The sequence below is a fragment of the Lygodium microphyllum genome, chromosome 12, assembly GCF_053477565.2.
Source record: "Lygodium microphyllum isolate KBCC chromosome 12, Lygodium_microphyllum_v1.1.10, whole genome shotgun sequence".
Lineage (NCBI taxonomy): Eukaryota > Viridiplantae > Streptophyta > Polypodiopsida > Schizaeales > Lygodiaceae > Lygodium > Lygodium microphyllum.
Genome location: NC_141146.1, coordinates 59,034,356 through 59,178,534, shown reverse-complemented (window position 1 = coordinate 59,178,534; position 144,179 = coordinate 59,034,356). Strand labels below are relative to the sequence as shown.

The 144,179-nt window shown below is 43.1% G+C and overlaps 1 protein-coding gene and 1 pseudogene across 1 annotated transcript; one reads left to right on the top strand and one right to left on the bottom strand.

Annotated features, from left to right (window-relative positions):
* Positions 1 to 30,198: 30,198 nt before the first annotated feature.
* Positions 30,199 to 143,368, top strand: MED6 (RNA polymerase transcriptional regulation mediator-like protein). The gene is made up of 5 exons (XM_087689502.1): positions 30,199 to 30,544; positions 41,977 to 42,151; positions 110,434 to 110,503; positions 125,432 to 125,559; positions 142,386 to 143,368. The coding sequence occupies exons 1-5, from the start codon at positions 30,318 to 30,320 to the stop codon at positions 142,599 to 142,601; spliced, it is 816 nt and encodes a 271-aa protein (XP_087545628.1). The 5' UTR covers positions 30,199 to 30,317; the 3' UTR covers positions 142,602 to 143,368.
* On the bottom strand, positions 80,791 to 82,668 carry LOC148027804 (uncharacterized; annotated as a pseudogene).
* Positions 143,369 to 144,179: the final 811 nt, after the last annotated feature.

Sequence of the window (144,179 nt, the reverse complement as noted above, 5' to 3'; positions counted from 1 at the left end):
TGATTCATGTCGTTTTAGGGGACCAGAATGGGACTATGGCCCATGGGCAGAGAGGTTGAACGGCGCATCCCTCTCGTTTCCCATTCTCTTTGAACTAAGTGCGACATTGGTCTGCTTTGGCTTGGATATCTTTGCGTAAAGTAGGATGTCCAGGATCCGATGCTAGAATGTTCTTAGGAGACCTTGGCCACTAGGAGCCCAGATTTCAGGTCGATCCTAGTAAGTTCAACCATGAACGTTCCGTTGCAAGGCGGATTCGGAAAACCCTAGAAGACAAAACTCAGAACATTCCCTGGGAGTGTCGGGTAGCAATGCTTAGATTCGTTTCTCGATAGACCACTAAAAGCGTGCCTGGATAGCCGATGGGCAGACACCTCACAATTGTGTTGTTGTAAGATGTGGAGGGAAAGTGTTATTCAGTCTTTTCTCACAATCAAGCCCATCAGTCTACGTATTCACCTTAGCAACCAACCTAGCTTTGTAGTATTCAAGTGTGCCCTTATCCTTACACTTTACTTCATATACCCACTTGTGTAATAACCTTAATGATTTATAAATAAATAAATAAATAAAAGAAAACCTTGCCAGCTATGCATGTCATTTGTGAAGTCATCAATTCCATCATCAACGACAACATACTTACCATGTCTAAAAGTTGCACCATCGACAATTATCCTCATTAGCCATGTGAGCTCATCGTCTTCACAATCTCCAAGCCAAAAAGACATTAGCTTCTTAAATTCCCCTAAAGACAAATAACTCTTCTTTGGATGGACACAAACAAAGACCATGTCTCCTTCTTTGACGATTCGTTCTTGCCTTTTTAGGTCAGCATACGCCTTTTGTTGATCCTTGTGGCAGCTTGAATATCTTGTCTGATAATCTTGATTCGATCATCCATTTCTTCTAACATTTTTCTCGAAGCTTCTACCCTTAGAGTAGGATCGAAAAAAATAAGTGGCATACGGCAATCTTGACTATATAGTGCCTGAAATGGAGTCATCTAAATACTTCAATGATAGGAGGCATTATAAGCAAATTCCACTAAGGATAGATACTGAATCCACCTTTTAGGTTCCTTGCTACAATATGCACACAGAATATCCTCAATCACTTAATTAACTCGTTCTGTCTACCCATCAGTTTGTGGATGATAAGCAATGCTGAAACAAAGTTGGGTTCCAATGGCTTCATATAAACTCTTTCAAAAATGTGATGTGAAAAGAGAATCACGATCACTGATGATCCTTTTAGGTAACACATGTAACCTAAAAATCTCTTTTACAAAAATTCTTACAATATCTGAAGCTTTGTAATTGGTTTTTGTTGGAATAAGATGAGCAACCTTTGTTAACATGTCTACTATTACCATTATTGAATTATATCCTCCTTGCACAGAAGGTAACCCAACTACAAAGTCCATGCTAATAAACCCCCATTTCATCTAGGGAATGTCAAGTGGCTGGAGTTTTCCTGGTAACTTGACATGTTCAGATTTTATCATTTGGCAATTTAGACATTCAGTGACATACTTAAGTACATCACCCTTGAGACTTTGGCTAGTAATAGCCTTTCCTGACAGCATTAAGAGTTTTTGCATACCCCAGGTGTCCTGAAAAAGGAGAGTCATGTGCTTCCCAAAGTATCCTTCTCTTAAGAGTCTGTTGACTTGAAGGAATGCATTGTCTCATTCTAAAATAAACAAGTCCTTCGTCTTCATCTGTGGAGAATTCTTGATACCTAATCTTGAGTTTGGGATCTTGTTCTTTATTTTGAACTTCCCAAAACAATTGTTGATAGCATGGATTCTTATTTGTTTTATCCTTAGTCAACTCAATGATAGCATTAGTTGGCATTGATACCATTGTAGCCAGAGTTTCTGCCCTAGATTATTCTTCAACAAAATGATAAGAGCATTAAGTAAGGCTTTACAACTAAGAGCATCTACTACTACATTTTCTTTACTAGGTCTAAACTTAATTTCAAAGTCATACTCTGACAAAATTTTGAACCACTGTCCGTGCCTCAAATTAAGATCAGGGCTAAGTAAAAACCCACTTAAGGCTTTTATGATCTATGCTAAGGAAAACTTATTTCCAAGCAAGTAATGTCTCCATAAATTGAGAGCGTGAATCATAGCTAACAACTCTAGATCAAGTAGCATATCTCTTTTCATGGGCTTTCAATTTTCTCGAAGAGTAAGCTACAAGATTACCTTCCTACATTAGTACGCATCCCAATGCAAAGAGAGTTGGCATCTATGATAGCTTCAAATTCCTTGAAGTCATGTAGCCTTTAGATAGGAGCAATTATCAAACTATGCTTTAGTTGCTCAAAGTTAGATTGTTCAACTGGCATCTAGATAATGGCAACTTGCCTTTTGAGTAGTTCAGTAAGAGATGCTGCAATTTGGGCATATTTTCTTATGAATATCCTATGCCATCATGTTAGACCTAGAAAACTTCTCACTTCCCTGATAGTGGTTGGGGGTGGCCAATCTTGAACATCTTTGATCGTGGCATGATCTACTGATATACCTTCGGTAGACACTATGAATCCCAAGTGCTCAATCTTCCTCTTGAAGAAGGTATACTTCTTCTTCTTGGCATACAACTTGTGTATTCTCATTGTCTCCAAGACAATGCGAATATGTGGTTCATCGTGATCTTCTTCCTCCTTAGAATAAGTTAGGAAATCATCAAAGAATACAAGAACACAATCATCGAGATGAGGCCTGAAAATGTCTTGCATTAACCTGTTGAAGGTAGCTAGGGCATTTGTCAACCCAAATGACATCATGATGAATTCCAAATTACCGTATCTTGTACTAAAGGCGGTTTTAGGAATATCTTCATCCTTGATTCTGATTTTATAATATCATGACCAAAGATTGATCTTAGAAAAGATCCATGCTCCTTGTAAAGACGATCAAGAAGCTCATCTATCCTCGAGATCAAGTACTTATCCTTCACTGTTACCCGGTTTAGCCCTCGATAGTCAATACAAAGACAAAGAGTTCCATCTTTCTTCTTTTGGAATAATACTAGGGCTCCCCAAGGTGAACCACTTGGCCGAATATACTCTTGTTCCAGCAGTTGTTTGAGTTTCTCTTTTAGTTTGATGGCTACATGAATAGACATTTTGTAAGGTTTTTTTGCAACTAGAGCAGCTCCTGGAACAAGTTTGATCTCATGATTGACTTCTCATTCCGAAAGTAATTTAGTTAGCTCTTTAGGAAATACGTCGATGTATTCTTTTAACCAAGATAGTTCTTCTTCTGTCTGGCCATCTTGATTTACCTTGTTAAGCTTGATCAAGTAAACAAGTAATCCTTTCTTCAAGCCTTTCACAATTCGAGAACCTTTTGCTAATTGAACTTTAGGTTTCCATGTTTTACCTTGTGTACTTGCTATTTCATCGCTCAAATCCTAAATGCACTTCTCTTCAAGTTTCCTAGATTCCTCTTTCACCCTCTATTATTCTCTGTTTTCTTCTATGGTGGGCCTGGTTATCCTAATAGGGATTTTCAATGTGATCTTTCTCCTTGGCTTAACGAATATGAGCCCTACAGTTGGCTAACTGACCTTTCACTTCAGGTTCCTTACTTTACTAAGTGGGGCAGTTGGCTTCTTTCTCCTTAGCAGCTTGTTCTGCCTTCTCCCACTAATCTCTACTAAATTCTTCCTCCCCCAAATTCCCTAGTGAGAATGAGGCAGGAGGGCTCACTAGAGTGGGAGAGTGGTGCTCTTCTTAGATTAGTGAATTGTTTAGGATTTCCTCCACTACCTTTTCTCTTTCCACTTCCCCCAAGGCGTCTTGGATTATGGATGTCAACACCCCTCCGAACCCTACAGTTGATAGCTTGGACACTGGTCTTTTCCTTTCTAACTCTCCTATTGTAGTTAGAGACTCTCCCCCTACTACCCTTGTTGGAAATGTTGCTAGCACCTTTGTCTATGCTTGGATTGTTTTTTGGACATAGGCATTCCAATTCACCTTGTTTAGTTCATTTGCTACAAGGCTTTCCAGCAAGGGCACTCCTATTATGTTCATGAGGGCATTATATCTTTGGCTTGAGAAGAGGGTGTGGACCATCTTTGCTTGTAGTTTGATGATGGTGGGCTTGGGAATATCAGCCAAGATGATTCCTCATTCGTGTAGACTTTATTTTTGTCCATTCCCAACATCCCATAGACGTCTCTCTTCAACCTCTTCTCTAGCTTATCCACTAGCCCTAAAGCCTTCTCCATGATTTTCGGGCTAAGTTCAACTTCCATCCTTCTAGTGGCATCTCTCTGTCTAATTGTTACAATGCCCTTGTTCCTATGGGCATCAAAGGTCTTCAGGAATTCAATGCATTTGCCATGATCTATGCCCTGGCCCACCTTCTCTAGATACTTGGCAAGATTGCATTGTTCTATTATCTACTTGACTACCTCTTCCGATATCACCAACTCCCCCAAGTTGTGGATGCTATAGTATTTCAGTTGGTTGAAGGTGCATATCTCCATGGCTAAGCTGTATTTTCTATGTTCCTCCTCTGAGAATGGGAGCTTGTTGATTTTATCCTGATGTCTTGCCGTATGGGTTCCTTTCACCATACAATAGCCCAAAATAAGTCCTCCTTAAAGGATAAATCTTGCATATAAGATAAAGTGACTAGAAAGAACACTATCAAATAATGAAAGTTATAAATCACGAAATGAGAATTTTCACATCAATCAATCCATACATCTCATGTAAGAACTTCATGAAGCATATTTACTAAAAGAATAAGAAAATTCCATGCATCCTTTTCTTTTGAAGTTCAACTCCTATTTTGATTTTTTTCATTCACCTTCCACTTTACCCCCTCCCTCTTAGAAATAATGAAAATCCTTCCTAGGATTGTGGAAGTAAAGGTTGAGGGACCTTCAGTGCATCCTTGGTGTGCCTTATTATTTCAAGAGCTAGTCATAAAACTTTGGGTTATATTCTAATGTCTCATGACAATCCATATCTTATGGACGAATAACCACATGAGTGATATAAATCAATACATCGATCAAGAGGTCACCCAAGTTCATTCGGCTTGCAATGTGAAGTTCCTCCTTCATTAGGATCCTATCCAAGTATGGATGTAGCATGATATTTTCGTCTAATGGCTAATTTCCTAAATGAATTTGGGGCCACATATCTCTGGTCATACTTAGAAGTCTTGATGGCATGCTCTGCATTGGTCATGATCTAATAACCCTCTTGTGCCCATTGAATGTGGAGAGTATACCACTTGTGTAAGAAATTAGACTTGGATTCAACTAATTGTTGGAGCTCCACAAGTTTCTATGGTGGCATGGGAATTTTACTTTTCTTGAAGGATGTGATTAGTCATTGGCTTAAGGCATGTTCTCATGAGATTTCATTGGCAATTGTCTCTTCTACAATGGTTAAGGGCTTAGTGAAGATGAATTCGTATTCTTCCCAAGAACACGAACACAAAAAGGAATGTACCTTGTTTGCCATGTGTTCATCAAGTAGGCCTAGGTCCAAGTGTTCGTAACTTCTAGTAAACAATGTGAAAGTTGAGTCAAATCGTTAGATGCACATTTCTAAGTCATCCCCTATATTTAGGACCATGTTGGAAGCCACTTCAAAAATGGATCATCATTGCTACAACAGCTTTAACCTATTAGTGGCTCTAGTTTAGCTAGACTAGACAAGTTGGTACATGGTGTTTCCACTTTGGGATTTTCATTGGGTTTGGTGAGCATGATTTGAGTAGTTGATTGGGATTCGAGTTCAGTTGACGCTTTGTGATTGTTGCAGTGATGATCACATTAGAATTATTAGATGGGAGCTCATTAATGAGTGGTCTCTCATTGACACTTGGTTGTGTTTTTGGTCAATAGACATTGGAGCACTCATGGATTAAGCACCCTTTCTCTTGGTTTTTATCCTCCCCTATTTTGATTTATGTTTTTGAGCCTTACTTTTTGGAGCATGAAATTGAGGATCATATAGCCACTTATGGGCTTGGGCAACCATACCAAGGTGTTACCTTCATAGTAGCCTTGGATATGTAACAGGGCTTTAGGAACCCAGGATGGGCTAGTCACCTATGCACCATAGGAGCGCCAACTCCTCCATTTAGGTCTAGAGTGTGGGGCATGAAAACTATGAGTTCTGAATGATTGACTTTTGCGAGGCTGTAGTTTATGCTTAGGGACCCACTTGAGTGTTTTGGTCTGTAGCTTTAGATATGGTTTTCAGATGGTGGTGGGACTTCACAATGGGCATACGTTGTGGTGCACTACCCCCCTCCTTAGGGTTGATACTAGGTTTAACTACTAGTGGCACTATAGGCTGTTGGATGGTTGTGATGCCCTTATTACTGAAAGTTGTTACTATTTTAACCTTGCCTATGGCAAGGTGGATGCACTGTGAGTCATAGTCAACATTATAGTGAACTTACTTTTCGAACACGCGACCGAATAGTGAGTCCTCACCAACACTTTGTTTGTTAGGTAGCACATAAAAGATGATGGATAGGCTCTCAGTCTCAATAGAAACCATTAGTTTACATTTCCCCAAGAGTGGATAGGATTGCCTCCCATATGGGGTGAGTCTTGCATTGGTTGGTTGCAATGGGGGTTGACCCATAATGGTCCAGTGATCATACATTAAGATGTTAGAGTCAGCTCCCTCATCAATTAGCACTTAGAAGGTGTATGTGTTCTAAGCGGTGACTATTATACATAGGTAGGCTGGTCCTACTGCTTCCTCATCCTCATCCTCCATTTCAATGATGGTTGCAACTCTACATTCATTGGTGGTTCTACTATGGGAGGTTCATGGAGTGGATGTGATGAGGGGTAGTACTTTTTTAAGCAACTTTAGTTGAAAAAGCCTATGCCTTCCCCCCCTAAGTTTTTGAGTTTGACATTGCATGTTCTACTGATATTGCAAACCTTAAAAGGTCCCAATCCCCCAAATTTCATCTTTTGCTTGTGTCCCTTAACAGAGTATAGCAAGACTAGGTCTCCTTACTCAAAGCCTCATTGTTTGACGTGCTTGTCAAACCAACTCTTGTGTCATGCCTTCTCACAAATCAAAGCATGGGTTGCAATGAGACGAGTTTCGATTAGGCGTTCTAGCTCTATCAACCAATTTTTCCATGCTTCCTTACCCTCCCATCTCTCCTGGATTGCTATTCTCAAGCTTGGAATAAAGAATTCCACTAATAGAATTGCTTCAGTTTCGTAGGTCAATTTGAATGAATTATGTCATATGGCCGTTTAATATGCCCACAAAGCTACCATGTTGTTATCCTAGCCATTGCATGAAGCAAAGACTACCTTTGTTAGGACACTCACCAAGATCTTGTTCTTGGATTCAACTTGATTGTTAGCTTGAGGATAATATGGTGAGGACTTCCTGTGGTGGATAACAAGTGAGCAATCACTTCACTAATGAATTGTGTGCCTTCGTCACTAACCAACTCTATGGGACAACTGACCATGAGATTACTTGCTCCCAAAGGAACTTGGTCATGTTCCTAGCATTATTTTTGCGAGTTTCTCAAGCTTTCACCCACTTGGTGAGATAGTCTATGGCAACAACAATGTACTTGGCTTATGAGTACTGTGTTGCAAGGGTGATTGGACCAATGAAATCAATTTACCATTTCTCAAAGGGTTGGCATGCAATCACTAGGGTCAACTCCATTTTTTCCTCAAGGATAAGGACTGTGGTCCATTGGCACTCATCACATTGATTCACTAACTTAGTTGTATTCCAAATTTGCATGGGCCACCACAGTTGAAACTAGAGCACCTTGTGTATGATATAGTGTCTCCACTAAAATGTCCTCTAACAATCCTACCATGTGCTTCGGTGAGCACATCATGCACTTTATATTCATAGACACATCTCCTTAAGAGTCCATCATGTCCTAAATGATATAATTGACCAATAATCAACTGATAGGGTTGCATTCAAGATTAGTCTTTTTAACTAAGCTTTTTCTATGGGTCATTCAGGCAATCCATTTTCTAGGATGTAGACGATATCATCTGCCCAATATGGTTTGAGGTCTGGTCTAAACAAGTCTCATTCATTAGACATTTTTAAAAAATGTGCATTCTATAGGTCATCAAACAATGATGCCCTATCTAGCTACTTCACTTGTGGGTATGCAGGACATATGATTTGCCATATAGTGTTGTTTACCCTTGTGTACTATCGTAGAGAAGTCAAATTCCAAAAGCAAAAGTAACCATTGAGCAACGCTTACCATTGCACAGGGTTTGTTCACAGGATAGAGCAATACTTGATGATCAACAAAGAAGGTAAAGGGTGTCGCTAGAAGATAGTATCTAAACTTCTTTACAGTAAGCACCATGTCTAACTATTTCCTCTCTATTGTGAAATAGTTCATTTCCATATCAATGAGTTGTCTACTAGCAAAGCTTAATATATAATCAAGGTTGTGCTCACCAAGTTGGCACAACACTACCCCCATAGTAAACTTTGATGCATAAATGTGCACATGGAAGGTAATGGACCAATCTGGGACACTTGAGATAGGAGCTAAAGTTAGAGCCTATTTAAGCATTTCATAAGCTTAATGACATTCTTTGGTCCACTTGAATATTTTCAATAGCTTGAACAAAGGTCTAGCAACAATCAATGCATAGTTTAGCACAAAGTGTTGGCAGTATCCTGTGTGGCCTAAGAAACATTGAACTCCCTTGAAGTTGGTCTGAGGGAGAAGGTCTATAATTACCTTGACTTTTGAGGATTCTATGGTGGCTATCCCATTCCTAGACACAACATACCCTAAAATACAATCATGCTTCACCCAAAACTGGTACTTTAAGGGGTTTAGTGAGAAATCATATTGCCTACACCATTTAAAGACTATTCATAGCTTTTCCAAGTGCTCTCCCCAATTGATGTGGATGCACAAGTCATAAATGAATACTTCCAACCATTTTTTGAGCATGTCCTTGAAGATAGCACATATGAGACACTAGAAGATAGTAGAGGCATTGGTCAATCCAAATGGCATGATTATGTAGGCAAATGCACCCTATTCGGTGGCAAATGCCATCTTGTGCATGTCCTTCAAATGGACTTGCACTTGGTTATAGCTTGAGAAGCCATCCAAGAAACTATAGGCTTCCTTTCATGCCACTCTCTCTAGCATGTGCTCACTATATGGTAATGGGTGGTTATCTCTCTTTGTAGGTGTGTTAACTTTTTTATAGTTCATGCACACTCGAATCTTCCCATTCTTTTTCATGACTATGACTATGGGTGATACCTAGTCTGTGTGCTCTACCTCGTAAATGAATCTTGCATTTAGTAGCTTATCAATCTCTTTCTTCACTACATGTCCATGCTTAGGATTCATTGCGTATGATCGTTACTTAACGAGTACTGTATTAGGGGTCATGGGAATATTATGAGTCACGATACTTGAATCTATTCCTCTCAGCTCCATGCAAACACATCAGAGAATTCCCTTAAGAGTTTTAGGAGATTAGTTTCTTCCTCCTTAGTTAGGTCATCTACCATGTACATGGGTTGAGGCTTGTCCCCTTCCCTTGCCGAGTTGACTTCCTTAACTTTGGCTGTGATGGGTTCATTTGCACGCCCTTTCTGCTTGGCTTCTAACAACACCACTATGCAATCACCCTTCTTAAACTTCATGAAGCACTTTATTAATCATGGGGTTTCTTCTATCAGTCAGCTTCTATAAACTTCGATTGTTTCCTTCTCCCATCCTTTAGCCTCTTCTTGCACCTTAGGTGAATTGGGAGGTTCCCCTTAGTGTGTTTGGTCCTATGTGGTTGAGGAACCTCGGGGTCACTATCAGAGCTTACCTCTAACTCAGAGTTGTACTCACAATCCTCACTGGAAGAGGCTATCTCCCCTGGTGGTCGTAGTTCTGAGGCTAACTCCATGCCAAATAATGATGTTGCATGAGGCTAGACTTATCCCGCTTGCTCATAATCTACTACCTCTAGGATTTCTAGCCAAGTTTGATTGCAATCTACCTTAGCAACTCCTTCATTCACCCTAAAAGTATTGACATCTCAGGGTTCGCAGTCTGCTCTGATTTGCTTAATTACTCTCACATCCATGTTATATTCTATGGTCTCCACTTCCTATTTGTTTCCTCACTAATGGAACAACAATCTTTGTACTCATCATTAGAATCCTCATACTCAAACTGTGTGTTCTTTTTAGGATTCCTATTCTCAAGTTTTTTCTCACTTGTAATGAGAGCCCAATTGTATGATAGGTTTAGGTCATGCACCTTATTCCATCACGACTCCTTACTCTCCGTGAGATCCTTGATGGGCTTTAGGTTTGTAGTTGGGTTGCCAGCTAGCTCACTTGATAAGTACTTGAGGATTCTATGGAGTTCCAATTTTTGAGTTGGGACATGATAGGTGATTGGCGTCGATTGGTTGATGGAACTCCTGGCCATCATGCATAGGGGCACTATGGGTAGGTTAGAAGTTGTGGCTTTGTTGGGTTTGCTAGTTGAGTCTATAATTGGCCTATATTCATCCTCATCATTTGAGAATAGGAGATTAATGATTGCCAACATATGCATCCAATCTTGCTCATCCTCCAGATAAGGAATGTACTTAGTTAGGGGTCCATAATCACTTTTAGCCTTTGAGTTGCCCTTTAACATTGCAAAGATGGCATCTAGGTCCACTGGTGAGGTTTTCCAAGTATCCATCTCTACTCAGACTACTTCTGATCTATTGTTTAAGAATATTAGACTCTCCAATCCTTTATCACTCGGGCATTCCTCATCCAAGGTCTATCTAGCAAGATATCATAATCCACTCCCTTCATGACTATGAAGTTCACGAAGAATTGAATTCCCACCATCTTTGAAGGCCAATCCTTCAAAGGTTAAAACCTTCATCCCGTTCTCTAGAGTGACATTGAACCGTGTAGTTCCCACCACTGGGTTTTTCCAAGCTTGCAGGACTGCATGGCTAAGTACAATAACTCTTACTCCTATGTCTACTATCCCCTTCCACATTGTATCTCCTAGGGCAATGACAGATAAGACTCTATGCATGTTAGTGCCTTCCCAAAAGGCATTCACTTGTGGAGACTTAAACATTGGATTCAGCGTTAGGCTTGGTATGTGCATCATAGTGTAATGGTCGGGCAAGCCTTGCGGTTCATGTCTATCAGTTCATTCTACCCATTGCTTCAATACTTGCCACAATGCAAGGTTTTGCATAAGAAATTCTCCAAGTGGCAATGTTACAGGCATTGATATAAGTGTGGTTAATGAATTACCAACCATCCCCCACTTCCTGAACTTGTTGCCAATGCTCTTGGGTAGGTTGTCTATTCGTGGCATCCATGGTTTGCCTATGTGGCACTGCATGTGGTGATGTTGCCTTTCTTGCTCACAAGTACATGGGAGAGACTAGTGGGCTCATGGTTGAAAGTTCATTAATCTCACCCTTAATGATAGGTTCAGCATCTTGCAAGTGGACTTGTGCCTCTTTTATCCATTCTTTGACCTTATCTACGGCCTTTAGTTGTGTTGGTTAGGATCAGTGTACTCTCTAATCTTAGCCCTTCCATTCTCTCTTATCTTAGGAGCAGACGTCTCTGTTTTTGCATCAGTAACCTACTTTCCCTTTGTTAAAGTGGTCTTCTCTTTCACTGGCTCTTCTTCCCTTTAGAGGCTATATCTAGGTTGCTAGGTCTAGGTAATCAAATACCAACTTGCTTCATTTGGGCTCATATCATGATATTTATAGGGATGGGAGTGGCATTGTTGCCCAACAACTGGACACAAGAGTCCGAGTGTCACACATGGTACAACTGTTGAACTAGTGGAGGGAAATTGGTGAATAAGTGTATGACTCTAGATTCAGGATACCTTAAGTCAATCTTCTCTCTATTTGCTTGCTCCTTTTCAAGGCAATGGGATGAGATATACCCTGGATGATTACACGTCCAACACACTATGGCCTCATGGTTCTAACCTCCTCCTAGGCCTCTACCTCTCCCTCAGCCTAAAGCCATGACCAGCACTGGCGTAAAGTCCATCAATATGCAATTACCCTCCTTGTCATAAGAGACATATGAGTCTTCCTCCAGTGATTCCTCTACAAAGTGCAGTGGAGCATCACTTGGTGGAAAGGTCACTATAGGTCCTATTGGTCTAGGGATTCCTGTGGGGTTAATGTTGATCCGTGGAGCAGCTAGCTTTGAATTATTAGGTGCAGGTAGAGTGAAAGGGACTTCCCTTCCAAAATATGGCTACCTAACTCCTAAATAGTATAGTCGAGCATAGGGTTGTTGATATAGCAACCGTCTTGGCAATCCCTAATGCATAACATCATGCGCGAATCTTCCACAGTTGGCACAAGGCCAAGATCTAGGATCAGGACACTCAATTGGCAAGTGGTTCCCTCCACAATGCACATACTGCACATGAGGTCGCGCTGGCTTTCATATTAACTTCTATAGTCTGATCAGCTCTGTAGCTATCATTTGCGTCTAGTCAACACTCTTTCCTTTGTCTTGCTGGCTAGGTCCCAATTGTTCACGCTGTGTCACGATTCTCTTGGCATTTCTAAATGTGTTGTTCCCTTGCTGAATAGCCCTACAGCCTCTCTCTCTAAGCAAGTCATCCACTCGTATAGCCTCCTCAAAGACTCTGTCCATCACATCCCTTTGTAGATTCGAGTTGCTCGCAAAGGCCTTATAGAGTTCTTCGTTGTGGATTCCATTGATTAATACGGTGGAGACCACTCTCTCATTGGGTCACTCAGCTACATGTATCCTCTTGTGGAGACTCCTTGCATGAGTGATGTAGTCTCGTATGTCCTCTTTGTCTTTTTGGCTGACATTCATCAACTTAATAATGAGGTTGTTTGATTATCCAGGCTCCAAGAATCTCTTGATGAAGATATCCTTTAGATCATTGAAATTATTGCATTCAAAATTATCTAGGCTAGTAAACCAAGTCCTCCGTCCCTTGTCTCCTAAGCAAAGATTGAATACTTGTGCCCATTGAGTGGGGTCCATGAGGTTATTACCCTCACACACTTGCTCAAACTGCTTGATGAAGCTATAGGGATCATTGCTTGCTTGATATTTATCAAGTTACTTGGCAACTATGGGTACCTTTATTTGGCTCTTGGCATTTGGGGTGACTCCCAACCCAGCTAGCAATGATGCCACCAAGGCTGCCCCACTTTGCTCGGCATTGATATTCTCTAGTAATCATTTTGTGAGTAGCTTATTCACTGTAAGGTTTACTTCTAAGGCTCTCTCCCTTTCGGCATTTCCTCCCATTCTGTTTTTACCTAAGATGGGGAGGATCCTATGAACCTCGTTGAGCTCTCTCTCCTCGCATAACCTCTGAGTCCATTGCTCTTGGCCATAGCTTGCTATGCATTGTAGTGTTATCCTTCCTAGCCTTCTCTCCTCCTCAAGAACAACTATGATATCAACTGCAGGTCTTCCATGGTGTGTTATCCTTGTCTATTAGTCATATTGTGTGATAAGTCATTGAATGTCATCCAAGTACCCTACCACATTGAGGGCAAGGTCAAGGTCAAGGTCATTCTCATTTGAGCTGGTACCTACCATGGTGGTTGTCTCTTGACCCACTAGTATTTCTATGAGGTCGACTAGATCGGCTAAAGATGTGTCTCTAATTTTGGCTAGTCCTTCCTTCCCTTAGTGGTCTGATGGTTCTATCTTCCCTAGATCTATGTTCTTGGTATCTTGGGTCACTCATTTGGTTTTTGGGATTGCATTCCTACTCGTGGGTTGGTTTCTTAGCTTAATCCCCTTTAATGTGTTTCTTTTTAATCCAATCAATCTATAAAAGCACACACACTTACACACTTGAGTAGTGCAATGACTCAATGTGCGATATGCAAAATCAAGCTTTCCATTTTTCACATGCGCTTAAGTGTCTATGATGCAAGGTGCAATCTTCGATGAAGTCAATCACATCCAATCAGTTTCATGCAGTTGCAGCTCTTTTGCATAGATTGTGATTACTCTTAGCTGTTGAATTTGGGTCCCTTGTGGGTTTTGATGGGTGGTTTGATGGGTTATTAGTTTGAGCAATCAAATTGTCTCTTCTGGGGCAAGTGGTTGGTGGTCGATAACTTCAAACACTCCTAAACTATTAGGTTGATTCTAGTGGCCGGTAACTTCAATCACTCCTAAACTGTTAGGTTGAAGTTTTGGTCGAAGTTCTCCTAAACTTTTAGGTCTAAGGTCCAATCTAGATGGCTGGGTAGCTAAAAGTTGACCTTAGTAGGTCATGGAGTAGTCAAAATGGGCAAAAATAGTATTCTGGACAACTTTTCCATGTCCTAGACTTGACTGTTCGAGTTTGATGGGAATTCAATCATCCAAGGCATGTGGTCACCGTCTAAGAGGTGCAGGAAAAGAGTCGAATGGCAAGAAATGGATAAAACCAATCCAATGCACAACCTATTAATGCACTCAAGTTTCTAACTTAATGCAACAAACATCAGGTGAAGACTCACGGCATACTTGGAGTGCACGAATGCAACGATACTAAGGATTGTTGTTGTTGCTACCTCTTAACCTGTAGCTATGTCTCTCTCTTGATGGCTCTCTCTCTCTCTCTCAATCTCTCAATGTGCAAATGAGCTCTCTCTTTCCCCTTTCTCACCTTTTGCTCCTCCCTTTTTCTTCTTTATCCCTATTATTTCCCAAGCATTAAAAATATTTTTCCTTTCTTTCTCTATTTCCCTGCTTCTTGGTTACATCGAGACTTATATTTTCCTTCTTTTCTCCTTATTTCCCAAACTTAATGTCTCAAACCTGATCAAAATACACTTCTCCTACTCTAATCAATGCACACAAAGCTTTCTAAACCTAAACTAATCCACAAGAGAGATCGAATGGCCTTCGACTCCCTCACTTCCTACCTGAACCGAGCGTTGTTTCAGAGACAAACTCCTACTTTGTCACTTGATTTGGGGTGCCCAAGCACTCAAGCTTGAATGTATTGGTCCTGGCAATGGAACCAAAATGTCATTGCTCTCGCGAGCACACCACCAAGATCCATGGGTCACTTATTTGTTCAAGCATTTCAAGCCAAGAGCTATGGCTACCTCTCACATAGTGGTGCACACTCTCCCTCGCACACAAATGTAGTAAACTTACCTTTGAATCCGATTGAGTTGCCTCCTCCCACAAATTCGCCGATAGCCCCATGATCCAAGATGCGCTTTCAAGCAAGCTCCATCTCCAAGCTCCAAGCTTAGAACACCATAGCCATACGTGATAAATGAGAAGAGAAGAAGGAGAAGGTGAAGAGAGGAGAAGAAGAGCTTCTCCACGGTCCCTCACTCTTACACACACACTCTCTCCCTCTCTCATACATAAGAAAGAAGGAAGAGCAAGAAGCAAGAAGAGAGCAAGTTTGTGCACACACCAAGAACAAGCTTCTCCATTCACTTTTTGACTTTTATACATGCCCTATCTCCTTCTTGGGTGGCCATCCCCTTTTTGTTCCCCATTCCTCCACTCTTTTTCCTCCTCCTTCCTATTAGCATTGGCCTTAGACTGTGCCTCTCATTCTTTACAACTTTCACGAGAGAGAGCTCGATGCTCTTTTACAAAATAAATTACAATGCACCTAGTGCTCTTCTTGGTAAAATATTAAGGTGCGCTTATTCTTGTGCGCTTCCTCTTACATTTAGAATTTTTCCTACGCTTCATTGGATATTTCCTAGGTGTGCCTTTGTCTTCCATCTTCCTCTTGCCTTGGGACCATCTTCCACTTCTGATTTTCTAGATTTTTTCTCTCTTGGTCTTCCGAGGGTTAACATCTCATCAAGAGTATCACATATTACATTTCTTGCTATAGCAAACTATGATTTTTTAATAGCCTATAATAGAAATAATTAACAACTTTATATCCCTCAATCATGCAACATTCTAGCATATGTTATGCACTTGAATGAGGTTGTCACATTTGTATCACTCCATCATAAATAGATTGAAAGTTGAGCAATGAGATAAAGACCTTTCACCTAGATATTCTTGATCCCTCGTAGAGTGGTGCATTTTCCTCCTTCTTCAAGGCATCATCAAGGAGACCATTTATTATTCGATTCATCTTTGTTTCCACTAAATCCATATTTGCCTTGATCTTAGCCCCTCTACTACATGCCTCCCCTTGTGGCTATCTAGTATGAGCATTTGTGAATGGCTTATCACCTTTTCTTGCCACATACACTCAATGGCTTCAAATGTGCCTCAATGGTTGTAAGACCTTGGCTTTTTAGGAAAACTCCTCATTCTGTGGTTCATGAATCTTTTAGTTATAATAACTGATTACATATCCAAAAATACTTATAGAATAAGTTGAGTTAACTTCTTATACTAGTTGATGTAATTGGGAGGCATCAAACATCCAATAATATTATATGTGCTCAAAGTGATGCGACATTGCCATCTAGCAACTATCTTACAATGGCTATGTAGGCAATGCATTCTTTGATTGAGATATCTCTCATTCAAAATGTTGGCTTGAGCCTCATCTGAACTACCAAATGACATTAACATATCTAGGTGAGAGCAGAAATTTCTTAATCTAACCCAAGCTTGCTAGCTTGTCCTTGAGTTTATGATCCTTTTGTGTAAGTTTATTGCAACCTTTAAGCTTGTGTGAACATGTTTTTAGAGTTTAATTGATAACTTTGTCTATGACTAATAGGAATTTTAGATGTGTATGCATAGCTTGGAGAAGCCTTTAAGTTTATTTAGCTCATGTCCAGTGCAAATCTACCCTAAGTATAAGCAAGAATTTTGCTTACACATATATAGTCCAACCTAACTTGGATTCTAGCTTGTACATTGCCTAACATAGTCAAATTAGCTATCCTAATCCTATTTAAGCATTTTTAAAGAGCTATCATAATCCTAATTAATAACTTTTGAAGCCATATTAAATCATGTTCTTAATATTAATCCTATTTAGGAGCTTTTGAAAATAATTAAATCATAACCCTTGTATTTCTTGAATCATATTCCTAATCTTAATCCTATTTAGGAATGTTTCATAATAACTTAATCATGATCCTTATATTATTCCTAATCTTAATCCCAATCTTGATTAAGAACTTTTAAAATTATTAATATTCAAGTAATTATAATGATATTAAGAGCTATTAAATAATCTTGATCTTAAATTTTGAGCTGAACTTAACCTTGAAATAGTTCTATTTATGTATTACTTTACTTAAAGCTGAAGCACGTGCATTCAAAACAAAAGTCTTGTGGCATACCTGATGTGGGCTTGATGAAGATGTCAACATCAAGATGTGTCTCTTCATCCCTTCTCACCCTAAGTCTCCCTCCACTAGTATGTTACCTACTCTCTCTCTCTCTCTCTCTCTCTCTCTCTCTCTCTCTCTCTCTCTCTCTCTCTCTCTCTCTCTCTCTCTCTCACATGTAATTTACAATAAAATCAAGCTAAAAATGGTAATCAACACCCAATGTTAAAGAGATCAAACTTTAAAGGAAACAAAGCAAGCATTAAACCATAGATTTTGTTTCTTTCCCTCTCCTCTTCTCTCTCTCTTGGATATTGTTAACACTAACATCAAGCCAAGAACGGTGTAAAATAACTTACATTATCACTTTTCTTCTTCTCTTAAGCTCATACACACACATGGACAAACACACATATAGTTCCTCACTCAAACTATAGCTCTCATGAGCATAGAAGTTAGTAAAACCCTACCTTGAAGCCATAATTTGTGCCAAGAGAGTATGGAGGAGAGAGAGTGTGTGCAAGCCAAGAAAACAAGAAAATTAAAAAATAATGAAAACTTGAGGGAAATAAGATGCTCTTACCTTGATGTTTTGGCCACACGTTTGTCCCCACTCTCAATACACTTTCAACCCCCAAATGTGCAAAGAAAGAGAAAGTTTCAATTGTAGCAATATTATTTATAGCATCGACATTTGCATGGGAATTGACACCATTAAGATTGTCAAATTGAGCATTGGTGTGTGCATCCCTAAAGTTGTTGATAAATCCATGATTGTATGTGATGCCAGGAGGCATATTCCACGGTGGATTCCGTGAGGTTTTACGGTGGATTCCGTAAACTTAGATGACCGGGGCTCATACGCAAAGAGGATTCTTTGTGCGAGAAGTTGATGGGGACGCCTGTCCTTTTCGGGCGTTTCATTAATTTAGTGTGTACATGGGTGATTCCATAGCGGGTGATTCCGCAAAATGCATATTAAATTAATAAACGTTTATGAGTTTAGAGTGCGCACTCGTAATAAATTAAGGTTAGGATTTATTTCTAACCAGTTGATTTATTTATGTAGCTGAAGACTGCTAGGTATTCACTTTTGTCGGTTTAATTGTGTTATTTTACTAACGATTGTGAATGCTTCAGTTGATGTGTAGAGATAGCAGCAGTGGCGGAGGAAAGCATTGGAATCTAGCGGGTTTTCGACCTTTGGACTATATTTTGATAGGCGCCATGCCTATATTTTGTTATGTCTATAGAGACATTGATTATTTATTATTATTTTGTATGCGCTTATGCGCCTGGATATGTTATTTCTATTTGGACATTGAGATTGGGCGTGCCAGACACTATGGGCACCGTCCATTAGCTTTATTTTCCTATTTTTGGTAGAAAGCAAACTCAAAAGCTAAAAGCTTGTCATATTTTTGTAATTGGGCTATTATTGAGCATGAAGATTGGAAATATACATTAAATACATGCTTTGTGAAGCGCTCACACAAGGCATGGGGGAGATTGAACCCAATTTGTCTCTTGTCTCATGTCGTGCTTGCTTTTACATGGGTTTTTGTGCTAAAAAGTAGAGTACTTTGTTCTTGGGGACCTTCCGGGATTCACCACGTGAGCTATCTGCGACCGATCTGCGCACCAGTGGTATCAGAGCGGAGCAGAGATCAAGGGCTTCCAATCGCTACCAATCTCAGGCGAAGGCGGAGCTCCAGGGACAAACGGCCTCTACAGTCAATCTCGTCGCGAACCGTCAATACAGGCAGACTTCTGGCGATCAAGAACCCCTGTTTCCACTGTCAGATCGCGAAGGACCGATCTCAGCAGGCGGAGGACCACTCCTTCATCTCCATGAACAAATCGTGGATAAAACAGTAAGAAGCCATATCTTTTGCTTCAAAAAGCTTAGTATTGAAGTGTAAAGGCTTAAGAAATTGGAGAAGACCCACAAAATTTGTCAACGAGGTATCTGAGGACGTCCGAAAAATCCGCGACGTCATCAAACACCTCCTCTTGTCCTCCACGAAACACGCCGTTTTCAGTCGCCTCTTTCTTCCCACTAAGCTTAAGCTATTAAGCTTATTAAGCTTAAGCTTAATTCATTAAGCTTAAGTCATAGAATACTTTGCAAGTAACACAGGGCAGAGAAGTCGATATACTCCGGGTCCTGCGCACCAGAAGTCAAGTTCAGCAAGTCACTGGTAATCAAGTTCTGCAAGTTCTACAAGTCGGCCTAAGTTCAGCAAGTCCACAACTCTGCAAGTCTGCTAAGTCTGCAACTCTACAAGTCAGACTAAATCAGAACTGACTAGTGCTTAAAACTCATAGAAGACTTGTTCGTATGCAAAAACTCTGAACTGGAAAGTTGTTCGCAGCAAGCTGTTCTACCTATCTACAAGTTCGTTGAAGTACTTTCAGCAAACGGAGACAGAAATATTGCAGAATTTCTGAAAATTCAAGAAGAAAATACCCAAAAAATGCATAGCCTTGTAACCCCAAATTTGAGCTACGCTCATCCCGCTAACTGATTTTGAGTGAGAAAGGTTTGTTGAGTTTTACAGGATGACTACCCCACATATGGATGATCCTATGGCTGAAGACGATCTACCCGAGCCTACCATGGAACAAAAGCTGGATCTTATCATGTTGCAATTGGAAGAAGAGCGAAGAGCTAGGCAAGCCTTGCAAGCGCAATTGACAAAGCTACAAGGAGCGTCCACTGATAAAGAAGAACCTCAAGCTGAAGATCTGATTCGCCGTACCATCGACGCCACTCTTGAAGCACAAACCAATCGCAAGGAATCCAAGATAAGTAAACGAAGTTTCAAGTTTCGCACTTTCAATGGCATAAGAGAAGGAAAGACTGTTTTATCATTCATTAGCCAGTTTGATGACTATTTCCATGAGGAAACTTATCCCGAGAAAGATAAAATCAAGTGTGTTACTAATCATCTGATAGACAGAGCATCACTTTGGTGGACTATAGTCCGCAAGAGTATAGAATGTCCTGCTACATGGGAAGATTTCAAGAAGAAGTTCATGCAAAATTTCCTTCCACCGCAATTTCATGAGAAGGCTATCAAGCAATGGGATTTACTTCAACAACGCGATCGTGAGCCTATTCCACAGTATACAGAGCGTTTTTGGAATGCACTCTTACAGCTACGCATGCTTGAAGACGTACCAGAGACGACACATAAGCGGAAGTATATGTCTGGACTTCTTGGACATTACTACGCTGAGGTGAATATGTTCAAGCCTGCTACCCTTGAAGACGCCATCTCCTTAGCTCACGACACTGAAGATAAGTTACGTGGAAGAGATCGACGACCACAGCCATTCCAAGCAAACGGTAATTATGGATCTAAACAATTCAATTCCAATTTCAGAAGGTTTAATCCAGGTCGTTTCTCATCACCATCTTTCCGCAAGAATTGGCCTAAACCACCTGCATTACCATCCACTGTCAATCCAAATTCTAAGCCTATCCCACAAGCAAATCCAAATATACCCAGACTTCCAACCATTGCAAATAATGTGACCAAAGCCAAGCCCATCGTATGCTACAAGTGCCACCAGCCAGGGCATCTCGCAGCAAATTGTCATTCAAAGAAGCCATCAGCACATATCAACTACCTTGGAGCTATGGACGAAGAAGAGCATGAGGATATGCCAGATTTCACTGAAGATGAAGATGATCCTACTACTACTTCCGACACTTTACCAGGTATGCCTACTTCACATTCATTGTTAACTATGAAATGTATGGTGCATGGAAAAGAAAGAATTATATTGCATGATGACGGTAGTACGCATGACTTTATTTCAGCAAAATTGGTAAAGGAATTGAAATTGCATACAGTACCTACGCACTATCGCATAAAAGCTACATTTTTAGGCACTAGGTACAATGGCACACAAGAAGTTCAAGATTTAGAAATTCAAATTGGTCCATATATTGAAAGAAGAAATTTCTTAGTTGTCCCATTACAGTCAAGCGACATTATTCTAGGAATGCCATGGAGACACCAGCATAATCCCAATATAGATTATTCCACGCACACAATGAATATAAATTTTCAAGGAAAATCTATTACATTATTTGGTATGCATGCATCTCATATGTTTCCACTGCTTTCGCATACTCAAGCAAAACGTGCACTACGCAAGAACACTAAATCATATCTCATTTGGGTGAATGAATTGCACGCAAAAGAAACTCATATGCACCCTCAGCATAAGGAATTTCTTGCATATTTTAAGGACTGTTTTGCAGAAGACCTACCACCAGGTTTACCTCCATCACGTCCAGAAGACTATAAGATTGACCTAATACCTAGAACACAACCACCTTGCAAAGCCCCATATAGGCACAATCAAATAGAGCAAAAAGAAATCCAGACTCAAGTTGAAGAATTACTAAATAGAGGCTTAATTCGACCTAGCAGTTCTCCATTCGGTGCACCTGTGCTCTTAGTCAAGAAAAAGAATAATACTTATCGGATGTGTATTGACTACCGAGCATTAAACAAGATCACTGTAAAGAATAGATATCCTATACCTAGAGTTGATGACCTTATGGACAAACTGCAAGGATCTTCTATATTAGTAAAATTGACCTTAAGTCTGGATATCATCAGGTGAGGCTTGATAGATCCGACATATTTAAGACTGCATTTAGGACACAGTTTGGCCATTATGAATTTCTAGTCATGCCATTCGGATTAACTAATGCACCTGCTACTTTCAGTAGAATGATGAATCGTATTTTTCTAAAATATCAATATTGTGTGATTGTTTTCTTTGATGATATTTTAGTGTTCAGTCAAAGTGAAAAAGAGCATTATGAGCATTTATCATTAGTTTTTCAATTACTGAAAGAAAATCAATTGTTTGCAAATCCTGACAAGAGTGAATTCTTTAAGACAGAAATAGAATATCTAGGTCATATTGTATCAAAAGAAGGAATAAAAGTTGATCCTAAGAAAATTGATGCAATATTGCATTGGCCTATTCCTAAAAATGTACATGAATTACGCTCATTCCTTGGTCTTGCTAGTTTCTATAGGAAGTTTGTACGTAATTTCTCATTACTTGCTTTACCATTGACCAAACTTCTTAAGAAAGGCATTGTTTATCAATGGACTGAAAACCAGCAGAAATCCTTTGATTTACTCAAACGTGCATTGACCAATGCCCCTGTTCTACAATTGCCTGACTTTAACAGACCATTCTTTCTAGTTGTGACTGATGCTAGCGGATCAGGAATAGGAGCCGTGCTAATGCAAGACAACCATCCAATAGCATATTCTAGTTCTAAGTTGAAACCCTCTGAGGTTAAATATTCCACTTATGACAAGGAACTCTTAGCAGTTGTACAAGCATTAAAACAATGGAAGCATTATTTAATGGGTTCAGAATTCATGATAAAGACCGACCAGCAAAGCATTAGACATCTACTTAGCCAACCCCAAATTTCTGACCGTCATATCAAATGGGCTTCATTCATTCAAAGTTTCCATCCTATCATTCAATACCAACCTGGAAAAGAAAATGTAGTTGCTGATGCATTAAGTAGAAGACTTGCAATTCACAACATTTCTATCATATCTTTTGATTCTTTAATTGCTATGAAAGACACATATCACCAGGATATTACTTTTCATTCTGATTGGCAAAAATTAGTTCAAAATAATTTCATTCCTATTGATTCATTGTCATATAATGATGGGTTCATGTTCTTTGAAAAGAGACTGTGTGTTACTATTCCATTCCGATCTTTTGTTTTGAATGAAATTCATTGTCTCCCATATCAAGGTCATAGAGGTATCATTTCTACATTACGCATGTTAACTGAAGATTTTTATTGGCCACATATGGATGCAGATGTATCTAATTTTGTTTCTGAATGTTTGATTTGTCAAAGAATAAAGAGACATCATGGTAAACAGTATGGATTATTAATGCCTTTATCTATTCCATCTAAACCTTGGGAACATATATCTATGGATTTCATTACTGGTTTACCAAATACTAAATCTAACCATGACATGATTTGGACAGTTGTAGATAGATTTAGTAAGCAAGCATATTTCATTGCTTGTAAGAAAACTTTAACAGCATCACAAGCAGCACAGTTATTTTTGAAAACTGTTTTTACTAACCACGGATTGCCGAAAGTGATTATTTCAGATAGAGATTCTAGATTTTGTAATAATTTTTGGATTACACTGTTTGCAAATCTAGGCACAAAGATTGATTTCTCATCTGCATTTCATCCAGAAACAAATGGACAAACAGAAGCCACAAATAGCACTATTCTAGATCTTTTACGTGCATACACTATCTCTAAACCTCAGACATGGGATACTCATTTACATTTATTACAGTTTGCATATAACAATACACCGCACACATCTACAAAGAAAGCACCTTTTGAAGTCATTTATGGATATAGATTATCTACACCTGTTGCATCTTTGTCTAATAGAATACAAAGTGCCGATGATATTGCTGTTATGCATAACACTATTTTTGATGAAGTAAAGGATATGATTGCTAAAGCCCAACAATCATATACCAAACAAGCCAACAAGAAAAGACAAGCCATGAATTTCAAAGTTGATGATTATGTTTGGCTTAGAATAGAAAAGCGTAGACTGCAAAGTGTAGATAGACATTCAGTTGTCAAATTAGCTCCTAGATTCTACGGACCATTTAGAATCATTCATAAGATTAATGACAATGCATTCAAGTTAGAAGTGCCATCCCATTGGAAAATTCATAATACATTTCATATTAGTTTATTGAGACCATTTAGAGGACAATTACCTATCCACCCTGTCTATGAAAACCCACCTTTACTAGAAGAAGAGACTGAAATACTTGAACCAGAAGCCATTATAGACACTGACTACATGACCACTAGAACTGGCCGAAGGTATTCTAGATATCTAGTAAAATTTAAGAACCATCCTGTAGAGGAAGCACAATGGATGCACGCTAGAGACTTAAATGCTTTCCCCACTCTGTTAGCTCCACATTGAGCTAATAGCAATTGAGGTCAATTGCTATCCCACCCCGGGGGTATGATGCCAGGAGGCATATTCCACGGTGGATTCCGTGAGGTTTTACGGTGGATTCCGTAAACTTAGATGACCGGGGCTCATACGCAAAGAGGATTCTTTGTGCGAGAAGTTGATGGGGACGCCTGTCCTTTTCGGGCGTTTCATTAATTTAGTGTGTACATGGGTGATTCCATAGCGGGTGATTCCGCAAAATGCATATTAAATTAATAAACATTTATGAGTTTAGAGTGCGCACTCGTAATAAATTAAGGTTAGGATTTATTTCTAACCAGTTGATTTATTTATGTAGCTGAAGACTGCTAGGTATTCACTTTTGTCGGTTTAATTGTGTTATTTTACTAACGATTGTGAATGCTTCAGTTGATGTGTAGAGATAGCAGCAGTGGCGGAGGAAAGCATTGGAGTCTAGCGGGTTTTCGACCTTTGGACTATATTTTGATAGGCGCCATGCCTATATTTTGTTATGTCTATAGAGACATTGATTATTTATTATTATTTTGTATGCGCTTATGCGCCTGGATATGTTATTTCTATTTGGACATTGAGATTGGGCGTGCCAGACACTATGGGCACCGTCCATTAGCTTTATTTTCCTATTTTTGGTAGAAAGCAAACTCAAAAGCTAAAAGCTTGTCATATTTTTGTAATTGGGCTATTATTGAGCATGAAGATTGGAAATATACATTAAATACATGCTTTGTGAAGCGCTCACACAAGGCATGGGGGAGATTGAACCCAATTTGTCTCTTGTCTCATGTCGTGCTTGCTTTTACATGGGTTTTTGTGCTAAAAAGTAGAGTACTTTGTTCTTGGGGACCTTCCGGGATTCACCACGTGAGCTATCTGCGACCGATCTGCGCACCAGTATGTGACACTAAATTACTAGCAAATGTACTAGTAATGCTACCAATGATTATTGTAGAGACAACCCAATCATGATATTTTGTTGGATTTTACATCAAAACTTATTGTCCATAAACCCTTTATCTATTGTAATGTTAGTTAACAATTGGTCCTCTTGTATCCCTATAAATGATTTAAAGTTTTGTTGGCAATACGTATTGTTTAATTTTTAAATTCAAATTGTTTGTATAGAAACCAATTTGTGGTCCATTATCATAGTCTAGAGAGGTCAATTTGTGCAACAAGGAAGTCTCAAATGACATTAACTCAACTTGTAAAATCTATAATTCAAGCAGTCTTATATTCTGAATGAGCCATTCCAAGAGGAGGAAGCAAACAATATTTTCAACTTTGAGGAGATAAGCTCTATCTTGAAAGATAATCTTTGGTTCCATAACTATCTATTATAGATATACCTTTCTTGATGTGGGAATTAATTAAAAGGTTTTATCATATGCTACTATAGCTATTGGTATGCCCATCAAATTCATGCTTAAAAGTTTGATGAAATCCATAGTTGTTGGCAATGAGTATCGTGATATTTGATTGAATTGAAGATAGGGCTTGTAATAAAGCTACTTTCCTTATAGCATCTCCAACTTAAAGTATCTCTCATATTTGTGACTAGGTAGCAAGTCGCAAGATTTCTAAGAGGCACTATGGATGCTAGAGAGCTCCTCGAATTAATAGGATTGCTAATGAGTTGCTTTATCTTCACATCAAGGTAAACATTAGGATTGAATTTTAGTTGAATAGCTATTTTTCAGAGTTTTTCTAGGTATCTAGGCTAATTTATTATTGAAATTCTTCGTGAGCTTGCATGTAAAAGCCCTCGGAGTCACACAAGTATTTGGTGATATGATTATATTTTGTTGGGAGGAAGATAATTGCTTGCTAGAAATTTCAAGGAGGTTTTGAGTTGATGAGGAAGGTCTACCTAGAGGAGGATGGTGTTTGGAAAGAAGCTAAGGAATTCTAAGCCAAGCTCTTGGAGCATAGACTTTTGTGTCACTAATCTTCCCATGGGTGGTTTAGATGAAATTCCTTCATGGAATAGTCTCTCAAGTAGGCACATCAAGTAAACATTGATAGTGGTGAGTGCAATCATGGATGACTTAGGTTGGGTGCTCATGATTCATCTATCCTTATGTCCTGGAGCTATGGAGAAAATGGCATCACGTCCAGTATTGGAGACAAGTCTCCAATGGACAACGGGGTGTTTAGAGCCTTATTCAGTCACAATAAAAATATGGAGTCCCCTTTAAGGTATTAATTAAGTGATTTGCTTGTTTCTCTTTTGCTTATCAACTCTAATTTTTCAGTGATATTACATCTAGCTATTTTTTGTCTACGTAAGTTGAGTTTTTTATATAGTGGCTTTCCATAAGGTTAGAAAGAGTCCAAAATATAGCATAGAAGTTGCTTCAAAGGTAGAGAATAATAATTAGTACAACATTGTGCAATAATGATATTTGCTTATGAGTTTTGATGTTGGATTTGATTGCTAAAAAGGCAATCATTTATTATGGTGGCATAGGTTGGGGATGTTTTGTGGGAAAAAAATGTCATCCATCATTACATACCCTCATCTTTGAAAGCACCACACAATGGCAAGGGTGGTGGTTCGTGTGGGCCACTAGAGAAAAGTGCCTCACATATGTTGTTCATGGGGGCATTCTACCCTCCTATTGGCTATGTGCTTGAGCTTGGAGGTGGAACTTCACCTTGCATGAAGGCACTTATGCTTAGTGGGTGTGCCTTCATGGTAATTGAGGGTGACAATTAGATATGTGATAAGTACTTACTTCAATGGATGTTATGACACGAATCCAATTGCAACCATGGATGTTGACACCGAGGATGAGGGTGATGCTGAAACATTGATGTGTGATGTTCCATTCAATTAGTAAGTAAAGAAGTCCACTTTGTGAAGTATATCTTGATACTATTATTTTTCACAAAAGAAAGATCCATTGTAGATGTTTGCCATGTTATGTAGAGGATATGGCCAAGCACATGGCAAGTACTTCAGAATAAGACACAACCAGTGTGAAAAGAAGAAAAATAAAGAAATGCATTTTCATTGATGATAGTGTAATGGAGGATCAAGTTTTTTTGACTTCATGTCTACTAATATCTGTGCGAATTTGTACATTTTGATGATACTCTAGTTTCTATCTCTTATAGTGATGGTCTCAATGTTATGATATTTTATCTCGATTCTATTATATGTTTCATTATTGGCAATGGAAGTGGTGTTACAATATATTTTCTCTATTGTATTTTTTATATTAATAGTGAAAGTGTTTGTGATATTTTTGCTCCATTATCTTTGTTGCACGCATAACCCTATGGATTTATGAGGAAACATTGTATGTTCTTGTTTTCTTATAATGTAGGAACTATTGAAATTGTGGAGAAAGATGTAGCAGCGACCTCTAGAGTGCTTGAGTCAAAGAATATTAGAAGATTGATAGCATGTCTTTGGAGCAATATTGTAGTGCCACGTTCTTCATAGAGTTGCCTTTATGCAATAATTTGGTATCCCCTTGTTTGCTACTGTAGTACGCCTAAGTAAACATAGTATGTTCTTATTTTCTTATGAGATTGAATAATAAGTGTCTTGGAAGAGGTTTGGTAGTAACTCCAATGGTCTCTAATGGTCATTCTATGAGTGCTTTCTACCTTGTGGAAAATAGCACGTGGTATTTTCTTTGAGATTGAATAATAAGTGTCGTGGAAGAGATTTGATAGTAACTCCAATGGTCATTCTATGAGTGCTTTCTACCTTGTGGATAATAGCACATGGTGTTCTCTTTGAGAAACTATGTTTGTCTAATCCTTTGAAATACCTACTTGCATGTGAGTTGCTCAACACTTTTTGCTCACCAAATGGACATACTCCACTCAAAGCTAGTAAAGAAAATCAGGATAAAGCCATATAAATGTTGGAAACATTTGAAAATACAACAATATTGAGAGTAAACTATGGGAAATCTCACCTTAATAAGTAAAATTGAAGATGTGTTATCCAACTTAGGTTGCACTTGCAAGATAATCAAGAGAGCAAGAAGCTTAAGGCAAAATGTAAATTGTTGGAATCTAAATTGTGGCATCTCCATGTTAAGTTGGAAATTATAAACATATTATTAAACCTTATCTTAAGGTTCCACATACCTCCAATGTGTTGGAGAAAAGAAAATTACAATGAATGGGATTCATCTTGCTAGCGAATTTTTTAAATGGGGTTGGCATTGCAAATCCGCATACTTGGCTCCAATTAGCAAAAACCACTTGAAGAAAGAAGGCAACAAGGGAGGATTGGATCTCATTGAAATAGGAGTTAAAACAAATGTACTCGAAGCTAAATTTCTTGGGTTAAAACAAATGCACTCCAAGCTAAACTACTCTAAAATTTCCAGGAACGAGAAGCTCCTTGGGATGAAACACTAGAATACACTTTTTTTTTGTTAATAATGGCCAAATTTGCAAAGATTAGGGACTCAAAGTTCAAGATATAATGATCACGCACGCATTCGACTTTGTGAAAGGTCAAAAGATAGCATTAGATCTCCCTTGCTCTTAGAGGAAAATTCTTTCAAAAGTGACACTTGGGAATAATTATTCTCCTTTGCATATTGCAAAAACGTTATCTTTTGGATGTGGAGGTTTGGAACTCCTTTGGTGCCTTTGGTTGGCAAATTGGCTTGATACAATGGGTCTGTATAGAGCAAGGAAGATTGCAAGGGATTATCATTCATCTATAGAGGGTTAATAGGGCTGTGAGCACAATGAAATTGAAGCATCGTTCTTTTAGATTACAGAGCAAAAGCATTTGGGAGAAACTGGAATTGGTTTGATACAACAGGTATGTATAGAGCAAGCACAATTACAAGGGATTATAATTCATCTATAGAGGGTTAATAGGGCCATGATGAGAACAATGAAAATGAAGCATCCTTCTATTAGATTAGGGAGCAAAACCATTTGGGAGGAATTGAAATTTGGTAATATTAACCAATTGTTGGGCAATAGCAACTTGGAGTTTGAGAAGCTAAGGACAATGTGGAAAATAGACATTCCAAATAACAAATTGAGGGAAATTTTTAGAGAGTTTTGGGGGGATGAAACTCCCCTTCAAGGGCAAAGTTTTCAAATGGAAAGTAGCAATTGATGTGATGCTAATTGTAAGTACATTAAGTAAAAGAGGAGCATCTAATGGGAAGTATGGTTGTGAAGCAAAGGAGCCTTTGGGACATGTTTTCTAGGAAGGGTGAGCCCCATTTAGCATGGAGATAAGTAATGCCCCATTTAGGATTTGATCAACATGATAGTAGAAGTAAAGCTACGTGTTTTTGGTGGAAACTCTAGTCAAGGCAATGCCTTGATAATAAATGTGATCAAGATGTTGACCCTTCAAGAGTTTTGGTAGGCTAACAATTTTTGAGACATTAGGCCAAACATCAAGTGGTCTAAAATCTAGTTCAAAGTTTGATGGTGTATGAGTATGTCATTATGGTTGGAAGGATAGAATGGAGGAGTTAGTAGGGATGGAAACTTTGCTCAGCTAGCCAACTCCCCAATTTTGTGTTTTATGGAATTTTTTTGATGTAATATTAGCATATCTCCTCTTTGGATAACTAATCTTTTAATAAAACTATATATAGTCTTTATTTTTGCAACTAAAATTTTCCACAAATTTTCACGAACAATTTTCTTCCTTTGTCTTCCCTATAAATTTTTAGTAGATACAAACCTTCAACTAAAATTTTCAATCCATTTATTTTATTTGTATAACTAAAATACTAACTAGTTTCTAGTGAGGATTTTTACTGCCTCCAAAAGTAGGTAAGGTTAGCCTAAGTTGGTGAGGCTCCTTAAGGGGGTCACTTGCAACAATCGGTAAGAAATTTTGTGTCACAAGGTTTTTGTATCTGTCACCAGGCCCAAAAGAACTGTCGTCCCTTCGATCACCTCGAGCACCAGAAATACTGATCGATTGCCATAGCTGGCGATGGCGATGGCGATGACGGCGGCGGCGACCGGTATGGCCGAGGGGGGTGCCCCGGGTACAGAGATGACTGGCATCAGCTTCAGGGACCAGCTATGGCTGAACACCTTCCCCCTGGATAGGGCCCTCGCCTTTGATTACTTCGCTCTGTCTCCCTTTTATGACCGTGCCTGCAACAATGAGCAGCTCAGGATGCGCTCCATCCATCCCCTCGACACTTCCCATCTCTCGTAAGTGGAACCATGCCCAGTCCCTCTCTAAAAAGCACATGCATTTTGCTGGCATTGCTCCCAAGGGCATGCTTGCTGTTTCAGTAGAGCAATCGAATTGCTTCAAGTTAACAAGCTAACTAAAGCAGGGCAATGATCACGTGCACCAGCCCGTGCACCCTTGTTAAACCTCGTGCTTCTCGCGTGCCCACACACAAATGGACCATCTCTGTTGTTACATCTAATTTTGCATCCCAAAAAACCTAACAACGAACCAAAAAGATAGGTATACAGATAGTTTCATATATGCATTTACATATATATGTTTTCCAACATATTACTACTCATTAGGTGTTGCTGTCTTGATGAACATATGTATGCAAGGTGGTCAAGAATGTGTTTCCATCTCGCTCTAGCATAGTGGTCACTTCCCTTCAACCTTGAATGTATAGCAAGCTCCTCCAAGGGAAGTGGAACTTAAGTAAACAACCTTTCACTTTGCACTCAAGATCTTTAGGTCAAATAAAAGCTTCACAAAGATATCCATCGGCAACAACATGTGAGTGCAAAGCAATTTTCTTTGAGCTGATTGCCTCTCCCTCTCTTGAAGGGATAGGGGAAAAGTCTTTCTACAAAGAGAGAGAGAGAGAGAGAGAGAGAGAGAGTCACTTACAGTGTTAGGAATGCCTTGCTTGACAACAACCCTAGAAAAGAAGCGATTGACCAAGAGGACCCTTCTACTTTTGTCAATATGTGTGTGAAAGTAGAAAAGAGCAAATAAAATTAAATAACCGTTAAAGAGATGAGAAAGGCAACGAGTAATCTACAAAGCAGCGAAGAAGGACAATATAATGTTATTGATTGCACGCAGTACAATAAAGAGTGAAGAAGTTTAAGAGATGGGAGAAATAATGATTTGAGTGGTGGTCATCCAATTGGTAGGATGTCCTTATAAGGTGCACATAAGTCAGTGATGCATGACTAGTCTAGCCCAAAAATAAATTGGATGGCCAAAAATATAGACACTGCCCAAAGTTGGCCAAACTGGAAAAAATTTGATAGAACCGGTGAGACCTTTCATCAGCCTGGTGATCTGTTGGCGGCCTGGACCAGACTGCATTTTGCTGATCAGGAGCTTCCCAGCTGCTGACATCCTCACATCATCTGCTGTGTTTTAACTACCTGCCCCATGTTTTGCTGCTGCCCAGCCTTTTGGCAGCCGGCGGACTATGGAAGACTGCTCCTTCTGCTGCCATCAGCATTATCGTTCTTGCTTGGTAGGTTATTGATGCAGTTGCTTCTTCAACTCCATCAGTTCAGTGTGATTCATTCGATATGGGGCCCTAGCTGGAGGGACTGCCCCTGGGATTAACTCAATCTTGTGATCTACATCTCTTTTTGGGGGTTAAGCCTTTGGGTAGTTCAGCGGGCATCACATATGCATACTCCTTAAGTATTTCTTCCACTTCTTTGCTGCCAGGGGTTAAGCCTTTGGGTAGTTCAGCGGGCATCACATATGCATACTCCTTAAGTATTTCTTCCACTTCTTTGCTGCCACCTTGTAGTTTGGGGCCATTGTTTGCCTCTTTCTCCATGGGTCTGCTCATGCATAAGTACACCATATCTCCTTTGTAGCAGTTTGTTGACGTCAACAGGCTATACGACAGTAATGCAGCAATTAGTAGTAGTCACCTGGCTGGAAACAGTGCGAATCAGCAAGGAGGTGGTTAGAAACAGGCGCTAGACTGATGTAGACAGCAACTGACAACTTTGATTGAGATGTTCTTCGCAAATGGGGTGTGGGCGGTGAAGCTAGAGGGCTTGAAACCTGCAAAAACGAGATCGAACTAAATGGAGGCCAGCCTACCTATTTATAGAAAGTTTTTGAACCTTGTACCATGCACCATTTTTAAACTCTCTCGCATTGCATACCATTTTAGGGTTTTCATTAATTAAGCTTTTTTGGGGCGGTTTAAGAGGCCAATTCAGCATGTAATACTTATTTTCACTCAACAAAGAGTGCCAATGCCAATGAAGTCCATTGATGAAGAAAGCCAACCAAGGAGCAAAATCCCCTCCATATAAAAATCCAATCAAATGGAAGGCCACCAGAGGGCAAAGAAAATGAAGAGGCCTCAAATGGATCACTCTTGAACACTCTAGTTGCGGGCATGGGTAACCTAAGCCTTTAATCCAACTAGGAGACAATAGCAAGGAACTATCAAAGGCACCATAAGCTGCATAGAAACAATAGGGATGGGAGATATGAGGAAATCACTAGAGATGGGATCACTCTCTGAAAGGGATGGGAGATATGAGGAAATCACTAGAGAAGATAGTGGGAGATGGGATGGAACGTGTGGGATAAATGGTGCACACTGCATAAGTGGAAATGGGTGTGGCAATAGAAAGCTACCTCGAAGGGTCTTGCACAATGGAAGGGGAATGGAGCATAGATAGCTCCCTCTCCTTCCAACCTATCACAAAAGTGGCTCTTGTAGAAGAATCCCCAACCAAGATGTTCGGCTCGATAAAGACAATGCGGGTCTCGAGTCTAGGAAGGCTAGAAACTGAGAGAAGAGAGAAGCCCAAGTCTGGAACATGGAGAGCCTCATAAATGGAGCTTGATGGACGGGCATACAATAGAGGCAAGGTGCCAACACCACTAATAGGTGCCAAAGAGATGTCACTAGTAGTGATGGTACCCTTTGATGAATGAAGATCCTAGAACAAATCACATCGGGGAGCCATATGACTTGATGCACCATTATCAATGAGCCAAGGCTACTCAGAACTTAGAAGACAAGACAGTTGAAGAAGGCTCCTCCACTTAATAAATGTGTAGAAACATTGACTTGGTGGTAATAGCGGGTCACAAAGTAGAGATAGACAGGCTTCGATGTAGATCCACCCTTTGTTCTCGGATGAAGATGAGGGTATATCCTTCAACACTTCTCAGGGTGCGAGGTCTTTCCACAATGAGGACATGTGGGGTATCCGTTATGCTTCCCCACAAAATCTGTATCAGAGTCAGAAATATGGCTTTAACTTCTTTCTCTTTCCTTTCTTTTACTTGGCTTGGCGTGTTGCCACATAAGCATGGCCATATACATGGGCTCCGCAAAAATCTCACTGTGATGCACATCCTACTCAAGTACCAATGGGACTAGCTCCTCCCAAGTGAGAGTCTTGTTGAGCTAAAAATGCATTAGCTTGACTTAAACAATCCTAAAACATGCTTAATTAATGAAGAAACCTTCTTGTTTTAAAAAGAAATGTGATTCTAGAGAGTTACTGTGTCCCACATGCAAAACCCTAATTTGGGTGCCCCAAACTTTCTATTAATAGGCATGCAGTCCACCACTCCTATGATCTCGTTTTTATAGGTTTCAAGAGCCGTATCTTTGTTGCACATGCCTTGTTCATGGAGGACATCGCAATTAGAGCCTTCCATTGTAGTCTGCTATCATTTGGCGCTTATTTCCAGCCTTCATACCTATTACTTACCTCTTGGAGTTGTCGCCAACATTAGGGAATTTGCGTATACTGTTAACAGCCAAGGCCAGTCGCCATCATTTGCATCTAGTCACCATCAGTAGGAGCTATCGCCATTATCATCTTGCTTGCACTTGCAGTCACTCCCTTTCCTATAGCTATCGCCGTCAGCATTTACATTGTTGCCATTAGTTTCCACCTGTTGCCCAGCACAATCAGCTTGCGTTTCCTTGTTCTGCACAGTTGCTTGTTTTCTCTCTCCCCAGGTATCTGCGTTTTTAGTCTTTCGCTCTCCTACATTGCCTTGTGCATCAGATCAAGCCTTCCTTGACTGCGTTTGTTGGTGTTTGATACATGGAGGTTGCCTTTGTTGTGATTTAGGATCCGTTCGGAGTATGACACATTCTACAGCTCATAACCTTTGCCTTGATCCCAGAGATACGAGAGTTGGAGGTTCAGTATTCACTAGATAGTGTGTTTGTTGCATGAGCTTTGTATGTTCAATAGTCATTTACTTTATTATTCATTGTGTTCATTGTCTTTGAGTTACCCTAACCCTAACCCTAATAATATTCTGTGTTTATTAGTCTGTGCTTTGTCATACAATTGGTTTTGTGTTTTTTTGTGTTTAGAGCATTTCTTCACAAGTTTGCCATCTATGAGAAGTGTGAAGACTAATGTAGAACACATCATATGTCGATGATGGAAGATGTAAGAGTAGTGTCACAGCTAGGCCCTCTGAAGAAATGTCCGTACCAAGGGATGCAAGCTCATCCTAAAGCTCCTTCATCTTGTGGATGTGATTCCTCATCGTAGGGAAATCTGTGAGACAGAAAGCTATCATAGTTTCAACTTGAGATAATTGATGTGCGAATGTCTTGATCCGAAAGAGAGATGCCAATCTCCTCCAAACCTCTATGGCGTAGGATAGAATCTTTACAACTCAAAAAGAGAAAAGAGTAGGCTCTGGCATTCAAGCGATCCCATAAATTTGTTGAATCCACGATCACACCATCATGAGGATCCACAGTAGGTTGGAATAAAGGGACAATAACAAAATCCCAAAGGTCATAGTTCTCGAGGAGGCACTCCATGAGGCACGACCATAGAGGGTAGTTCGTCCCATCTAGCTTGTCGGGTGTGGATAGAGAGGGTAGAAATGAATTGTTTTCCACTCATGTCAAATAGCTTAAGGACCCACTCACTAGCTTTTGTTAGCATGTGTGGAGATTTGGTTCGATGCTTCGGATTGAAAGAATGTGGTTATTCGGTTGCTACTTGAGGTCCCTTCCTTGTGTGCCTTGAAATAGTGGAGACCCATTTCTGTTATGGGTTTCTTGTACAAAATCTTTTCTAAAATCATTGCCAACCGATTGCAAAAAGTATTTTTGTAGTTAATCCATCCATGTCAATGTAGTTTCATTAAGGGATGGAACATTATGTTAGAGCTGGACATTCCCTACATTCCCTAGATAGGTAGGAGCAGTAGGTACAAAGGGCAACACGTGCAGCTGGAGTGCCATGCCATGTGGCAGTTGATGTGTTGGGTAGATGGCAGATTGCAGTCGGATAGCTGGTCGGACGGATTTGCTGTCTAGTTTATGGTATTTTTGGTATTTTCGTGCTGGCCTATTTACTTGCTCCGATTTTTGCAGTCTTAGTTAGTTGGGCTCTCAGTTTTTAGGTTGCAGACCGTAGGGATTGCCCTCAGGGCTGATGGAGATTGAGATCTTTGAGGTGGAGACATATACAGACTCTCTCTGCCACGTGTATATTCCTGCATCCTTATATAGGATTCTTCACTGCAGATTTTCTGCGTTTCACTCTTTTTCTCTCTTCTCTCTCTGTTCATTCTTTGTCTTGGTCATTTACTTCTGCATTGCTTCACTTTGACACGGAATTAGAGCATTGAAGGACTGACCTAGGGTGCACCCATGTGAAGAGGAGTTTTTAGTGCGACATAAGGCTGCGTTTTTACCGTTCTAGGGCGAGTAGGAGGGCTGCACATTAGGACAAGGCTGAAGCGAGAATGGGAGTGCGAGAAAGGAGAAGAGTTGCTGAAATTGTTGCTAGAGAAGGTAGAAGGCTGCGTTTTGGGCCTTCAAGTGCAGATTTTATCTTTTCATCGCCTCCGATGGGTGAAGAAGGAGTGATCCGAGTGATCCAAAGCCCCAGCAGGCTATATTCCCGTTAGAGGGGGTTGCTTTTTGTGTTTTGTGTAGGCATTGTAGGTGAGGATATCTTTTGAGACTGAGACAAAGTTTCGGGTGATCATGGCCTGAAGATGCTTGTCTTACCGGCTCTTCCATTAGATAAAAAACTCAATGACGAGAATTACTGCATCTAGCGGGTCATGATGCTTGCCATTTTCGAGCTTTTTATGGAGGCTATTCATCGTCCTTCGCGAGAGGAGAGTCCAGACTCTCTCCCAATGATAAGGTGGAGTTGGCATGATACCATGTCAGAGTGAAGCAATGTAGAAGCGAATGACCAAGACAAAGAGTGAGCAGAGAGAGAGAGAGAGTGAAACACAAAAAATCAGCAGTGAAGAATGCTGTATAAGAATGCAGGCATATACACAGGTGCAGAGAGATGTTTGCATATGTCTCCACCTGGCTTGTTTAGGGATTGTCTAGCTCTAACACCCCCTCTCATACCTTGGACACGACTGAAGGCTAAGGAATCTGGAGTGCTGTCAAAATAAAGCCTAAGGAAGCCTTTGTAAGCAAGTCTGCAAGATTGTTCTCTGTCTTGCAATAGGCCAGGGAAACGGTCTCATCTAGAATCTTCTCCAGAATGAAATGATACTGGATCTCAATATTTTTCGTCCGAGCATGAAACATAGGATTCTTGGCTAAGGCAATGCAATTCTCATTATGGCAATGTAGAACAATAGGACCTCTTTGTGGGCAACCAAGCTCCTCCATGAGCCTGCGAAGCCACATTGTCTCACAGGTAGTAGAAGACGCTGCCTGATACTCCGCCTCAATCAAAGATAGGGCAACTGTGGGTGGATTCTTGTTGCTCCATGAAATAGCATCAACACCCAAGGTGAAGCAATAACTGGTCGTGGACCTTCGACGATCCACATCACTAGCCCTATCTGAATCACTTTGTCATGAGGACATGCATTTTTGAAACCTTACTTAACATGTGGATTAATTTTTAATCACATGATTAAGTAAATGTTGCATATATGAGGTGCAATTGGAATTAAAGTAAATTTACGAGCGCAGGACCCGAAGAAATCACGGGATGTGAAAGGCAAAAGTTTCTATAAGTTATGCCGCACAGGTACTTGTGGTATCTGGTGCCAGTTGTTGGCCTAGGTCATCCATTTGGCCATAAGTGTCAATTGGTGACACTAGAGAAGTGGCATTTAATGGTACCTAACGCCAATTTGATGGTTAAAGATGGCGCAGAGACACTCGGGAATGGAAGTTGCCAAGCCAATTTAATTATTGGTCAGTCAAATTATTTCTCAAGATACCGAAATAATTATTAGATTAATTTTCAGTATTTAAAGGTTGAAAATTAATATTTAATCATGGAAAATGTTGAAAAAACCATTTGGGAAGGCTGTCACTTGTGAAAAATGCCTATGTAAGACTGAAAAACGTCTTTAGAGGCTAAAGAGAGGCATTTTTGTAAATTCAGCCTGCAAGAGAGAGGGAGGGGAGGCTACTGGTTTGATTTGCAGCCATTGGAGGACCTTTTGAGCTTGCCAAGGGTAGGGGAAGACCAATCAACAGCAGGAGACAGCATCTACAGGCTGTTGAGACAAGGCAACAGCAGTAAATGACTGATTTTCTTTAGTTCTTTGCATCTACAAGCTGTTGTGGCAGGGTAACAGCTGCATTTGACTGATTTTCAGTCATTCTTTGCCACAAAACTCTGAATTTTCTCTCTCTACAGCTTTCAATCTCATCTCTCAACCATTTCACATCCTTGCTTCGAAGATCTCAGCATTTGGACCCTTGGAGGCAGAGAAATTTCAGATTTCTCTGCTGTAAACCCTAATTTGCAGTAGAAATTAGGGTTTAGCAGCAGCCTCGAGAATCGTGCAAGAAATTGGAAGCTCCAAGACTTGGATTGAACATGACTGAAGCTGTTTTTAGCCTACTCAAGTGGAGGGACCAGCAAATAATTGAATTTGGGGCATTTTTAATCTCCATCAATGCGGGTGAAGGTCAATTGATTGCGCGAATCAAGGGGCAAATCAGATTAAAGACTTGCTGGTGATTTTGAATAGCAAAGAGAGTTGGAATACCGAAAGGGATCGGGAGAATCCCATTGTAAATCAACTTCTTTTTCAATAAAGCTAAAGAAATACTGAAAGGGGTGCCAATTTTGGGGCCAATTGGGTGTGCATTGTCCAAGATCAGTAGGTAAATTTGTATTTTCAGATTTGCACTAATTGTTTGCTGCTGTAATTAAGTTGTAATCAGGGATTTACCACCCATCCATGGAAGGAAGGTTGGTTACGTATTCCATCTCGTAAGTACTAAGTCTGTAACATCGGTACCAGTTGGATAACAGATTCCAAGATTAGGGGCCCCGTGGGAACCGCAAAATCCTCTGAGCAGCCTGCCAATGCACCATCTTGAGTTCACTCATGAATCCGGCCAGTACATGTATACAATAACATAAGTCAACACGAGTATTAAGAAGCCAGATCAAGGAGCCAACCAAACTACCTATAACAGGCAGTATCCGCGAAAGGAGAATTGGAATGAGTTGTAGCCTTCCAGTTTGGGTCCATAGGAGTCGTAAGAGACTTGCATCCCTCCATCTCATACGTAGTCTTTCTCAACCTTACACCTTACCAACAGAAGAACCGAAGCTTGAAGGTTGCTCAACATAGATCTCCTCCTTCAACTCCCCATTCAAGAAGGCAGACTTCACATCGAGTTGATAAACCATCCATCTCCTATGGCTAGCCAAGGCAAGAACTACGCGAATAGCAGCCACCTGAGTTGTAGGGGCAAAAGTATCATGGAAATCAATGCTTGGGTGTTGTGCAAAACCTTCAGCAACAAGGCGGGCCTTGTGCTTGTCTAATGTGCCATCATTGCGGTTCTTGGTCTTGAAGACCCATTAGACACCAATGATCTTCTTATGAGGAGGCTTCGGCACACGATACCAAGTGCCATTCCTCTCAATCGACTCCAACTCCTTCTCCATCGCTTTCCACCAATGATCATGCTGTAAAGCCTCCTTCACGCAATAAATAGGCTAGTAGAAAAATGCCAAAAGTACTAGTTGGGCTGCATTTAAATGTAGCCGACCTAGTATTTTTGGCATTTTCGTGCTGGCCTATTTTTTGGCCCCGGTTTTTGCAGTCTTAGTTAGTTGTGCTCCCAATTTTCAAGTTGTAGACTATGGAGGCTACCCTCAAGGTTGACGGAGATTGAGATCTTCGAGGTAGAGATATATGTAGACATTCTCTCTCCCCTCGGGGCTGACGGAGATTATGATTAGGAGCAATAGAAGTAGCAAGTACGACAGGTGACAGGTGCAACAAAAGTGCCATGTGTCAGCTGATGTGTCATGCAGATGGTAGATTGCAGTTGGACAGATGTGTTGTCCAGTTGGCTGCATTTAATGCAGCCGACCTAGTATTTTTGGCATTTTCCTATTGGTCTATTTTTTGGCCCTGGTTTTTGCAGTCTTAGCTAGTTGTGCTCGTAGTTTTCAGGTTGCAGACCGTGGAGACTGCCCTTGGCGTTGACAGATATTGAGATCTTCGAGGTGGAGACATACCCAAACATTCTCTCTACACCCTTGTATATTTTTGCATCCTTATACAGGATTCTTCACTGTAGATTTTTTGCGTTTTATTCTCTCTCTCTCTCTCTCTCTCTCTCTTCCCCCCCCCCTGCCCCCCTTTGTTCACTCGATCTTGGTCATTCGCTTCTGCAGTGCTTCAATCTGACACATCATACATAACATTTTGAATGTTCAAACGGGGGTTGATTATACCAAAGCCTCTAGCCAAAAGGTTGTTATGATCTAGTTGGATATTGAAAAGGCTTTTGATCATGTAAGCTGGTCTTTTCTATGACAATTGATGTCCACCATGGGTTTTGGTCCTCGTATGACTTCTCTAATTGATACCATCCACCAAGATGTTGTGGCACGCGGTGTGTTGAATGGTGGAGTCATAGATGAGATTGCTTTGTCCTGTTTCTTTCATCAAGGATGCCCTTTCAGTGCTTACTATTTGCATTGGTCACTGACTTTTGGGTCAATTTTTGACAGACGATTCCTTTAGTTTCTAAGGTTGACCGGACCAATATGAATTGAGCGATGGCTATTTGGAGTTTGTTTGGTTTTTCTTCCAAGCTTCATATTGATGCTTGAAAATTTACATTGATTTCTTATACGGAGATTGATTTGCAATGTTTGGGTTGGTAGGAAGGTGTCGTTGCTAAAGGTGAAATTACTCGACACTTCGGATACCCTATTGGTGTGGATGTGGCTTTTGAGGCATGCTTAATTGAATGTTATTCTAGATTCATGACAAGTTTATGTACTGGAAATCTCAAGACTGGCCTCTTCATGTGTAGTTGAAAGTGGCTCAATCCATCTTATGTTGTGGGAAAAAAAAGGGAATCATTTGGGCTAGGTGTGGATTTCTTGGTAGCATGTTACTACTCCAAAGCAATCAGGGGGAGTAGATTTGCTAGATGCCAATCTCCATATGATAGCTCTAAGAATGGTGCTTTTGTAGGCCCTTTGTTGGTAGAGTCATCCTTGGATTGATATTGTGAAATTTTTGATTGAGGAGACTAGTATCTCGCATAGTCTTATGGATTCCATGTGACCTCTTAAACTTTCATAGTCATTTCTCCTTATTTGATTGGCTCCTAGCAGGAGATTCTCTGCTTCGTAGTTTGGTGTCCTTTCGATCTCCAAAAGGAGGCGAATTCATTACAGGTGGAAGTGCTGGCCACTTTTAGGTTACTAGATTGGCCTAATAAATATTTTTAGTGTGATAAATTTAATCGAATGGCTCGATTGGGATGGTGGATAGTCCATGATGTTGTCACTCCTAGGCAACCGTGGCTTTATTCTTTTCTTTGCATTTGTGAGTGCTTTTGGGTGCTTAGAGACTACAGCTAGATGTGGTCTTCCTTATAGGAGTAGCTTCAATAGTATACGCCTGCTTTCCAGTCTTCTTCACCTTGGCAAGATTGGGTGTTTGTGAAAATTGATGATTTCAAGAAAAGATCAGATAATTAGATCTACCATAAGATGATAGAGGACAAGAGATGGGTCACTAAGAAAACCAATAAAGTATGGCATGTTTATCATTCTAGAGAAACATGGTAGGATAGATTTCTCTAACTCTAGAAGTCCAAGATTCCTTATCATGGAAAAGTTTTAATATGGAGGTTCCATATTGGGGGTCTCCCCATTGTGGATGTGTTACATGCTCGCAAGATCTCACAGGGTTGATCCATCTTTTGCACTACCTATGATGAGGCAATGATTCATCTCTTCATCTCGTGCCCTGTGGTGAGATTGATAATACCCTGTCCTCTCTGCAGTTAGATCATCTCTGCCTCTTCCATTTTCTCAGATGGATAGCTCTCTTGCGTAGTTGGTGCATTGATAATGCCTTCGTTTTTGACTCAGCTTCAGGTATCCATGGACATGTGGCCCGTGTTTGTGGTCTATTGCTATGACAGATCTCTTCCATGCTTTCGACAGAGTCCTTGATGTGGCTGCTCCTTGGCTGGATATTGTTTGCTCTACTTCTATTGTGCAGCCTATGTGATATTAGTGTGCTAGGTTTTGTAGCCATCTGGCTTTATTTGTAATCTTGTTGGGGTTTTATGGGTGGCTGGAAGTCTTGATGTAAATACTTTCATTTAAGCTTCTTCATGAGAGAGAGAGAGAGAGAGAGAGAGAGAGAGAGAGAGAGAGGGTCTTTATGTGTGTTTTACCTGCAGGAAAATGACAGGAATTGAGTTTATGCTCCATGAAGTTCAAGAGCCTCATTTGTTTGTTTTTAGAAAGCAAAAACGAGATGGCCCAGAGAAAGTGACACCTATTTGTGCTTATTATATTTTGGATGGCTCTATCTACCAAGCTCCAAATTTGCACAATGTGATAGGCTCAAGGCTGGTAATTAGGTTCTTTTGGTTTCTTCCTAAAGTACACATTAATTCACAAGAATACTTGGTGTTTGAGGATTGTTTCCATCTTGAGATGTACTACATTTTTAATTGTGGTGCAATTTTTAACCTTTCCAGACTTAAAAGGTTTCATTCTTCTTGTTTGAAAAATTTAGAGTGATGGAAAGTTTGAGTACTCAGTCCATAGGGAAGAATTCCACAGGAAGGGATCTCTTAGTGATATGTGGTAGTCTCCCGTATAAAAGGGCAAGTTTTTCTAAAACATGAAGGTCAATTGAAACACAAAGTTTGAGGAGCAAAACAACCACCAAAATATGACATATCAATGTGGGCATGGTGCATATGTGCCCCACATGCATGCACACCTCCCCCCTCCCTCCAACACATTGTATAGGTGTACACAAACACACACACCCGTGCACACACTCGTACATAGTTAGTAGTTGTGATTCTTGTATCATGTCTCATCATCTCTTGCCTTTGAGCCACAGTATTGGTCAGATGGGGACATTTGGAGCTCTGACATAGTGTTTGTCTGTCATTTTATGTGGCCTAGACAGTTTAGGTGGAGGGTGCACTAGTGCGTTTCATTTCTAGCACAGTGACCATCTTTGTGGGCCTGGCCAGGTACTAGTATACTAGTTGTGGCTTTAGTTTGCCTATAAATAGGTAGCCTGCCTTCACTCCCCTCATCCATCATCCATTCTGCATTCAGCCAGCCCTCATTCTTTTGTTTCAGCCCCCTGCCTCTGTTTGGTGCCCGCACAATCGCTTTGAGCTGCATGTTCGGGTTGAGTGTTGTAGCCTTGTATCATTAAGTCTTTTGTTAGTTTTTTCCTCCTTTCTGCTGAGTTTCTTTCAATCTCCTTCTCTGTTTGCTTCGTGTTCACTTTCCTTTCCATTGCATGTGCATGTGCGCGCGTGCACACAAAAACACACATAGAGAGAGAAAGAGAAAGAAAGAAAGATGTATTTAGTCCCCGAAATGCCAAAACAGCCCATGAGACAAGAGAAATGAGTACATCTAGCCATGTTGTTTGGACTGGAAAACAACAATGAAAAAGAAAACGATTAACTATTTCTACTGCAAGTATAGGCTACCATCATGTACAAAATGCTCTCTTGATGATCCTTAAGCTAACCTGTAGGATTCTACCTTGATCAATATGACTCTCTAGGTGCAATGTATCCATCTTAAGGCAAGAATATCTATCATGGGGTGGTCCAAAACATTGAGTCCACTAACAAGAGGTACTCATCTTTGATAGTGAGTGATGATGGCTCGAATTTGCTAGAGGTAAGGATGTCGGGCACGGCGATGGGGTGGTGGGCACTGTGCTCTATAGAGTGTGGCTGCCTGGTCTGCTGTGATCCCTCTGACTCATGGATGGTGTGCAAGCACTGTTGCAGTGGTAGCATCTAGCACTGGAAAACTGTAAGAACCCGCTGGTTTGGCTGACTTTGCCACAGTTTTTGTCTTGCTCCTTGGCAGCTTCTCTCTGTATGCCCTGATCTCCAATAAGAACAGTTGTATGCATCTCTGGTCCTTGCACTCGATCACCTTGCAGATTGGAAGTGTTTGGCTGCTTAGTTTGTGCATAAATTGTCATATCACAAAACCCGAGATTAGAGCAACATTTTGGGAGTTCTCACTTAGGAGGACAACCTAGATGGCACCAACTATTGTCTATGGAGTTTTATGATGCGCAATCTACTCGTTGCAAAGGATCTCCGGGCAGCTTGTTGCTCGTGCTCTTACTCTAGTTGTTGCCCTTGCTTCTCCTACAACAGATCAGAGGAGATGAGACTCGAAAGATACACAGGGTTTGTCATTAGTTTCCTTGTCAGTTTAGAGAGCCATCATACATCAAAGACGGTCATACAAGACATTCAAAGTAGCTTGGGATATTTGTGAAGGCATGTTTGCAGCTCGTAATGAAACCAAAATCTCCTACTTATGGAGAGAATTGGCTAATGCATATATGGATGAGGGTGACAACATGGCTGATCACCTCACATACTTGTAGGATATTTGTGAGCAGTTGCTGAATATTGATGAGGTTATTTTGGATGCAAAAATGGTAAATCTCACTATCAACTCACTCCCAGAGTCATATCTTGGTTTCCACACCTTGCTGAATTTATCTTTCTTGGGGGGGGGGGGTTGTTTGGGGGGCGAGTATTCCTTTTTGTGGAATTGGAAAGCGTCATATTATAAGAGGAATAATGTCATGAGGACATGTCTTTTTAAAACCTCACTTAAATGTGGATTAATTTTTAATCACATGGTTAAGTAAATGTTGCACATGTGAGGTGTAACTGGGGTTAGAGTAAATTTACGAGTTGGGACGACCCGAGGAAATCACGGGATGCCATATGTAAAAGTTACTATAAGTTATGCTACACAAGTATTTGGTGCAATTTGGTGTCAGTTGTTGGCCTAGGTCATTCATTTGGCCATAAGTGTCAGTTGGTGATTCTAGGGATGCGGTGTTTAATGGTACCTAACGTCAATTTGATGGTCAAAGATGACGCAGAGACACTTGGGAATGCAAGTTGCCTAGCCAATTTAATTATTGGCCAGTCAGATTATTTTTCAGGGCATCAAAATAATTATTAGATTAATTTTCAGTAGTTAAAGACTGAAAATTAATATTTAATTAAGAAAAGAGGGGATAACCTCTTCTCTTTAATCATTATTTGAGATTAGAGTCAGGCCACATGTCATGAGGATATGTATTTTTGAAACCTCACTTAACATGTTGATTAATTTTTAATCACGTGATTAAGTAAATGTTGTACATGTGAGGTGCAACTGGGGTTAGAGCAAATTTACAAGCCCAGGATCGGAGGAAATCACGGGATGTCAAAGGCAAAAGTTGCTATAAGTCATGTCGCATAGATACTTGGTGGTATCTGATGCCAGTTGTTGGCCTAGGTCATTCATTTGGCCATAAGTGTCAGTTGGTGACACTAGAGAAGTGGTGTTTAATGGTACCTAATGCCAATTTGAGGGAAGCGTGCCAAAAATTGGAAGCTCCAAGACTTGGATTGAACAGGGATGAAGGTGAATTTCAGCTAAATTTAGGTGGAGGACTAGCCAGCCATTGAATTTGGGGCATTTCCATCGTCTATGAAGTGGATGAAGGCCAATTAAGTGTCCGAATCAAGGGGCAAAACAGATTGAAGACTTGTTGGTTACTTTGGACAGCAAGGGGAGTTTGGATTGCGAAGGGGATCGGGAGAATCCCATTGTAAATCAACTTCTTTTTCAATAAAGCTAAAGAAATACCGAAAGGAATGTCAATTTTGGGGCCGATCGGGTGTGCATTGTCCAAGATCAGTAGGTAAATTTGTATTTTCAGATTCTCATTAATTGTTTGCTGCTGTAATTAAGTTGTATGTAATTAGGGATTTATCACCCTATTTGAGAAGGAAGGCTTGTTACACCACACCATTGGGTAGTGGATACACTTATCATGGGGGAGATTCTCTTTACAGGTTGCTACATCAGTGGGGGAGTGGTTTGCATTTCAGAAGTTACCACACGAGACCAAAAGGCAGAGATTACATGGTCTTAGGGGAGCTAGGGCTATGATTGAGGCCATGATGGAAGGGGTTCCACCAGATTGGCAAACTGAAAAAGCTTCCTCTCAGACTTGGATTGGTCTTTTCTCTAGAGGGAATATCCTTGTAGCAGTCATTGCATCTAGCAGAGATAGGACATTCACTTTCACAGTTGAGGAGGATGGCCGCCTCTAGCAAGAGGACCTTGATCTTACAACACTTAGTGGCTGCTCCATGCAGAGAATTAGAGTAGTGGCACACTTTGAAAGAAAATGACACATAGATTGAGACCCAACCACTTGTCTTACAGATCGATGGAGATATTGGGCATATCGGAGGAGGTCTCTAGAGAGACTTTAGTGGGATCCAAGAGAGTGGGTGTGGAGGGATCCCTTCCTTGATAGGCCATCCGACATCCCCTTCTTTGGCTACACTACTAGATTGGGATGGAGGATATAGATGAGCAAGATTAGAGCACAGCCTGCAGCCACCCCTCATTGGCATCGAGATAGAGTTTTAGATGAGTTTCTATATGGCTTTTGGAGGCGGCTACATGATGGCTTCAGGCCCAAGAAGACATCTCTTTCTATGGCTTCTAGTCCATAGGAGTTTAGTAGTTGGCACTTGGCTTGGATATGGGAGGTCTCAGAAGTGGAGCAGCGGTGGAAGCATAAACATGTGCTGAAATAAACTGCTGAAACACAAGACAAAAAGAGAAAAGAAAAGAACACGATACAGATGAGAACTCAAATGTATGCACGGGAAATGGAATCCATATATCTGAACACGAGACAGTCGCATACAACAGTGAGTCACTGGCTGCGTGGGCAGTGGCACTGGTACTGGCTCCTCTCTCCACAGAGTCTGCAGATGGTGAAATGAAGTGACTGACTGAGGAGGAGCCACTGAGTATAAATAGGCTGAAAAAGTGGGGAGCAATAATGCTGGTCGGACAGCATTAATGCTGGCCGACTGGTGCATAAAATGCTCCACTGGCATAAAATGCCACACGAGAAAAAACCTAAAATACCTAATAAAAATGCCCAGCCCAGATCAAGCTCAGACTCACACATGAGCTGACAAATACTCTGCTAACACCCTCTCTCAGATCATGAGTGATCTGATACAATACAATAGTACAATGAAAAGGGATCAGAAACTATACAACATAGAACCACCAAGTAGAACCATGGATACCCAAGCAGTGGGTGATCAAGCCACCACCAAGGTGCCTCGGAGAGAACCTGATGTCGATGTCGATCGTACCAAACACCTGAAAATAGAGAAGATCATAGCATGTCTCTGTGTCCATCACCAATGTCTCGCAATAGCATACAAGACCATCCTGTCAAAAATGCCTCTGAACATAGGTGACCATGGAGTCCCTGCCTTTGGCTAGACCGCCAAAGTGTCCCCTCATGTGAGCTCCAGACGAAAGCCTCCCGCTCTCTGTCAGATAACCAGCTCAGTATGAACCTGGATGTCAATCCCAGCTCCAGGATTGGATACCACCAGACTGAAGTCGATGCGTCAGGAACGTCCCTCTCTGGAACCTGTGCACCTGTATAAAAGTATAGATGAGGCGCGACTGCCCCATCTGAACACCCGCTCACACTCCCTCTCTAGCACAAGAGAGTCGTGAGGGATGACCTCATCACTACCACTAGAAAGCAGCCGAGGAAGGGGCCACCAAGCCCTTCCCGCGATCCAAAGAAGAGGATCCCTTCCGCGCCTTGGACTTCACCTTGGTCGGAGGATCGGAGTCGGAGTCTGATGAAGGAGAGAACTCAGCGGTAGAGTCAGCATCCCGCTTCGGCTTCTGCTCCTCCTTCCTGGAAGCCGCTAACTTCTTGCAGTCCTTCCGCAAATGTTCCTTCTTGCCACAGTGGTAACACTGAGCCTTCGACTTCTTCTGCCCGGTACCCCTCTCTGAAGCTACATAAGCCTCACCTCCATAATGTGCTGGAAGCCGCCCCTGTAATCTCAAGGATGCCTCATGCTCAAGAAGCATCGAGGTCATATGTGTAAAACTGACAGAAGTCGATGATGTCTGCGCCCGCAAAGCATTGGCCACTCCATCAAACTCCGGGGGGAGCTTGTAGAGGACTGTCCCGACAAGATGCACCTCGGGAAGAGCAGATTGCATGTGCCGAAGCTGGTCCTGTACTTGCGTAACGCGAAGAAGAAAAGACTGAATAGTATCTTTCGGCTCAAACTTCATCTGCTGGAGCTGGCCATAAAGTGTGACGGCCCGCATGGTGGAAGGTGCCTCGTACATCTGCTGCAACTTCTGCCATACTTCAGGAGATGTCCTACAGGAGGTAACCGCCGGTAAGACCGCTTTAGAAATACACCGAAGCAACACCGAGTAAGCACGGGCATCGTCCGAGTCCCATGTGAGCATCGCTTCCTCATGGTTGTCCTCATCAAAGTCTGCAGGAAGAGGAAAAGGACAGAGAGGTCGAGCAATAGCTCCACAGACGATGTACCATAGCCGCTTCTGCACAAACCAAGCTTTCATGACAGCACTCCATGTGAGATAATCAGGTCCATGTAACTTATCATCAGTGGAAGTGTACGGAGGAGCCATATGGAGAGGATAAGGAGAGAAGTAGAGAAGAGATGGAATTTAGAGAGGAAACACAGCCAAAACACAAGCACAGACTACAGAAAATGAGAGTTCACATGCAATAGAACCCAAAATCTGATCAATAGAAGACAAAATCTGCTGCAGAAAGTCAAAAACATCAGTCAAAAACTGCCAAAAGCAGCAAAAACGGCCTGAATTAACAGTCACCCAGCCACGAGAGACGCTGAATCAGCAAAACGCAGGCTGTAAACAGGAGAAAAACAGGTAGAAAACTGTCGCCAGCAGCTGCAGATGAAAAACACAGGCAGTAGAGGGTGCGTAGGCAGCAGGCGATGGCAAGACTGCAAAAAACGCAGGCTGAAAACAGCCCCAAAACAGGTCGCCTGGCTGCGACAGCAGTCGTCTGATCAGCAGGGGTACAAAACAGTCCTGAAATCAGCAAGAAAAAACAGCAGAAACACAAATCCTAAAAACTGATACCATGTCAGAAGTGGAGCAGCGGTGGAAGTATAAACATGTGCTGAAATAAACTGCTGAAACACAAGACAAAAAGAGAAAAGAAAAGAACACGATACAGATGAGAACTCAGATGTATGCACGGGAAATGGAATCCATATATCTGAACACGAGACAGTCGCATACAACAGTGAGTCACTGGCTGCGTGGGCACTGGCACTGGTACTGGCTCCTCTCTCCACAGAGTCTGCAGATGGTGAAATGAAGTGATTGACTGAGGAGGAGCCACTGAGTATAAATAGGCTGAAAAAGTGGGGAGCAATAATGCTGGTTGGACAGCATTAATGTTGGCCGATTGGTGCATAAAATGCTCCACTGGCATAAAATGCCACACGAGAAAAAACCTAAAATACCTAATAAAAATGCCCAGCCCAGATCAAGCTCAGACTCACACATGAGCTGACAAATACTCTGCTAACAGGAGGGACCTAGTGGCATGCGAGTGATGTGGTGAGCCAGAGGAGACACAAAGACATTGTCCATGGGACTATCTGAGAGCTTAGGAGATTTGGAGGAGAGCTCTTAGGATAGTATCCCATGGTACAACAGAGTTCATAGTGGCGACATGGGGGGCTGTAGCTTGGGTCACAGACAGAGGTCGAGCATGCGGCTATGAGGATACTTAGGGGAGCATTTCTTTTCTCATCATTGGACATCATTTGAGCAAGATGCCTACCCTAGACTACTCACAGACACAGTGGACTTAGGGACATTGTCAGATATGGGAGCTGAAATCTAGCATTATAGCTTGGTACATATGGATTGCGAGATGTAGCCAGGTCATTGATATTCAGGATATACCCATTGGGGAGTCTTTATCAAGGATTTGGACAGAGATAGTCCACTCTCCAAGGGAGATGGGGGAGGTTGTAGGGCAGCTCTGAGAGGATGAGAAAGAAAAGAGAGGCTTTTTTGCGGATTTGGGATTCAGACACCTTCTTTCATACTACTCCTTAGATGGTTTGGCACTTGAGCCCACAAGACTGGTTGTTTACACAACCATTGTATCTTTGATGTACATAGTTACTCTTCACAGAGTTTCTTGTACTTTGTATTTACCTTAGGGGGTTGTCTTCGAGGTGTTATTAATAGAATTCTCTTTTCTTGAAAAGAAAGAAAATTAATATTTAATTATGGATAGTGTTGGAAAAACCATTTGGGAAGGTTGCCACTTGTCAAAAATGCCCATGCAAGACTGAAAAACGTCTTTAGAGGTTGGAGAGGCACATTTTAGTGTATTCAACCTGTAAGAGAGAGGGAGAAGATAATCCTGGTTTGATTTGTAGTCATTGGAGGATCCAATCAACAACAGGTGATTGCATCTATAGGCTGTTGAGACAAGGCAGCAATAGTAAATGACTAATTTTCTTTAGTTCTTTGCATCTACAAGTTATTGAGATAGGGCAGCAACAGTGAATGACAGATTTTCTTCAATTTTTTGCGAAGAAGTCTGAATTTTCTCTCTCCTCAGCAATCTCTCTCATCTCCCAGCCTTTCTACAGCCTTGCTTCGAAGATTATAGCATTGAGATCCCCAGAGGCTGAGAAATTTCAGATTTCTCTGTTGTAAACCCTAATCTACAAAGCAAAAATTAGGGTTTAGCAGTAGCCTTGGGAAGCATGCCAAAAATTGGAAGCTCCAAGACTTGAATTCAACAGGGCTAAAGTTGTTTTCAGTTAAATTCAGGTGGAGGGACCAGCAAATCAATGAATTTGGGGCATTTTCCATCTCCATCAAATCAATGAATTTGGGGCATTTTCCATCTCCATCAAAGCGGGTGAAGGTCAATTGATTGCTTGAATCAAGGGGCAAATCAGATTGAAGACTTGTTGGTCATTTTGGACAGCAAGGGGAGTTGGAATACCAAAAGGGATTGGGAGAATCCCATTGTACATCAAGTTCTTCTTCAATTAAGTTAAATAAATATCGAAAGGGGCGCTAGTTTGGGGCCAACACGGTGTCCATTGTCCAAGATTGTAAGTTAATTTGCATTTCTCAGTTTTGTGATAAATGTTACTGTCGTAACTAAGTTGTAATTAGGGAATTACCACCCATCCACAAAAGGAAGATTGGTTTCAAACAAACTTGGAGAAATGTTGGTATGAGGTTAGGTAAAGCAACAATTTGTAAAAAATAAAAAAGAGGCTGATTTGGGACAACAATCAAACAAGGCTACCCAAGACACAGAGAAGACAAAGAAACAGGAAAAATGCTACTATATTGATGAATGTAGGAAAAGATTGGCCAAGGAGAAGTCCAGGAGACATCTGCCACTCTGGTTTGAAAGTGTTTGTTCTTAGCTTTGCATTCAACCCTTGCAGGGAAGCATATTACATGTGCTAATAACAATAATTATGATGTTTGTAGCATTGGCTCAGTGTTGATCATTGTTGTAGATGGTTTAGATTTCATGCTACTTGATGTTTTGTTTGTGCACGGTATCACATAGAATTTAGTCCATTTCAGCTTTTAATAAGCATGGATTTCAGGTCATCTTTGAGGATGACAAATATATTGTCAAAGATAGAGAGATGGACTACACTCTTTGATTGTTAGGTACCTTGTATAAGGGTCTGTTTTTGTTGGACACAACACACATATGAGAGGAGTTCTCATGATGCTCTAGCAGTTAGCACTCTTATGCTCGTTGTGCAGAATGCGGAGCTTTGGCATGCTTGCTATGGTCACATGAGATTTGGCAGCCTCATGACTTTTCAGAGAGGTGTCAGATGGTAGATGCTTTGTCTACTTTGGATACTCCACGTCCCCATGCTTGTGAGGGTTGCATTCTTGGGAAAATGCATAGATTTGCAGTGCGCGTTGTTTGAAAATTGCAGCTCATATACTGTGATGGTGCGGTCCTATGTAGACTAGAGCACTTGTTGGTCATTTGTATTTTGTTACATTTATCGATGACTACTCTAGGTACACTTGGGTGTATGGTTCGAAGGCAACATCAGATATATTTATGCACTTCAAATACTTGGTTGCAAAATTGAAAGTAGAAACATGTCTGATAGTGTAGACTCTATGCAGGGATAGGGGGAGGGAGTATGTCTCGTGCATTTGAGACATTTTTTCTTGAGCATGGTATTATGCATCAATCCACTGTGAGGATGACACCTTAACAGAATGGAGTGGTTGAAAGAAAGAATTGCACGCCCTTGTGGCAAGCTTGATGACAAGGCCATAAAATGCATTTTTATTGGCTATAGTTTAGAAAGCAAAGGCTATCGCTTGTATGATCTACACATAAAGGTGTTTGTCAGTAAGGATGTGATGTTTGCTGAAAATGCAGCCTTTTAACATGATCAATTTGAAATGCCAGCCACCTATGACTTGGCTGATGTCTTTGAAGGCCTCCTACCACTTTCTTTGGGGTCCAAGCATGCTGAAAGTGTAGCCTTTTCACATGATCAATTTGAAATGCCAGCCACCTATGACCTGGGTGATGTCTTTGAAGGCCTCGTACCACTTTCTTTGGGGTCCAAGCATGCTGAAAATGGCTGGACAGATTTATTACAGCAAGCTACTGCTGCATCACATACTCCTAAAGAGTAGGGAATTGATGATGCTTTACCTCCAGTAGTGGAACATGTACAATAAGAAAGGGCTGCTGTAAATGCAGCGAAAAGATGGCTGTTGCAAACTCTCCAGGGAGAGTAAAATGGATGCTCCCTTGCGTCATCGCACTAGAAGGATTGCTAGACATGCAACACATCATGCATGGGGCTCTCATTTGGTTGATATTATGAAAGTAGACGATTCTTATGATGGATATGCATTAATGAGTATGCATTAATGAGTTCACTGTTAGATGATGATGAGCTTACTTCCTTGGAAGAAGCCCAATAGGATGTACATTGGATGCAGACCATGCAAGAAGAATTGGATTCTATTTCCACTAGTCATAAATGGGATCTTGTTGAGTTGACCTTGTGAAGAAATTGGTAGGGTTTGTACTAAGGAAACACAGAGTGTATGACCATGAGAGAAACACAAAGACACAGACAGTGACATGTAAAACTCAAATCCTAAATGCAAAACACAAAACTCAAAACTCAAAATGCAAAAACATAAATGCAAACAGAGAGAGAAGGAGAACTTTGAAGTGAATGAATCAATGCAATAAATGAATGTAAGAGTGTACAAAATGCTCAAGGGCAAAGTGATGAGTGTCTTAGAGTAATGTCCACTGGAGATAAATCCAGAGTGTTGTAACCACAAGTTGGAGATGAGAGAGTGCTGAATAATGAAGGGTAGCACGTTGGTCATGTAAACATAATAGTGGGAGGCTGATATCAGGTAAATGTAGCAGTGTACTACCAGAGAAGGTTGAAAATTGATCACTAGATGTAGAGAATTGTCAGGTGGCAATAGGAGAGGTGTTTGCTGATGTAGGTGGCTTGTCGGACAACAAAAACACACGTACTGCAGTAGTCGGTTGGTGGGAGAGACGCTAACAATGTGTCGCCCAGCACCAGATTGTTGGGATGTAAAGGTTCTTTATTCACCTCCGTGTATTTTACAGGTGTATTATGTTGTACATGTGAATGCACCCTTACGGGCCCTAAGTATAAATACATTTTATTCTTTGTGTACCAACACATTGTTGGTACACCCAAATCTGTTCGTCACTCTTACTCTCACTCTTACTCACTTGTTCACTTCCTCTGCTGCAAATCTTCACGCTTCCGCTACCCGCGTGCTCCAACAACTGGTATCAGAGCTGAGGTCAAGGTGCTCGCGCTCTTCGAAGTCCGCATGAGACATCACCAGCTCTTCGCTCGCGAGAAATCAGTAAGTCGTCACTCATACAGGTCAGGTCGTCACTGTTTCAGGCACGTGTATGTGCTGGACAGTTAGGCGACAGTGTTGCAAGTCACGTTTTGTGCAAGCGACAGCCTGATAGACAGGCGACAGGTCGTTTTTGACCTGGCAGGCAGGGACAGGTCGTTTTTGACCAGGCAAGCAGTCACGAGCAGCGAGGCGCAGGCTGCACAGGTCAACGCTGGTCACAAAAACTGTAGCGACAGGCTGCGTGGCACCAGGCGCAGGCTGCAGAGTCACACGATGCAGTTTCGGCACGTTTTCTGAGCAGGCGACAGCTCACGCAAGGCTGCGTGGCATCTGACGGGGGCAGCGCGATAGTCAACGGCTGCAGTTCGACACATTTTTCTTCCAGAAATTTTTACATTTTTCTAAGGTTTACTGCAAGCAACCCTTTGGCCACTGACAGGAGTTCGTGCGCGCAAGCACAGTTCTCAAATCTGGTCAAATTTGAACCTGGAAATTTGGGGCTTTTCCTAGATTTGATGTTGTTTATGCTTGACAGTGACATCTGTGTCAAAAATTGCAGACATTGTGCGCATTGACCTCAATTAATTTAGGGATTTTTCAAAATTTGTTGGAATTTTCCTCATCCGAGTAAAATTTCTTGGCATTGGACCAAGAAAAATTGGGGCTTTTCATGTATTGATGTAATTTTGCTCAGCTGAGTCAGTTTGACTGACATTTACACACATTTGGACCTGGAAATTTGGGATTTTGTGCAGAATTTGATAAATTTCTGCATTATTTACCTGTGCAGTGGCTGGTTTATGTCAAAACAGCAGAGGATTATTGCTGGTTATGCAAGAACAGCAGTGTATTTGCTGATTTAGCTTGTGCTCTTGCAGTTCAGTGCTTTTACACTTGTACTTGTGATAAAATGGCTGCAATTTCTTCCAGTTCTGACATTAAAAGTTTGATGGAAATCAAGCGATTTGATGGTCAGGGCTTTGATATCTTTGGAAAGATCGTATGCAGGGCATATTGTTCTTAAAGGATTGTGAGGATGCTTTGCAAATGGATAAACCCGCACAAATGTTTGAGGCGGATTGGGCCAAAGTCAATAAAAGGGCTGTGGCTTATATAAAGATGGGTGTCACTGATGACATTTTGACAGACATTAAGGGTTTAGACACTGGTCATGCAATATGGGAGAAGTTGAAGACCACCTATGAGATCACCACACCTGTCAATCAGGTGCATTTAATGCGTAAGTTGGTGAATATGCGGCTGGATGAGTCCAAGCCTGCAGTTGAGCACTTGAGTGCATTTACTGGCATTTTAAATCAGCTCAAGGATGCAAGTTTGGATTTTGATGATAAGTTGAGGGCGATCTTTTTGATCATGACATTGCCCGACTCTTGGGAGACTTTGGTTGTTTCTCTTAGCAATAACCCCAATCTCACATATGATGGTGTGAGGGGTTCGATATTAAATGAAGAAATTAGACGTAAGTCTAGTGGAGAAGGCAGCAAGTCAGCTTATATTGTTAGAGGCAGGGCTGAAAAGAAAAATGCAAATGCTGGACAGAGAAGCAGGAGCAAGAGCAAAGGAAAAGATAAGAGTGATGTTACATGCTATCAGTGTGGTCAGAAGGGCCACAAGAAGCCTGATTGCAGGTATTACAAGAAGGAACAAGAGAGAAAGAAGAATGCAGGAGACAAAAAGAAGAAAGAGGAAAAGACAGATGCATCTGAGGCAGGTAAAGGCAAGGAAAAGGCCAATGTGGCCTCTAGTGTTGTCATAGAGGAGCTCTCAGATGCAGAGGTTGATGTATTATGTGTAGTGGATTATGATGCCCTTGTATGTCACATGCAGGATATGCAGATCACTAAGGCTGATGTGATTGATGCACTTTGGTCAGTTGATGATTGTGTCACTCAGACTTGGATTGTAGACTCTGGTGTCTCTTTCCATGTGACTCCATACTTGGAGTGTTTTGCTACTTTTGATGCAGGCTGTTATGGCAAGGTTTACCTTGGAAATAATCATGCTTGCAGCATTGATGGGATTGGCACCATACACTTGTCTTTGGATAATGGGCAAAAACTTGTGTTGAAAGATGTCAGGTATGTGCCTGGCATCAAGAAGAGCTTACTATCTGTTGGACAGCTTGACTTGCATGGTTACACCACACTGCTTGGTGGTGGTTTATGGAAATTAAAAAGGGGTTTCATGCTGATTGCTAAAGGAACCAAGAAGGGCACTTTGTATTGTCTCCACTGTAAAGCCTTGAATGGCAAGTTTCTTGCAGTTGCTGAAATTGGCTGTCATTTGGAGTTATGGCATAAGAGATTAGGCCATATGAGCCAGAAAGTTCTTGATGTTCTTACCTCTTTGAAGAGGGTTGATGGAAAAGGCTCTAAACTTGATTTTTGTAATGACTGTTAGTTTGGAAAGCAAATGAAAAATTCCTTTTACTTTGGTGTCTCCCGTAAGTCAAATGTATTGGACTTGGTGCATTCTGATGTATGTAGCATGCCTTTGAAATCGTTGGGTGGTGCTGCATACTTTGTCTCTTTTATTGATGATTGTTCCAGGAAGAGTTGGGTTTATTTGTTGAAAAAGAAAAGTGAAGTGTTTGCTGTTTTTAAAACATTTCATGCGTTCGTGACCACTCAGACAGGTAGAAAGTTGAAATGCTTGAGAACTGCTAATGGGGGTGAGTTCACGTCTAATGAATTTAAGTCCTTTTGTGACTTGCATGGGATCAAGAGGGAGCTTACAGCCCCTTACAGCCCTTCTTCAAATGGTGTGGCTGAAAGATACAATAGGACTCTATGTGAGAGAGTGCGGTGCATGCTGTCCATTGCTAATCTCCCTCATGAATTTTGGGGAGAGGCACTTAAAACCGCGGTTCACATTTGCAACCGCTCTCCAAACAGGTCCCTAAATAATGGCATTCCTGAGGAGGTTTGGTTTGGCAAACCGGCCTCATATGACCATTTACGAATATTTGGCTATGATACTTTTGTGCATGTTAGAAATTAGCTGAGGAATAAACTTGACCCGAAATCCACCAAAGGCATTTTCATGGGCTATGGTGATGAGGGTGAATTTGGCTATAGAGTGTGGCTACCTCAGTCCAAGAAAATTGTTCGCAGCCGTAATGTTGTGTTTAATAAGGCAAAGTTGCTGAAAGGTACTTTAGCCTCTGATGAAGACATGAAAAATGTCAAATTTCAGAATTTGCAGCCATCTATTACTTCAAATGATGAGCCTCATGGTGCTGTACCACAGGCTGAAACTGATGATCAGCCGGTTATCTTTGAGCCAGATGATGATGGACAGCAAATAGAAGCACAGGGAGGTCATGGACAGCAAGATAGACTTGCTGATTATGAAAATGCAGGTGCTGGAAATGAAAATGAAGGTGCTGTACAGCATGAACAGCATGCTGAAAATGGCTTACAGCAGCCAATAAATGTTGAAAATAACATGCCTCCAGATGTAGATTCGATTCCTGAAAATGTAGATCATTGGGTACGTAGGTCTACACGCCTAAGAAGGCAGCCACATAGGTATGACCCCTCTTTGCATTATGTGATGCTTACTGATGAGGGTGAGCCTCTGACATATAAAGAGGCTAAGTCATGCAAATTCAGCAATAAGTGGGAGCTAGCTATGTAGGAAGAGATTAAATCTCTGTATGCTAATGATACTTGGGATCTTGTGTCGTTGCCCAAAGGAAGAAAGCCTCTTCCAAACAAATGGGTTTACAAAGTAAAGACAGTTGATGGGAAACCCAAGTACAAGGCAAGATTGGTTGCCAAAGGGTATGCACAAAAGGAAGGGATTGACTTCCAGGAGGTCTTCTCACCTGTCGTGAAGATGACCACACTACGTATGCTTTTTGCTCTCACTGCTGTATTGGATTTAGAGCTGTATCAAATGGATGTGAAAACAGCTTTTCTGCATGGTGACATTGATGAGGAGATCTACATGAAACAGCCCGAGGGTTTTGTAGTTCCTGGAAAAGAGCAGTTGGTGTGTAAACTAAAACGCAGCTTATATGGGCTGAAACAAGCACCACGGCAGTGGTACAAAAAGTTTGACACTTTTATGCTCTCACATGGGTTTACACGAAGCCATGCAGATCATTGTTTGTATATGAAAAAGGATACAGATGGCAGCCCTATCATACTTGTTTTGTATGTGGATGATATGTTGCTAGCTGGGAAGAGAAAGACTAGATTGGATGCTCTCAAAGATCAGCTGAAATCAGCTTTTTCCATGAAAGATTTGGGGAATGCAGAGCATATATTGGGCATAAGGATTCGTAGGGATAGAATGCAGAAATTGCTGTTCTTATCTCAAGAAAAGTACATTGAAAAGGTACTGGACAGATTTAACATGGCTGAAGCTAAGCCTCTCGGAGTACCCTTACCTCCATACCTTAAGCTTAGTAAAGCCAACAGCCCAAAAGATGACATGGAAGCCAATGCTATGAAGGAAGTCCCTTATGCATCAGCTTGTGGCTCTCTTATGTATGCTATGGTGGCTACTTGTCCAGACATTGCTCATGCAGTGGGAGTTGTTAGCAGGTTTATGTCAAATCCTGGCAAACCACATTGGGAGGCTGTCAAGAGTATTCTTAGATACCTGAAGGGTACACAAAGAAAGTGTATTTGCTGTGGGCAGGGTGCACTTAATTTGCAGGGTTATTGTGATGCAGACATGGCAGGTGACTTAGACACTCGCAGGTCCACTAGCGGGTATGTCTTTACAGTTGCTGGAGGGGCCGTCTCTTGGTGCTCGAGGTTGCAGAACATTGTCGCACTGAGTACTACTGAAGCTGAATACATATCAGCTACTGAAGCTTCTAAGGAAGCTATATGGTTGAGCAGACTTGCAGAGGATCTCGGCATATCTATGAGTACTCCAGTGTTGGGATGTGATAGCCAGAGTGCTGTGTATCTGGCTAAAAATGCCATGTATCATTCACGCACAAAGCATATTGATGTGCGATATCACTTTATCAGACAGATTCTGGAGGATGGTCTAATCACATTGACCAAGATCAAAACACAGGACAACCCTGTAGATGTTCTTACTAAAAGTCTAGGCAAGGCTTAGCATGAGCATTGCATACGACTAGTGGGAGTTGGTTAAAGGTTCACTCCGGACCTTTAAGTGGGAGGTTGTTGGGATGTAAAGGTCCTGTATTCACCTCCGTGTATTTTACACGTGTATTATGTTGTACATGTGAATGCACCGTTACGGGCCCTAAGTATAAATACATTTTATTCTTTGTGTACCAACACATTGTTGGTACACCCAAATCTGTTCGTCACTCTTACTCTCACTCTTACTCACCTGTTCACTTCCTCTGCTGTAAATCTTCACGCTTCCGCTACCCGCGCGCTCCAACACAGATGTTGAAAACGCAAGCTAATCAAGTGCTATGGTGATGCAATAGATGGAGACTTTCAAATAGCAAGGTGATGGCTAAAAACAAGCCGCGTAGGGCTAGATTGTGATGGATTGTAGTCCGTAATGGTTGGATAGTAGATGGTAGGTGACTTATGGCTGAAATTTGTACGGTAGAGTGAGAAAGCTGCACAAAAGGATAGGTTGAATGGTGGGTGGTCTGTCTATTTGTATAGGTGGATAGACCCTCCCGAATTAGGCTTTACATAGAAACTCTCTTGAACTGCTCCATGTTTTAGGGTTTTTCATCAATTAAGCATGTTTTGGGCTATTTAAGAGGCTAATAAGCATGCATTGCATTTTTTAGCTCAACACCCCCTCTTAGGCCCAAAACAGGGCTAGAAAGAAACGCTAACCGAGTTAGTTTTATCCCGAGGCATCCCATCCTAAAGTAGCCAAGGCACGGACAAAGGGTGCGCATTGGCTGCCCAGTGGCTTACCAAGATTACAGAGGCAATGGCTATCTTACCAAGGGAGTCTAAGTAGGCATCCTAGAGAGGATAGGGCATTAGACAAAGGGTGGTGGTGTGATGTAAGAACCACCGGTGGAGATAGCTCAAGTTCTACTCAGATGTGCTATGCACAATGAGATGTAAAGTATGCTATGTGCAGAGAATGCTCATGTAGCAAGTGCCACTTGGATAACGTCTCTTTTGGAAAAAATGTTCAATTGTCCAAGTGCCCCTTACAAAGATGATAAAATCATGCAATGCAAAGGAAAAGATACAACAAGGGGGAAAGGCCGATATTGAAACCAAGTGCCGAAACTTGTAGAATATTGAGAAGAGCAAGACCCCCTTCTCAACCTTCGATGTCAATGTTGAAGGAGGAAGAGAAGCTTGATGTCGGTCTTTGTGTAGTGCCGAGAACCATGATGATAGATGAAGAGGAGGATGAAGCACCCCAATTGGAAGAGCAAGATAGAAGTCACGGCTATGATAGCATCAAGAGAGAGACTGCATAATCCGCCTCAAGAGAGAAGCCTCCATGCGGGTAGAAGAGCAAATCTTGTGGGAAGATGACACCGTGAAAGGAACGGTGTGCATCCCATGACTTGAACTTAGGAAGGACCGATGCAAATGTGCCAATTAGCCTCATACTGAAATACAAAACCTTGCAAAAGATATCAGAATTTACAAAACAGAGGTTAGTAGTGAGATGCTCCAAAACAAAATATAAAGTAAAGCAAAATGAAAGAACAATGCAATGACTATATATGTGGGAGTGAATGCAGTGGAAGACTAAAGAAGGAAAAATTGAAGATAGGGTTATCATTGTGTATGCCCATTAGTAGGTCTCTGTCAATGAAATGCTTGATGAGGTGGAGAAGTGGTCCTAGATGAAGAGGCAAAGGATGACCTAGAAATGTGTAACCAGCCTTTCTCCTCGGATAGGGTGGAAAATCCCTAATTACAACTTAATTACAGCAGCAAACAATTAATGCAAATTTGAAAATACAAATTTACCTACTGATCTTGGACAATACACACCCGATTGGTCCCAAAACTGGCGCCCCTTTCGGTATTTCTTTAGCTTAATTGAACAAGAAATTGATTTACAATGGGATTCTCTCGATCCCCTTCGCAATCCAAACTCCCCTTGCTGTCCAAAGTGACCAGCAAGTCTTCAATCTATTTTGCCCCTTGATTCGGGCACTTAATTGGCCTTCACCCACTTCATAGACGATGGAAATGCCCAAATTCAATGGCTGGCTAGTCCTCCATCCAAATTTAGCTGAAATTCACCTTTAGCCTTGTTAAATCCAAGTCTTGGAGCTTCCAATTTTTGGCATGCTTCCCGAGGCTGTTGCTAAACCCTGATTTTTGCTATAAATTAGGGTTTATAGCAGAGAAATTTGCAATTTCTCAGTCTCCAAGGGTCCAAACGCTGAGATCTTCGGAGCAAGGTTGTGAAATGGGTAGGAGATGAGAGAGAAAGTTGTAGAGAGAGAAAATTCAGAGTTTTGTTGCGAAGAATGATTGAAAATCAATCAAATGTAGCTATTGCCCTGCCACAACAGCTTGTAGATGCAAAGAACTGAAGAAAATCAGTCATTTATTACTGTTGCCCTGTCTCAACAGCCTGTAGATATTGTCACCTGTTGTTGATTGGTCTTCTCTTGCCCTTGGCTGCCTTAGAAAGTCCTCCAATGGCTGCAAATCAAACTAGCAGCATCTTCTCTCTCTCTCTTGCAGACTGAATACACTAAAAATGCCTCTCTCTAGCCTCTAAAGACGTTTTTAAGTTTTCATGGGCATTTTTGACAAGTGGCGGCATTCCCAAATGGTTTTTCCACCATTATCCATAATTAAATATTAAATTTTGATCTTTAAATACTGAAAATTAATCTAATAATTATTTCGGTGCCTTGAAAAATAATCTGACAGGCCAATAATTAAATTGGCTAGGCATCTTCCACTCTCGAGTGTCTTTGCGCTATCTCTGACCATCGGGTTGACGTTAGGTACTATTAAACGCCACTTTTCTTGTGTTACCAACTTTAAATTGACACTTATGGCCAAATGAATGACCTAGGATAACAATTGGTACTAGATACCACCAAGTACTTGCGTGGCATAACTTATAGCAACTTTTGCCTTTAACATCTCGTGATTTCCTCAGGTCCAGAGCTCGTAAATTTACTTTAATCCCAGTTGCACCTCACATGTGCAACATTTACTTAATCATGTGATTAAAAATTAGTCCACATGTTAAGTGAGGTTTCAAAAATACATGTTCTCATGACAAATGGATGCAAAGAGTGCAATGGGGGAGGAGCTAGCAAACTAATCAGCTAATCCTTCACATGTACTGAAAGATATAGGTTGCTGAGGTTGTCCATGTGCCAAGTAGTGGGAGGTGTAGCCCTAGTTGACTGTCTAGGAGGAGTGGGGGTAGTTGCAGTGGTTTGTTGAGGTTTCTTAGGAGGAAGACCTTGGGCCTTGGTATGGCACTCCTCATCCACATGGCCCGAGGTTTTACCCTTGGTTGGGATTGCCTTTGCATCTTGCAAGTTCTTGCCACCTCAGATTTTCCCTTGCGAAGAAGAGGCAATAAGACCCCTCTCTAAATATGAGTATGTGGAGGAGTTCTTGTTGACTTGATGGTGCAGCCTTGCGTAATGCTAGAATTGACACTTGAACTCATAGAAGGTTGGCATTGTGAAGAAATGCTGTAAATGTAAAAAACACAAAACCAATCGTATGACAAAGTATAAATTGATAAACATAGAATACAATTAGGGTTAGGGGAACTCAGAGATAGTGAACACAATGAATAATGAAGTGAATGACTATTGAATATACAGTGATCATGTAGCAAATACACTATGCAATGAATGCTAAACCTCAAACTCTTGTATCTTTGGGATCAAGGCAGAGGTTATGAGCTAGAAAGAGTGGCGTACTTTGAATGGATCTTGAAATGTAGCAAAGCAACCTCCATGTGTCGAACAACAACAAACACAGCTAGAGAGGGTGGATTTGATGCAGACAAGTAGTGAGGAGAGAGAGAGAGAGAAAAAATGCAGGTACTTGAGGAGAGAGAAAAACTACAGCAAGTTGATGATGACGTGTTAGGTTGACGGCAGCAAAAACGTAGGCATGATGACATGGCAGGTTGATGGCATAAGAAATGCAGGTATGATGATGTGGCTGTTTGTATAGCAGTCGTAGATCACAAACACAATAGTTCAGCAGCTCACTAGCTGTAGACGATGTGGCTGATCAGCAAATGTAGTAGAAATCGATGTAAATTGCATGATGGACGTTGAAAATAGGCGCTGTTTCACGAGCGGTGTTCGAAGATAAGCCTCTTACACAACCCAAAAAAGGAGATGTCAAGGAGTGCTGGTAAAGTAAATGACTTTGTTTGAATGCTAATTTCGTCTAGATACCTTCGACAATACATGGCATTAACACCAACACACTCAATCCAAAAAAAAACTTCTAAACGTCTTAAACTTCCAAAGTCATCGAGAGCATACACAATGTATACCATCGACAACCTCCTCACACAATCTTCATACCTCTAATTTCGATTGATACTTTGAGTTTTTTGCATCATGCTTGAAAAGTTTGAAGAAACGTACTCGACTCCAAAAAAAACTTCAATGTGACCCTCCTCTTCTCATATGAGAAGTAAAAGACATACACATCTGGCAGCCTTTACGTCACACATCTTGAGGTTTAAGTAGGTTTGCTCTCCCCAAAACCTCAAGAGTTTTAGGAACATTTATGCTTTTACGTTACATTTTTTTATATTAAAAAAACATTATAGCTTTTCTTTGTTTAACATGCTTTTTCAGAAAGCAGGTTGTCTCCTTTCAGCTTCTCTCCGTTAGCTCTAACGCTTGCTTCATTATCACTGAACATAACAGGTGCCTCTGATCACCAATATGCAGTGAATGCTCCATCTCAATATGTATAAGGAAGCAGTGCTCTCTCCTTTTATGAAGCATCTTCTCCTCAAGTTGAGGACTTCTTGCAAAACACATTGACGAGCTGCCAACCGAGTTCTCACGCTGATGACACCTTTCGTGCTGACTTAATTTTCATTGTGCTGCTATTGCTATTGGCGTCTTCTTTCTCCGTTTTTGCGAGACATAGCATATGCAGTCCCTGCAGTCATGAGCAAAGCTTTCATCACCAGATATTCCCTGGTTTGACAGCTTCTCCTCAGATCAATGCTTTCTTCGATTTGCAGGTGGTTTTCTCAGTGCAAAGCATAGGTCGGTCTCACTTTCACAATTGGCCTCCAAAAGATCATATGGATCTTGACTGAACTACAGCTCTGAACTGCCCAGAGAACCCATAAAAGAACTCCCCACAAGGCTCATAAAAGATGGTGCTTCAAATAATTCATTTGTCTCTGCTACAAATCGCACAGTATCATCAGCAGAATAGTGTGGATTTAAGACCTCTTCTCCCTCCACTGGTATACTAAGCTCTGCAACATTTTGCAGCATACCTGCATGATTATTCTCTGCAAATTGAGTTCTCCAAAAGGGATGACTACTCTCAGCTTCTGAAAAATTGCTAACTCTGTCAAGATCTTCTATAAAAGGATTCCCTGGTGATGTGATACCATACTGGTGTACTTGAAATGAAGAATGAATCCTTTCAATCTGAAGAGGTAAAATCATACTATGTCCTCTGGTTACTGCTCCATCTTCTTCCAACAGCAGCTCCCAAGGTGCCAAATGACAAGAACTTTGAGAAGCTACACACTTACCTGTATGATAAACATCCCGACTCTCTTCTTCCAGATCAAAATGATGCCAATCCTTCAGATTGTTGATAACCAATGTGCTATTTTCTAGCCACATTGACTTCACTGGTCCATTCTACAACACTGCTCTCAAAGACTTGATTGTGTTCATTTGCTGCAAACAGCTCCTTGTCTTTGCTTTCCAGACCAATATCACCATCTAGAACACAACTCCCAACCATGTTTGAAGGATTCATAGTATCATTATCAACCTTTGTCGCTACTAAGACATCATATGAACTGCCAGCTGCTAACCTCCCTTCTCTTCTGTCATATTTGGGCCAAGAGGCTAGTATGCATACGGATCTAGTTTCCGTTGACACTTCACATTACCTTGCCCCCCTTTTTTTTGATTGACTAAAGCACACAAAAAAATTTCACTTTCTTGCCAAGTAGAATATCTTTGAAAACCTTGGCATTTTGTGGCAAATTTCAACTAGTGTTTCTTGCTTCTTTCTTCTTGGTTTTTGTAGGATTGCTCTTTGGTGACTGCTTTTCTGGGCACTAAAAACACCACTTAACTAACCTGTGAACTAGCATCTCTTTCTTTTCATTACGCCCACTATCTCCTTACTCTTCAACAAGTGTAACTTTTTTAGATATATCTGCTTTGATACCATGCAATGTGTCCTAGCAAAATATGCTATTGAAGATGAACTCCGCGCTTGGTCACTCATGTTTTGAAAAGAAATGCATAATTCGAACCATGCCATGCAATCATACAAACAATGCCACACACAAAGATATGGATGCACTGAAAAATTAGTACCTAGCCTATCTACATGTGCCCGTGTGTTATGCAAAATGCAAACGCAGTTCCTTGGTTTAATTACGATCCTTAACCTCACCTCTCATTACTCAACAGAGAAGAAATATTTTATTCCATTCCACCCACCCAAAATCTCACAATCATTCAATAGAAATATGGTCCTTATGATGTTGACCAAGTAAACAATCCATCACATAATTATAGGCGTTCTTCACGAACCTCATACTCACCCATCCACCTCCCCTCTCATTTACAGGTTCCTAATTTGGTGATGAATATCTCAACTCTTGTGCGTGCAAAGAACTATGTGTGCAGAATGAAGGTGCTCTCTCAAGTATGCGTGTATCTAAGATTTATTGCATATAGCTATAGTGGGCATCATGCTGTGTTTGTGCTCAACGATGGTGTAATGAGTGCATCAATCCAACCCATGGCATGGAAGTAATTGATAAAATCAAGAGATGATCCTCGAGTGCAGTGCATCCAATAAGTGTAGTGTGAAGCATTTGTGAACCCATAATCCTTGTGATATACAAAGATATCAGCAAGAAAATATACATGTTTCAAGATGTCCAGCAACTACAATCAAAGTCTTGCTTCAATCTGTTCAAAAGAACACCAATCTCGACCAAGGCTCTCAAGTTTTCAAGCTCAAGAAATCCAAATAAAACGACACAAACAATTTTTGCTCTAGACAAACACAAAAAATCCAGTTAAAAAACAACAAAACAAATAGTTACAAATGACTAAGCTACAAAAATTCTATCTACCTAATGTTTTTCTAGGGGTTTTCAGTTTACGCAAAAGCGCTTGATATATTTAGCCCTTCCCCTAGCTTGCAAGCTTTTATGCGCAGCAGCTGCTTTCATAAAATGATGAAACATTTATAAGCCAATCAAAAATTGGGTCCAACGATCTATCCTCCAACTCCTCATCAGACTCAAAAAACAAGAAAATCAATGGCATATCTCTCTCAAGCGACTCCTCGATGAGCGTACAAAAACCATTCTTAAAATTCTCTTTAAAATCTGTGAAATTTCCCAATCCAAAACTCTCAAATCAACCCACATTGTCAATGGTAAACACATAATCCACAACAATCCACATATCCTTCCCATTCGCCCTAAGAGAGAGCATGATAATCCTAGGGTTTTTGAACAAGGTTTCAACTCTTTCTTTGTTACCAAATTGAGTTCCATCCACAAAGACAACCAACCAATTAGAAAAGTCTTTAGAAAATGTTAGAAAAAGATCTACCATTATTACAAAACACCCAATCATACTATCATTCATATTAAAATGAGTCTCCTCTTGACTCTCAACATTACAATAACAAAAAACATTAAGACATGGAGTTTCTCCAAGACAGCCATTTAAACTACTCATCTCTTCACCAAAACAAGATTCCCACTCTTCTACTCCACAAATACAATGGTTAACCCTTCCCATAACATCCCCACAAACATTCTCACTAGAATCTTCACAGGAAGCTTCAATACCAGGCAACAAATTAGGGCCATAGACCTCATCCAAAATTTCAATTCTCCAATCCTCTAACTTTCACCTCACAATTACGTTTCATCTCCTTTTCCCTAGTTTTAGATTTCTCTTCTCTCAAAATTTCAATTCTTTTCAAAGCCTTTTTTAAAATTTCTTTCATATTTTCATCTGTTTCATTCTCAAGATCCTTAAAACCCCAATTAGAATCATCACAATCATTATTAAAAACACTAGAAAGACTTAAAGAAGCTACAAGATTACCAGATAAAGTTTTCTCTTCTTCATTGTTGCCCAAATCAACCATACAATCATCCACACAAATATCAAGAATTATGAGGTTAGGTCTACTCAAAGCAACATCACCAACTTCACAAATAGATGCCTCCATAGGGCTACTCAAACTATCACCAACTCACAAGACTCAATAGAGTCACAAACAACAACATGATTACAAAAAAAGTCAGAATCCATAACTTTAATACTCTCCCGATCAGCCCCTATATCTAGAAGCTTACTAGCACACTCAACCACATCAATCTCTTTTGGCAACAAATCCAAATCCTCAACATTCTCATTGAATCTTTCAATTTCGAAGCCCTCCCTCTCATGGTATTTAAAAAAAACTCAAAAAATCCTTCTCAATGCTCTCTTTATCTCTCAAACACTCAAATCTATCATCAAGAAATTCTTGACTCTCTTGTCTCTCTCCATCTCTCTCAAGATTTACTAACTCTACTACAATGGACGACACTTCTCGATCAAAATCACTTCCAAAACTTTCATCCTCACTATCATTTTCCTTAGAACTATCACTCTCCTCCTCTTCTTCTTCACCGTCATTCTCATTTACCAGTTTTTTTCTTGAAGCCACATCATTTTTTTTGCTATTCCTTTGAAACCAGCCTTCCTTCTTGGAATGGGTGGTGATAACCTGATTTAAGAGTTAATCACAGCAATAAATAAATGCACATAAAATGAAATACACACTTTACCATAATATTCTTGGATAGTAGACTCCCTGTTGGCCCCAAAACTGGCATCCCTTGCGGTATTTCTTTAGCTTTCATTCGATTGGAAAGAGTACAACTTGAGATTCTTCAATCTCCTCTTGCTAACCAATTGCTCTTGTTGTCATCAATGACCAGCAAGCCTTTTGGGTTATTTGCCCCTCGATTCACCCATGACTTCTTCTCCAATTTGACCCTTGACTGGCCAAATGCTGCCCCAAATCAATTCGGGATGGGCTGGCTCTTGAAATCCCTTGATAGTCTTAAATTATCAGTTGCTGATTTCAGTCCCTTGAGCCTTCAATCTCTGGCACGGATCCCAAGGTGGCTGCTAAACCCTAATTTCTGCTGTAAATTAGGGTTTACTGCAGAAATTACAGATCAGCCCACCAAAAATGGCTGATATCTCCTCTGAATGGCTAAGAATTGCTGAGAATGGCTGAGCATAGGCTAAAGGAGATGAGAGAATGCTATAGAGAGAGAAAATTCTGAGATTTGTCGCGAAGAACTGATCAAAATCAGCTACTGCCCTGCTGTACCAGCCCCAAACGGATGCACCAACAACAATAGGAGGATCAGAGACTGCGATCTTCAGGAGAAAGTGTATCAGCAGCAATTGTCAGCTTCCCAAGTTCAAGAATATGCAATCTCCATCACTAAAATGGTCTCCAATGGCTGGGAAATGGCCCCAAAAGCTGGTAGCAACAGTCCAATACCTCTTCCCAACAGCTCCAAAATGAAAAATGGAGATTTTCCTCTCCCTTCAGCCCTATTTAGCCTTTCCCCCACTTGCATGGGAAAGTTTTGCCAAGTGGCAGCTTTCTTAATCCATTTTCAGCAATTTTCAGCCATTTAATTAATTTTCAGAATTAATTAATTCTGAAAATTAATTCAACCCTTAATCCAAGCCCAAAAAATAGCCCTTGCCCATCCAAAAATTAATTGGCCAGGCCATTTGCAACCCAAAGTGGTCCCATGCATTAATTGACCCTTGGACAAGCATTAATCCATTAATTAATGTCTAGTCCCTAGTGTCACCACTGACACTTAATGGCCAACTAATGGTCCTAGGAGCAAACTGACACCAAAATTCACCTAGAATCTAACAAGTGTAACTTGTTACAACTTTTGCCTTTGACACCCATCTTTTTCACAGGGTCCTTTGGCCTCAACTGTGAAAAAGTAGCTTGCACCTCACATGTGCAACACATGTGCATCTTTTAATTGCACATTTGATTAATCCTTTAATCAAATGTCAATTAAATGTCCTCGTGACATCCTCTATTGTCATAAATTGTTATGATTCCTCTTCCCAATATTGTATTACATGTGCCTTTCTCAGCCATGGTCTACCAAGGATAAGCAGAAAAGCTTCCAACGTTGCTCGCATAACATGATAATCGATCTTCATAGACACACCGTAAACCTTGACCTCCAAATTTTGAATTACACCCAGGTACCTCACTTTAGCATGAGTAGCAAGCTTGATTTAAAATTTAGATGCTTCTATAATTCGAAGTCTAAAGTACCCTATACAAGCTTCAGTAATCACACTAACTTGTGCTCCTCTATCAATATATGCCTCTTCTATGTTTTGGTTCTTATACCAAGCATCAACAATAGGGAAAATATCAAGTAACTCCTCTATACTCAAAACTCTCACTGTTCCTCTATTTCTTTCCTTGGAATTCGGATTTCACTAATTTTTTTCACTATTCTCTTATCCTGAGGCACAACTTCATCAACTAAGTAAAAGATATATTGGCCTTTTTCCTCATCATATATTTTTGAAGGCCATAATCACTTTTCCCTTCCCCCAATGGAATATCAGAAGTAATGTTTCCTAGGTACTCTCGATTTATTTATTTATTTCTTCTTTTTTCTCTCTTCTCTTCTTTCCTTATCTTTCTTCCTCTTTCCTTACCAACCTTACTAGTCTCAGGTTCATCTCTCTCTGCATCTCTCCTCCTTTTGATAGCAGGCATTACATTAACTATCTTATTTTCCTCACTGTGTTTTTCTAGAAGAATACATTTAATGGCACTTTTTCCCTTCTCTTCTTCTGTTGGTCTTGGTGCTTGGGAGGTGGTATGACATTTTATTTCTATCCTAAAACCATTTTGTTTGTTTGGAAGGTTTTGAGGTAAACGATATACATCTCCTCTTGCTCTAGGTGGATAAGGACAATTTGTACTTATATGACCTATCTCCCCACAAGAAAAATAAGTCACTATAGATCTTTTGTCATATCCTCTCCCATTTCCTCCTCATTCACCTCCTAATTTTTCTTGACTGGTCTGTCTTATAGATCCCCTACTTCCTTTTTCCCAAGGTCTCTCAATGCTCCTAACCTCATGTTTTGCATTTACCGAGACAATTGGTCCTCAACCTCTGGAGCTAATTGAGCATTCTGTCTTACTAAAATCTGAAAAATTTGTCCATCCCCTTGCTAGTTTTGGTCTTTGGTTTCAATGTTTGATCTATATGGTTCTCTTTTTTTTATCTTCTCAAATTTTCTTTCTTTTTCTATTGCTATCATTACTGCTTCTTTGAAAGTGCTTGGCTCTTTTATTTCTAATTTGTTCTCACTTCTCTCTGCATTTTTTCCACAAAATGTTTTACTTTTAACATTTTGGGTTCTCTCTCTCCTAGGCCTAGGGATGCGTTCCAATGATCCCAAAGTCGAGTGTATTCTAGGGCAGAAAAATACCCTTATCCATCAGTGTTTTGGTGTCTGTTGGCTGCATGACTTGTTTCTTGTTCAGTTGCTTGCATTTATTGCAGTGCGTTTTATTGATCAACTTCTTTGTTTTGCTCTTTTGCTTTTGTGTGGGGGTGGGTGATAGTATTTCAGGCTGGTTTTGGTTGTTTTTGGTGCATCTTTTCACTTTGTGATACACTACTTAGCTTTAGAGAGGGTTCATGTACATCTGGTTGTCTTGTTCTCATCACTACATTGTGGTTATTGTTGATCTTTTCTCTATGTGCTTTCTTTATTGATTTGAACTTGTAAAATCCTTGTGGGTTTGTATTTTTGGAATACTTTTCTCCTTGAAGATCCCTTGTCTTTTTTTATCTTCTTTGTATCTCCCTCATCGTGGCTCCTTCGGCATCTTCTCCTAATGGTTAGCATGTAGACATTCTTTACTCATTTATAAGTGTTATGTTGGAGCCTTGTTGTGTTCAACTTTAGGTTTCTGTGAGGATGCTATCTCTTGGTGCTTTAGATGTTCCATTTGTAGAGTGGTGGGCCATATGGCAAAAGAAAAGTCTTAGTGCTATCATTGTGGCAAGTAGGGATAATTCGGAAGGACTGCAAGATATTAGTAGCTTTATGATAGGAGTAGGAGCAGATTGTGATGACTCTCTCGGCGTGTCTTCCTCATCTTAGGTTCAAGTTTAGGCTCCAGCTTTGTGGTCTCTACAATGGCTACAGGGGCCTCTCTTCCAGGTTGCTAGTATAGGTGATGTAGTCATTCCTCACAACTCTTTAGTGCTAGAGAGGGAGTGTGAGAGGATGGTAAGGTGGGGCTAGTGAGTCTCATCTATATAGATATACCAGTGTATATGTTCCAGAATGGGACGTCCTAGACACATTGTTTGGCAGGTTCAGATCCTGGAGTTGGGATTGATATCGAGGTACATGATGAGTTGCTTCTTTGACAAAGAGTGGGATTGGCTCTTAGTCTTGAGCTCACATGAGGGGACACTTTGGTGGTTTGGCCAAAGGTGGGGAATCCATGGTTACATATGTTTAGAGGCATTTTTGATAGGATGGTCTTGTATGCACTTGCAAGACTTTGTTGACAGATATTGAGAGCTGCTATGATTCTTCTCTGTTTTTAGGAGTTGGTATGATTGACATTGACATCAGATTCTCTCCGAGGCATCTTGGTGGTGGGCTGGCCACTCCCTACCTTGATATCCATGGTTCTCTTCTGGTGTTTATTGTTGTATGGACTATGATGGATTCTTATCATTGTATCATTATATTGTACTAGATCACCCATGATCTAAGAGAGGGCGTTAGCAGGTATGTTGATTCATGTGTCAGTTTGTGCATGCCATCTAGGGTTGGGCACATTGTAGTTATTTTAGGCAAAATTTTTGGTGGACATTTCATGTGAGTTTGGCATTTTTGATGCAAGTCAGGCCAGTAGTAATGATGGCCAATCAGCTTTTATTTGAGGCATATTTTATGCCTATATATTGGGGCTCCTCCTCACTCAGTGTTATTCACCTCCTACATGTTCTAGTGGAGAGAGGGAGCCAATGTTGGTGCCTTGACAGCAAGTGACTCACGTTGGATCTGTATTGTCTCATATCTTGGTATATGGATTCCATTTCCCAAGCATCTCCTTGCTTCTGAGTTCTTTGTGTAGTGTTTTTTTCTTTTGGAGTGTTTCTCTTTCCTCTATCTCGTGTTCAATAGTCTATCACAACAATTTTTTATGCTTCCATCATTGCATCTACTTCTGACACTAAGGCCTAGGCCCATGTGGCTAAATCTTGTCAAAACTCTTGATCCTTTGTGTCTGCCTAGTCCTAGGGTGCCTTTTGCACTCTCATCTTGTGGTGCTTCTTGGATTCGTTGTTTTTGGTTTATACATGATGGCCTAGAGGTAACCTGCACTTTGTAATCTTGATATATTGTACTTATTCTTGTAATCAATGTAATTGCCCATTAGGGGAGAGAGAGAGAGAGAGAGAGAGAGAGAGAGAGAGAGAGAGAGAGAGAGAGAGAGAGAGAGAGAGAGAGAGAGAGAGAGAGAGAGAGAATGCCTTAACTTGCTTGTGTCAGCAAGTGTGGAACTTTGGTATGATGCCTTCAGATTGGAAGATTGCTATCATCAGGTTGTTGCCCAAGGTTCCTTCTCCGACCTCTTTGAAGCAATGGAGACCCATTTCTGTTATGGGATCGTTATATAAAATCTTCTCCAAAATTATTGCCAACAGATTGTAGAAAGTTTTTCCGCACCTCATTCATCCACGTCAATATGGTTTTATTAAAGTTCGGAATATAATGCACACCATTTTGAATGTTCAGCTCGGAATTGACTATGTCAAAGCTTCTAGCCAACAGGTTGTTATGCTTCAGCTGGATATTGAGAAGGCATTTGATCATGTCAGCTGGTCTTTCTTGTGGCAATTGATGTCCACAATGGGTATTGGGCCCGTATGATTTCTCTAGTTGATACCATCAGTTAGGGTGCTGTGGCCTGTATTGCTCTTAATGGAGGGATTATGGAGGAAATTGCCTTGTCTCGGTTCCTTCGGCAAGGCTGTCCTCTCATCCCTTTGCTATTTGCTTTGGTAACACCCCATGCTCTCATTATTGGATAAGTTGGCAGCTCAAGGTGAGATAGTTGGCTTAACTCTTCCTCGCGGTGACCGGCTTGTGGATCAATCTTTGGCAGATGATTCTTTTATGTTCCTTAAGGTGAATTGTATTAATGTTAATCGAGCAATGGTAGCCTAGAATCTTTTTGCTTTGGCATCGAGTCTTCACATTAATACTCAGAAATCCACCCTTCTCTCCTGTACGGAGATTGATCTGCAGGCCTCGGGCTGGAATGGAATTGTGATCACAAGGGGTAATATAACGAGATACTTGGGATATCCTATTGGTGTGGAGGTTGATCCCTATGCCTTGCTGGATTGAATGGCCTCCCGAATTCATGACAGGTTTATGTAATGGAAATCTCAGAGTTGGCCACTACATGTTAGACTAAAAGTGGCTCAATGCATTATGATCAGTATGATCTCATTCTTTTTGCTATTGCTTCCTTGGACTAAGAAGTGGTTTAGCCTATCAGATTTATGCTCTGGAAAAAGAAAGGCAATAGTTTTAGGCAGGTATGGATCTCATGGCAGCATGTGACCACTCCGAAAAGGATGGGGGGTGCAGCTTTGCCAGGTATTAATTTGCATATGGCCGCTTTGAGGCTATCCCTGTTGCAAAGTCTATGTATTTAGTGTCATCCTTGGTCAAATATTGCCAAATTCTTCATAGAAAAGATTTGCATCTCTCATGGCAGCATGGTTATTCATGCTTCTTGGTGGCATGCGCTTAATTCTGCGAGGCCTTTGAAGGTCTCCTAGTCTTTTCTCCTTTCTTACTTGATAGCTTTCTGGCAGGAGATGCTTCGTCTTGCAATTTGGCGTCCCTCGAATATTCATAAAGAGGAAAATTCGCTGCAAGGAGAAATACTGGCTTCCTCAAGGTTGTTGGATTGGCCACAAAAAGATTTGCAGCGAGACAAGTTCAATCGGATGGCTAGGTTGGGGTTGAAGGCAGTCAGTGATGGTGTTATTGTTGGGCAGCTCTGTCTTTATTCCTTTAGGCGTATTTGTCAGTATTTTAGGGTACCTCGTGGATACAGGGACATTTGGTCATCGGTACAGGACAGTTTAGAGGTTCTTTCCTTTACCTATGTTATGGCCATTGGATCCTTGGCGTGACTGGATGCTTGTGCTTTCTGATGTATTGAGAAAAGGTTAGCTAATGAGATATATCATCATATGGTGGAAGCCAAGAGATGGGTCATGGGGAAAGTGAATAGGTTATGTCATTGTAGGGACAGTAAAAAGAAGTGGCGGGAAAGATTTATCCAGCTTTGGAAGTCTAAGGTCCCGTATCAGGGAAAAGTGTTCATGTGGCGGCTGCTCATTGGGGGCCTTCCAATGGGAGAAGTGCTTCGTGTCCGAAAGATTTGTGTTGGGTGTTGTGTTTCCTGCACTACGTGTGATGAGACATTGCTTCACCTCTTTGTCTCTTGCCCTATTGCACGACAGATCTGGAATTTCATTTCCCATGTGTGGTTCTTGGTGACTCAGCACCACCTATTAGTTTGTTCGTGGATGTGGGAAATATGTCCTCCATGTCCTCTTCGAGTTCAGATTGTTCCTGCCTATTTCATTTCCTTAGATGGACAGCCCTGTGGCATATTTGGCGTACTCGCAATGCCTTTATTTTTGATTAAGCAGCGGGCATCCATGGGCATGTGGCCCGTGTGCGTGGACTAGTGTTATGGCAAATCTCCTCTATGATGTTAGTGGACCTGGTTCTTCTGGATATTGCTGTTCCTTGGCTGGCGATTGTTCGCTCTACTCTAGTTGTTCCTTCTGTGTGAACTATTAGTACTGTAATAGGTTGTTCTGTGAGCCTGCAGGCCTCATGTAAATATTAGTTTTAGAGAGAGTGAGAGAGACAGAGTATGCTGACGTGATGGTCTGATGTAATAGAAAGTAAGAGATACAGAGACAATGTTGACCCGATGGTTTGATGTAAATTTTCACTACCTAATTCATTTATCTTTACGAAAAAAAAAGAGACCCTGCATGCCATGCGCAAGCACCTTAGCCTTGATCTGCATGATAGTTGCTGTGACCTATCCTGTTTGCTACCTACACTCTTGCAAACTAGAGCACCCTTGGGGGAAATTTTTTAGCGAGCTTGCTTAAGTGAGCTTCTTTGCCATATCTTTATTTTAGGCGAGCTTTTGCTCCATCTTTTACATAAATGAGGTCATGGTTTATTAGACATCATCATATCATTACAATGAGTGGGTGTCCCAAAAGCAAGACATGTACAACAAGGCGCTAGTCTAATATACACTTTATATAGCCCACCACTATCCCTGACCACATGGAACACCAAGTGTTTTAGGTTTTTAGTGATAAATGTACAAGGGTTGCAACCATGCTTTGTGCACTTACAAACCTTTTGGTTGCCTCTCATGAAACCCCATACCACCACCTTTTTGTAGACCTTGATATGCTAGGTTTGGAGGAATTGATAGACTAGCCACCACTGCAAGTGTAAACATGGTGGTGCTAACAGTGGTGACCACAAGCATTACTCTCATTATGATTGTTTTTGATATAAATTGTGCATTCATCAAGTACCATATCTAATCATGGGCAATGGTGGTGCCTACTTCTACCTTCTAGATCAAAGGGGTCTTTGGGATACACACTATATTTTTGTCCACATAGTGAGTGTGTGTAATAACATTTGGACAAAACCACATCATCTATGTCATTTGGCAATCCTTCTTTAGGCATTGTTGTTTAGAGAAGAATATTGGAGCCACCACACATTGCAAACAATTTTGTATTATCTTGCCACACTTGGTTTGGTCTCCAATTAGTTGCATACTCTTTACTTTGTATGTGTAGATTGGAGCCTTGGGTATTTCCCACAATTCTTGGTTGATACTACACTCCATGATTGTGAATTAGTCTATAACCGGCTAGGAACATTTGCATATGTCCAAGCAAAAGTTATTTTTCTATAACACATCTGCATAAATAAATGGACATACTCACACACACACTTCATTTCTATGTATAACCAAATAGTGACACTTGCATTCTCTCTCTCTTTCTCCCTCTCATTTCTATCTTTAACCAAATAGTGACAATTGCATTCTCTCTCTCTCTCAGGCGGACATGGTTGATGCCAGGGCAGAAGCTAGGGACAAAGATAGCTTTCTACTGCAAGCATTTCCTTCATACTACAGATGATGGATTTATTGTTCGCTCGAGATACATGGACACCACCTTTCCCATGGGATTAGATGTACTATTGGCCAATTGCGCACCTCCTCACATCAGCTAGAGATTGAGATTGGCAGATATAGATCCATCCCACCAGAGGAGTGCATATGCCAAATATGCCAATTAGAGCCAGAGGCAGAGGAGCATTATATTTGCCGTTGCTCAACGTATTATGAGGTCCGTGGTCGTTTCCACTGTCTCTTTAGAGACAGATTTGGACCACTATCCAGAGTCATGGATTTTATCGATCAGCGATGCCTTGGCCTTTTTCTTCTTGAGATACGACGGCTTCCTGACACGCGCCTCAGGAGTACAGCTGCTCCAAGGCACCGAGGCCCTTCATAGAGGCAGCTCACAAACTTCTTTGCAAAGGAGACTTAGAAGACTTCAATACAGTTACAACCATAGTCCACATGAGAGCCTTTCTCACCGCCACAGTCTACACACAGACAAGAAGTATTGATTGATCGAGCTGTTCAACTTAGCTGATCTAGACATCCTAGTCCTCGACACAGACACCGACGACACCTTCATAGGCGGATACAAGGGATTATTGCTCAGGCTAGAGCTAGGCCCTCCATACCCACATGAGATTGTACCATTTGGAGCTCATTGTTACTAGATAGAGCTCTATGCTTTACACATAGCCATAGTTAGTTTCCTTTCTTATTTTGCTTTGTGCTACATATTTTGCCTAGACAGTTGTACCATCATACACACGATTGTAACTCATGGTCTCATAGGTCATTTTGGCCTTTTGTAGACGTTAATATATCATTTCATTTCATATCATCTCTCTCTCTCTCTCTCTCTCTCTCTCTCTCTCTCGTGTGCTTTCATCTCTATCTATAACCAAATAGAGGCACTTGCATGTGTCCTAGCAATAGTTGTTTTCCTATAATATGTATATACAAATGAATGGACATACTCATTGTGTATGTGTGCGTGTGAACGCACGCACGCACCTCATTTGTGCCTACATAATTGTTCCAAACATGGATTCAAGGTGAGCAAATCATAGCCTAAGAGGGTACCTCATTTATGCCTTCTCAAATGAAATGAAGCACAAATGGGAGTAGCCAACATTAAAGGTTAAACTATTTGAATCAATTAGTAGACCCTAGCCTAAGAGTTGTAGGTAGAAATGAGACACCCTTCTTTGAACCAAATTAGATGTTTGAATGCATCATTTGGGAATTTGATATAGTCAATACGAAGGTGATGCCAATGTGGATTAGCCTATGATGGTGTTGGTGTGACGAGGAACCTATGTGTCGATGGCCCAAATTGGATGGTGATCACGAATATATCGACATTGTTGAGAACCACATTAACTTGACATGTTGGGAAGAATTAGAAGCCTTGTTGTCCTGAAGAAGATTGTCTTAGTAGACAAAAGAGACCTAAAGAGCACTACTGGGATGCACTATCATGTGAACAGTGAGGAGAGAAAACCCTAGACACAACTTAAGGAGAAGAAGCAAAAGAGCATTGGTGTTAGTAGTGTGGCTTAGTACTAAGCTTGCTTGGTCCAAATTCTGGCTATCTTGACCCTTGGAAAAATCTTGGTAATACAACAAAACTAGCCAAGCCAAAAAACCAACCCTAAGGCCACCACCCAACCACCCAAACAAAGACATCATACTCCATTGCCCTTGAGGCTTGACATACAATAGTCCATCAAGGAACACAATTAGAAAGAAGCAACAAGCATTTGGGACTTTAGCAATCAAGCAAACTCAAGTTATGCAAAATCAACTATCATGGATGTATCTATCGATAGTGATCAAGACACCCAGAAGCATCAAGAAGAACCAAAACTACACCATCCTTAACGAAAAGCTTTAGGGGTGCATAATCAACATATGTTTATCAAAGAAACTTAGATGGAAAATACAAAGAGATTAACCTCTTCCATAACTTCCATCTCAATGATCATAAAGATCTTGCTAGGAGGACTAATAGGGGTACCTCATAGTTGTATTTATCCTTCATATTAAGAAGAAAACAAGGATTAGCACATCAAGGTGAGCATTTCTCTCCTTGGCCTTGACTTTGAGGCTGCCACAGTACATCCAAAAACCTCACCCACTTTTAATTGCATCTTCTTCTACTAATTTGATATCTTAGGTAAGCATGCCATTTGTAAATCAACCAAGCATGGCTGCTGCTCAAACACAGCTGCAAGGCCGTCACTGGCTAGTGCTGATCACGGCCCAAACTATAGTATACAATGATCTCTTAAGCTGTCAACTGTAGCACTGGCCCTTCTCACAAGGTCTCAGCATGCTTTTCACTACTGCCATAGTTGGTCCCATAGATAGACACCTTGTGGTCTTACTACTTCTATAAGAAATAGACTACAGATGATGGCTATTCTTCTAAGCATGTCCCTTGTTCACCACACTACCACGAGGCACCTAGAAGTCAGCACCTTCTGAAGTCAGCTCCTTTTCTTGTATATCTCACAATGTCTCAGCATGCTTTACGTCAATGCCATGGTTGGTCCCATAGATAGACACCTTGCAATCTTACTACTTCTATAAGCAATAGACTACAGGTTATGGCTATTCCTCTAAGCATATCTCTTGTTCACCACAGTACCATAAGGCACCTAGAAGTTAGCACCTTCTGGATGATTGGAAGCTCCTCTAGAATAGTGACCAGCTCCTTTTCTTGTACTTAACACTGGCCTCGTTGAAGAGCACAATGTTTCTCTCTGTTGCAAGATGCACCTTGGTGGTGATTTCTTCTGCTACAGTAGTAAATATTAGCACCTCTTGTAGTGGCACTACACAATTGGCAAATGATTTAAATCAGCTAGCCACTCCAACTTTCATCTTGTTTGTCATTTATCCCTCCCTTATGGTGAGATTTTCTTAATGTATCTTTATCCATTATGGTATGTATGGTTTCAATAATTGAGATGTGATATTATTTGTGTAGCTAGCCTCACATCAGGACAACTCCATGCACTCCATTGTCAATGGATCCTCTGTCAAGGCCTCCCCTTTTAACTACGGTGTTGGTCACGTCAGCCCCAACCAGGCCGCAGATCTCATCTTGGTCTATGACACGTCAGCCTTCAACTATGGTCTCTTCCTGTGTAGCCTCTGTTGTAACTGGTCTGCCCTCGCCAACCTCAGTAGCGACCTTGCCTTTGCTTGCCTTGCATGCTCGCTGGCCCATCTCCAACCTCAACTACCCCTCCATCATTCTATCCCACCTGGAGGCCGCGAACTGTTACCTATGTTGGTAGGCCCTAGGGGCCCCACTCACCGGGCCTTCGTGGCGCACCCTCCAAGCATGATAGGGTAGGAGTTTGAAGAAGCCCGTTCATTTGCCTGTGCCACCCAATGCTGCCACATTTGAGTTGCCACTCAGCCATTGAGCTTGAGCTGCCTAAGCTGCCACATATAGTCGTCAAGTTCAAGCTATTACTCGTCGTCATTCGATTCGAGCTGCTGGCCATGATTGACGAACATTATGTTCTTAAGTAGTTGGTAGAGGTGCCCTAGCGCAGACCATTTCGGCACTTGTAGAGGTGCCCTTGCCCTACTAGCTATTATATGGTCTATGAGGTATTGTTAGCCGCTAGTTGCGAGTTGTGCTGAAAGTTGTTGGAGTCTCTTGATGGAGCCTAATTTTTAGCAGCCAAACTCCCGATGATACATTCGATCTCATATGTCCATGAGGTTTTGTGCACTCCCATGGAGAACTATTGTGGCATAATGGTGATGAAGCCATCGTGCTTGATACACTCTACTGTCTTGCTAGTGTGTACATGTGATAGGCTTACATGTAGCTTCACAATTTTTCAGCTAGCCACAATGCAGGTTTATCACGGAAGGTTGATGTGGCAGCTGCTAGCAACTATTGTCATCAACAGTTTCTTGGGGTCAATGGTAGTAGTTAGTGGTGAGAGGTCCATTGGGGAGTGTTGCTTAGTTTGGCCACAACAATGTGTGTGAGGAGGGGTGGCCAATTGGTTGGCCATTGAGCCTAGCTAGCCCTGCTTCAACCCTTGCCACACAAGCCTCCTATGCCATGAACGGCTATTACCAGTGCTAGAGCTGTAATGTCAACTTCTTTGAGAATGTGGACCTCATCACCGCCACCAACCCTAGTATGTATCTCAACGTAATACTTTCAACCTATTTCGAACTAGACAAGGAGAGTTCAATCCTCATCATCATTACCTCCATTATCAAATTTCAAAAACTAAAATGATTCAATTATTAATTTAGGTCAGTTACATAATTACTTGATACCAATAACAAAAATTATCTTTGACCTTAGACTTTCATTAAACAATTTGAAGTAGCATTAGCAACATTGATCATCAATCAGAATAAAGAGAGAAAAAACTTGGAGAGAGAGAGAGAGAGAGAGAGTATATTAACGTCTCTAAAAGGCCAATGTGGCCTATGAGACCAAAGCAGTACATACAATGATGGTGTGTTTCTCATCTGGAACGAGAAAAAGTTGAAAAACATGCCTATAAGACTGAAAAAGAATGAAATAGTGTCCTATAAAAGGGAAACATGTTAGTGATCTGAAAGTGAGAGTAGAGAAAGGAAAACTCTCCATCAAAGATATGTCTGTTCTCTAGGGAGGTGTATCTCTGCATGGCTGAGGCGTCTCGGCATCTGTCTCATGTGGCGCTCAATGATGGCTTTAATTTGTCTGTGGTGTGGATGTCTAGGCCTTCGTCTGGGTGGATGTGGGCGCCTAGACCGGCTAAGTGCCACTGCTCTATCCAAAGGGACACCTACAGAAGATGAGGTCCAATGATGTACTCTTGTAGGCTGTGTGGCAGTAGTAGTGGTATCTACCATACTCTGTCGTGTATTAGTGAAAAAGTCAGTGACTGCTCTCTGTCTATGTGAGCCGAGCTGTGGGGGCCTCCTACTTCGTAGAATTGTTGCTCTGTGCCTCTGGAGCTCCAAGAGGAAAAATCCCAAGCATCTCTGATCCTCAAACTGCATGATTTGTCTCAGGGGTCCAAAACCCTCTCGAAATAGACAGTGGTATCTACCTCGTATGTCATAATATACAGTGCATCGGCAAATGTAGTGTTCCTCTGTCTCTGGCTCTCTGTCGCATAGTGGGCATATGCATTCTTCTGTCTGTATACCCTCCCATCTGCCTGTCTCAATCCTTAGGTGGTGGGATGAGGTGCGGATCTGACCAATAACTGTGCATAGTCCATGAGGCAGCTGTGTGTCCATGTAATTGGGTCGGGTGATGAAACCATCCTCAGATACCTGAAGGAAGTGGGTCTGGTAGTGTGCCATCCTCGTGCCATGGGGGGAGGGGGTTCGGATCCAGGTCTTCTCCGTATCTAACTTCAGTATGTCTGCTCTGATCACATGGTTTAGCTCTGATCGGCTTAGGTCAAGTGTAGGGCAATCCAGGCTATAGTTAAAGGGGGGTAGTCTGTCAATCTGCAGCCCATGTAGACTCATCCATGTACTCATCTGAGTATACCAACAGTGTCTGTCACCATCTGCTGCTAGTTGTCTAGAAGAGGCCAGGGCTAGCCGTGGGTATCTATCTTGGGGGAGCTCCCATAGTCTATGTATGAAAGTCACTGCCTGGACCAAGGCCTCAGCCACCACCATGGGTGATGCTCCCAACTCAACTCTGATAATCTCATGTGGGGTCGAGCTCTTCACTTGTATCATGCGTGAGATCATCATGACCAGTGGTCTTTCCATATGCTCCCATCTGTCATAGTATTCCTTCTCTGGTCCATCATGGTCTCCCAAAGGCTGTCTCCTCATGTGAAAGAGACTTGGACCCCAAATAGCTGCCCCATATAGGAGTGTGGGTGTAACCAGGGTGTCAAAAAGCCACAGTTTGGTGCGCGGCTCATGAAATTGTATGTGAGCACATTGCCTCTCCAATGCACCTAAGGCTGCATATGCTTTTGCCAAACGAGCCTCTGATGTCTCTCTCCAAGAGAACTGTGGTCCCTTCAATGTGACCCCCAAATAGACATACTGCCTAACCATCTCCACTAGCTCTCCATCAAAAGTAAACTAGTGCTCAGCTCTTGTCACCCAAGCAGCTGAAGTGTTAAATACCATAACTTTAGTTTTCCCAAGGTTCACCTTAAGATCTCTATCTCTGCAAAAAGCTGATAATGCATCCAAGTGTCTATTTAGTCCCTCAGGTGAGTCAGATATAAGTACAATATCATCGGCATAAAGCAATAATGGTATCAACACTCCAGCTAGGTTGGCTCCGGCCCCACCAGTCCTATCCACATATTCTGAAAGTTCATCTATATACAGCCCAAAAAGTGTCGGTGAAAGTGGACAGCCTTGTTTCACCCCAATGGTGCTATTGACTGTATCTGAGATGCCCTCAAGTGTTCGTACTCTGCCTGTCACTGTCTCATATAGGGCATAGATACTCCATTGTATCTCTATGAGCACATCAATGTTTTGCATTCTTCTCATGAGTCTAGCACGTGGCACTGTGTCAAAGGCCTTGCGAAAGTCCACAAAACAGCAATAGATCTTTTTCTTGAACGCCTTGCCTTCTTCAATGATTGCCCTCAACGTAAAGATATGGTCTAGAGTTGTATATCCCCTCCTGAAGCCAGCCTGGCCTTTTGACCTCAGGCCATGCATCTCGGCCCATTCACTCAATGCTTGTTCCACGATAGAGCCATATATCTTGGCCAGCATGTGTCCAATCATGATAGTTCGGTAGTTACTAGGTAGCGCGGGGTCTCCACTCTTAAAGAGCGGCACAATAATATGGTCTGACCAACAGGTTGGAAATCCCTCACAAACTGCCCTATTAAAGATGTGAGCCAGTGTTGGTGCCAGAATATCACAGGCATGCGTGAAGTGTTCAGCCACTAAACCCTCATGATCTTGGGCTCTTCCATTTTTCAGTTTCCATATGGCATTCCTCACTTTTTTTAATGTAAAAAATCTGCAATTTGCTGGTCTTGAGGTTGAGGGGAGTGGCATAGGCTCTTGGCCAGGAATATCATAGAGTGTGCAAGCATATCCATGCCAATCATCCGGTCTAGTAATTTGTAGGGGTGGCTGGTTCTCGTGCATCTTTTTCCATGCTCTCTTGCTGTCCTGCCCCAAGAACATGGAATACATTTCTGTTTCTAGTATGCTCAGGTATTCCCGCTTCTTTTTGCGTACCAACCATCTGAAGAGTGTTCGAGCATGCTTATGTGTACATATGCCAAGTGCCATCTCTCGCTGAAAATGTGCTCGTGTCTCTCTGCACTCATCATCATACCAGCCATTCTGTGGGGCATTACCTCGTGGAGGTTTATCTGACGGTGTAGTGTGCGGGAAAGCGTATGCTGCTGAAGTGTGTATTATCTCGGCCAACTGTCCTGTAAACTCATCCGGAGAGGCCTGTGTGTCTAGCTCCCTCAATGCATCTCGCACAGTAGTGCTGTACATGTGTGAGGTCGCTTCCACAAAATCATAGCGTGGTAATTTTGGTCTGTGTGGCTAATTGGCTAATGTCCATGTTGTGTCATTTGATCCCTCCATGTGCACCATCACCCTTGAGGCCAAGATGGACCCCAATCCCACCTTCATAGAGGCAAGCTTGCACTTTTTAACAATCATCTTCAATTAGAACATTACCAAGTTGTGCCATTTTGTCATATCCACACCAGTGCAAGAGGAGGGCAACCCTCCTCATACTCCACCCACTAGTCCTCCTCCCCAAGTTCATTGAACCATTTCTTTATTTATATATATGCTTAACAACTCTGTGTGTGTGTGTGTGTGAGAAGAGATCTTCTTTAGATTAACAACCCCCCAACTAGCACCATGTCTTAAATGCCTGCTAGCATGGCATTCTGCATTTCTTGTGAGATGGTGGAGGAGGATCCTAGTATACAATTTGCATCATGGGGGTCTATTGTGGCCATCCTGTTGCTCAACCTCACCAATTGTGTCTCAACCTCCTCATAGACATACCCTGGTATGCCCTGGGCAATGTCCACCCATGGTATCTTGACCCTCATAGACATACGCTAGCATTGTAATATTCAAAGTATCCCCTGCCCTAACCTTCACCATTGTTATGACCATATTGTATAACATGACCTTTGTATCTAGATAATCTAGATATTCCATGTCCATATTGACCCATGGCCTCATTGCCTTCCAAACCTCCTAGAGTTAGCCTATCTATGCATGTTGAAAGTAGAACAATGAGTCCCTCATCATGGCATAGGAGTCCATCGTCTTCATGTGTCCACCTATCATCACTAGCTCATCTTGAGGTGGAAGATATTATGTGGCTGCCTCTTAATGGTTTTGTAGCCAACAAATACAACATTGATAGGGTTGAAGGAGGCTGCTAGGAATGCAATGGTGGTTTTGATGGATTTGAGCGATGTGAGGATGTTGTCCTGGTCCCACAAGTCTGCAGCACGGAACCTGCCCAAGTAACATGGTTCGCGGGCACGTAACATTGTGTCGCATCTTGAACACCCAACAGAATCCAACTCGCAAGATATGCCAAGACGCTATCACATCACAACATGCACCCTCCGTGTCGTGTCGCGTCATGGGCCATTATGCTCTTAATATCCCTCCTGCGTCGCGGCTCACTCACAGTATGCATAACATGTTTGTCTAACTCGCACATTGGTAACTTCGCGCTTGGAGTTGCTGGATCATGCCATGAAAGAGTTTCAGGCTCACAAGGATCCACTTTCAACCATCATTGACCCGTGTCGCCCCTGTGGCGCCGTGGTCGAAGATCACGCTTTGGTCAATCCCACCTCTCCTAAAAAAAAAGTTGTGTCAATTTGAACTCAGAGTAGGGGGACCTGGCTGTCTCACTCAAAATGAGAACCCTACATGCCGAGAGGCAAAAACGATGGTTGCTCCATGAGGCATGGCCACCATGGAGGGGGCGGGGGGGAGACATGGGGTTGCCCAAGCCTCACACTCCCTTCCCTCATACCGACCCCCAAGGCTCACCATCCCTTCCCTCATACTGCGTCGGTATGAGGGAAGGGAGTGTGAGGCTTAGGAAACCCCATGTGACCCGGTATGAGGCAATGGAGTGTGAGGCTTGGGCAACCCCATGTCCCCCCCCTCCTCCATTGTGGCTGTGCCTCATGGAGCAACCATCGTTTTTGCCTCCCGGCGTGTAGGGTTCTCATTTTGAGCGAGGCAGCTAGGCCCCCTGCTCCAAGTTCAAGTCGACACAACTTTTTTTTGAGGAGAGGTGGGATTGACCCATGGCGTCGTGGTTCAAGATGGTTGAAAGTGAATCTTTGTGAGCCCGGAACTCTTTTGTGGCGTGATCTGACAACTCCAAGCACCAAGTTACCCATGTGCAAGTTAGACAAATGCGTTACGCGTGCTGTGAGTGAGCCGCGACATGGGAGGGATATCAAGGGCGTGATGGCTCGTGATGCGACATGACGCGGAGGGTGCATGCTGTGACACGATGGCATCTTCTTGGCATATCTTGCGAGTTGGCTTCTGTTGCGTGTTCAAGATGCGACGGGTGCTGCATGCCCGCGAACCATGTTACTTGTGTGGGTTCCGTGCTGCATACTTGTGGGATCAGGACAACATTGTCACAAGCGATCTAGTGTTGTTGGGTCCAAGGGTCAAGCCATGACAATGTGGACATGTTCATGGTTCTATGGAGTAGTGAGATGGGTGGCATGGGCATGCCAGGTGGCAAGCTTCAAGCGCGCGCGCGCGAGAGAGAGAGAGAGAGAGAGAGAGAGAGAGAGAGAGAGAGAGAGAGAGAGAGAGAGAGAGTCCACATGTCTACATGGATCACCTCATGCATATAATCTTAGTATGCATCCTTGTAGCACACTATTGTCATGGATCGTTCTAATTTCATGTGGTGGGTGATTTTCAAGGTTTTTGAAGCTCTCCATAAATGTTCCCCATAAACGCTCCCCAATGAAGACAACATTAGATCCATGGGATTGTGGGTTTTAGTCCAAGAATATTCATATCACATGAGCAAGGAGGCAACTTCCAAAAAGCCAAGGGGAACCTTGTAGCACGAGTCCTCCTTGGTGACACACGAGGAGCATAATGTGTATGTGGAGCTTATTGCACACAATAATGGTAAGGGTCCTCTTCAATGGATACCTTTTATCATTATCTCTGATGAAATGGTCATTCTTTATTATTATGGTTTCTCCACAATTCATTTTCATTGTTTCATTTTAATACATGGGGGTAAGGTTCTTTCTAGATAATCAAGCATAGATCTGTTAGCAGATATTAGTCAGCTCATGGTGTGAGTCTGTGTGCAGAGGCTGGGCATTTTATGTAGCATTTTATGCAGTATTTTATGGCGCATTTTTGTGGCCATTTATGATGTACTTTTAGCATTTATTGCTGGCCGACCAGCATTAAATGCTGGCCGACCTGCATTTTATGCTCCCCACTTTTGTGGCTATTTATAGGGCTCCTCCTCCACAGTCTTTGGTGCTTCAGCCATCAGTGGAGATCCTTCTGGGAGAGAGGAGCCGGTGCTGAGGAGCCCACGCAGCCAGTGACTCACCGTTGTATGCTGCTGTCTCGTGTTTGATATGGATTCCATTTCCCGAGCATACATCTGAGTTCTCATCTGTCTACTGTGTTCATTCTTTCTTTCTATTTTCTGTCTTGTGTTTCAGCATTTATTTCAGCATATTCTTTACGCTTCCATTGCTGCACCACTTCTGACAAGTTGCAGCAGATGTACGAGGCACCTTCCACCATGCGGGCCGTCACACTTTATGGCCAGCTCCAGCAGATGAAGTTTGAGCCGAAAGATACTATTCAGTCTTTTCTTCTTCGTGTTACGCAGGTACAGGACCAGCTTCGGCACATGCAATCTGCTCTTCCCAAGGTGCATCTTGTCGGGACGGTCCTCTACAAGCTCCCCCCGGAGTTTGATGGAGTGGCCAATGCTTTGCGGGCATAGACATCATCGACTCCTGTCAGTTTTACACATATGACCTCGATGCTTCTTGAGCATGAGGCATCCTTGAGATTACAGGGGCGGCTTCCGGCACATTATGGAGGTGAGGCTTATGTAGCTTTAGAGAGGGGTGACGGGAAGAAGAAGTTGAAGGCCCAGTGTTACCACTGTGGCAAGAAGGGACATTTGCGGAAGGACTGCAAGAAGTTAGTGGCTTCCAGGAAGGAGCAGAAGACGAAGCGGGATGTTGACTCTACCGATGAGTCCTCTCCTTCATCAGACTCCGACTCCGATCCTCCGACCAAGGGAAAGTCCAAGGCGCGGAAGGGATCCTCTTCTTCGGATCGCGGGAAGGGCTTGGTTGCCCCTTCCTCGACTGCTTTCTAGTGGTGGTGATGAGGTCATCCCTCACGACTCTCTTATGCCAGAGAGGGAGTGTGAGCGGATGTTGATGGGGCTGCAGTGCCTCATCTATATTTTGATACAGGTGCACAGGTTCCAGAGAGGGACGTCCCTGACGCATCGACAATATCTGGCAGTGAAATCCTAGAGACTGGTGTTGATTTCTGGGTTCATGATGAGCTGTTCTTCTTGACAGAGAGCGAGAGGCTTTCGTCTGGAGCTCACATGAGGGGACACTTTGGTGGTTTGGCCAAAGGCAGGAACTCCATGGTCACATGTTCAGAGACATGTTTGGCAGATTGGCTTTGTATGTCTTGAATGACATAGGTGACATTACACAGAGAGCTGCTATGAGTCTTCTCTATTTTCAGGTGTTGTTGGTTTGCCATACTTCAGGAGACGTCCTACAGGAGGTAACCGCCGGTAAGACCGCTTTAGAAATACACCGAAGCAACGCCGAGTAAGCACGGGCATCGTCCGAGTCCCATGTGAGCACCGCTTTCTCATGGTTGTCCTCATCAAAGTCTTCAGGAAGAGGAAAAGGACGGAGAGGTCGAGCAAGAGCTCCACAGACGATGTACCATAGCCGCTTCTGCACAAACCAAGCTTTCATGACAGCACTCCATGTGAGATAATCAGGTCCATGTAACTTATCTTCACTTGAGGTGCACGGAGGGGCCATCTGGAGGAGGTAGAAAAGAGAAGTAGAAGAAAAGAAGGTCGTTTGGAGAGTGAGCACAGCCAAAACGCAACCAAAAACACCAAAAATAGTGAGTTCACATGCAATATAACCCAAAGGCTGACCAGAATAAGCCAAAAGCTGCTACACAAAGTGAAAAAATCAGTCAAAAACTACCAAAAACAGCAAAAACGGCCTGAATAATCAGAAAAACAGGCAAAAATAATGCTGTAAACAGCAAAACACAGGCTGCAAACTGAATAAACAGGGGCTAAAGACTGTTGCCAGCAGTTTGATGAAGGAAACACGGGCAGCAAAGAGTGGAACAGCAATAAACGCAAATCTATCCAGAAAAACGCAAAATGCAAATGCTGAAACACTGTCGCCAGCAGCAAATCAGCAGTCGCCAGCAGGAAGGACAGCTGGCTGATCAGCAAGAAGGGTGTAAATCCTGAAATCAGCAAGAAAACACAGCACAAATAGGTTGCAGCCTGAGCTCTGATACCATGTCAAAAGTGGTGCAGCAATGGAAGCGTAAAGAATATGCTGAAATAAATGCTGAAACACAAGACAGAAAATAGAAAGAAAGAATGAACACAGTAGACAGATGAGAACTCAGATGTATGCTCGGGAAATGGAATCCATATCAAACACGAGACAACAGCATACAACGGTGAGTCACTGGCTGCGTGGGCTCCTCAGCACCGGCTCCTCTCTCCCAGAAGGATCTCCACTGATGGCTGAAGCACCAAAGACTGTGGAGGAGGAGCCCTATAAATAGCCACAAAAGTGGGGAGCATAAAATGCAGGTCGGCCAACAATAAATGCTAAAAGTACATCATAAATGGCCACAAAAATGCGCCATAAAATACTACATAAAATGCTACATAAAATGCCCAGCCTCTGCACACAGACTCACACCATGAGCTGACTAATATTTGCTAACAAGATCATGTAAAGTTTGCAACCAAACATATTTGGTTGCTCTAGTATGAACTGTGTTTGATCATATTTGCAAGTTCTCATTTACAAGCAACATTGATTTATGACCTTCGTAATCCAAGCTTCATGGATGACACAGGTCTTGGATGGCTCACAAGGGCTTAGTACACCAACATGAGTAACCTCAATTGAATATTGTCTTAGAGTCATTTGACCTAAAATCTCGCCTACCTACTTCCATGGTTGAGAAGCTCGCCTTAGCAAGCTCGCCAAAAAAACACACCTAGCATACACTGCCTTTGTGTGTAGCAACACACACACACACACACACACAGATCGAATGGAGAGAGAGAGAGAGAGAGAGAGAGAGAGAGAGAGAGGGGGGGGGGAGGGAGGGAGGCCTGCAAGTGAGGTATTGGCCATGTCAGAGTTGAATATTACCTCCATCGATTAGGTTATGAAGGCTTTGGGGCTTGACTCAAAGTATGGAGGAGGTAGAAGAAATGGTTCCTTGTACTGAAATGATGACACCTTGTCTAGAGGTGCCGCCATGCTTTGAGGTTGAGCCTCCAAGCAAACACAACAAGCACACCCCTGATGCCGTTATGGTGGATTCTGAAGTCCCTCTATAGTTTGAGAATCAAGCATGCTCTTATATGTAGGTTACTTCGCTTATTGATGATTCCTAGGATTTGGATTGAGAACATCTGTTCGAGTTTGCCAATATGTTGTTGGGTGAATATGTTCAATACAATCTGGAATCCTTTCTGGATCAATACAAAGAGGACGTGTTGGATGCCATTGTGGATACTAAGAACATGTTGCGCTCTTTTTCAGACTTTTATGAAAGAGGGGTCATCCTCTTCTTCATTGACATGATTCCGGGGCCTTCCTAGATCCATCAATGGTTGCATTGCATATTGCACGGGATTTTGTGGAAGAAATCTTTGTTGCCCCAAGGGGCTCTTATGAGGTAGTGCTTGTAAAGAAAATACCCTAACACAAAAGTATAAACAGAAACTGTACGACAAAGCACAGACAAATAAAAGAACACAGTTAGGGTTAGGGTTAGGGTAACTCAGACTATGAACACAGTTAATAAATGAAATGATATGACTACTAATAATACGATGCTCATGTAGCAAACACACTATACAATGAATGAATACTGAACCTCGAACTCCTGTATCTCAAGGATCAAGGCAGGGGTAATGAGCTAGAGAGTGTGTCCTATTCCGAACGGATCCCGAATCGCAGCAAGGCAGCCTCCGGATGTCGAACACCAGCAAACGCAGCAGTGAGAAGTTGGATCTGATGCAGACAATAGTGAGGAGAGAGAAAGACTAAAAACGCAGGCAGGTCAGCCTGCAGGAGAGAAAAACTGCAGCCAACAAGTGAGAGAAAGACTAAGAACGCAGGCAGCAGGTGAGAGAAAGACTAAAAACTTAGGCAAGACATCCTGCAGGTGAGAGAAAGACTAAAAATGCAGGGACGACAACCTATAGGAGAGAGAAAAACTGCAGCGACTGCATGAGAAGAGAGAAAACTGTCAGGGTGGCAATTGGGGCCTGCAAATGCAGCTGTTTGCTGACGTGGCAGGCTGTACGATAGCAATGCAGATGATCAGCAGTCATTCACCAAGCAGAAACAACAGCAATCAATGTGCGGAGGGCTGGAAATAGGCGCCAGACTGTAGGGAACAGTGATGGACAGCAAGGGCCGAGATGTCCTCCGCAAACGGGGTGTGGGCAGCAAGCTGATAACACCTGAAACCTGCAAAAACGAGATTCAAGGAAGGGTGGAGGGCTGGCTGCCAATTAATAGAAAATTAGGGTTCTAGATCCTCTCCCACTTAACTCTCGATCCGCTCCCTCTTAGGCCCAAAATAGGGTTTTGGCTAAAATAAGCCTAAAATAAGCATGTTTTGGGGCTGTTTAAGTGGCTAAGAGCACAACACCCCCTCTCAGGCCCAAAATAGGGCGAGAAAAGTAGGCTAGTCTAAATTTTGATTTATCCCAAGGCGTCTTATCCCAAAGCAGCCAGGGCATCGAACAAAGGGTGCACGTTGGTTACCCAGTGGCCTACCAAGACTACAGAGACGATGGTTATCTTATCAAGGGAGCCCAAGTGATCACCCCAAAGAGGCTAGGGCATTAGACCAAGGGTGCTCGGTGGCTGCCCAAGGGCCTACCAAGTCCTACAAAGGCGGATGGAATCAATGGACTTGTTTTAAAAAATAAAATAAAAATGTATAAATGTTTTGAAAATACATAAGTAATATAGGGGCAGCGGCCGATTAAGTGACAGATAGGAAAAGATAAAGAGAGTTTTAAACCCAAGTCAAGCACAAAACTAGCAAACCAATCCCTCGCACTGACTAGTGTAAGTGTCTAAGGATGAGAACAAGTGTGTGTATGTGCCAATCATGTGGTGAATATGTGGAAATGCAAAAAAAGAGAGGATGGTGGGCTTAGCAAGACAAGCAAATCAAGCAAGCAAGGGTAGGGAAACTGCCGTTAGGAGAACTACCATGTGTTATGCTACGAATATGGTGGATCCTAGAGTCGACCACTCCAAAAGATCGAAAAGGGATAAATGCGTACAGATGCATGTTTACTTGAACAGAATGCCAATGCATGGGATAATGCAAAGAGAGATACAAGATGTCATGCTCATGCAATATGCTATGGAATGGTGCCACTGGAACAGTGCCCTCGCAGGGGAATTGTTCACTTGTCCAAGTGCCCTTTTACAATCAGGTTATCTTGATGGTGCGGATGAAGTTGCAAATGCCCATAATACAATATAAAAGAATAAGTGAATGTAATGTCTAAAAAGTGTAAGCATCATCTGAAAGAGAGAGAAGGATCGAAGCTTGGACTCGAGAGCTATGGCGGGAGAGCAAGAGCAAGAAAGAGAGAGACAAGAAATGGGAACTCCAACCATCACAATGTGTGACCGGGCCTTCCTTTATTCAAACTGTCACTAAAAGAATAAAGAATAAAGTGATGGTGACGGGTGCCTGCTACTTGCAGTGTGCAGTGGCGGTGACTGACTTGGACTCGAGAGCTATGGCGGGAGAGCAAGAGCAAGAAAGAGAGATATAAGAAATGGGAACTCCAACCGTTACAATGTGTGACCGGGCCTTCCTTTATTCAAATTGTCACTAAAAGAATAAATAATAAAGTGATGGTGACGGGCGTCCGCCACCTGCAGTGTGCAGTGGCGGTGACTGTCAGTGTAGTAATATACGGGTGGCTAGGCGGAGGCGCCTTTACTCCCAACAACCTCCCACTTAAAGGCGAATCTGCCCTAGTGAGGAGTGAAAAGAAAAAGAAAAAAAAGACAGTACAACATGTACACATGTACAACAGGATGAGGAAAGACGTCATCTTATCCCATGCACATCAACCTCCTGAGGAAGGCAAAGCGCTCTATAGAGAGGCTTTTCGTGAGCAGATCTGCAGGATTCTAGTCAGTCGAGATCTTGACAAGATCAATAGACTTGTCCTCAAGGACCCCACGTATGAAGTGATACCTCACCTCAATGTGTTTCGTCTTCGCATGGAAGACCGGATTCTTGGCTAACTGAAAAACACTCATAGAATCCGAATGCAGTGCAGGGATGGCATCAATACCAAGGTCAGCAACCAAACGACCCAACCAAATGGCCTTTTTGCAAGTCTCAGTGGCTGCAACATACTCGCCCTTTGTAGTAGAAAGGGCCGTGCATTTCTGCACCCTGGACATCCAAGAAACAGCACCTCCAGCATATGTGAATACATAGCCAGAAGTGGACTTCCTACTATCTGCATGTCCTGCATAATCAGAGTCAGTATACCCCACGACTCCTGTATCCTGGTTGCCATGGTATATGCATATATCTGCAGTGCCCTTCAGGTATCTTATGATACCCTTCACGGCATCCATAGCGTGCCATAACACCAACTGCAAAGGCAATATCTGGACGAGTGGCTATCATGGCATACATAAGATTGCCCATTGCGGATGCATAGAGAATCTTGGCCATCTCGGCCCTCTGCTCATCTGTCTGCGGACAATCAGCCTGTGATACCTTCACATAAGAAGGCAATGGATAACCAATAGGCTTTACATCCTGCATATGGAAGTGCTCAAGGACTTTATGAATGTAATCTCTCTGTGACAAGTAGAGGAGTTCCTGATGCCTGTCGCGTCTAATGCGCATACCAAGTATGTGAGCGGCCTATCCCAGATATTTCATCTCAAAGCTCTTCTTGAGCTGAGCCTTAAGAGCATCTAGCTTATCATGAGCTTTCCCTGCTATTAGCATATCATCCACATAGAGTATCAAAATCAAGAAAGAACCATCACTGGCTTTCTTTGTGTAAAGACACGGATCCATAGCACTCCTGCTATAGCCTTGTGATTGCATAAAGGCATCAAACTTATGATACCACTCCCTAGGTGCCTGTTTCAAGCCATAAAGACTTTTCTTCAATTTGCACACTAGGTGCTCCCTGCTAGGTTTTGCAAAGCCCTTAGTGCTCCATATAAATCTCATCATGCAAGTCCCCATGTAAGAAAGCCGTCTTAACATCCATCTGGTATAAATCCAAGTCAAGCTGAGCAACCAAAGCCAAGACTAAGCGCAGGGTGGTCATCTTAACCACAGGAGAAAAGACCTCATCAAAGTCCACAGCATGCTCCTGCTTAGAACCCTTTGCTACCAATCTAGCCTTGTATGCCGGCTTGGGGTGTCTAGGGGTACTTTTCAGCTTGTACATCCACTTGCATGGCAAAGCCTTCTTGCCCGTAGGCAAGGAAATCAAATCCCAAGTGTCATTTTTATGCAAGGAGTCTATCTCAGACTGCATAGCCCTCTCCCAGGAGTGACTGTCACCCCTTCCCATAGCCTCATCATAAGTGAAAGGTTCTCCTGCATCTGTAACCAAGACATAATGCATTGAGGGCTGAAATCTATCAGGTGGACGTCTGTCTCTAGTAGACCGTCTCACTCCATGCTCTGCTGCCTGCCCAGCTGCCTGTTCAACACCCTGACCATGAGCATCTACTGCAGCTGTAGGCTGTCCAATTGGCTGTGCGGGAGCTCTCGGCTCCTCTTGAAATATGACCTTGTGGATCTCAACAACTCTCTCAGGCTGCCGATGCATCTTGTCTTTATGGAAGACTACATCATGACTCCGGATGACTTTCCGCGCCTGCGGATCCCAGAGTCGGTAACCCATCTCGCCTGCATCCCCATAACCAAGGAAAATGCATTTGACACTCTTAGGATCCAGCTTACTTCTCTTGTCCCTGGGCACATGGCAAAATGCCTCACATCCAAAGACACGGAGATGCGCATAAGAGGGAGGTTTTCTAGTCCATACCTCCTCTGCAACCTAGAAATCCAAACCACTAGAAGGTGATCTGTTTATGACATGCACAACTGCACTAACTGCCTCAGCCCAAAAGCTCTGTGGTAGGCCTGTGTGGCTAAGCATACTACGTACGCGCTCGTGGATGATTCTATTCATCCGCTCAGCCAAACCATTCTGGGGGGGGTGTAGGGGGCGGTCAACTGACGCTTAATATCCCTCTCATCACATAATTGCTCAAAAGCATGTGAGACATACTCACCCTCATTATTTGTCCTTATGCATTTTAGCTTATATCCAGATTGGTTCTCAACCAATGCAAGCCATCTTTGAAATATAGCAAAGACATCGGATTTCAGCTTAATGGGATAAGCCCAAACTTTTCGTGAAAAATTATCTATGAACGTAACAAAATACTTTGCACCACCCATAGACTGACAAGGCATGGGCCCACAGACATCTGAATGTACCAATGCCAAGGGCTCACTCATGCGTAGCCTACCAGACTTCTTATGCGTAGACCTAGTCTGCCTGCCATAAAGACAATGCTCACATGAATTAAAACATGCATAATCAAGGGGCGGTAAGCACTGCAAACCAGAAAGCATTTTCATTCCCTTCAAAGACATATGGCCCAAACGGGCATGCCAAAGAGATACATGTGGGATAGAACCCACAGACAAAACATGATGAAGGGAAGAAGCGGATACAATCAAGGGATAGAGGCTGCCAGCCTTGGCACCTCTCGCAATCACAAGTCTACCACGAGTGATCTTCCATGCAGAGTCTCCAAAAGATACATGATAACCTGCGTCATCAAGCCGTCCAGCTGATAGGAGACTGCGTGTCAAAGCAGGTACATGACGTACATCCTGCATAACAAAACTGCTGCCAGAAGGAAACTGCAGCCTAACATCACCAATGCCCACAATATCAAGAGAGATGTCATCACCCAAGCGCACAGAACCCGAAACAGTACGGTATGAATGAAACCACTCTCGGCAAGGTGTCACATGAAAGGACGCACCTGAGTCCAAGAGTCAACACTGTGCATACATAGAGTGTATATCTGTCATCTGCGAAGCACTAGAAGAAGCTGCAAAGATATAATCATCATCAACATCCTTAGGCTGCATAACATTGATCTCTTCAATTTTAACACTGGACTTTGCAGGCACTATGCTGCAATTAGAAGACTTATCCTGCACTTCGTCTTTTCCCTTATCTTTGCACTTTTCATTGCGTAGTTCATGGCATTGTGGCCTAATATGGCCCTTTTTCCCACAATGGTGACAAGTAACATCTGCATTCCTGTCACGGGATTTGCTATGTGACTTCCCACGAGACTTGGACCGAGATTTCTGAGAATCCCGTCCACGGCCAGTGCCAGTGCCATGCTTTTCATATCCATCATTCCTGCCTCTAACTGTCATAGCATGCGACATACGAGAGGCATCCAAATTGTTACAGTTAACCTCTTCCTGCAGAAGAGCACTCTCAACATGAGATAATTTCAAGATAGCAATAGAGGCACATAATGCAGTGCGGAATACATTCCATGACTCATTAAGAGTACCAGGTAAGAAAAGAGGAGTGACAACCTCTGCAAAAGTGATGTCCTGCGAAGTCAAGTTCTTGAGTATAGCATAGAACTGGCTCAAGTGAGCAAACACGGTCACATTCTCCTTCATGCGCAGATTCATAAGTTGCTTCAGCCAATACATCTGACTCGATGGACTTTTCTTGTCATAGAGATTCTTGATTTTATCCCACAACTGCCATGCACTTTGTTCTTCCTCATATACATTGTAATGAACTTGTTCTATGAGAGATAGTATAATAGTGGACTTGCATAACTCATCAAGCTCAAGCCATTCCTCATTTGGCATAGTTGCAGGCGGATGCCCGCTCAACCTCAAAGGTTTGATCTACGATTTCTGCACCAACACCTGCCAAATCTGGCTCTTCCAATAAGAGTAATTCGTACCATCAAGCTTAGTGATGTTGAAAATAGCATGATCAGTGGACGAACTCGCCATAATGCAGGTTGGAAGACTGTAGACAGTTCAAAACTGCTTGCTGTTTACTGCAGAAAATGACAAAAAAATCACCAAAATTGAGGTAAAATGGCGAGAAAAGTGGAACCAAACATGCTGCCCACCAAGTACTAGTGAAAGTATATCATTTCATAATGTTTCAGCATGAAAAATCCATGTCAGTCCATACATATATGCTTGCTGTAATAAATTACAGATTTCAGTAAAAGAGAGCTAACAGTGCCAAAATCGGATCCCAAGGCAATCAAATACTGCCAAGACCAAAGCTGGCATCATATGCGGGCATAACATAAGCATATGACGGTCGATAAGTATGAATCCAACACTCAAACATGTCATACAAACACCTGCCAGTGAGTAGGCACACCCCCCAGTCAACGAGGCAAAGTGTTCCTGCCACTACCAAAACTTGACACAAGTAGGTGTCAGCTCACAAAGATACGGATCCAAATCTGAGACTCAACTCATAAGCATACAGTGAACCAAGACATATAATGTATCATCTCAAATGGTAAGAAATCCCAAAGTCTCAAGTGTCTGTAACTGCTCAATAGCATGTAACTGCTCAATACATAAAAGCACCGCCTACTCAATGTTTGATAAGCATTCAAGAATGCTTCCAGTGGCATAAGTATGTACGAGCTCAAGAGCTTAAACCAAGGCAAGACACAGTGCCAATAACATAAGTCCAAGACAATACATTAATAGTACATCCCGAACATGTAGGCGGTAGAGCATCCGTATGTAGCATCCGTAAGCATGTAAGACATCAAGTACATCCCAAGATACAACTCTGGCAAGCCAATAAATAGCTCAAGTAAGCTCCGGGTATCCAAGGTCAAGCCAAGACCGAGCTCCAGTAGCAATAGGCTCCAAACGATGTGACTAGCATGTAGTAATGGCATAGGCTAAGCATGTCAAGACCGGTCAGACATAAGCAACATACATGTCATAAGTACAACCAAGATGGAGCATCCAAATGCTTTGCAAAGCGAGCTCAAGCTCAACCAACGATCCCGAATCAAAACCAAGCTCTATGTCGAGCCCCAAGTGTCAATACATCACCATATATGCCCAAAACATAGCCTAAAAAGCATAGGCATAAGCATACATGAGTAAAATGACTTCAGCCCAACTGTGTACAGCAGTGATTTACTGTTCAAAACTGGGAATTTCAGCACCAAAATCAGCTCCAAATGGTTGCCAAACAATAGGCATACATTCCCCTAACATCCGGGCATCAAACAGGACCAACCGAGCATCAAATGACAATGCCAAACAAGCTGTAGCATCAAATGTCAGTGTAACACTGTCATAAACTGCCTATGGACTGTTATGACAGTCCCAAAACAGTGTTAAATCAGTCCAAATGCTATGCTAATACATCAACCATCAAAATCAAGCATTAAAGCATGTTCATATGCCCGAAATGGAGCCTTTCCAAGTGCTAATGGAGAGGGAGAGTTGCTGTTGTGACTGTCAATCATGAAGACACATATGGGAGGGCTGCGTGATTTCGCCAACTGTAAATGCTGGTCTTGGGGCTGCAAAAAATGGTGGCCAAGCTTCGGAGGGGTCCAGTTAAAGCCAAGGCCGGCCTCAAACAAGCTCCAACAAGGGGAGAGCAGCCCACATGAAATGAGAGATGGGAGTGTAATGGCTGCCCTGTTTCAAGAGGGCTGAAAACTGAGGTAAACCCTGTAAAAGTGAAGAAATACCTTTGTGTGAATGCCTTGAGGGTGCCCAAAGGGGCCGGGAAGGTGCTTGGGAAGCCGGGGAGTGATGGGAGCTCAAAGGAGTCGGATATGGCTGCCGGGAAGGAGACCCAATGTAAGTGGGGAGTCGATGGGAAGCTGAGAATGCCACGAACCAAGCTCAAGAGTCGGGAAGTTGAGCTTTGATACCAGTTGAAAGGGAGAGAAGGATCGAAGCTTGGACTCGAGAGCTATGGGGGGAGAGCAAGAGCAAGAAAGAGAGAGACAAGAAATGGGAACTCCGACTGTCACAATGTGTGACCGGGCCTTCCTTTATTCAAACTGTCACCAAAAGAATAAGGAATAAAGTGATGGTGACGGGCGCCTCCCACTTGCAGTGTGCAGTGGTGGTGACTATCAGTGTAGTAATACACGGGCAGCTAGGCGGAGGCGCCTTTACCCCCAACATCATCATTGTCACGATCAAGAGTAGAAGCCGCTCCCTCTCAAATTGGAAGGGAAAGTAAGAGGGAAGCATCCTCTCCACGTCAAGCTAAAGAAGTAGGGGAGAGTGAACCCAAGCCGATCCTGGGTAGCAGGTACTGAAGAACCGGCCAGTTGACCGCTTTGGTCAAGATATCTGCAAAATTATTTGATGAAGGCATAAACTCTAGGCGAATAGTGTCTAGCTCAACCTGCTCTCTGAAAAAGTGGAAGTGGACTCTCACATGCCGTGTCCGTGGTGTGATGATCGGATTGCCTGCAAGGGCAATGGCACTCTGGTTATCACAGTAGACAACTGTGGAAGAGTCACATGGAAAATGAAGCGCTGCCAGTAAACTCCTCGGATAGATGGCCTCGGTGGTGCCATCGAAGAGAGTTCAGTACTCAGTCTCAGCCGTGGAAGCCACCACCGTCTCTTGCTTACGACTGGACCAAGAAATGGGAGCCGTGCCCAAGGTAAAAAGGTAGCCGCCATGGGAACGCTGGGTATCAGGATCTCCTGCACAATCAGAATCAGTGTACCCTTGCAAACATAAACCAGAATCATATGTCAAGCCATAAGAAAAAGTACACCGCAAATAATGCAACACACAAAGACATGCAATTCAATGTGACATCCTATGTGCTGTGATATATTGACTGAGTATGCTAACTGAGTAAGCTAAATCTGGCCTAGTGTGAATTAACCAAAGAAGTTTTCCTACAATAGAACGATAGGTGTGTGCATCAAAGGGCTGTCCTAGGGTATCCTTCGACAAGTGGACAGTAGGATCAAGAGGTGTGGCCATTGGCCGTGTCTGATCCGAAGTGGTAAGCTTACCTATCTTGTCATCAGGCGTGTGTGTGTACGCACGACACCCGAAGACTCTAAAATGGGAAATAATAGGCCAAGAGTCAAAAAATGCCTCATACGGGGTCTCCTGAGGAAGAGCAGTAGTTGGGTATCGGTTGAGGATGTACACTGAAGTGTTAACAGCCTCGACCCAAAGGCGCTCAGGAAGCTTTGCTGCGAACAGTATAGAGCGTGCCATTTCCATGATTGTGCGGTTCCTATACTCTACGACTCCATTCTGAGAGGGAGAGTTGGTAGAGGTGAGTTGGTGAGAAATGCCATGCTTCTATAGAAACTCGAAAAACTCGTGGGAGATAAACTCACCATCGCTATCACTCCTCATGCACCCGACACGACGACCAATCTGGTTATGAACCAGCAGCACCCAAGCAGAAAAATATGCGAAAGCATCAGACTTATGCTTGAGGAAGTACATCCACATGTATCGAGAATGATCATCCACTATCAAAAAGAAGTACAGCGCGCCGTTCAAAGCAGTAGTGGATGTCGGTCCGCAAAGATCAATGTGAATTAATCTAAGGGGCTCCTGAGCTCTATGTGTAGACTGCTAAGGAAATGGGGTATGGTGCTGCTTCTCGAGCTGACAGGCTTTATAGACATCTCGAGCTAGCTTCAGGTGTGGAAGGCCCTCAACCAGCTCACGGCGTGACAACTCATAAAGTGAGTCATAACTAAGATGCCCTTAGCGAAAATGCCAAAGACGCTCATTGTGCGTAGGCTTCCGAGATGTGGCTAAGGCCTGGAAGCTATGGAACACGGAGCCCTCGGCAGTCGGCTCGGTGAGAAAATGAGTCATGTGGTATAGACTATTAGGCTGTGCCTCACCGCCTCACCGCGAGCAATCACTAAACTAGTCAGAGAGTCAAGGACCTCGACTGTGGTCGCTGTAAAGAAAATTGCTTGCCCCAACCGGCAAAGCTGTTGAGCAGATAACAAGTTTACCCCAAGCTGAGGGACATGATATACATTGTCTAGTGAAGCCAGATCTGGATCCTTGTCAGTAGCAAAATTGACGCAACCTTGAGCGTGAATCTTGACTGAGGAGTTGTTTTCTACACGGACCTGCTCGGCTGTAGGGGCTCGAGTACGGAAAATGTCCTCTATAGGAGTCATGTGATGTGTAGCTCCACTGTCCACAATCCAAACTGGAGTTGAAGTGCTCGGCTGTGAGGAGTGGGCATCTGCAGTAATCTCGTTAGGAGGCAACTCACAAATGTGAATGAGACTCGCATCAAATGTCTCTACGGAGACGATGTGGGCCTTTGCAGACCAGACAATCAAGCCCTTTGGAGTTGAGAACGTTGTCGACTGAGATGGTTGTGCGGTGGCAGTGTGGGTCTGAACTTTAAACTGCCCCTTGCCATCACCTTGTCTCCCCTGCTGGGGGTTGCTTGACTAAGGGGCGGGGGTCTGAGACTTAGGTTTTGGTGTTGTGCCTTGTGCCTTTGATCGATACTCGTCGTCAAAATGGCCAGCCTTTTGACAATGTTGACAATACCTATTCTTTTTAGGTACATTTTGCCACCCTGGTTTATGTTGTGACTAGGAGTTTCCTTGAGAATCCCTAGATTGATTTAGCTTTTGAGTTTGATTTTGATTTTAAGTGGAGGTTTGGTTTGGTTTGCCCATCCCTTGTTGCCCTTTCTAAGAATGAGCAAGAAGAGCCCCCTCTGAAGAGGAATTCATATGAAATTGATCGAACAACCGTGCGTAATGCAACAGTTCACACTCAAATTCATAAAATGTAGGCTTGGTAGGTTTTGAAACTATTCCTTTCACAAAATTGAAGTATTCCTTGGGGAGTTTATTGAGGAACAATGTGACCTGATCGTCAAAGGACTTGGGAGTCCCCGTAGTGGAGAATTCACCGAGGAGACGTCGATACTCAGCCAACTTGAATTTCAAGTCATCTCGGTTAGTGATTTTGAAAAGCTGAAGCTCATGGTCAAGATTAATACGACGGGTCCTATCCCGAGCCGCATAGCGGTCAGTCAAGTGTGCCCATTGCTCTGACGCTAAGTCAAAATGCTGAAGCTGAGAATGAAACTCAGGCAATAAGCCCTGTATCAGCTCGACAATAGCAGAGACATTCCTAGCCTTCCATGAGCGGATGACCTCGTATGAAACAAATGCGGGATCGGGTTGGGGTTCCAACCCTTGCACAAGATTCCATAGGTTTTGTGAGTCAAGGACATGTCTCATGAAATTCGACCAAGTAGTAAAGTTTGACCCGTTAAAACGAGTCTTATCATTAAATGCATTCTTGGCAGTAGAAGATGGGCTAGAACCATGAGGTGTCGGGAAGGTGGTGTAAGATGATGGTGAGAAAGATGATGGAGGTGGGCGTGTCTGATAAGAGAAAGAGAAAGGGGGAAGAGGTGGGTAGGTAGAAGGAGGCTGTGAGTGTCCAATGAGTGCCGATTGATACGGAGGCACTGGAACATGAATGTGTCCATAAGGTGCCGGTGTAGCTGGAGACACTAGGACATGGTAGCCTTGTCCAAAGTGAGGCTGGGACACAGTAGGATGACCAGAAGGTCCACTAGGCAATGCCATGGAGGTAAACTGTGGAGGCAACTGATCCATACTTGGGAGAGACTGAGTGGGATATCTAGGCTGCAATGATCCTGAAAGTGTGTATGAGGTAGGTGGAACACTACCCGACTGAGGGAAGGATGACATTCTAAAGGATGTGCCTATGTTTCCATAGCCCCCTGGTGTGATGTGCCGTGCGACATGAGGTGTCTGAAATGGAAATGTAAATGGTATAAATGGAAGTGGTGAAGCAGTGGAAGAATGTGGTGGGATGGGTGGGTTTTGGAAGTGAGGTGTATGAGGTGCAAATTCTTTTTGTTCATTTTTATCATTTAAAGATTGAAAATGAAACTGTGAAGATGATGATGCACCATGTAATGAAGTGAAAGGAACACTAAATTCATTCTGATTATGTGAAGTAGACGGAAAAGAAGGAAGGGCAGAAGAAGAAGTACCTGATCTTTTCTTATAATCCCCGCGATGTGTGTTAACATACAAGAATTGGTCCTCAAGAGGACCTTTTCTGTAGTCAACAGATTGGACTCTTTCTTCCTCATGATCTCTACCAGTATATTGCAAAACAGAAGAGGTAAAAGAAGAAGCTACAAAAGACGAATCAAAAGCACCGGAGAAGACGGAAGAGTCTGAAAAAATGGAAAATACTCCGGATCTTGCTCTCCAAGAGGGGGGCCCATCCTTGATAGAGGTCTTGACGGCCTTGCAACATCATCTCATACATACCTTCATTCAGAAGCTTTTCTTGAAGGGCAATTCTTCAGTCGAGCTCCTCAATCTTCTTTCGTCGATAGGCTATGATCAGTTTATATTCTTCAGAGGTCAGCTTGCCTGTCTTTTCTTCCATGTCCTCAGATGTGTCTTCCACCATGTCGGAACTTTGTGGAGCAAGCTGATTGGCTCACTCTCGCTTGGTTCTTGGCATAGGCTGTTTTGGAGACTGAATCGGTGTTGATGTGTTCGAAGTCATTTAAATCTACTGTTGTTCTTGATTCTTGCGAAGAGCTCTCAGATCAAAGGCCTGGGTTTCTTAGAGAGTACCAGGCTCTGATACCATGTAAAGAATATACCCTAACACAGAAGCATAAACAGAAATCGTACGACAAAGCACATACTGATAAAAGAACATAGTTAGGGTTAGGGTTAGGATAACTCAGAGACAATGAACACAATTAATAAATGAAATGATATGACTACTAATAATACGATGCTTATGCAGCAAACACACTATGTAGTGAATGAATACGGAACCTCGAACTCCTGTATCTCAAGGATTAGGGCAGGGGTAATGAGCTGGAGAGTGTGTCATACTCCGAACGGATCCCAAATTGCAGGAAGGCAGCCTCTGGATCCCGAACACTAGCAAATGCAGTAGTGAGAAGCTGGATCTGATGCAGACAACAGTGAGGAGAGAGAAAAACTAAAAACGCAGGTAGGACAGCCTGCAGGAGAGAAAAACTGCAGCCAATAGGTGAGAGAAAGACTAAAAACGCAGTTAGCAGGTGAGAGAAAGACTAAAAACGTAGGCAGAAGGTGAGAAAAAGACTAAAAACGTAGGCAGGACAGTGTGTAGGAGAGAGAAATACTAAAAACGCAGGCAGGACAACTTGCAGGAGAGAAAAATTGCAGTGATTGTAGCAGGAGAGAGAAAATTGTCAGGGCGGCAATTGGGGCCTGCAAAACGCAGCTGTTTGCTGATGTGGTAGACTGTACGACAGCAGTGCAGATGATCAGCAGTCAGTCGTTAGGTAGGAATTGTACTTTTTGAGCTAGCATGTCCTCCACGAATGGGGTGTGGGCAGCAAGCTGATAACACCTGAAACTTGCAAAAACAAGATTCGAGGAAGAGTGGAGGGCTGGCTGCCAATTTATAGAAAATTAGGGTTCTAGATCCTCTCCCACTTAACTCTCTCGATCCACTTCCCGTTTTAGGGTTTTGGCTAAAATAAGCCTAAAATAAGCATGTTTTGGGGTTGTTTAAGTGGCTAAGAGCAATTCTTAGCACAACAGTGCTCAAATCAACAAGGTATCGGGATGATCTTCTACCTCACATTCCTTTGATTTTCGATAGATGTTTGGTTTATATTGTGGCTTGGAGAGTGTCGGCGGATTTCCAACGTTTGTTCCAGCAGGGATGCCTAGTCTAAGTAGAAGTGGAATGCTATCCTGCAGTGTATTGGCCTTTGCTTAAAGATATGTTATGGGGGATTGGCGTTGTTTTGGTTCCCTCCAGCTTGAGGGCTATGAATTGCAACCGTAAGTGCATATTGTGGGATACTTCATGGAAAAGGCCCAACTAGTTGCACTTAAATTATTGTGGAATGTCTTAATTTCACTTTTTTTTCTTGAAATGGGATACTTTTGCAGGGCATTGTTTTTCTTGCAGAAAATTGGGCCATTTCATGGCTGAACGTTCAAAGAAGACTGTTGCCTTAGACGGAGGGACTACTTCACTAGTAACTGAAGATCTTATGGTTGATGGCCCTCAAGCAGATGAGGCCTGTGTGTGGATCAATGTGGATAAAGGGAAACGACTTGTGGAGACATTGGACCAACCTGACCAAGATTGGGTTGATTACATTCTAGAAGAGGCAAGAAGTCTGATGTGGGTGTGACAATTGTTACGCCTAGCACTTCACAAGATCCCTTGTGCACCTATGTGCAGCAAAAAGAGAGGCCGTCTTTTGTACACACTGCTAATGACATGGTTTGTTGGACCCTCAGAAATCTTCTGCTATGAAGGCTTCTGTTGACTGTTTGAGGGACCCACTTGCTTGGCTTATTTTGATCCTCGTGGTAAGGTCATTACCCCTTGGGATCATTAGTATCCACGGGTCGCTCCAAAGTTGGGGGATGATCCCTCCACCTCGAAAGTGGAGTGCTGGGATTTAAATTCATTTGCAGTATTGGTTGATTTTCTTGATGAGGGCACACTTGATATGCTAGCTCAAAAAGTACAATTGAGGAAAAATCAGCCTTGCCACCACTGATCTATTGTGTTATGATATATGAGGCTTGCCACTGGGAATGTGCTTGGCATTTGTTCATGTGGTTAGTAGCATGACATGTGGTGTATCTTGCATAATAATTAGTGGGATGTAATATGTGCTCTTGAGTATAAGAGTCATGGTGAAGCAAATTGTGGATTGCCATGGGTTTCATTTGCTCTATGCAGGGGGTTCAGCATGACACTATTCAGGACTACTCATAGTCATGTATCTGAAATTTCAGTCTGCTCTTGTTAAGAATGATGTGCATGGCTGCTTTTTGAATTGAAATTCTGTTTGAACAGGATATTCTATTGTTGGTTGGCCTCTATGCATTGAACAAACCTTTATCTAGATGGGATTTGTGGGATGGTCTAAAAGCTTGTCTATCACTTGGAAGACCAAGAGTGCTGATCGTGGGTGGCATGCGTTTGCATTGGCCATTCCGAAGTAGGACCTTTGTTCTTGGCTTCACCTCTTGGACTCAGGCTTTACTTTTGAGCTTACACGACATACTGCCACATAGTCTTGATTGGATCGTATCTATGTTGTGCAAGATGATGCCTTTTTATCAAGGATTTTGGACATGCAAGTGCAGCAACAATAGTCGTTGTCTAATCATTTTCCTTGGTAGTTTGACATGCTTGCATACCCTATTACTCCTTTTGCATAATTTCTTGAATGGCTCCCTTTGCGTTTCAATTCATCTTATTTGAAGCATCTAGTTTTTAATGATTACGTGGGGCAATTGGTTGAAAAATTCTTACTTGATTTTCCCCTCTGGGGTAGTGACTCTTTTGAGCAATTGATCCTTATTGTGCAGAGGGTTGCCTGGCATTATGGCATTTATTATGCTTCTCTTTGTAGGCAGCATTGGGAGGTTGTTGAAGAAATGTTGGCTTTGGTCTACTCTTTATAGCTTGATTTCCTTGATGATCTGTTCTTGCTTCCATTGTTTACAAGGCTGGTGAATATGATTCAGTAGTTCTAGTTGAGATTGTATAAGCAAGCCAAACCCAAGCTCATTCAACATTTTAGGCCTTGGTTGGGGATTAGGTGTCACTAGATATTCGTGAGGACAAGATTATGGATGTTTTCTTGCATTTGCCTAGGGATAAAAGTCCGTGATGGGATGGTTTGACAAATGAATTCTTTGAGGCTTATGCTACTTTTCTGGTGAAACCCTTGTCATGTGTCAACAAGTTTAGGAGATTAGGATGATGCTTGCATCGTGGAAGGTAGGAATCATCAAATTGATTTCGAAAGCGTCCTTGCCCTCAATGCTAAAATAGTAGCGATCAATTTCTTTGATGGGGCCTATGTATAAAATCTTCTCAAACATGATGACTGATGGCCCTCATAAGCATCTCATTGGCATTGTGCATCCTAATCAATATGGATTTATCAAGGGCAAGTGCCTCCTGACACTCCTTCACAAAGAAATTTGTAACTTTCCTTTGGATAGGGCCTCAATGTCTTGGAGCTGCTGCATTCTTGAGGAGCATTTCAGGAAGCCATTGTATCTCAAGGTGGAAGAGGCCAAGGTGTCGTTGATCAGTAAAATCTATGCTCTTAAATCTAGATGGTGGTTCAAACCCATATCTAAAATGACAATGGAAATGGGCTTGAATCTCCTAGTATGATGGGCAATGGCAAATATAGTACTTCTCTATCTTTGGCTCTACTTGGCATCTCTGGCATATGTGCTTCTTTGGTGGTATGGATATATATTTGCTAGTCTCAATCTCTAATTAATGTGAAGAGGTGCGTAGTTGGCAAATAGCACATTTGATCCCATGTGAGAGGTGGGTATCCATGTGTCTTGGCCAGGTAAGAATTCCATTATCTATAGTAAATAGAAGATGCTCCTTGTAGAATGCCATCTCCGTCTCCAACTCCTGCACTTGTGCTAATCATGTCCTCTTGGTGTCTAGCTAGGTGAGATCCATCCTGACGACCATACCAATCTCTAAACGACTCAAAGTCAGAGATGGTGCATCGAGTGAAACCAGCCTTCCTTCTCAGGTAGGGTGGTAAATAACCTGATCAAGCACTAATTACAGCAAGCAAAACATTCACATAAACTGAAAATGCATATGTTACCACTTAATCTTGGACATTGGACATTGGGTTGGCCCCAAAACTAGCGGCCCTTCTAGTATTTTCTTTAACTTATATTGCTAAAGGTTAAAGTATAGTGAGATCTAGCTTGATCTCATTTAATCTTCAATACGTCTTGTTGTCCATAGAAATTAGCAAGCCTTCAAACCAATTTGCCCCTTGGTTTTCTTAGGGATTGGCTTTTAATTTGCTCATTGGATGATGAATTCTCCCCAAACTTAACATTGGTTGGCTAGTCTCTTGAAATTCTTTGAAATCCTCAAATTTTAGCCGCTGAATTTCAAATACTAGGCCTTGAGTTCTGAGAACTCTTCCTAGGGTTGCTCGTAAACTCTAATTTCTGTTGTAAATTAGGGTTTAGGAGCAGAAATTCTTCAATTGCACCATCTTGGGATTGAATTGGGCTGAGATCTTGACGGAAGCTGTAAATTGGTTGAGAGAATAGGGAGGAAGCTAGAGAGAGATTTTAGAGTTTCATCGCCAAAATTGGCTGAAATTTAATGCTGCCCTACTGTCAATGGCTGGTTTATTGCAGCTGACCTTCAAGAAGAGCCCCACATGCAGTCATTGCCCTTGTGGATGCCAAACTTGCTGTCACCTCCTTGTAGACAACCTACAAGGGTTGTCAAGTGCCTCCAATGGCCTCCTAATCAGTTGGGGGCAGCTCTTTGATAGCCTTCAATGGTCGGGCAAATCACCAATGGCTGGAAAATTACAGCAGCAGTTCTCTCTCTTCCTCTCCCAACCTCCACAATGTACAGCCACTTATAGCCTTCCCCTCACTTGCATGGGCAAGTTTTGCTAAGTGGCACCCTTGTGATTGTATTTTTCAGCAATTTTCAGCCCAATTAAACTAATTTTCAGAATATCTACATATCTATGTATGTGTAGATCCCGTAAGTTGTGTATGTATGTGACTAATTGGATGAGGGTCTCTACTACAATTTGTGGGGCTGATAACTCAGCTCTGATGATCTGATTTGGGAACCAAGGCCTTAGATTTTATCATCCTCGAAATCATGGATACAAGGGCTCTTTTCATTGATCTCCCATCATAAGTGTGATGTGATCGGTTTGCGGTGATCAAGACTAGGCCCCCATACCTATACTCCATAGAGTAATGTATATGTGACCGGTGTATCAAAGTATCATAGCTTAATGTGTGATTCCTTGAATTGTACCTGTGAACATATCTTCTCCAAACCACCTAGTGCTATGTATTCTCATATCAGTCTAGTGTTAGTTGCCTCTCTCATAGAGAAGGTGGGGTCCTTAAATAAGACTCCTAACTATGTATAAGAATCCATACCTTGAATAAGGTAAATAAGATAATATTGTTGACCTATTTTGAATAAGGTGAAAAGGAATCACACACACACACGATAAGGGAAAAAACAGAAACTCTCTTTTGTACTAGGGTTACATACTACCTAAGGCCTCTCGCCCTACTACTTTCAACCATCAAATATCATCTATCCTCTCTCTTTGTCAATGGTTTTGTGAGAGGTGTCTAAATCAAAGATCTTATCGATATTGGTGGTTTGTTGCACTCGTGATCCATTCTCAAAGGTTGGGGCTCTTTGACATGCTATATTGATGTTGCTCCCACAAGAGTTAATGGCTATTGGAGAGCCTCTGCTCCTTGTGCACCCAAGTGTATCCTTATTGCACTCATCATTCGAACAACATTCAATTTCATTCATCATCATCTTCTTCTTTGAATTCCTATATGCATTCATTGCGTCTTAGTTCATACACTTTTTGTGTTTTCTTTGTAAACCCTAGTGTATCCTCGCATAGTATGATAGCCAATGCCCTTCTAAAAGAGTACCTTGTGCAACTATCATGAGAGCTAGGTATCCATGAGTGACATGCATATGACTTGTGATGTTTGAGTGATGTCATCCTCCAATCCTCTTGTGCCCTTTTAGGCTTCTCCTTTGGAAGCCCCTAGGAGCATTATGCTCTCAGCTTGGAGGACACACTTCCTTTTCTTCTTCTTCTTCCATGTATTCTCCAAGCCAACTAGATTTTGAGTGGATAGTAGATCTAGAGTACATTGAATACATACAAAGAAGGTGATCTCAATTACTATTCTCCACATGTTTCCCCCATATTTCCTCTAGTCATTTGAAAGGAAAAGATATTTTGTTTGGTGGTAGGAAAAATGCCAAAAAACTCCTTTTAAAAGGCAGTCTTGGGCATCCAGTTGCATATTTGTTATCTCACATTTGCTAGGAGAAGATGACGTTATTGGCTCCTCCTGGTCTCTTTCTTTTTAACTTTTTTTTTGTTGGTTCATGTGATCTTGCCACCTTGGCCTACATGCCTCTTCTGACTTGATACAATTGTTGAGCTTGCTACATGTAGGGGAGTAGCGTACTATATATTAGTTGTCTCTTTGAGCATTACTTTTGCTATCATCATCAGAATTATATTTTTAGCTTGCTTTCTTTGAGCTTTGATGTTGACTGTGTGAGTTGAACAAAAAAGCTAGTGAGTATTTGGTGAGTTTGGGATTGGGGAATTTGGAATGGATGGGGGTTGAAATAAGCTAGAGGATGAGTGCAGAAATTTGCCCAGTGTTAGGACTGTACATGGGCGTAAGTGTTTGGTGCATAATGATTTATGTGGAAGTTTTCTCATAGTGCATCAATACTTGCAAAGTTTGCACCATGGGATGTCTTTTTTTAAAGAAAAATAAATGGGAAGCAGGGGATTTGAGAGTAAGGGATAAACCCAAATTAAAAAATTTAGGATTACGTGTTGCATGTTCTAAAGAATGATGTTCTAGAATATAATTTTATGTATGTGCATAAAATTATAAAGTGACTTGAAATTTGTGCTTAATCAAAATTTTTCTTTTTCCTTTGTAAGCATTAAGGAAATGGTTTATTACATGGGTGAACGTGTGATATGCATTGTAAAGTGGCTTATTTTCTTGTTTGTAATTTTTATGGATTGGGATATGTGATTCCTAGATCATAAAACTATGGGTGTTAGTTTGTTATGTTATCCTTTGAACAAATTCAGTGATGGCTTTGTTGAAAACTATTAGCTTTTAACCATCTTGTTATGGGTCAATGCATTCAGTGCTTTATAATGGTTGACTATGTAATTATATGCTTGACAGGTAAGGGCTCTTTACTATATTTCAAAATCTTTTACAGAGGCAGCAACAAAGCTTGAGAAAATTGGATATGGTAAGACTCTTCTTAATAAGTGTTAAATTTAGCTACTTAACTCATTTAGTAGAAGATCCATAAGAAAGTTGTTATGGAAAGGCTTTTCACAGAGTTCCTTGTACTTTTTATTTTACCTCAAGCTTTTCACCGATGTGTTATTAATGGAAATTTCTTCTCTTTAAAAGAAAAAAAGGTCATGGAAAGGCTTTTCTTATGAACAAGGGTTGGCCATCTTCCTAGTCAAACACTTTTAGTAAAAAATGCGTTGGTAGAATTAGTCAAAACTTGAACAGTTCTGAGATTGGTTCGACTTTAGAGTTTTAATGGCATGAAGCCTCTATATGTATTTTCTTTTGAGAGAGAATGATTCTATTGATAAATCCCCTCGGAAAAAGTATTCCAAGGAAAACTACAAAATTAGCCTTGTAAGGGACTTGCCACAAAAAGAAGAAATCGATAGAAGGAAGTTCATTACAAGGCTTGAGTGAATAACCAATTAGGTCTATAATGCCAAACCATTTGTGGCTGATGGTGAAAAAAAGAGCTAGAATCTTGAATCCTGAAACTAGCATCTCTTCCTCATAGTCTCTAAGTTGCCTTGTAGCCTCTCTCACCTCATGCATAGTGTGGACAATTTTTGTTTAAATCTCGAAGAGAGTCTCTGGAGTGGATATGCCTAATAAATTTATGGCATGACTACATATGGTGGTCAAAAATATACCAAGCAATGATGCTAGGTATCATTTTGTATTTGTGAGAATGCCTCTTAGTCGACTTTGATTGCAAAAAACTTGGCGTAGCAATTTTGCTCAAGAATTGACCAAAGATGAGTATTGACCTAAATAGTCAAAGCAGAGCATTGATGGTAAAGCTCATTGTGAGGGGCTTTCTTCCTGGTGAGGAACTGTGGAAGAAGCTATTACTATGGAGGTTAGAGACCATTATTTGTGATGATGGTGGTCCATGGCAGCCTAGCACATATTGGATATTTCAACACATCCAAGCAAGAGAACTTGGGAACAACTTTGAGGTCAGATTTGCTGCACATGGGCATGGAGATGAGTATCTATAGGACTTCACCAGATTAATCCAGTCACTGCCGAAAAGAAGCTAAGGCAGCCACTTCTCTTCAACCAGCTACTGAAGACAAAGAGAGGCCATACCATTGGAGACAGATCCCTTTTATATTGGGGGAGATTCTCCTCACATGTAGCTTCTACAATGGGAAGTGGTTTTCCTTCCTTGAGTTGCCGGCCTATATACAGAGACAGAGAGTTTGTGGCATTAGGGGGCTAGAGTCATAATGGAGAGCATAAGAGAAGTGGTACCTCTAGAATGGAGGACTAACACAGAGACTTTGCAGGCTTGGATTGGGCTCTTCGCTAGAGGAGAGATTCTCCTTGCAGTGGTAGCCACCAATGGAGAGAATGTATTTACTTTTTTAGTGGAGATGGATGTAAGACTTAGACGAAAGGATTTGGATTAGTTAGAGTTTATAGGATGCTCTCGACAGAGGATTAGTTGTGGCTCATTGTGACAAGACTTGGTACTTAGATCCAGACCATCAAACTTGTACGACAAATGGATGGAGATATTGGGTGTATAAAAGGAGGCTATTGCAGAGACTTTAGTGGGACCCTAGGAAGTGGGTATGGAGAGGTCCAATTTGCAGAGATGCCAAAGGATGTGCCCTTCGTTGGGTATACCACCAGGTTGCAGGGAGGAGGATGTGGATGAGCATGATTAGAGTGGTGCCAGCTATAGCTCAGCATTGGACTGCCCAGGGTATATCATAGCCTTTTTTGGCAGACTTTGGAGGAGATTGGAGGATAGCTTCAGACCAAGAAAGATCTCACTCTTTGGTTACTAGCACAGAGGAGTCTTGCAGTTTGGCTAGGCTATGGTAGAGACCCTCTCCCTTGCGCTAGATGTGGGGAGCATGAGGAGAGACAGAGGCATTGCATATGGGATTGCCCAAGGGCTCAGGAGGTTTGGAGGAGAGCCCTTAGGATGGTGTTTTATGGCACTGCAGACTCTATGATTGCGACGTGGGGGATGGTTGCTTGAATCACAGACAGAGGCCTAGCTTGTGGATATGGGGATATACAAGGTGGCCATGCTTATCTTCTTTCAGGTCAGCTTGTGAGCAGAATTATCATGCCAGATGTCTCGCAGACAATGTGGACTCAGGGACATTGTCATAGATGGGAGCTCATAGCTAGCATTATAGCTTGGTGCATATGGAAAGCCAGATGTAGTCAGGCTATTGATTTTTTGGACATGATATACTTTAGAGTCTCTCTGCAAGATCTAGATAGATAGTGTGCATACTCTCCGTGGGAGATGGGAGAGAATGCAAGGAAGTTTGGAGACTATAAGGAGGGGAGATGCTTTTATCCAGACATGGGATTCTGGCACTTTCTTCCTTTTCCAGATGTACATGGTTTGGCATTATAGACCTCCCGACTTGTTATTCATTCAGGCTTTGTAATAGACTTCCCCATTGTTCAATAGATCTTTTGATCTGGAAGTGCCCTACAGGGCTGATCTGGATTTTGCATTTTGCCTCCAGATATTTGTTCCAATGAGTCTTATTAATAGAATTTTCTCTCTTTTCAGAAAAAAAGGAATGACTCATTTTTTACATTCTCATATCTATGGGCTGGGCCTCTATCCGTGACCCAAGCAACAGTCCCCCAAGCCTCTATATGTTGAAGGTAAGGATTTGAAAGTGTGAAGCACATTGTGTGAATTATCAAAAACTTGATGTCTAATGAGTACAGAATGCCACAGAACAAACAGGGACCTATAATGTTACTTTATCAACTTGATGGCGATGAAGTCTATATTATCCCCATCCTAAAGGCCATTTTATGTTGGTGTGCTGTCAATGTGGTGGACCCTGACACCATGCAGATAGAAAGAGTAGTCTTTTTGATAGATTTGGACCTTATAAATCAAAAGATGTTTTGAATGTGTGTTGAGAAGCAGCAGACAAAGGCATTTAGGTAAAGAACACACTATATGCATATGTATCATTAGGTAAACTGGCAGCACAGGTAGGTTGCTGATGAGAGAGGAAACTTGCCTAAGTGGTCTTGAGGATGGTCCTATGCAGCTGGATCCTTGGATGGAGCCCCTAACGTTTGGTTTTCTGGCCTGACGATCATGTGTTGCCTGCTCAACCACGACCCTTGTGATACTGGTCATGGAAACTGAGGACCTGGGAGTGGGCAGCAGCAGTTAGTCAAGTGTCTCTGCATTGGTTCTACAATGGCCGATCTGCTGCTCCTCAGGATTATTGACTATGCCATCTTTTGCATGAAAAGTTCCATCCATCTCTGGTTTGTGTCCTCCGTAGCCTCAGAAAGAGGCTCAAACCGTCCTGCAAGAGATGGTGTTCATGCATTATGCAGTGCTCCTCTCTCCTAGGCCCATATGGTGTAGTAAGCGTGTGTGTTGCTCTGCTGGCAAACTGTGGACCTGAGAAGAGGTGCAGATCTGAGCTATCTAACAGTACATTGAGATATGAAAATGAATGCATTCCTCGTAGTCCATATGTGACAACAACCCTAGAAGTGTAAAAAGTGAAAGACCACTTTCATATTGGGCTGCACAGGATTTGCAAACTTGGGATGTCCAAACATCCAGTCCTGTGGAAGCATCGATAGCCCCGACCACTTGAGACCAAATGCGTGATAGGAGTGACCAAACTTTGCTCACCATTGGACAAGAAAGGAATTTATGGTGAGAGGTTTTCACATAGAGGCAAGAGGAAGAGCACCAATCAACATTCGTTAGATGAAGACCTTGTATTTGAAAGGTGCTTTGTTGAGCCAACATGTCATCACCCTAGATTTTCACCAAGTTTCAATTTTATGGAGATCCCAAGGGTTCTTGCCCTTTTAGGCAAGCCAATGCTTATTGTGTATATGCAAGTGGTATATCTGATTCCTGAAACATGGTCCAAACACAGCTGACCATTAATCATCTAGTCTTCCCAATGACCCATCTTGGTCCAAAGGGGGAAAATTCTGCATGGCATGTAAGGAGGTTGAAATGGAGTCCCATAAATGATGATAGCCTCTAGGAACATGAAAGAAGCGTTGAACTGATGTGAAAGACATGACAACAATGCCTGTAGGTAGAAGAGGATCAGCAATAGTGACCAGTCCTAGGTGCACCATTCAATTCAACATCGGCCTCTATTCTCATTTGCTATTCCATGTGAGAAGTTTCGAAACAGCTAGCATTTCAGCTCTCAAGGAGTTTGCCAGCTCCCAATCAGGTGGGTGCCAAGAAGATTTATCAAGGATTGATTTCCAAGAATGAACCAGATGATTCAAAAGCATGGAAGATTTAATAGGAAGAGGCTGTTCAGCATCACCCACATGCCACCATGAAGCAAAAATACTGATGTTTCCATGCTTAATACGTCGTCTTCCAGGAAAAACTTAGCAATCAAAGACCGGTGCTACTGACCCTCACACAAAGCTTGGAATAGTGACCGATGAAGTGCAATCATATGTGTCTCCAAATCTAGAATATTCGGACCTCCCATTCTTTTGGGAGTGCAAACATGGTGCCAAGAGATCCAAGATATGCCCATTTGTGTAGAATCCTTGTTCCAAAGCAAGAACTGTATGGGCCGAGTGATTTCGCGTACATAAGACCAAAACCAAGGGAACAAGGGTAGGTAATATGAAACCATTGGTACTATAAGTGTTTGAGCTATTTTCAATCTTACATGGAAAGGTCAGGCTTCTATCTTTTTTTTGTAATAGGTGATTGTATTAATTGCGAAAGAAGTACAAGATTACAAGACACAGGGTGGCTATAAGCCATTGTGCATTTCTTTTTTGAAGAAGCACAAAAGTCACACAAGAAAAGAATAGAAAGAAATACAGAAATCAGGGCAGGGACACTGAGGAGACGACCTGATGCCAAGGTACTAAATCCTCTACTGACAAAGTTCTTTCAGCTTTGCAACATGTCTTTGGGTGCTTGAGGCAGCATAAAAAATGAATGCATTGTGAGTAACCCAAATATGCCAGTAGCCCTAGAATCTGAGAAAGTGAAATAGAATCTTCATATGGGGTTGTGCCAAACCATGAGGCCTAGGCTTACCAAAAATCCAATCAAAGGGATGCATCTCGATGCTCACTACAGCATGTCAAATGTCAGAAATGAGGAGCCAAATTTTGTGAGAAAAAGGACACGAGATAAATCGGTGATGGGAAGACTCCATTGTAGTAGTAGAGAAGAAGCAATTCCCATTGGAAATACCACAACAGTGACACTTCAGAAGAGCAGCGGCTCTAATACCATGCGGAGATATGCTAGGTTTTGCAAAAGAAATCATTGAGTGTATGTCACAACCGAAACACAAAGAACTAAAATGCAGATGCAAAAATGCAAAACACAAAAACACAAGCAGAGAAGAAAGAGAACTCGAAAGTGAATGAATGAATGCTGTAAATGAAGAAATGAGTGTACAAGATGCTCAAGGGGAGAGCTGCCCAACAACTAGCTAGCTTGCGTGGGAGCAGGCTGAGGAGGGGGTCGATGTGTGTTATCCATCAGAGATGGATCCTGAGTGCTCTAACCATCGGTTGGAGCAGAAGCTGATGGAGAAACATGCTCAAAATGCAAAACCACCTGTTGTAGAAGATGATGGCATCAACAAAATGGGGCAAAACATAGCATGTAGTAGTCATTAGGCCGAAGGAGAGGTGACCACGGGGGCAGGCTGAATGAGGCACTTGATGGATGGAGGTTGGGAAGAACTGGGGTGACATGCAAAACAAGGGATGGAGAAAACATGCTGGGCAATGTCCTATTTATAGATGTGGATCCACCCAAAGTTTGGTTGTTTGCTTATGGGACATAGAAACTTTGGTAATCTTTGAGTTTTGGGGCTATTTTGTTGAGCTAATGTAAATTTAACGTGTAATGCATCTTTTTTAGCTTAACAAACAAGTCCATGTGTGAAGAAAACTGGTAGGGTTTGCATTGAGGACACACAGAGTGTACGACCACGACAGAAACACATACAGATAGACACAGACACAGAGAGCAAAACTCAAACCCTAAATGCAAAACTCAAAACTCAAACACAAACAGAAGAAGGGAGAGAGAGAACACAACTCTGAAGTGAATGAATGCTGTAAATGAATGTAAGAGTGTACAGTGTGCTCAAGGGCAAAGCAACGTCGGAGTGTGACGTCCACCAGAGACGGATCCCAAGTCTGCAACCACCAATTAGAGTGAGAAAGGAGAGGAACTGCAAAACGATGGTACTGGAGGCCGATGGAGAACCAAACGCAAGCAGTAGAGGATGTAGAGGGAAGAGGGCGGCCCCAGAAAGCTGCAAACGCAGCAGATAGAGTGTCGCCTAATGGAGAAGACCATCAACTAGAAGTTGCCTGGTAGTGGAGGACCAAAACGCAGGGTACTGAAGGTCGCCTAATGGAGGAGGGCTGCCTATTGTCGCCAACAGCTAGATGCTGCAAACGCAAAGAGCAAATGAGGGTGGAGGTGTTGGCGATGAGGAAGGGGGCCAAATGCAGCAGGAGGGATGGCGCCAGACAGTGGTGGGCAACAGTTGGAAGAAGGTACCACGGCACTGTGAGGTTGGAGGGAGAGGTGGCAGCAGTTGTGAAGGTTGGACAACCATGTCGAGGTAGACTGATGGCTGAAATCTGCACTGGAGAGTGTGAAACCTACACAGACGGAATAACGTTGAATGGGGGCAGCCTGTCTATTTATAGATGTAGAAGGGTGCCCCAAAAAATTAGGGTTTTTGGGAGATCATTGAAACTCTCTCAAACCGCTCCCCTTTTTAGGGTTTTTCATTAATTAAATGTGTTTTGGGGCTGTTTAAAAATGCTAATCAGCTGAAAAGCGTGTTTTAGCTCAACACCCTCTCTCAAGCCCAAAATTGAGCCGAAAGGTTAGTCTAGCCACTGTGATGTTTACTCACCCCAAGGCGTCCCACCCCAAAGCAGCAAGGGCATTGAATAAAGGGTGCACGCCGGCTGCCCAGTGGCCTACCAAGACTACAGAGGCACTGGTTATCTTACCAAGGGAATCCAAGTAGTCACCCTAGAGAGGACAAGGCATTGGACAAAGGGTGCACGTTGGCTGCTCAGTGGCCTACCAAGCCCTACAAAGGCGGATGGAACCACATTGATTTTTTATTTTTATTTGAATAAGTGAGTTAAATTTTATGGGATACGGCCGATTGAGTAACAGTGACCCAAAAGACGAGAGTAGGGAGGGTACACCCAACACATCACAAAATAGTACAAGTTTATCCATCCACTCAAGGGTATCAATGACGAGAAAAAACATGTGATGAGGTATCCATGTGATGGAGGAGGATGGTGGTGTGGTAACAACAGCCGCCGGTGGAAACAACTTAGGATCCGCTCAAGTGGTGCTATGCACAATGAGATGCAAAGTATGCTACATGCTGAAGAATGCTGATACAGTAGGTGCCACTTGGACAGTGTCCCTCGTGGGGAAATTGCTCACTTGCCTAAGCGCGCCCTAGTACAAGGATGAGAAAATCATGCAATGCAAAGGGTGAGGTACAACAGGGGAAAGAAGCCGATGTCGAAGACAAAGTGCTGAAGCTTGTAGAATACCAAGAAGGGTAGGAACCCCCTCTCAACTTGGATGTAAATGCCGAAGAAGGAAGAGGAGCTTGAGCTTGATGTCGGTCTTCGTATGGTGCCGAGAACCATAAGAAATGAAAGAAGATAAAGTGGATGAAGCACCCTGCTAGAAGAGCAAGGTAGAAGTCACCGCCATGATAGCATCGAGAGAGATGTTGCACAATCCGCCTCGGGAGGAGAAACCACCATGTTGGAAGAAGAGCAAGCACTCCTAGGATGATGAAACCATGAAAGGAATGGTGTGCATCCCTGCATCTCTAGCCTGGGTAGGACCAAAGCAATTAGCAAGTTAGCCCTACATTGAAAGACAAAACCTTGCAAAAGAGATGAGAATCTGCAAACACAGAGGTCAGTGGTGAGATGCTCCAAAGCAAAACATGACAGAAAAAAAATCTAACTGAAAATAAATGCAATGAATGTATGCAGCGGAAGACAAAAGAATGGAAAAGCTAAGGACAATGAATCCTATGGGCTTGACTCTAAGAGTGCGAAAAATAAATGCTAGACTGATCTAGGGTATTTGAAAGGACCTAGAAACATACTAGTCAAAGAAGATGGCCATTGCGTATGCCCAATAGCAGAGCTCCGCCAAGGGAACGCTTGACGAGGTGGAGAGGAAGGTGAGATGGATGCATGAAGTGCAACGGGATCGGAACTTGTAGACCAATCAGCCTAGTCCCTCAGGGGTAGTGAAAGAGATGGGTTGTTGAGGTTGTACTTGAGTCACATGTCCAGTAGCAACAATGGGTGCTGTAGGAGCAGATGAAGCAAGAGTAGATTGTGTAGTCCCATTGGACTGTGTAGTCGTAGCGGTCTGTTGAGGCTTTTTAGGTGGAAGACCTTGGGCCTTGGAGCGACACTCCTCGTCCACATGGCCTACTCTCTGGCAATGTGTGTAAAACCGGTTTTTCTTAGGGAGTTGCTGCTAGATAGGTCTAGATTCTTTGGTTCCATCGGAGGAAGAGGAGTCACCCTTTGATTGGCTTGCCATCGCATCTTGCGAGTTCTTGCCACTGGTGGTTTTCCCCCCCGAAGAAGAGGCCACCAACCCCCTCTGCTTTGAATAAGGCTATGATGAGGATTTCTTGTGGACTTGATCATGCAGCCTCACATAACGCAAGAATTGGCACTCAAACTCATAGAAGGTTGGCAATTGGGGTTGGGAGATGATGTGTTGAATGAAATTGAAGTACTTTTTGGGCAACTTATTCAAGAAGAATGTAACCTGATTGTCATCTGACTTTGGAGAGCCAGTAGTGGCGAACTCGGCAAGTAACCGCCTTTATTCAGCCAACTTGACTTTCAGATCATCCCCTTCCTTAATAGAGAACTCTTGAAGCTCAAAGTTGAGATTGATGTGCCGAGTACGATCTCGAGCCGCATAGCGGTCGAGAAGGTGACTCCAATGCTCTGACACGAGTGGGTTGTGCTGCAATTGAGAGTGAAGCTCAGGAAGAAATCCTTGCATCAGCTCAACATTGGCTGTGGCATTGCGGGCTCTCCATTGACGGATGTAGTTAGGGTGAGCTAGTTGAGGGTCCGTCGGCATAGGCTCTAGACCAATGACGAGGTCCCAAAGACCCTGAGACTCAAGCACTTGTTGCATGAAATTCGACCAAGTGGTGAAATTTGACCCATTAAAACGTATCTTATCTATGAAGGCATTCTTGGCCGTTGCAACAGGAGTGGTAGCGCTTCGAGATGGATAGTGTGAAAAAGGGTAATGTGGGTAGGATGGGGGAGTGGAGTACACTTGGGAATGGGCCCCAGAGTGCCCACCAGGCATGCGGGTAGTGTTCAAGGTGGATCCATAGGTAGAGATGGGCTGACTAGGTATGGGCATGGTAGCCACATGAGTAACCCAAGGAGGTGGGATGGGAATAGGGGGAGTAGAAGATGGGAATCCCTGCATAGGTGTAACCCAAGGAGAGTGTGAAGACGCACCATAAGCTGAGGATGGAAACCCCTGTGTTAGAGTGGTCATGTGAGATGGGAAACTGGGGATATGAGGGGGATGCCCATTATAGTCATCCCAGGTACTATGGGTGTGCTCATTTGCTGAAAGGTCAGAGGCACTGTGTTAAAGGGTAGCATTCCCCCTAACAAAGTACTATGATGCAAAGAGGTAGAGAATGGGGTAGAGAAGGAGAAAGTGCTGGGAGCGGAGATGGAAGATCCAACCCCTAGGGTGTGTGATGTAGTTGTGGAGTGTAATCCAAGGTTTTGGAAAGATGATGAGAGGTGATCAAGGTATGAGATAGGAGGGAGGGATGGGAGGGAAGTGAAAAGTGTGTAACATGCTCAAATGAAAGTGGAGTGTCCTCCTCCTCACCGAGTCTATAATGCCATCTCAGGGCCTTTGGTGATGGAGAAGCCTGATAGGAACTGGAGAAGAAGGTGTCTGAGACATTGTGATTTGGTTATGAGTTGTATTGTGTGCCTCGCACAAAGACTAGCTCTCCACAATATCCATAGGATACTCTTTACAAGAGCACTGGCTCTGATACCATGTGAAGAAAACTGCTAGGTTTGCACTGAGGGCACACAAAGTGTATGACCACTGCAGGAACACAAAGAGACAAATGCAGACACTGAGAGCAAAACTCAAAACTCAAAACTCAAACCCTAAATGTAAAACTCAAAACTCAAATACAGAAACTCAAACACAAACAGAAGAAGGAAGAGAGAACACAACTCTGAAGTGAATGAATGCTGTAAATGAATGTAAGAGTGTATAATGTGCTCAAGGGCAGAGCAATGTCGGAGTGTGATGTCCATCGGAGACAGATTCCAAGTCTGTGACCACCAGTCGGAGTGAGAAAGTAGAGGAACTGCAAAACGATGGTACTAGAGGTTGCTGGAGAACTAAAATCAATCAGTAGAGGATGTAGAGGGAAGAGGGTGGCCCTAGAAAGCTGCAAACGCAGCAGATAGAGTGTTGTGTGATGGAGGAGAGCATCAACTAGCAGTCACTTGACAGTGGAGGATCAAAACGCAAGGTATTGAAGGTCGCTTGATGGAGGAGGAGGGCTGCCTACTGTCGCCAACAATCGGAAGCTACAAACGCAGAGAGCAGATGAGGGTGGTATTGAGAAACCCTTCACCCTTCACCCGCGTTTTTGCGTTTTTGCATTTTTTGCGTTTAGAGTTTGTAGCCTTAAAAAGGGGCGCCATCCTAGACTGACTGTGCCTATTTATAGGCCACTCTCTCATTCATTCCTTACGGTTGATTCATTCAGTCCGTCGCCTCTTCTCTCCAACCTCTCCACTACCCTCACACCCCTTCAGGAGGACATTGCAGTTCGTGGTCCATGGCTGTCTTCATCATCTTTCTTGTGCTACGACACCCTTGCTCCCTTGTATCACATTCACTCCATGATTCAGATTTTCATCATTCCATTCATTAGAGTTTCTTCTCTCTTCTCTTCTCTTCTCCATGTTTGCCGAGTTCACTCCGTGTTCCTCCCCGCAAACCCTACTATCTCGCTGGTACATCATCTTTTGACATGGTATCAGAGCTGGATTTGCTCAAACAGTGGTAAAGATCCTCCACTCTAGTGACGGCAAAGACCGGTGGCGGGTTCGGCATTCACTTCTCTTCTTCCACTGCATCAAAATCTCGTTTTTGTAGGTTTCAGGTTTTTTCCAGCTTGCTGTCCACATCCCCTTCACGGAGGACATTGTAGTCTTACCTGTCCCTGTCTGTCATCTACAGTCTGGTGCCTGTTTCTAGCCTTCCACCCGTAGTTTGCAGTTGTTTACAGTAGAGCGGCTGTTTCTGATCACTCTCCATTTAGAAAGCACTCTCGTTTTTGCAGATTTCAGGTATTTCAGCTTGCTGCCCACACCCCGGACGTGGAGGACATCGCGGTCCAAGTTGGCCATTGCTATCTGTAATAGTCTGGTGTCTATTTCTAGCCTACCACACACTGTTCGGAGCTGTTGGTTTCACGTGCGTTTTTTGTCTTTCTCTCTTCTCATTTACGTTTTTCTACTGGTTGCAACCTCTTACTGCTGGTAGCATTCTCCTCCCACTGGCAACTCACTTCTAGCCTTTTCATTGCCCTCCTAGCCCTTAAGGCGGACATTGCAGTTCATGCTTCGTGGTTCCTTCTTCAACAAAGCACACTGGTATCCATGGCTTCTTTACCAACAGATGACTAGACTACTGGGTGCTCCTATTGTGGCATCACCGAACACCACCGATGCTTGCTGACTTCGACCTTTGCTCCCCACCCCCTTGGAGTATATGCATCTTCCACTAGACACTCCTTGTGTCACCTCTCCTTTTTGGGCCACAGAGATCGTTCTGCATCAGTTATTAGAGTACTATGCTCAAGGCAATAAGATGCATCCGATGCGCACTAAGTCCTTTCGAGCACATGGAGGATCGATTGGCACTACGACCTTTTGGAGATCGTTGCAATGCCAGCGGCTGTCTACCTACCACGGCCCGCGGTTTTGCAGCTCGCTCCATCGAGAGACAGTGATTGTTTGATACCATCTCCTCGTTAGTCCGCCCCTTTGAGAGACAGTGGCTGCTCAACTTCTTCCTCTTCTTCGGCTTCGTGGTCCTCTCCATTGAGAAGTAGCGATTGTTGCCTACTCATTGCTTAGTGTGAGCCCCATCCTTCACCCTCGCTTACTCAGGTTTGAGAGGCCACCTTTGGGAGCTCTTCACCACCCCAGATACCTTCTTTGGCACAATTGGCGGCACTTCTTCATTCTTAGACATTTTGGAGTCCTTGATCCATGAGTTTTTGGATTTCCTATCTACCTCAGAGGGGGATTTAGAGGGGGATGATCTTTCTTTGCCCTTCGAGGAGGCATCTACATCTAGTGTGACTTCAGAGGGGACTCCTATTCCTCCAGTTTCAAAGGGGGTCCCCATCCCCCGCTCAATCCTTCGCACACCCTGGTGGAGGCCTTTTACCTTCTTCTTTTACCCTTGGATGGGGTGGCTTCCTTTCAACGGTCATCTCACCTATTGATACCCACGATCTCGAGGATCTATCTAGATCGGGGCCTTGGAGGTTCAACCGCGACTTGGTGACGAGGCCTTCGTATTCCTTCTTGCATGGATGCTCGGAGCTAGTGGCTTCTCTCGCGAGGTTGAGTTTTGGGTTCTCCAGTTCACGCTATCTACTGTTCTTTATTGTAGGTTACCTTTCAGGTGGAAATCTTGGATCTTAGGGATCCTCTATATCTTCCTCCTCCTCTGCATTGCACGTTTTCATCATCTTTGTACTAGGGCGCTTGGGCAAGTAAACATTTTCCCCGTGAGGGACACTATCCAAGTGGCACTTGTTCCATGAGCATTCTTTAGCATGTAGCATTTCATCTCCACCTCACTCTTCTCTTCTTCTCCTTTTTGGGCCTGAGAGGGGGTGTTGTGAAACCCTTCACCCACAGTTTGCGTTTTTGTGTTTCTGCATTTTGCATTTAGGGTTTGCAACCCCAAAAAGGGATGCCATCCTAGACTAACTGTGCTTATTTATAGGGCCACTCTCTCATTCATTCCTTACGGCTAATTCATTCAATCCGTCACCTCTTCTCTCTAGCCTCTCCACTACCCTCACACCCCTTCAAGAGGACATTGCGATCTGTGGTCCGTGGCTGTTTTCATCATCTTCCTTGTGCTACGGCACCCTTGTTCCCTTGTATCACATTCATTCCATGATTCAGATCTTCATCATTCCATTCATTAGAGTTTCTTCTTTCTTCTCTTCTTCTCCATGTTTGCCGAGTTCACTCCGTGTTCCTCCCCGCAAACCCTACTGTCTCGTTGGTACGTTATCTTTTGACAGGTGGAGGTGCTTGCGATGAGGAACAGGTCCAAACGCAGCAGGAGGGATGGCGCCAAAGAGTGGGCGACAAGATGGAAGAAGGCGCTAGGGCACTGCGAGGCTAGAGGGAGAGGTGGCAGTAGTCGTGAAGGCTGGACAGCCATGTGGAGGCAGACTGATGGCTTAAATCTGCACTGGAGAGTGTGAAACCTGCACTGGCAGAGTAAGGCTGAATGGGGGCAGCCTGTCTATTTATAGATGTAGAAGGGTGCCCCAAAAATTAGGGTTTTTGGGAGACCACTGAAACTCTCTCGGAACGCTCCCCTTTTTAGGGTTTTTCATTAATTAAGTGTGTTTTGGGGCTGTTTAAGAATGCTAATAAGCTGAAAAGCATGTTTTAGCTCAGCACATGTACCTTCTATTCATATGTTCTATTTTCTCATGTATCAAGTAGTGCTCACTTGAGTTTTCCTCCCGTAAGTCTCACTTTCTAGTGTCCCACCTCTTTCTTTCCAAAAAGTTTTATTAGCTGTACCAAGTGAACGAGCAGTGAAATGTCCATTTTGTCTGTCTATTTATTATATAACCATCTACCACCCTCTTAACCTCTTTCTTGCTTGGGTCATTCTATGTCTCTAGCTGTCTTTCTGTTTATCAAGCATGAACATGTGTGCATGCGCATACACCGGACTATAGAAAGCTTGCACATGGAATAACTTTTACTACTTTTTGTACTCATTTGCAAGGGTTCCATATTAATGGTGATGGTTTACAACAATATGAGCCATAAATATATATACTCAAGTGTACACATACATGTGTAAATGGTAAGAATTTTACAATGGAAAGATGCATGTATCATGCATTTAGAGGATAGAGTTACAAAAGAGCATGTTTGCTCAAAGGCTATAGCTTTGTGTGATAGATGAACCTGTGTGTGTGAACGTGTAACATACAAGGCTGGAGGATAGAGGACAGAAAATTGATAGGAGAGAAATTTAACCTATGGTGGGCCAAGAGGGAGAATCTAGAAAAGGTAGAGAGAGAAAAGTGAACAAATTTTAATTGAAGTCTTAGTTGTGGTGAGAGAAATAAAATCTGCATACCACAATAGGAAAGTGCTTGGACCATTGACTGATTGAGAAGATTGCTGACTGGAAGTATTTTTGCTATTGTTGAGCTGTTCTGCGAGACTTAAAAGTGTATCCTGACATGAGTTTTGAGTTGTTTTGGAAATGATCATATGGAAATATTGGAGCCTTTTGAGTGATTCAATATGTTCATCATTCCTATTTTGAGCTTATCTTGCCTAACAGTTGTTGGTGCTTCTTTGATGTCCTGAATTCGTCAGTTTGGTTATGTAAGCTTCTATTAGTAAACTGTTGGAGCATTCAATTTTGGTAAGGCATAATTGTAAAAGTAATTTTGCTAGTCTAATTTGAATTGGTACTGTTTCAAGATTTTTTTCTTGACTTTGCTAGATAATGAGGCAGAGCTTGCAAAGTCAGAAGGCAAAGGAGATATAGATGAGAGTAAAAAGGGATTTGATGTGTTCGACGTGAAAGAAATGATAAGGGTTGATCAGATTTTAGGTGCTATTCAACGAAAGGTATGAACCTAAAGTTTGTCCATGAATTCTTAAAATTTGCTTACCTGCTATTAGTGCTACATGAAATATTCAAACAGTGACTGCTTGTTATTGGTTTTTGACTTCTGTTGGTAGGGCTATGGATCCATCAAGTCTTGAACTTCAAAAACTTGCTTGTCAGTATTAGCACTACTGATTATTGTTTTCATGACTTTTGATGATTGCACAGTTAAGGTTAAACTGAATGATAGCTTTCCATGTGTTTTTTAATACGCATGAAAAGGTCAACTCAAAAACTTGATTCAGAGGCATTGCATACAAGGGTATCCTGACCTGACCAAGCATTGCAATCATGAAAAGGTATTCCTTGGTAGCTAATTAGAGTTGCTTTCTCATCACTTGCTGTCTGCTAGAGAACTGCTATGAAGGCAATTGGGGTGGTGTTGATGTTCACATCCTTACAAAGTGTAGGGTAGCCTTTTCTGTATGATGCTAGAGCTCGATGTACTCAAGGATGGATCATCAGTACATACAGCTGGCAATGTCTGAGGCTGCTGGCCACAGTGTGGTTTGTTTCCTCTTCAGGTGCCAGCTGTTATTTATCCATCACTGCAGGCGACTTCGGTATCTGAATGCCAATATCTCTAGTTCATTTTGGGTGTCATTTAGATGAGGCATAGCTAGAGGAAACCAATTTCAGGAAAAGGGTATGGCTCTTCTGCCACTTTGACACTGAGAAGCTGTGTCAAGAGTTCTCTCTTTCTTTTTTCATAATGGGCAATTATATCAATCACATGAGAAGTACAAGAGACATGGCAAAGTAGCAGAAGAAACTGCTGCCTGCCAGGAAACTAAATCCTCATGAGGGAGGAAGCCAGCATGCTGAACAAGATCCAATTGCCAATGGAGAAGACCCTTCAGCCTAGCGACATGACTTTGAACCCCAAGGTGGAATCAAAGATGAAGGCATTCCAGGTTACCCAGTTGTGCCAAAAGCCCGAGAATCTAAGAAAATGAATCAATATCTTCATAAATGGCTATGCAAGAGTGGGATATTTTGCCTTGCCAAAGATCCAATCAGAGAGACGCAGCAAAGGTCACACCATAAGGGTTCTCTCTCTCTCTTCAGATGCTTAGGGAGGGGAAGACATGGTTCCCTGTACTGAGATGGAGGTCCTTTGTTTCAAGGTTCTGCCTGGCCCTGATGCGCAGCCACTGACTAAATGCAGCAAACATACCTCTGATGCATTAGAGGGAGGAAACTGATGGAATGCTGCCAACTGATAGTCAGGTGTGCTCCTATGTGCAGGTCATATCCATCACTAAATACTCTGAGGATCTTGATGGGAACACTTGTTGGAGTCTGCCAATACTTTTTTTTTTGGTTGCAAATAAAGTGTGGCTAATTATATTACTTCAGAAAAAAATCCTGAATACAAAGAAGTGCTCATGCTCAATAGACCAAGCTGGAGCTGGTGAAAGTCACAGATACATCATATAGACAATCCTCTCAAGGCGGTCTGGGGGGGATAGGGGCAAGAAGCCATGGAGGGGGGGTGTATCGCCATCTGGGGCTGCCTGCCTGCATCACGAAGAATAGGTCCTGGCCGCCCCAAGTGTGCATGAAATGACCTCGGAGCTCCCGACGAGCCCTGGACTTGCCCTGCACCTGATCCCATTGGCCTCGAAGGGAGTGGATGATGGAGGTCCTGAGCTCTGCTAAGGTCGCCTGTACTGAAAGTCTCTCTCCACCGAAAGCCACCTGACACTGCGCCTTCCAGATATGCCAACCAGTAAGACTCCCTATGATTTCCCATACCTTAGAGTGATTTGCTGTGGGCTCCAGTACCTAGCGGATGGGTAGAGCCTCTAAACCCACCATTGCACACGATCCTATCTTGATAATGAATATCGTATCCTACATCCCGGCCTCATACAGAAGGTGACGGCCCTGGCTGACCGCCTGCCAGCAGAAAGCACCCCAAGAGATACATCCAAGGCTGGGTGCTATGTGGTGCAAGATGCGGCATACTCCTCTCCATACGAGCTGTGTCGCCTCACACGACCAAAGGTAGTGCTTTGGGGTTTCCATCGATTGCTATGTGCAACACTTACAAACTCCCTCCTTCTGCATCTGGGCAAGCCAACTCCCCACTGCTAAGCTTCCATGTGCCACCAGCAATAAAAAATACGATACCCTCCTCGACCTCCAGCTGTCCCATAGGCGGCACCAGAAGGTCCGTCAGAACGGCTCTGTGATGTTGTGCTCTGCCCAGTGTCTGCTACGTGACGACGCCCAATCCATGTCCTCCTGCATCAGTACGTATTTGCCAATCTTGGCGGTGTACTCGAGGAACCTCGGTGGCTTCTTGGCGACTGCAGTGGCTGGCCAAAGCCACTCTCCCAGATCCACTCGAGCTCATCAAGTGGCCCTCCTTCCCAGATCTAGAGGCGCCACTCCCTGAGCTCCTGCCAAAAGACCAAAGGGTCGGGCCATGTCTTCCCCTGAAGGCCAACCATCCGGATCCTCTTCCATGAAAGGATAGCTATCCCCTCGTCGTGTTGCCCTCTGTCAAGAGCCAGACGCCCCCCCTCCTGCACTGTGAAAAAGGTCCCAGGTGGAGCGCCACCCACTCTTCCTGCCACCTGTAGGGGGATGCTTACTGGTGAAAACCTAGGGGCCCATACCTCCCCGGGCTCTATCGGCTCTTGGATCGGGGGAGCAAGCCACTCCTGAGGTATCGTTGCATCTATCTCCCTGCTCCTCAACTCCACTCCTCGCTGGCAGCTTGATGCTTGCTCCAACATCTCCTCGTTCGCCATCCTGTACACCTCCCGCCATGTCTTGACGGTAGGAGCCAGGCCAACCTCCCAACCAGCCCACTGGATGTGGGGGCGCTCGCCAATCTGTGCCCCTTTCCGACCTGGGGATTCCAAATCACTGGTTGACGGTCTATCTCCTCCTGGCAACCTAGGGGGCTTTGGATAAGGGCCTTACGAAGGCCCTGCCACACACGGAGCAAGCTGCGTAGGAAGGGTGATCTGGGCTAATGTGAAGATCCATCTTAGGGAAGGCCTTCACTCACCGCCAAGCGTTGGTCTACAGTCCTGAAGACCATCTTGCAATAGGATCTTCTAGGTCTGCCCTCCCGGTGTGAGGCCGTGGACAACTAGCTTGCCCAAGAGGGCCATACTTTGATACTCTCGGTCTATAATCCCAAGCCCTCCCTTTGACCGATGTCGTATAATGGTCGCCTACACCACCTTGGCCCTAGAATCCTTGGAGCCATCTAACCCGGACCAAAGGAAATTCTGCACTAGGCGGCGAAGTTGCATTACGCAGGAGGAGGAGAGGCACCAACATGAGGCGATGTTCCAGGCCGTCACTAGGAGGACCTGGCTAACTACCAGGGCTCAACCGGCTAGTGAGAGGCGAGCCGTGCTCCAGTAGGTTAGCTTCCTCCGAATAGAATCGAGGACTGGAAGAAATTGCTGGGCGGCAATGATGTTGAGTCCCACCTGGAACCCTAGGTACTGGACGGTCTATCCTTTGCTCACCCATCTAAATCCCAGGTGGACGCCCCACTCCGTGCTAGAGTCTGGGTCTGTGAGAAAACCAACTGACTTTCGCCAGTTGATTTTCGCTTCCGTTGCAGAACAGAACACCTCAAGAGGCAATCTCACTCTCTCCAGCATTAACTCATTGTCCTCTATGTAGAGCGCTATATCATCTGCATACTCTGCGTCTAACAACTCGGTCTCCTCTCTTACTGGAAGTCGGAGGCCACGTAAACCGCTCACACGTGACCTGAGGAAGTGAGACATCGCCTCTGCAAAGAGAAGGAACAAGTACGGGGCCAGGGGGCAGCCCTGTCAGACCAATCTCTCCAGCCGAAACTCCTCCCCTCGTCTCCCTCCTATGAGAACCCTGCTGGTGGTCGATCTGTAAAGTGAGGAGACCCCAGAAATCCAAGCCTGGGGGAAACCCAACCTCACCATGGTGCCCTCTAGGAAATCCCAGTCCACCCTGTCATAGGCTTTCTCAAAATCCAAGAGTAGTACGGCCAATCTTTGCCCACTGTACTGGGCCCACTCTGTCGCCTCAAAGAAGGTGAATACATTGTCCAGGATGCTCCTATCCTAGACAAATCCTGTCTATGTGTCATGGATGATGTCTGGAAGCAAGGGTCGTAGTTGCCTATCAATCATCTTTGCCAGTGCCTTATAGGCCACTGACAATAAGGTGATCGGTCTCCACTGGGAAAGCTCCAACCGGTGTCCCCCTTTGGGGAGAAGACTGATAAGGCCTGCCGATAGACTCCCTGGCATCTGTCCTGAAGTGAAAATCTCTTGAAAGGCCAACAGTAGGGGGTCCTTCACCACTTCCCTGAAGGTAATGAATAAAGCCTTAGAGACGCCATCCTCTCCCGGGCATTTCTGCCCGTCCAGTGTATGGAAAGCCTCCTCTAGTTCCTTCTCTGTGAAGGGGGCTAGGAGGGAGCGTCCCATCTCCTTTGTGACGAGGGATGGGATGTTATCTCGGACCTACTGTCTACATCGCTATCCTCTAGTTGAGACTGTCTCTTGCTAGAAGAGGCGACTATAGTAGTCGGTGGCAATCTCCATCACCTCATCTAGGCTAGAACGGGTCCTCCCATACTGATCTTGGAGGCTGCGTATTTGCTCTCCTGAAGCGCGAGGCTGGTGCACCTGAAAAAACTCCCTGCACATCATGTCCCCCTTCCGCACTCAGAAAGCTGCTGAGGTGCGGAAGGAGAACTTAGAGCGCTTGTCCTCTAGGCTAGCAATGGCTGCTTGCACACGCATCTCCTGTGCATGGAGAATGGGATCCCCTGGTGCCTCTTGTGATAATCTCTACGTGGCTGCGAGGTCCTGTCGGAGTGCTCTCTCCTCCTCCTAGCTCTGCTGCATGGCCTGTATGGCTGCCTCTTGGCAGATTCTGCTCGACTTAGCTAGGGCCTCTGCAACCTCCTCTGCGATCTGGCCCCTCTTGCCCCACTCTCTGGTCCAAATCTGCTCTATCTGTCTCATCACCTCCTCCCTCCTGTAGATCGAGTCAGGGATCCGACAAGATCGTGTATCTAGGGCAGATGCTGGGGGATCTAGTGTCAGGAGAACTGGGCAGTGATCGGACAATGTGGTGCCCGCCAACTTCCTAGTCTGGCCTCCTCGAGAGCCTCCCTACTCTCCCACATAAAACCTGTCCAACTGCTCTAGCAGGACTCCACCTAGCTGCTTGTATCCCCAAGAGAAGTCCAGCGACCTCTCCCTCCTGTGGAAGGCAGGGTCTCTCTAGGCATCGCGTGCTCCTACTACCAGTAGAAACACCTCCCATGCCTCCTGCTCCTCCCCGGCCATGCCCTGGTAGTTTCTCCCTCTGCCCTGTTGGTCCTCCAAAGCCTCCAGGTTGTTGAAGTCTCCTCCAACAATCCAGAAGTCCACCTCTGGGAGTCCTTCCGCGATCTCCACCCAGAACTTGCTGCGTGCTATAACCTCCGTAGGGGCATAGTTATTAAGGACTCCAAGGCACGAGTCCCCAATATCCAATGTGATCCATAGCACCCTCCCTGCCACTATCGTCCCGTGGTCTCCAAAACAAGCGGTAAGACTCCGATCAATAGAGGTGCATATGCCTCCTCTCCTACCGTGGGCACCTATGGCGTGCTCCCAGTAAGTGTGCGAGCTGCCTGGGAGTACCTTCCCTACCCGCTGGGCCTAGGTGGGGGTGAGCTTGTGCTCCTGTAGAAGTAAGATGTCGATCCGTCCAGCAAGGGCAGGCTGTAGCTCTTGTCGAACAATCAATTTTCTAGAACCACGTGCCCCACTGTAGTGGAGGCTATTCACATTCCAGGATGCAAGGTGTAAGCTCATGGGAAAACCTGTGATTGCCCGAACAGGCATCTGTTGGGTGTGGAGGCTACTGATGACGAGGAGCTATGAGGCATACAAGTGCGCTTAGCTGCCGGTATGGACGGCGAGCTCCATTTCTCCATGGTGGCCCTTGGCTGGACCATAGGGGTGATAGAAGTTCCAGGTGGTACTATCAATGCATCTATCAGCCATGCGGAGAGTCGAGACTCTATGCACTGGTAGAAACGGGCCACCTGTGCCAGGGGCCACTCGATCACATCCCTCGTAGCTCTCCACTGTGGAGGGGCTCGAAAGATAATGCTCAAGTGAGGGACCTCAGCACTAGCCCATCAATTAATGTTCATCATGCAACCAGGCTACTACTGTGCAAACAATGCTAGTTCTTCTCCCATCCACTGGGAGGTGTGGTTTGCCACCTCACTCTTCAACTCATCCTCTATCTGTGCTGACGTCCACTCCCTTGAGTGAGAGGACTGAAGAAAAAAAGGGTAGTTTGGTTCATCCGGTGGTGCTAGTAGATGGACTTTGCCCCTTCTTGACTTACGAACCACGAAGATCCCCACCTCTAGAGGTATCTCAACTCTCTGCGCTCCGCAACTCTCAAGTAGGACCATGGGCCACTGCGGAAGAACTCCTGTGGCAACAGGTGCTTGTCTCGGGAAAGTGCGACGGGCGGCAGGGGTGGATGAGTTGGTGGTTGTATGGGAGGGGGGGACTGCTGGTGCAAAGAGGATGTAGGCGTGTGTGGCTCATCATCTCCTGTGGGAGGAGGGGGGGTGGGTCTGAGGGGGATCGCCTGAACCAGGTGCGGATCAGGGGGGGTGCTTGGTACGGGAGGTGGTGGGGGAGAGGATGATCGAGGGATGATGGGATGGACGAAAGTACATGGCGGGTGTGGGGGGGGGGGGGGGGGCATGGGGTGTGGAGGCAGGTGGGAGGTGGGTGTGGGGGCTGTGTGGACTCCGGAGAGGTAGTCTGTGGCGAGGGTGGTGGGTGTGGGGGGCTGTGGTCCTGTCGGGTGGGGCGGGCTGTGGAGTGCTCTGCCGAGGGGGTGTCGCACGCCCACCTACTCCTTGTTGCCGAGGCTGGGTCCGAGACGCTGGCTGCGCCCCCCCGCCATCTCCCTCTCTGTCGTCTCTGGACCCATGTGAAGCTATCAACGTCCACCTGCGGGCCGGTTTGTGGAGCCACCTTGGCTTCGAAACGCGTGCAACCTGCTGCCTGATGCCCAAAGTCATGGCAGTGCACGTAGTGTCTTGGCTGCCCTGTCACAATGACCTGCTGCCTAAAGGAGTGCCCGCCCGCCTCAATCTCTAGGAACTGTGGGATATTCTTGACCTCTTTCATTGCCACCCGTACCCTTGGGACTCCTGTAGCTGTCACTACATCCGCGAAGAATGCGGGAAGGATAGTGCTGAAAAGCCGTCCAAAGTCTTCCACCAACTGGCGATACTCAATCGCCAGGCTGGGGAAAAGAAGGGTAACTGGGTGCCGAAGAAACCTGTTGTGGAGTACGAATGTCTCCACAGTAAAGCCCCTGTACCAGGGGACCATGTGTATGACCCCCTTCGTGGACACATATGGTGAACTAGCGAGTAACTCGCGAGCTGCGTCTGCCGAACTGAGCCTGACCATGAAAATCCCTTGGCCCATTAGGACCGCCTCCACGATAGTCTGCGTTGTGCCGATGTGCAGCGTGGAGTGAAGCCAGTCCCGAAGCTGGGCCCTGGTTGGGGAATGTCCTACTACCTGACCATAAATTGTTGTTTCCTTTAGCTCTAGCTTCTTAGCTCGGACGGCTAAGAGCTGCTCCTCAGAGAGGACGACACACAAGGTGTTTGACTGAGGGGCATTCGCTGAGTGTGCCGGCGTTTGACTAGAGGTTTCCATTGTGCGTCCCTTCTGAGAAAACTACCAATCACTGAGTGAAGCTAGTTCCGAAGCTGGGCCCTGGTTGGGGAATGTCCTACTACCTGAGAAACTCGCAGAGTGAAGCCGGTCCCAAAGCTGGGCCTTGGTTGGGGAATGTCCTACTATCTGACCATAAATTGCTGTTTCCTTTAGCTCCAGCTTCTTAGCTCGGACGGCTAAGAGCTGCTCCTCAGAGAGGACGACACACAAGGTGTTTGACTGGGGGGCTGGCTCGATGGCACAGTCAGGGCAGGGAGCGGCAGCGCGACATGACGGGAGAGCTTGGAATAAAAAGTTCGAATTTACTAAGATCCGTCTGCCAATACTTTGTTGGGTGATTATGTTCAACACAACTATGACGCTTTTGTACATTTGGAGCTTTGAAATAAAGAAGAGGGTGGGAACAACCTCTTGGGAAATCCAAGAAATCACTGGATGAAAATATTTCATGGACCGGTTTACCAAGGGGGGGTGAAGAGTAAAGATCAATGGAGGAAGGTGAAGGGAAAATGTATAATGTGAAAAGGAAAGATATGAAATGGATTTGGAGCCATCCAAAGGGCATGTGAGGCTCATAATGCCATGAATTTGGAGCCTTATGACAATTCAACCAAATGGGACCCTTCTTGGAAGCATTAATGGAAGAAAAATCAGGCACATGATTTTGTAAGATTTTTTAAAAATACTTCCACTCCAATCCAAAAAAAGTTTTCAACATGAAAGTTGTAGCACGTGAGCTGAAGTTTTGGCTGGTATTTTTTTATATTTTTTTGGAGCTACGAGTCGGAAGATATGGCAATCAGGATTGGGATGATGTTTTCGATGCAACCATTGATACCAAGACAGTGCTGTTTTTTTTATTGGCATTTTATGAAAGAGGGTCAGCCTCTTTTTCACGGGTAGGGTCCCAATGCTTTCATAGATCTGCCAATGGTTCAAATTAATGCTATTGGGTGACTTTGTGAAGTGGGACCATGGGGCTTCTATGAAGTAATGCTCAAATTGACAATGCTCTGTGACCACCTCTTGGCAAAGGTGCCTCTGTTTTTTGATCAATGCCCTGTTCATGTGGTACCATGGAGATCGATGGCTAACTTTAAGCTCCTGCTCCAATAGGAATGCCCGGTTTGAGTCGAAGTGGAGGCCTGCCTTGTTGGGTATTGGCCTTTACTTAAGGAAGCTATGGCAGCCATTGGCATGATCTTAGTGCCCCCTAGCTTGAGCGCCACCAATCTCAATGTCATGCGTATGCTATGGGATACTGCTTGCAAGCGGTCTACCTGGTTAAGGTTAAATTGTCTTGGAATGCCATCCTTGCATTACCATTTGAAATGGGGCACCTTTGCTGGTCATTTTTTCTCTTGTGGGCTGCTAGGGAATTTTATGGCTGATTGCCTAGATAAAAAGGTAATTCCAGAGGCAGGAATTCCACCCGTGGTTGAGAAAGATCTCATGATTGAAGGCCCTCAGGATGAGGAGGTTCCAACACCCACTAACATAGACAAAGGGAAAAAACCTATGTAGTCCCAGGATCAATGGGAACATGGTTGGATGGATGTCTGTTCCAAAAGGAACAAAAAGATTAATATGGACATCTTATAGACCTATGTGCAATGTAAGGGCTAACAAGGTCTCTTTTGCTCCATAGAATGCTTCTACTGGGAAAACCCCTAAGGATTACTTCAAACATCCCCCAGCTGTAGTTGCTTTTGATACACAAGGCAAGGTGATCACTCCATAGGATTGGCAGTATCCCAGATGTGTTCTTGGGAGATAAAAAGGTAATTCCAGAGGCGGGAATTCCACCCGTGGTTGAGAAAGATCTCATGATTGAAGGCCCTCAAGATGAGGAGGTTCCAACACCCACTAACATAGACAAGGGGAAAAAACCTATGTAGTCCCAGGATCAATGGGAACATGGTTGGATGGATGTCTGTTCCAAAAGGAACAAAAAGATTAATATGGACATCTTATAGACCTATGTGCAATGTAAGGGCTAACAAGGTCTCTTTTGCTCCATAGAATGCTTCTACTGGGAAAACCCCTAAGGATTACTTCAAACATCCCCCAGCTGTAGTTGCTTTTGATACACAAGGCAAGGTGATCACTCCATAGGATTGGCAGTATCCCAGATGTGTTCCCAAGAAGGGGAATGATCCCTCTACCTCTAAATCAATGAGTTAGCGCATGACCTTATGTGCAATATCGGTAGATTTTTTAAATGAGGGAATGCTTGAGCTCTCAGCACAAAAAAGTTAAAGCGAGGCATGACCAGCCTTGGGCCTCGGGAGGATTTGGTTCCTTGGCATACTACAATCTCCTGAGTTCAATTGCTGTGACTTAGTACCTTTTTCTACATGATGGCCTAGAGCCATTTTGCATCTTGTAATCTTGTAATCTTGTACTTCTCTCTCTTTTTTTTGTAATGAGTAATTATATTAATTATGAAAAAAAGTACAAGATAACAAGATTACAAAGTACATGGTGGCTCTAGGCCATCATATATGAACCAAGTATAATGGATTCAGTAAGTGCAGAAGGACGAGAGTGCAAGAGGCACCCCAGGACTAGACAAATAGAAAGGATCAAGAGTGTTGATGAGATTTGGCTCATGAGCTTGGGCCTTTGTTGCCAATGTCTTGAATACACCATCTTCAAAGAAGTCTCCTAGCACGGTGAAGGGGTTGGGCCTCTAATGTTTTTCCTGTGAGGAGGAAGGCCCACTTGCAAGGTGGGAAGTAGAACTTGGACCAAGGTGTGATGAATCTACGTGCACCATCAAAAGCCAGTTGGGCTGGAGGATCACGGGCATGTTGTTGTGGCTGTTGCTATTTGGAGAGTTGTGGATCCTTGGGGGCAATAGGAACTCGAGCAATAGGCGCATTAAAAGATTTGTCTTAGTGACATAAATTAGTGTGAGGGCGATCCTTTGATGGAGAAGGATTAGCAAGTATTGTGGGCATAGAGACCTCCTTCGCTTTATCTTTATTCCATCGAGCTTTTGTCTATGCTTCTCTCTCCAAAACCAATGGAGGAGTTTGTTGCTTGACCTTAGATTGGCTAGGTTGAACGATCTATTGCTCGGAAGAATGTGCATCGGGGGTTGGGAGTGGGGGGGGGGGGGGGGGGGGGGGGGGTGTGCTTTGATCTTTATCCATGGGCTGATCCACCAAGGTACTTTTGTGGTCTAGGCTTTCCGTTGCAAAGTGACCCAATCGACCACAAAAGAAATAGTGGCTAGCAAAAGTATCCCACTTAAGCCGAAACCAAAGAGGCCTCATACCATTGCAATTGAGGCGCAACCAGTTAGGTCTCTTTCTGGTTGTGTCCCATAGCATGCATAGTGGATTTCTGTTGGCTACGTTCAGATGGGGGGACACCAACACATGACTCACTACAACCCTAGCATCCTTGAGGAGGGCCCAGTAAACCGTCAAGCAACGCTCAACTTCCACCCACTCTGAACATGCCTACTGGGGTAAACATTGGAAGTTTGCCATAGGACGCCATGAAACAATGTGCACCAACTATTTCTCAAAGAAGAGGGGCTGCTGGGCAAGAAGGATATCTTGTGCCAAAGGAGAACGAAGCACAATCTTATTAAAACCATGTGAACTAACAAAAATATCCTCCACATAATCAGCCTCAAGAAGAGATGTCAACCATTGTTGGATCTTGGTGAGGACATGTATCGAGCCGATGAAGAAAAGAATGGCACCTCGCTCATGGAAAGCAGAAAAGGAGCAAAGAACCTCCTGGGTATTCACTTGTACATCCAAAATCTCTTCCTCTGCATAGGTAGGAATATCTCGATGATTGTGCTCAAACAACTCCTCCAACTGAGAATTGCAAACTCAAGCAATTGTTCCTAATTTGGTACTTGCAAATTCTACAAAGGAGAAGCCAGGTGGACGTAGGAGCGTTACGGAGAATCACCCAGATCAGGGGTCTCAAGGGCAGTAGGAGATTATTCACAGAGATGCTTGCTACGCTTGATAGATGGTTGAACCTTAGGAAGGCTCAAAGCTATCTTGTTGGTGCAAGGCACCATATCTTCTTCCAAGGCAACTTCTTCCAGGTCCATGTTTAGACCCAAATCATTAGGGGCCTGATCCATCTCAGCTGCTTTGAACCTTTCATCAAGGCGTAGGACTTGTCACCAGCTCATGTTGTGTATGTTGCAGGCAAACATAGGCTGACCTTGCACACAATAGGCACATGTACAATAGACATCGAGCAGGCATATCAGATGCTGTATTGGCAAAATAGGGTGGTTGTAGGAAGAGCAGTCTCAGGATGGCACTTGGCAAGTGTCGGCTATGTTTGTCTCGCAAGTAGCCACTGCAGGAGTATAAAGCCTGCACATAGCAAGCAATGCGGCAAAGGTTGGAAGCGGGCGCATAACAGGTGTGGCACAGGTTGGAGGTGGGCACACGACAAGTGTTGTGGGATAGGCTGGAGGCCGTTAATACATAAGTCCCCCCAAGCTTGATAGGGCAGACAAAAGAAGGCTAGCACAGAGGGCATGAGCTTGTTGTAAAGGGTAGGATGTTGACGAAGCATATGAGTGGCACGTAGAGGGAAGTGCAAAAACCCCAGGAACTAGGATAGGACCAAGCTCATATGGCGCTCAGGTACTTCTTTTTTTTTTCGTAAAAGGTAATTGTATTAATTACGAAAAAAATACAATATTACTTGATTACAAGATACATGATGACAAGCCAGGCCATCATGTGAAGAGGTGCTAAGTACTACGAGTTACAATTTCATGGCAAGGATGCGGAGGAAATTGCCATATGCCAAGGACGGAAGTCCTCCGTAGAGAGCAAATCAGAACGATGGAGAAGAGCTAACTGCCAATACAAGAGGCCCTTAAGCCTCACAATATGCCCCTGAACATTATGGGCGGAGTCAAACAGAAAAGCATTCCGAATGGTCCAGTTATGCCAACAGCCCCAGTATCGAAGAAAGTGGTACATGAGCTTCATATGTGGCTGTGCGGGAGTAGGGTATTTGGGCTGGCCCAAAACCCAATCAAAGGGGCGCAGTGTGATACCAACCACCCCTCGCCAAACGGCCGACAAAAACAACCAGACTTTCTTAGCGACGGGGCAAGAAATAAATCGGTGGCGGGCAGATTCCATAGTAGTGGTGCAAAAGAAACAGGTGCCATTGGAGATTCGTCGCTTGGAAAGAGCCGAAGCAAGCGGAAGACCCCCAATCATCACTCTCCAAAGAAAGACTTTGTATTTAAAGGGTGTCTTGTTGACCCAACCCTCCATCACAGTTGCCCTCCACCATGACCGGGATTTACGCAATCCCCATAAAGCATTCGCTTTAGTAACTAGCCATTGATTGTCTTTAACCAGAAGATGATACACTTGATTAGCAGAAGCTTTGCTCAAATGCAGCCGGCCTTGTAGGTCCCAATCCTACCAGGGATGATCCAAAGCAAGAGCAGGAAAGGGTTGTCTGCTCTGGAGCACCGTCGAAAGCTGTTCCCATATAGGCCTATATCCACGAGGGATCCGAAAGAGCCTCCTAGCAGTACGAAACGATATAAGCACATTGCGACTGGCAAGGGTGGCATCCGCGACTGAAGACAAGCCCAAACGTGCCATCCGGTTGAATTGTGGTCTAAGCTCATGTTTACCTTCCCACGAAAGTAAACGCGAGACTGCCAGTACTTCCAATTGAAAAGAGTTAGTAGCCAAGCGATCCTCCGTTGGGTGCCACTGAGCCTTTTGAAGGACGTGTTTCCAGGAACACACCAAATGAGTAAGCAGCGATGACGAAGAACTGGAAAACCGCGAATCCGCATTAAGAACATGCCACCAAGAACCTTGGAGTTGGGTAGTGCCATGCCGAAGCCCATGGCCCTCGAGGAAATAACGGGCGATAGCGACCCATGGATGATGATCATCCGAGCACATGGCGCGGAAAAGGGACCAACGAAGTGCCTGCATGTGAGTTTGGGCATCTAAAATCGCTCCGCCACCCATGCGTTTGGGGGTGCACACATGCGACCACAAGATCCAGGAAATACCTGCATGCACTGAGTCCTTCTTCCATAGCATGAAGCGAATAGACTGAGTGAGAGCATTCAGAGTCGTGGGAGTCCAGGGCAACAATGGCAAGAAATATGTGAGCATTGGCAACATAATTATCTGGGCTACTTTGAGGCGAACATGAAAAGGCCAGGCCTGAGACTTCCAATACATAAACTTGGCCACCATTTTCTGAGAAATCCACTGCAGAAGCTGTTTTGGAGGAACATCAACACCCAAAGGGTATCCAAGATGCCTTACAATGGAACCTCGAGGAACAACCAGACCCTGCCAGTCCAAGGACTGCAAATCCGACTCCGTGCAGCTTAGAATGGCTGATTTGAGCGCATTGATACGAAGGCCTGACGCCTGACCAAAGAGACCCCAAACATCCAATGCTTTTCGAAGGTTATCCTTATCCGCCCGCAAAATCATAAAAGTATCATCCGCCAGTGATTGGCCAATGAAGTGTTGTCCTGTAGGAAGCGACAGTCCGGCCAACTGGGAAGAGGCGGCCATATGTGTTAACATGGAAAGAACTGGATGTGTCGCAAGGGCAAAGAATAAAGGGCTCAAAGGGCACCCCTGTCTGACAGAACGGGCAAGGGCAAATGGTTCAGTAACACCTCCGTTCAGCATGACTCGCGAAGACGCCGCAGTACTAATGGTGTAGATCAGACGAGACATCCGAGCACCAAAGCCCATAGCAGACATAAGGTCAGCAACGAAAGACCAGTCCAGATAGTCAAAAGCCTTTTCCAGGTCCAGTTGAATCAATACCACCTCCTGATTAGAATGGTGGGCATAATCAATGGCCAATTGGGCATTCAAAACATTATGTAGAATATTTCGGCCCTTAATGAAACCATATTGGAGAGGGTGCACAAGGGCCGGGAGATGCTTATGGAGCCGATTCGCCATTATTTTGGAAAAGATTTTGTACATTGAACCCATCAAAGAAATGGGGCGCCACTGAGTCAACTTAGATGGCGAAGAAACTTTTGGAAGTAGTTTAATAAGTCCTTGTTTCCATGAGGGAGGCATGATTCCCGTTTCCCACACCTGTTGAAACAAAGCCTGTAATGGTTTCGCCAGTTGGGTAGCGAAAGCCTCAAAGAACTCATTGGTGAGACCATCCCAACCCGGACTTTTATCTTTGGGCAAGTGTAATAAGACATCCATAACCTCTGCTTCACCAATATCTGACTCCAGAGTAGCTTGCATGTCCTGTGGAAGCTGATTGTGGACCAGGTCATAAAAAACCGAACAGGCCTGAGTAATTTGGGCTGAAGGTGGGGAAGCGGAACCCAGAAGGTCACGGAAATAATTCCTGCACATATGCACAATAGTCTGTGGATCCAGGATAAAATGGCCTTGTGCATCCTCGAGTCTGGTCATATTCTCTCGAGTTGGAGAGGCATGGAGAGCTCGAAAGAACTTATGTGTCTGACATGCACTATCTTGCAAAGTCTCTGTCAGATGTTGCAATTTGGCCTGCTGATACGATTTTAGCTGGAATTCTTTAATAAGATCGGCCACCCGCATGGCCAGTGCAAGCAGAAATGCATCATCCGGAGTTGTCCACCAGCAGGGAGCGAACCAAAACCAGCAGGTCCTCCACTGCCCGTCGACGGTGCCGACAAAGAGAGGCATGATAGATCCCATATTGCCGACGCTCAGGTACTTCTCTCTCTCTCTCTCTCTCTCTCTCTCTCTCCCTCCCCTGTGGAGCTTTACCCACCTTAGCTTGAACCCTACATTAAAAAAGAGAAGCTACCGAGTTCACTTGCTATCCCCTCTCTTTTTGGCAGCATTTCCTAACCTTGGCCAACATACAGTTTGAGGTCCCTAGAGACATGCATGCAATTGTAAAAATTACATGGTGCAACAAACAAAATCTGAGCAAGGAGTAGAGAATACACAGCAAACATGAGAAGAAAAGAAACTTCTTTAATTCCAAACAAGTTGATACAAAGACAGCTTTTTCCATTCGTGTACTTCCACTATGAAGCTTAGATGGTGATTTAGATGGATGATAGGCGAAAGAGCTTAAGGCTAGTTGGAAGAACTCTGGGTAGATTGAAAATAGATTAATGATGGCTTTGGAGGGGACTTTCTTTTATAGCTCAAGAAGGTAGTCTAGTCAGTCTATCCGACCGACCATATTCTGAACCTTTCCTAGTCGGCTAGGGAATATTCCCTTTATTGTCAGGCCAAGAGCGATGCCCCTAGACCCCCACCAAAAGGGTTGTTGGTCCCCTTGGGATCCCCCAACTGATCCCCCAGTCAAGGGTCGCTTTTGTGGCCCTCGAAACCCAAAATAGGGATCCGTGATAACTCCCACACCCTGCAATTTGATGTAGTGTGCCTTAAGTTGCTACCAACTTAACTACTCTATCTAACCCAACGGCTAGATTCACAAAGGTCACCTTTTTTCCATCCAGTTACATAGACCTCATCTGACATAGAAGTCAGGACCCAACTCATATGGTGATGCAAGGTAGGCACTGGGTTATTGGAAAACCAAATATGATTTAAAAAGTCGAACGCCAAGCAAGATGGTAGAAGGCTTAAAGTAGGGGATTTCCACTAGGTGATTGGGTGAGGATGAAGATTAGCCGTGTGCATTTCTATATTCTATGACTCCATGGAGGCCCATTTGTATTTGTTCAAGTCTGAACTAGTGCTGTGTAAAGGATGGTCCTATATACCTAGGTTGTAGCAGGCATGTTCTAAGACTAATGACTGGCTAGTAAAAAGACCACGTTAGACCCTTTATTACCCTCATCATTTTGGTTGTGCTTTTGGTGATGTGCTGACAATCACTGTATTGTTGGTTCTGCATTGGGCCTTTTCTCACATGTTGCAAGAATCAAGGGACTATTGCTTTGGCAACTCTGTTCTTTGGGTACATTCAGCTGATGAGAGAGAGAGAGAGAGAGAGAGAGAGAGAGAGAGAGAGAGAGAGAGATTAACTTCAGTTGTTTCATAAAACAGCTCCCGCCGGCACCGCCGCCTCCACCTATTTTTCCTGTTGTGATCGCTGAGAATGTTCCTACTAGCACTCCCGCCTTGACTGAGGGTGTTCAAACACATGCAACACAGCAACAACCCAGTGGTGGAGGCGATAACTCAGCTCTTGGTAAACAAGCAAGCAAGGCTCCATTAACTGAACAGCCTTCAACAAAGCGAGTGAAGACAGAAAGACTATGAAGAGATTCAAAGCCTTAAAGGACTGCTGGACATAACAATTGGAAGCCCATTTTTGGTGAGATGGTCAGGACCCAGGTTTGAAGGCCAGTGAATTTGTTGCTGATTACAAGATCAGAGGGTTCCTGTTATCTCGTAAAGTATGTAGAGTAGAGCATGAATACTTATCAAGCAGTTGTGAGGTTTCGCAAATTTCAAGTTTCTGGGAAGCTGTTTGACATATGCAGTCATGCTCAATCACAAACTGTTTCAAATGACTGTTGAAAGGAACAAGAACAATGTTACTGCATTGCATGTAGGCCCAAGCCACTCAGAAAGAAAGAAAATCGTGTTGATGTCCACTGGACTCAAAAAGCATAAGTGACTAAAACAAAAGATGCATGGTGATCACTGCGGTCGTGCTCTGAGGTATTAACTGCCAACAGGTATCAGAAATAGAGCGTCCTCAAAGCAGCTGAAACACACCAGTGATCTTGTGAACATGCTTCCAAAATAGACACAGCTTGTAGATGGTTTCAGGTGATAATCTTGCTTAATTGTTAAAGCGATTAAAGGGTATGCTGGGTTGAGACCAAAACCTCGTGCCATCATTCGTGCATTTTTTAAATCTCAGCATGTTGATAAAACAGACTAAAAATAGTGCATCTAGATTGTAAGGCTGTATCATCAAGCATTTTGGGAGTTGATGGTTGAAGACCTTGGCATGCCAATTAAAAATTCCCAATGTATTATTCAAGGATTTGAATAATCCAAATGGCTAAAGCACAATATAACGATGAAAAATGCAAGTGAATGCGTTATAGTGTATAATATACCATGATGCCAATTCAAATTGTTTCGCATATTCATGGCCAATCTTAGATATTGGCAATGGCTAAACATGCACCACAGCACAGAAAAATTGCTTACACATTTCTTGTACGATAAATTTCATATAATCTATGAGCAGTACTGGTCACATGGTATTGTGCAAACATATGGGCAATATTTGGAAGCAAAATAGTAAGAACATTGGAATGTGCCACAAAAAATAGCATAACTATGGCTAATTATATAATCAAATCACTTAACAAAATCCTTAATTCTCTTAACAAACCATGTTCTACTTGGAATGCCTTATACTTTGGCAAGTTACATTTTTACTAAGCTCATTTATATTGATTTATACATTGTTAATTGATATAGTATATGGTCTATTTTTCTCGTTGTTAGCGATAAAAGAGAAGGGAAAGCCACATTGTATCCCCAAGAGACACATTAACATACTTTAAGATGACATGCATTTAGGACAATGGGACACATCAAGATATTTTTGTTGCAATATACTTCAAGGTGCCATTGGCACAAAGTGCCATTGCTAAAATTGTAAGAGTTACCAAATACATGACCCTCAAGCAATATAGTGATAAGGCTTTGTGCAGGCCTTACCGCCTTGATAAACACCTTGTTTTCCCTCTTTTCTAGCAATTGTCATCTTGGTGACTTCACCTTGACAACTTCAAGTTGTGCTTGTATATGTTCATTTGTGATCCACATTTTAGGTTTCTTCAAACATTTTCTTTGCCTTGATGCTTTAATTTT

Excerpts from the sequence above, each read along its gene's own strand:
- MED6 (XM_087689502.1), top strand. The coding sequence starts at position 30,318 with ATGGCGATGGCGATGACGGCGGCGGCGACCGGTATGGCCGAGGGGGGT. Across the intron at positions 30,545-41,976 it reads CTCGACACTTCCCATCTCTC|GAAAATGACAGGAATTGAGT; the intron begins GTAAGTGGAACC and ends TTTTACCTGCAG. Across the intron at positions 42,152-110,433 it reads ATGTGATAGGCTCAAGGCTG|GTAAGGGCTCTTTACTATAT; the intron begins GTAATTAGGTTC and ends TATGCTTGACAG.